The sequence below is a fragment of the Coturnix japonica genome, chromosome 3 (assembly GCF_001577835.2).
Source record: "Coturnix japonica isolate 7356 chromosome 3, Coturnix japonica 2.1, whole genome shotgun sequence".
In the NCBI taxonomy this organism is placed as follows: Eukaryota; Metazoa; Chordata; class Aves; order Galliformes; family Phasianidae; genus Coturnix; species Coturnix japonica.
The window spans coordinates 27,579,394-27,722,754 of record NC_029518.1 but is presented as its reverse complement, the minus strand read 5'-3'; the positions used below and the strand labels follow the sequence as shown (position 1 = coordinate 27,722,754).

At 46.4% G+C, this 143,361-nt stretch overlaps 2 protein-coding genes and 1 long non-coding RNA gene across 3 annotated transcripts; 2 read left to right on the top strand and 1 right to left on the bottom strand.

The window, feature by feature from the left end:
* Nucleotides 1-3,605: 3,605 nt before the first annotated feature.
* Nucleotides 3,606-20,429, top strand: RSPH9 (radial spoke head component 9). Its single transcript, XM_015857775.2, has 5 exons — nt 3,606-3,884; nt 4,042-4,183; nt 5,010-5,139; nt 5,673-5,819; nt 20,176-20,429. The coding sequence occupies exons 1-5, from the start codon at nt 3,658-3,660 to the stop codon at nt 20,334-20,336; spliced, it is 807 nt and encodes a 268-aa protein (XP_015713261.1). The 5' UTR covers nt 3,606-3,657; the 3' UTR covers nt 20,337-20,429.
* A 964-nt stretch (nt 20,430-21,393) lies between these two features.
* On the bottom strand, nt 21,394-40,478 carry MRPS18A (mitochondrial ribosomal protein S18A). The gene is made up of 6 exons (XM_015857776.1): nt 40,328-40,478; nt 40,053-40,084; nt 38,059-38,163; nt 31,509-31,632; nt 30,676-30,742; nt 21,394-22,367 (listed from the first exon to the last, which is right to left on the bottom strand). The coding sequence occupies exons 1-6, from the start codon at nt 40,425-40,427 to the stop codon at nt 22,223-22,225; spliced, it is 573 nt and encodes a 190-aa protein (XP_015713262.1). The 5' UTR covers nt 40,428-40,478; the 3' UTR covers nt 21,394-22,222.
* A 43,958-nt stretch (nt 40,479-84,436) lies between these two features.
* Nucleotides 84,437-122,231, top strand: LOC116653220. The gene is made up of 2 exons (XR_004306734.1): nt 84,437-85,156; nt 120,589-122,231. It is a non-coding gene; the product is annotated as an uncharacterized LOC116653220 (long non-coding RNA).
* Nucleotides 122,232-143,361: the final 21,130 nt, after the last annotated feature.

Below are 143,361 nucleotides of genomic sequence, written 5' to 3'. Positions count from 1 at the left end.
GACATCCAAAATGGGAGCAGAAACATAACACAGGAAAGGGTTACTTTCTAACTGCTTGTAAGAAATAAGACAGATAAATAAATAATAATAATCGTTTTTTGTTTCTGGAAGGAGATATTTAGTCTACCTAAAGCACTATTCAAGTCATTAAAGGATTCCCAGGTGCTAGTATTTGGAAAGGGTATTAGCTGTTCAAACAGTTTAGGCAGGAGTCTCTGCCGTTCTCTCTCCTGGGTCATCTCAGATTTCTTCTGTCTCTGCCCAGAAGTGAACACAGGCAGGAAAGAACAGTTGGAAATTTCAGAGGAGTAACATTTTCTTGTGAACAAAAAGAACTTTTATTTTTTTTTCAGTACTGCAGTAAAAAGGAGGAACACCCTCATCCCCCCCCACCCTTTGTTAGTACGGCTCAGTTGGATGGAGGCCTACATGCTGCACATGGAGGGGAAGACAGCAGGAGATCAGACTCTGCAGCAGATGCTGAGCAGGAACCCTCTTGTCTTTCCCCCTTTCAGAGATAATTTACCTGGCTAGACTCTATTCCTGGGAAAAGAAAGCACACAAAAGTGTCAGCCCAATGCAGCCGGGTTGTTCAGAGTTATCCAGCAGCAGGTGGAAAGAGCAAATGCACACATATGCAGAATACTTACTGAGGGGATGGCTGAGCTATACTGACAGGAGTCAGTTCCTCGGAGACAGGAATGCAAACATCTCTCCAGGAGGGAAGTCCAGATGCAAGCTGCAGACAACCATCTGAAGCCACCAACCCCATCTGAGCTGATCTCTGGCTCTTGTGCATTTTTAAACATTAATAGTTCTAAGCAGGTGTCCGAGACCAAGTAGAAATTTCGGGTGGGAAAGGCCTTTCCTGAGGGAAAAAAAAACAAAAACAAAAACAAAAAGGCATTGGAAATAGTACTATAGATAGTGACAAGAAGAACTTAATATCTGACAAAGGGAGAAATACATACATCTCCAACTGGAAAAAGCACTAAAAGCAACGTTTACTACAAGTGTGTTTTCAGAAAACTTTAGTTAATGAAATCTGCCTAGTAAATTGCTCTGATCGTAGAGTCCATCCAGATTCAATTCCTTACTCTGATCCAAGTTCTCAGACAGTAGGCCAGAAGTGTTCTTCTTGTTGTCTGCTTGCCAAATGCTTGTTTGCTTTCCTCACAACCACCCAGGTCTTTGCTGTCTCTGTGCTAAACTATTGAGAGGTTCTGTCTGGAGCCACCTGCAAGCTGCAGACTTGTTGGTCTTTTTTGATTAAACTTGGTTATATCAAGACTTTCTCTATCTAAGGTTCCTCAACAGTACCTTCCTTCTCAGACTGTAGGCTGTTTGACTGGCAGTGTGTTGGGACAAGGTAAAAGAACTGTACCTCACCTCACCAGGTACCTGAAAAATACAAGAAAAGCTGTGTGTGTCCAGTTAATGTCAGCTGGAAGAATCATACCTACTCATGTGATGCCCAGACAAGATTTTGTTTTCTTGTTTGTTGTCTTTTACTAATCTATTTGCCTTATACAGCAGTGATTTACATGCAAAGGAACAACTCAAAGCCACATGATTTATGAAGCCAGAGACAGCCTAAGTTTTGAGGTAAATGGGTGGAAAAACAGATTTATATTCAATACAGCTGGGAGGAATAATCTCCCTGCATATTTCCAGCTCCATCAGAATCAAGGGAACCCACATTTCTTATCCAAAAGGATGCCAGCTATAGCAGAAAAGCTTTGCTGTGGAGTAGAGCAGGGAGGAGCTGAAGCAGTTTGGCACATGGGTACATAGATGCCTGATCTGGTCAACACAAAAAGGCTCAGTGCTCCAACGGGAGACCACTGTGCACCACTGGAGCACAGCACCTTCCCTCAATGAAGGAGGTTATCAGTGGAAAGCTGCCTGACCTGAGCCAAGCTGAATGATACCTGGTGCCTATTTTCTTCCCTCCTGGCTGCCCGACTGTTGAGCTGCTTGTTCGAACCTGGGATGGCAACTGATGGGAGAACTGCTTTCAAACTGTTTAATAACAGTGATGGTAACCTCTGACCTTGCTGAATAGCAGTGCTTTTGACCTTTCATTTGTTAAATAATACAACCACTTACTTCCCGATGCTTATCAGTGTTTAGTAATTGGGGTCAAGACAAAGCAAGGCAGAATACAGTTACCTGACAGACTTCATTGAACCAGGGAGAATTTCCTTAAGCTACAGATTTCCTTTTTGATGATCTTCAGTCAAGAGAGGCAAAGACTGGAGTCTGGGTGGCTTAGAAGGTCCATAACAAGCTAAAGAGCCTCTCAGCTACTAGCATCTGGTTTGAATCCAGTTGTGGTTGACAGTGGCAGAAATTCATTATGGTCTCAGTTTGCCTCTCTGACTTGTATGAAACGAGTTTGGCTTGCAGTTCTAGTGGTTATTGGCCAGCCAGCCAGCCATATAAAAAATTATGAGTGTAACAAATAGTTCTAGAGACATTCATGATTAAATGAGCTTACAAAGCTTGAAAATGTCTGTTCCTATAGGGAAAATCAGGCTAAGGAATGGTGGTAGGTGACAGCACGGACAAAAAGTCTGTGGTCACTCCTGCATGCTCTGCATGATTCACATTAAAGAGGGGCGGTTAACCTTCAGGAATTCAAGTTGCTTTTCCTGAGACCTAAGTAAAACAAATGGGTCGGATTGCATGCTGGTAGGTCATTAAACATCACACTTGACAGACAAGCAAGTGACAGCCGTTCCAGAAAGCAGCCCCAAGAGCTGTGCGTTCCTTAGATGCGAGCAGGAAATAGATGAAAAACAAATCTAAGAATTTATGATGTGACAACAGATTTCAATATTTGTATGTATACATATAAAATGTTAAACTTTCTTAAGACATCAAACAGTTTTTATTTGTCTAAGCTGCTGCATGACCTCATTCAGTTTGTATTAAGCTGGTCAGCATGACTTGCGTGGTGGAAACTATTTCTTGAATGCCTGTCTGGGTGTGATTCAGCAAAAGAAGTCCCCACACAACGATATGAACACTGCTACCTATTAATGAGAAAAGGAGTCATTGACTTACAGATGTACATGAGGTCAGTAAAAATGATGCTATGTAATGAGACGCAGTTGTGTTTTTTTGTTAATATTTCAATAAAAAAATGAGGAAAATGGTGGTGTCTCAGCTAAGGTGCAATGCAATTGAAATGTCCATTTTTTTGGATGTATCTTTGTGTTTTGGCCTTTCAGAATGGATGAATGACACACACACCAAAGCAATCCTGCTCACCACTATCTGCATTCTTAACACATTGCTTATCAGGATCCCCATGTCTATGGACAGGGTTATGGTTACACTGGGTTATGGTTACACTGGGTTATGGTTACACTGGGTTATGGTTACACAGGGTTATGGTTACACTGGGTTATGGTTACACTGGTACAGCCTGGACTGCCACCACAGACACGCCGTTCTCTCCGGTGGCGGCCTGCTCCTGTAGGCTCCCCAATGCCCACCGCCATTTTCCCCCGGCTCCCTCCACGCCGTTTCCATGGCAGCAGAGAGGCGGGCGCCGCCATTGCCCAGGCACCATCTTTGATTGACGTTCTCCGCCATCGGAAGTCCCGCCCGCCCTAACGGCGGTTGCCCGGCAGCGGCGACGCGCTGTCCATGGAGCTGGTGGCGGTGCCCGCTGCGCTGCAGCTGGTGGCCAGCGGGGACACGGGGCTGAGCATGGAGACGCAGGCGGCGCTGGGCTCGTCGCTGCTGCTCCTGAAGCGCGATTACCGCTTCGAGAGGGTCTGGTTCTGGGGCTGCATCCAGGGCGTCAGTGGCACCTACTACATCGCGCAGGGGCTGGGCCCCAACCTCGCAGCGCCTCGCAGCCGCCTCTACAGGTGCTCGGAGGGAGGGAAGCGGGGAACGGGGAGGTCTGTGCGGCCCCAAGAGGAGGGATGGCGGCGTGGGGCCTGGAATAAGGGGCTGGGGTTGGAGCCTGGCCGTGTCCCAGGGCTGAGCTCCGTATCTCACGGGATCCGTGCCCGCGTCTGACAGCTTGGACTGCGTGGAATGGAACCTCCTGCCGCCGGCGACCGAGGAGATGGTGAAACAGGCCGAGCTGCTGAAGGGCCACTTCCAGGGAGATCCGTCTTTTGAGTACGAGTATGGCGGGGGAAACGCAGAAGATAATGAAAAGGTAAGGAGGTAAACACAGCAAAACGCTAACCGGCTCTCTTTGCTGCAGTTGTACCCCTCGCACCAAGCAGACTACTCCTCATTTGTTTTAAACAGCTGGTGGGTTACACAAATGACCTGACTGCACTTGTTTGGCTGACAAAATCTCCCACTGACGGGCTGCTCTGTCCTCAGATTCAGTGCACTTGCATATGGACACCATTGACTGCTACCCTCAAAGTTAGGACAGTGTGGGTCTGTGGGACTTCACAGCTCCTATTTGACGTCTGTTTAGAGAGGCTGGCTCTGTGGCTTGTAGTTTAGTTCTCAGAATGCTCCTTCCAAGATACGTGTCCTCAAGATTCTCCCTGTTCACATCCGGTGGAACATACAGTTTCCTGTTTTCTGTCACCGTGTAGCAATAGATCCTTGACTGAACTCTTCCTCCAGTTATTCCTTTAGATGTGGCTCAGAAATATGATTTCTCCTTTATCCTTTATTATGTGCAATTGGAACAGATCCTGAAGTGTTATACATGAGCTGCAGGTACCCATTCATTCTAATTATAATAAACAAGCTACCCAAGTAGCTTATTTGAGAGGGAGGAATGGATGAATGAAGGGAGGGACGGTTAATTTTCTGGTGAGTCTAGACTGTTCCCATATATCTTGTCATATCTTAGGAAAATAATGTCTGATGTGTGATCATCCTTGTGGTGTCGTTGGGCTCCAAGCTGAACCTGTTTTGGTTTCTATTGTCATATCAAGTTTATTTATTTTCAGAAAGATCACAAGGAAAGCCTTCCCTTTAAAATTTGCCTTTTTTTTTTTTTTTTTTTTTTTTTAAAGCCCAAAATCAAGGAGGAGAACCGCCTTGTAGCTACAATAGAACAGATAGACAGAGAGGTTGGTATCATCCCCCGACGTGCATTTATGAAGACTCCTCTTGGGTCTGTGCAGGAAAACAGACACTTTGAAGGTAAATTTTCATTGTCTGTATCAGGATCAATTGTTCTTTGTTCATAAAGGCTGTAGAAGAAGATGAATTTACCTCTCTAGTTGATGTTTTGATTTCAGCTTGGGTAAGATGAATAGGGGACAGTCCATTGCCACCCCTGCAATTGTGATTCATCCCATGGAGCTGTGAATAAAATCATTAATGTTCAGGTGTGCAGTTCAACTGGAAGGTGGGAGTAGAATCTGAGTCAATAAACCTGTACTTTCATTTGTCAGTGTATAGTTTATGTGGGTGCTTAGCAATTATATCTGCGGTGAATTCTCCATCTACACAATAGGATGTAACCAAATGGGCACAGAGAGTTGGTCTTGACTCAGAAGCCATTGCTTGTCTGTGGCCACGATTAACATGGTTTGCAATGCACTAGGGAGTCAACTGGAGAAAGCCTATAGCTGTCCTGTGCTGCAGACATTAGAGAAACAACATGACAGTCTGTGATGCAATGTACTTCAGCCCAGCACACTGTATTAATGATGAGGAATGGCTGTTTGCAGGTCTTTCTTTGACGGAGGCAAAAAAATTAAGTTCCTATTTCCATTTTACTGAGCCTGTTAACTTGAAGAATAAAACCCTGCTGGAAATGGCTGACCTGGACCCATCCACTGACTTTCTGGATTCTCTGGAGCATGATGTCCCACAAGGTAAAGACAGCAAAATCAAGAGATACAATGAAAAGTAGTTTGCATAGTCCGAGAAATACTGCAGTGACGAGGTGTGAGTTGGTGTGCTTAAAGAAAGCTCCGGTAATCTTTAAAGGAACATTATCTTTCCTAAATATTGTACTTAGTTCCTTTATCAAGCAATTATAAGCACTTGAAATAGCAAGTGTACCAGGGCTGTCATATCCTCACTAAAGGTCTTCTGACCAGCACTTCCCTGCTCTTGGCCTTAGCTCTACCTTTACCTCCTGACTTCAGTAAAGCCTGTTACAGAGGTGTCCCTATGGGCAGGGATAACTCCTCCTCTGACAGGGAATTCTCATGGTATGAAGTATTTCACACCTCCTGTCCCACCCAATATTGCTCTTCTTTACTTAAGCGGGCTTTCATTAACACTAAGTTGATATCCTTGAGAGTCAAGATTGAAAGTTTGTTTTGATAAACTGTTAGAAATGCTGTACTAGGGAATAATCTGTCCTCTAGCAGAATTACAGAGTTTAGAAGGAAAAAGAAAGATGTGCATAGTGGAATGTTCACATCTCTACTCTTCTTCTGGACAGCTGTTAAATATAAATACACTGAAAACCTCATTCAGTGATTCCTCTGTTGGGATATTTCTCAGAAGTAATGTTAACAGTTTGGATTTCTGTTACTGTTTTGCTTTTGGAGCTCTGAATAGGACCTAGTTTCTACATCAGAGTGAGAGTAAGTCTTCATTTAATCCATGTGGTCTGCAGCTACATTCCTTGATACTGTACTGTACTACAGTTTTAAGTACAAGTAATTCTCCAGAACTGCAGAATGTCCATAAACTGGGAGTGACTTATTTGTTTCTAACTGCTTTTTGCTGATTTGGTGCTTATATACTGTATGTATACTGTATGTTTTACATATGCTGGCTCACTGAGTTGCCCCTCTTAGACTCAGAAAAGAATATTGCAAGTGGAGTTAGCTCCTAGGTACTTACTAAGAAAATCTTAGCTGCAGTTTCATATGGTAGTTCAGGCAGTGTTACTATTTACGTTTTCCCCTCTGTTTTTCTTAGGATTTGTGATAGGGGTACTCTTTACTTTTGTGAGATTTGAAGGCACAAGTCCACTGCAGCAGCTGATGAATCTGTAGTGTTGTCTATGTTTCCACTGGAAAATGGACACCAAGGGTTAAGATCCTGAAGGCTAATTTGCATCAGAGAGCTGGTTTTAGACTTTGGCTGTGATGGAGAATGGCAGCTTCTAAAGATCAGAGATCTCATACTGCAGTTTCCCATCTAGTCTGAAGGATGAGGCAACTGGCAAGTCATGAAGACATGAAGACAGTGGTTTCGTGGAAGTCTTTAAATCAAATTTGACTTGTAGCTTTGTTTTCCCAGTGGCAGATGGAAAGTAAGGCTCAGCCATGTCACTGTCATGTTTGTCTTCTTGTGGCAACCTGAGGTTTGTATAAGCATGAACCTTTGCCCTCTTCCTGGGAGGCTGTTGCTGTTAATGTGGTTCTCAGTCTCGTCAAAAAAGGCTACCTGTGAAAGACTACCTGAGCTCAAATGTAACTGAGTGCTTCTTAATGGAAGAGTAGAAGATTCATCATAGTGCCTCTGCAGCTCTGACTGTAAAGCCTTGCTCTTTTTAGATAGAACCTGGGGATTGATGGGATGAGCTTGTCAGACTAAGGAAATAAGACAGGAACTGATTACAGGATCAGCAAAGCAGATAGCTTCTCTAATTGCACTCTCTCATGTGCAGATAGGAGCTCTGATGTGAATGAAAGATCAAGCCACCTCTTTAACAAGCATTCAGGTTGCCTGAAGTACCGGTTGCTTGCAAAAATGTAATGGAAAGAAAAAAAGAACATGGGACAGACACGGGCTTTGCACTGATTTGTATCAGCACAGCTCCGCCAAGGTCTCTCATTCTTGGTTGCAAGCCTTTTGAACTCTGGTTCTTGGATCACTTTCTTTCAACTCTGCCAGTGCATGTTAGTCCTGATCTAGAGCAGACAATGCTTTTTCTGTTTCTTGACATGTTGTTCGCAGCTCTGGCAAATTCTCACTGTATGACCTGAAGGTTTTCCTGCCTTTTCTGGTGCGATCTGTTCTTGAACAGTTGTTACCAGAATCAAAGCAGGAGTTCCCAAATGTATTGCATCCAGAATAGATTGTGACCTGAAGCCAGAATTGTTTTTGCCTTCAGTGTATATATCTAAAAAGTGGACAAATGGGTGAGTGACATCTTGGTGACGTTCCCAGCTTTTATTGACTAGAATTCCAGTAGCCTCTTAAAACACCAAAAGAACAGGACTGAGGGATGAAGGGCTGATTTTCCCTGTCTAAAAGTAATAACTCTGCTGGAATAGTTTTCTTGATTAATTGGAGAATGAGCATCTGTGACAGATGTCAAGGAGGTAACTGTCATAAAATGTATGGCATGTCATTATTGGAGAGCAGAGGTGTCTTACAGAATGGAAAGTTGGAGGCAGAGAGAAGATTTTATGTGACAGCTGAGAGGTGGGAAGAAAGGAAGTTAAACCCGGGTTGAATAAAGGATGCAATGATAAAAGCAAGGAGTTTAGTGTGAGACTGCAACAACTGGAGTTTTATAACAAAACTGTCCTCCACCCTTATCTTCACCAGTGATATCTCTGGTGATTGCAGGTTCCAGATTCTCTCTGTCTTATCTGTGTGGTTATCTGTGTACTTTAAGAGTTTGGAATATGTTGCTGGTCCTCCCCTGATCATACTGTGAGTCTGTCTGGTTTTCGTGGTATCTCAGCTCACTGAGGCAAGTGACTGTGTGACATAGTTTTCATTAAAAAATAGTAATAATAATAAATATATGTATATAAATGGAGAGAAAAGTGGGAGGCTACTGTCTTAAAAGCTAATTCAGTCTGCTTCCCCCCTTTAAAATTTTCAGTTCTCTGAGCAAAACCCTTGAATTTGAGTGGCCTGACTCAGGACTTTTGAACATGGAGGAGCTGTGATACTGATCTTCTGTCAATACAGTATCAGATCATGCAGTGCTTCATTCTGATCCAAATGGCCAGCTGGCCAAAATGTTGCATGCTGGGATCTGTAGGTTTTTGCTGGCCATATGTCTGCATTAAAGATAAGCTTGTTTGCTCTAGTTTAAGCAGACAATCTGCTTAAATTTATGCACAATTAGATGTAGCCTTTGAGCCACTGGCAGATTGCCAGCACGGTCTTTTCTATTGCAGGGAGTTCAGCACCCTGGGCAATAGCATTTCAGGAACTAGAGTTGTGGCAAGTTTTATATATGCTTGTGGGTAATATAATAGCAAAGCAAACAGCAATAATTCCTTGCATGCCTACAGCATTTTCACTTGACCTAATGTTGTGTAGCTGTGAAACAATAGTCATTTGTCACGCACTGGCATGGTGGGGAACGTGAAAGAGGAAGGATGATTTTACTGTGATCACGGTACTAGCTCAGGCATACATTCTGCATGGGTGTAGGAAAAGGATGGGATAAAACCTAAGGTACTAGTGTTAAATGGAAAGCTTGGGAGGAAGTAAAAGAGGGGACAGTTCTTAGGCACTTTCAAACTACTCTTCAGAAGAAAAATAAGTTGACTTTGAAGGTTTGTGACAGATTATTGACTCAGAACACTTTGAAATGGAGATAAGGAACACCAACAGGGCACTGTTAAACACTGATGCAGAAGAGAAGTACGTCAGGGGAGAGAAAAGGGGGAGAAAAAAAATGTAGATACAGAAACATGAGAGGAAATAGAATTTCTATGAGAAGAGTTTATTAGAAAGTCATGACTTCCAGTCAAGAAATAGCAACTGTTGGCAGAAGGCCCACCAGGTTCACTGGTAAATGGTGATGTAAAAACAAGAATTGAAATTGAAAATGAGTGTAAAAGGAAATGCAGGAAGATGGGAACAATTAATGATTTCTGTAAGTGGAATTCATAATGAGTAGAAAATGACAAAGGAAATCAGAACAACCTGGAGTAATCCGTGGCTGTAAGAAGGAGTTTTTCAAGTATATTGAGAGGAAAGAAAGCACAATAACAGTGCTGGTATCTTTCATTATATAGTGATGGTAAAATGGCTGATAAGAATGTGGAAGAGCAGAAATGCTCAACAGTTTCTTTTGCGTGTTTGTTTGTCTTTAGATTGAAACAAAAATATGGACTTGTATCAAATGAAGACAATAAAATACCATTTCAGATAACTTTCAGACTATTTGCTAAGGGAGAAAATAATTAGGTAACCTTTACTGTGGGCCAAAAAAAAAAAAAGGAAAATATCACGAGCCAAATGAGTTACTCCTGAACGCATTATCTCAGCAAGCTTCTGGCATAATTATGATGCTAACCTTTAATTAATTCCAGCACTGCTTACAAACTCCCTAAACTGCTTTTGATTTGTAGCTGTGATTCAGAAATCACTGAATGGGTGTGTTCCTGGCAGAGAACAGAAGGGGGACCAGTGTCAGTACTGATAATTCTTCAGCGTATGAGCTAGAAATGTGGGACTGGTGGGGAGATGAGCACTGACAAAGGTGGGACAGTTGCAGTGACCTAGCAAACCTGGCTTATTAAAGTAAAGTATATTTTGGTGTAAATTATATACCCAGGAACAGGAAGCACAAGTCAGACTTTGAGAATCATATTTGAGAAGCTGAGGCTCTGAGGAGAAATCCAGGCACAACCTGCTAAACATGAGCTCCCGGCCTGATGCTGAGACCTAAAAGGTTAATATGATGTGCAGATGTATAAACAAGGGTGTAGCAAATAGGAACTGGGAGGTGACTTTACTTTTGCTAGATTACTGGTGGGATCAGGACTGTATTATTGCATGTTGCAAAGCTGGAGAGGCTGCAGAAAAGAGCCACAGAATGATTCAAGGGCTGGTGAGAGACATAAACAATTCAATCTGTTTATCTTACAGAAAAGAACACGAGAATGACTGTATTACACTGCGTAAATACTCAATGGATTTTAAGTACTGGGTACTGAATTCTATTTAGTACGGCAGAGAAAGCCATAACAAGAACCAGTAATAATCTGGAAATAATAGCCAGAAAAATAAATAAATAAATAAATAAAAGGAAAAATTTGGTAGAAATCTAACTAGTGAAATTATTACCTGCTAGCAAGGGCAATGATTGAGTGTGTCTTTTGGTGTCTTAGCATTATGTTGGATATCTTTCTGGAGATGCATCCTAGCCAAATGGAAATACAAGTTACTAGCCCCAGACTAGAATAACTGAGTTCAGTTTGATGGATGGTGGCATGTAAGTGTCCAAAACAGATGATTTCCTGGCTTGCCTAGCTGTAAATGTGATGGCAGCTATGGAGAACCATATTTGGCTTCTTCAGTGCCAGTGTCAGCAACACAAAGGTGACAGTAGGTTCTTAAGACAGTGATCCTAAGCATAGGACTGTCAATACATCTGACTTTGCTTCTTGAACTATGTGCACTTAAAAGAATATTGAGGAGATTCCCAATTTATCATTGTCCATCATGGAACGTGAACCAAGGAGCTGATACTTCTTCAGATGCTGTTGCTGACTCCAATGCAGAAAGAGATTTTATAGCATTGTTCCAAATAGGTATGTAGTGGCAGAGCAGACCATAGTGAGCCATATCCATTTTCTGTTTCAAGATGCAGCTAGAGGAAGGGGAGAATCGCCTAGAAAAAATATTTAATTTCTTCACCCCAAAGTGTGCTGTTTTTGGAGTGTTCCTCATAGAGCATTACAGACAAAGTGATTTGTGACTATTTCCTTGACTGAATACTTTGGGCACTAGCCTTTCTGTAAACTTCCTTAACAGTAGCCTAGGTTAGAACACTAACCTTCTGTCCTCTGAGCTTCATTAGCACACTCTTTATCGGTTTAGCAAAACTGATAGGGCATAATGGGCCCTTGAAGATGGAGAGGTTGTGTTTTTAAGTGAGGGAGAGTTTCCTTTGACCACTCTCAAGGGCCATTTTGGTAGCTTCATTTTGGCGGTCCCAAAAAGCCCAGATGCTGGGCAAAAGAGGTCCAGGAGACATGAACCTGCTTTATCTCCATGCATTAACAGAGCTAATTAACTCCCTTCTGGACCGTCCCCCTCAGGCGATTAATCCCCTATCAGCCTCGTCTCCAGCCATTCGAAGAGTCTGTGTCTGCAGAGGTATTTACAACACCAGCTAGCCAGCAGAGAGCAAGTCGGCCTGTTATCAGGGCTCTAAGACAAATGGCTGCCTATCTCCCCAGCGGCCTTGCAAAATCCAGCAAAGTGCTGTGCTGTGTTGGCCACCTACTTTCACCCAGCCTCCCTTCTCTGTTAACATTTCACAGATGTGACCTGAGCCCTCCCCTTTCATTGCTTAACAATAAGCAGCACCTCCCCAGCTCTGTGAAAGCCGAGAGCAAGAGCACTTTACTTCTTAGCTTGCCAAGAGCCACGCGGGGACAAGGCTTTTCAAACTGTCTCACTGAAATCCAAACTAAAAGACCCATAATGAATGAGAGGACGGTGTTGCACGTTAGCATGGAAAAAGGAGGTAGCCAAAATATAAACCAAAATACTAAGTGTGGCTCCTCATTCCCGATTAGGAGATGTGATCCTTAGGCTCTGTGAAACTGGGCAATGGAGTTACCTGACATCTATAGGAATGGCGTTGACAAACAAGCTTTATAACACAGTGGTACAGATGGAGTATAATCAGTGAGTGTGGATCAGAACTGCTGGTGGTTTTCACATGTAGGAGCAGAACTGAATAGCTGTCTTAGTGAGTTATTAATTAAGTCATGGTTGTTTTTTTTTTTTGTTTTTTTTTTGTCTGGTACCTGGATTTCTTTTAAAGCCGAAGGCAGCCATCCCTAGAAGTAATTGTCGGGTAGCTGTAGATGCTACGCTCCAGCAGGGGGCACTATGGTGCCAGCATTGTCAGTGTTGAGACTGAAAGGAAACCACGGGAAAGTAAAACGAGAAAGAAAAGCACCAAGAAAAGGATCAGAACGAGGAGAGGATAAAGCCTGAACTTCCAGCCTGTGTGTGGTGTAAAAACATACTGAGTTGTGTATGGAGAAGAGACCCCGTCCCTTCCAAGTTTAGATAATTTTTGGGATGGTCACTGGACCATTCCAGGGAAATAAGCATTTTGAGTATCGTCAATGACCAGAGGTGTGCAGTGGACATACAGAAACACACAAGCACGTTTCTTGCCTCATCCAAAAGTAGAGACATTGATTGGTTTTGCTTGTGATATGTGGTCTGGGAAGCCTTCAGAGACTAGTAAGCCATGCCCACAGTGACCCAGGAAAGTTACCTGGGAGCAGCACAAGATACTGTCCCTCCCTAAACGTGGGGTACTGCCAGCTCAGGAGTTCAATATCAGTCTGAAACCTCTCATGTGGCAGCACAGCAGGACTCCAGAGCCAGCTACTATTATATCTTTAGATTGGCTGTCAATGATCTGCCTTGATTTCTGGAAAGGAGTTTGTTTTCTTTTGGATTTACGTCTACTGGTAATAAGGCAGTGCATTCACTGCTTTTGGGTCCTGGGTCTATATCACCTCAGGGGTCCTGTTTAGTCAGAGGCCTTGAGTAAGTTTATACTGGATCAGGGCTGACCATCAACTGTGCTGTGGTGAAATCTTTCGCTCTCCTGACTGCTGTGGTGAATTGAGGACAGAAGCACGGTCTTTATAGCAACTTTCCAGGGATTGTATTTTAAGTCTGTTCCTTGTCAGTAAAAGAAAATGAACTTCTTGCTTAACTGATGGGGAAAAGGCTGCTAGAGCTTCTGAACCAGTAGCTGTATTTTGATCACTGCATCAGTAGGCCTTGAACTAAACCATTTTTTCCCCCTAGAGAATGATGAAAAATTACATGAAGGAGGAATCCTAGGGTGGTCCATCTGTCACTGGATGTCAGAATGAGCCCTAAGCAGGTCAGCTTTTGCTAGGAGCGATCTATTTCTGAAGGGGCTCCACATAAGGAATTGCAGTTCCTACCTGTGCTCTGGCTGGCGTTGGTGCCAGCGTTACATATGGCTTTCCTCTGCTGTTTGCCGCTCCTTTGGCTGCAAGAACTTTTGCAGGAAGAGTCAACAGACATTGTCTGGCTTTGCCGTAAACAAATATCACATGGATTAAAATTCAGCATGCTGAAGAGGTGCACAGCTGTGGGCCGATGGAAAAGGATGAGGGACAGTTGATCTGTAGGTATATCTGTACAGTAATTGTAGCATGCATGTGTTTCTAAGCTACTATAGGTACTAAAAGATGCTTGGCCATCTTTAGTGTTCAGAATTAGCTCCAGTATTAACACAAATGTCCTGAGCTGTAGACAGTCTCCTCAGAAACTGGTAAACTCTTCAGGTAATTTGGTCCAGAATTCATACATAGCCTAGTATGAAAACATCCGCTGTTCATTATCTGTGCCATCTGTTCTTCATCCAGAATCCTTTTAACTAGACATGCTAACTTGATGATGAGGTAAGAAGTACAACTTGGGGACTGACTGACAGGGTTAGTAGCTTTGCCTCTCCTCCAGGCCAGTGAATTGGATGTGCTCTAAGCATTCAGTGGATTCTGAATCCTGGCATTTACTGCTTTGTGTTCTCTCAGAATTCAGAGATCAATGTGAGGTTCTTTGCCCCTAATCCAGCCCCTGTTCATCATTATCACCTTCTCAAAGTGGCCAGTGCTTTGTTATCAGGAGAGGCAAAATCTTACAAGGTGGTCATAATCTCCTCTGAGAGTCAGACAGATATTCTCCCTTGGGTAAGAAAGTGACAGTGACCGAAAGCTGTAGGGGAAGATGGCTAGAACAAAGCTGTCCATTGCATGCTTTCATCAAACTGTTAATCTTTCTTTCAAAGACATCACATTTGTTTGGCGACAAAAGCCCCAGAGAAGCTGTATTGAGCCTGAAATCCTGTAGCAAGATTTAGAGGAAGCGTCTTTCATTCAGAGTGGGGAGGAGCGAGAGACTCCTTCTTTTTCTTCCTTCTAACCAATGGGCTCACAGAAGTCCACGAAGGTGACGGATTAATGCAGGGGCTCCCCAGGTAGATGCTACGTGACTCCTGGCACGCTCCAAAAACGTTTCCACAGCGACCAGCTGAACAAGAAATATGGTGTATGACGGGATCCGGCATAAGCCTGTGCTGTGGAAGGAGAGTGCTTTGCTGCTCTGAGATATTTCTGAATTTACGGCAGAAGACTTGAGATACAGTGATGTGTATTTTAATTGTCAGAATCCAAACAGCAGGGATTGGAATTCATTTTTCCTGCTCCTTAGAAGTTTTGATTGTATATTGTCTTGCCGTTTCCTCTAGCGCACAGTTCGTTCCAAATCTCTTCTGGATGCTTTCTGTGCTAAATCTGCATCTTTTTCTAAACATCAGAATTGTAAGGAAAAAAGAAAAAAAAAAAAAAAGACAGCTGGCAGGAGAAAAGGATTCTAGTTCTGTTCTAATTATCAAATGGATTTAGAACAAATGGACAAAATAATTAGATGTGCAGTGCTTCTGTGTTAGCTTTTTCAGTGCTTCCCATCCTCTGCTTCTCATTTATGTGTGTGTATTGTCCTTTCTTTTGTATCAATGGTGATGGCTGTACAGTCAGATTCCAGCTGAAAAAATAACTTTATTTTTTACTACACTGTTTTGCAGCCACATTGTTTTGCAGGTTTCCCTGACCTGGTTCACTGAGCAGTAAATAAAATGCTTTTGCAGTCCTTGTGATGGAAGGGGTTATGAAGGTGGGAATAAAGGTTTGAGGACAGAGGCTGCTTCAACAGAACTAAGCAATACTGCTGTCAGATGTCTAAGTATGGCCTGAATTTCACTCTTATAAGGCACCTTGTGAGTCTGGGACAAAGCTGCAACTTCTGAATCCTTCTCGTCAATAGGAAGCAGGTACTTTGTCTGTAACCAAAAGGCTTCGGTCCATCTTAATCATTTGTGCTGCATCAGTGTTCCCAGTGAAGGGTAATGAAGAGAAAAAGTCTCTGGAGTAAGATCATTTTCCTTTGAGGTTTGGGAATGGTCATATTTGTATGTCAGAGATGTGGCAGCCATTAGAATGATGCAGCCGCCTCCTGGCAGCGTTTGACTGTTTTTAAGCTCCGCTTTCCTGGCTCTTGTAGCTTTTAAAAATAGTTGTGAATGTGCAACCAGTCTGTGTTTCTATTTAATTATTATTAAATAGTTACATGGGGAACTGGAAATATTGACAGCAGTGATAACATATGGGGTGCAGGTGGTGTGTCAAGCAAATGATAGATTTAGTTTGCAGCCAGTAAGTGGCATGGAGTTTGTGCCCCGTGTAGTGCTTGTCTGTGTCCTTATGGTTGTCAGGCTGTGCATGAAACGTCTGTGTGGGGAAATTTGTTGAGAGCCAGAGGACAGTGACCTTTCCTTACAGCTGCTCTGCTTTGCAATTAATCTTTGTTCCCTACAGACAGCAAATTAGAGGTAAGAAGCTTCTCCCAGCATTGGATTTTCAGTTGGAGGGAAATAGAAGCTAAATCCCGTGGTTGTAGCCTGACTTTGTCAGAGTTAAGTGCCTGGGGTCACACAGCCAACCTGCAGCTGCTTTTGCAAAGGGAAATGGTTGCCTTCCCCCTGTGTAAGTGTTACTATTTGTCCAGTAACTCAGTACTTCACTCTCACTCAAGATTGACTGTGGCATGATACATTATAACCTGCTCTTGAGGCTGTGTATAGTGGTGAAGTGTATCCACGGTGTAGCTGCTTTTCCCTTGAGACATTTTGTTCTTTGAAGAATCGATAATGTCAGTCTTACAGCTCAATGTGAGCTTTCAGGACATGGAATCCCTTGTCAGGCTGTCTAGCTTTTAGAGCTGTTTCTTCTCAAGCCTACTCTGAAATGAGGCACTGCTGAATCACCTCCAAAGCAGCAGTGTTATGAGAGGTCATACTGAAAGTGGACCAGTTATGGCAGGAAAGTTCTTTTGCAAACAGACCTCTTAAAAGGCTTTTATTTAAAAGCTAATGCCTCATGCACCCTCTTGCCTCTGAATTAAAAGATTCAGCCTGTAGCTGAGACAGACATGGGGGATGAGACAGGGATTTCTATTGGCGACTGCAAAGGAAGAAGAAGCTGAGAAGGAGGTTGACTTTTGAAATTCAGCCCTGGTGTCCTGGCAGCTGTTGAAGGGCCATAAAAAAGGCAGTGGTTTAACACTGGGTGAGCATCAGGTTCTTCAAAGCACTTTCTTGTTTGGGAAAGATGTAAGGAACTCCTCAGAATTCCTGCCTGTGTTTGGAGGGGTGGAGGCTGTAGCCTGCTCCGAAGGGGGAATAGGAAGCTCCAGATCTTCTTCCAGTGGATATTTTTCCCATGCTCTTTCCTCCCACACAGCAGCTCCCTCCCTTCCCTTCTGGAGCAGCAGCAGGCGATAGTTTCAGAACGGTGTTTGGCTGCCTTAGGTTTGCAGGATGCAGCTTAAGAACTTGCTGTTTTGAAAAAAATATATATTTTGAAGAACAGAAACCTTAGTAGAGCAGTGCTGCTGTGAAAAAAATCTCTATTGTGAGAGCAGTGACTTCTAGGAGTTCCCTGTTCCTCATCAGACCTTACACGATAAGTGAAGTTAACTCTGCTGCATAATTTAGGGGCAATACAGGCTGCACCCTCACACCCAGGTGCTACTTAAAAGCAGCACTGAACTCTAGGAAAGCCAGTTCTTACTTGCAGTCTATTAGTTCTAATTGTATTGCCTCCAATGCAAAACAAAATCACCCATATTTAACTTTTTTTTATTCCTGACAACTTCCATCTAGGTGTCTCAGTATACCATACAGGCTGATGTTCTGAGCTTCCCAGTCTCACATCAAGAAACACTTTGCCTGAAACAGGGGTAATGATATGCCAGTGTTAGAAAGGATCTGAACCTTGCATCCCACTTCATTATATCACTACAGACATACACCTACCTATGTAATGGTTTTACTCATTAAGTGCTAAGAACCATTTGTTATTGCAGAGAAGCTTAAAAAAAGAAGATAAATGAAGCATATAATTTTCATAACTCCCCTGATTCTTTTTAATATCACACTATTGAATGCATTTCTAAAGTTTTCCCTTGAAGGAGAAAGAAGGAATATTCATTTTAAGCTATTATTTTATACTGTTCATTAGCTATTGACTAAAATAGTTTCAGTGAATTATGATATCATTATTTAAAACTCCTACAAGAAAAGTAGTCCTGATAAAGCATCATGTTGTTCAAAGATTGATTATGAGATTGAAGATGTGATGGAAGAGAACGCAGTTGTCTTGGATCTTTCAAGGAGAATGACTCTGTCCCTCTTGAGTTGAAATATTAACTTTGTTTTCTAGACTATTTCTTTGAATGCAGCTCACAGTGCAGTAACGTGCAGAGATGCCATACACCTGTACTGATCCTGCCCTGTATTAAACAGTGAGTGCTTTGCTTCACAGTGATTCCAGTTGTTTGTCTGTAGTGTAAACAAGGAACTGTATCAGAAGTAAACTCTTCAGTGCAAAAATGTCCCGAGTCTTTAAAGACTGCAAATATCTTCTTTGTGCTTCCATACTGCGGCCAGTCAGTTTATCAGAAAGTTCACTGACTGTCACAGAAGGTGAAGGGGTCCTTGTGGTTCATTTGATTCCATGTCTGCACGTAATTGAAGACAGTACTTGAAAGGGTACCAGGTCAAAGATCACACAGGAATTATGTTATGTATATTATGACGTAACATACCAGTGGAACTCTCTACTGAAAGATTTGTCCAAGAAACTTCTGAAAAGAACAAAAATATGGAGAGGACAGGTGTTGGGTGCTTGGATCAACTCATGACAACTGGTCTTACAGGAGTTTGAATTGTGTTATTCCTTTGTCATTCTGCAGCCATCATATATACGTTTGCTTTCAACATCCCTGGTCATGTTCCTCCTCCTTCAAGAAATCAGTTGTTGTTAGCTGTCAAGTGGGTAAGAGACTACATGTACTTTCAATGTGCAAAAGACTGAAGACATGTGAAGACTGAGTGCCCAGCTGGCTGCTGCCTTTTGACTGCCAGGCAAGCCATACATTATGGAGATACCTCTTGTAGGAACTTGTGGTGCTTAAGCCCCTCAGCCCTCCATCAGATGCAATTGGCCAAGTGTCAGACGTTACTGGGAGAGGGAGGATTGGCAGCTGGCAGCAATCACAGAAGCCCTTCTCCAAGCTAACCATGACATGAGTAAGCATGAGTCACAGCATAAATTACAGACCCCAAAATTATCTACAAGAATGAGTATCTTCTAACTGGCCCAAAACATTATGGGCTTTCTGCTTACTTTTGGATTGGCAGTTTTTGGCTCACCGTATAGGCTCAGCACTTGACTCTGGGCCAGTAGTGGCGAGACAGCTCTGACCTTTTTATTTTTTAATTTGGTCTGTTGCTTCTGTTTTTAAATGGGGATTCAGCAGAAACCTTCGTCCCTATATTGCAGCCTCTAGGCATTTGGAATTGAAGATGTTATTTTCTTCTCCTGGAAGCTTCTTACCCCTAGCACCCAATCCAAACTGATGCTCCAGCCCCCTCCCCTCTGGCATTGTTCCCAGGCTGTTGTGTCAAACACAAAACAATACTCAGTGGCTCAGAGCTCCTTCCATCCAGGAGAAATTGCGTTTTCACATTGGCTCTGGACTTCCTCTGCAGAGCTAAGGCAAAATTAATTCCAAAACCAGTTTCTTTGCCCCTACTACGATGACGCCAAGAAAGAGTGAAGAGAATTAATGTTTTCTGTAAGTTTCTGAGATAGGAAACATCCTGCTTTTAGCTTTCTTTTCTTCTTCTTTCTCAGTTCCTGCATTAGAGAAACCAGTCTTCCCTGAAGCGCCTTCTTCTTCTTCCCACTACTAACGCTACCAGTCTGAGAAGAAATTTCATACCTGGGCAAATATGCACAGGGCTGCCATTTAGCAGGTAGCTGGACCAAACAGGTAGGCAGGGCTTGCTAAAGTAACTGCTGCCCATTCAGCAGCAGCCAAGTAGTAGCTTCTCCTAGAGATAAAATATGCAAGTCCAGAGCTACAGGAGACCCTTCCTATGATCCATGTGACACTATTGTTAGGGCTGTAGGATTGTGCAAGTGCAAAACTAGACACCTGGAAGAATGCAGCCAGTAATGCAGAACCGCCAAAAGAAGAAAGGACATTGAGGTTTTTGGTCTGATTTTCTACTTTTTGGGTGCTAGGAACTCCAATATACTGATGCAGCCTTATGCATTGTTGAATAGTTGGGCAGAACCCACCACAGTCCTTCTCCCCTGTCCCAGGAATTCAGTCTTTCTTATTTGCAGTAACACACTATCACATGTTCTCTTACAGGCTCCTGGGCCGTCCACCTTGAGAGGGGATGCACTGTGGTGGTGTTGAGAAGTCTGCTGTGGCTTGGACTGACATTCTACCATATCCCAATGACTAAGCAATATGGCTACCTCTATTGTGGCACCGGTGAGAAGAACTTGGATCTGCCCTTCATGCTGTGAAACACTTCTCTGGGATGATCACTCAAGAATATTTAGAATTTATATTTGGGAGATTTTTCTTTATAGCTTGTTTTACTAAATGCATGAAACCTCTGCACTGTGAGCTGAATTCTTTTGCGCCTTGATTCTTTTTCTAGGATTTTACAGCATGCAGACCTCAACTCCTGATTAAATTCCTTGCAATGTGTCACTACAGATCCTTCAGCTGGTAACAAACAACATTTTCTTCCATGAAGGGCTGAGTCTCAGGTCAGAAATCAAACCTGGGCCAACAGTTTGTGTACAGAGACATGATGCTTTAAACAAAAACTCACCTGGAGGGAACGTAAATGAATGCCTGCTGTCACCCATGAATGACGAACAAAAGCAATTTTTGCCTTGGAGTGTTGGTTACTCAAGGGGATCCTGAAGACAGGAGTGTGTTTTGTTTTTCAGGTGTTAGCCTTCACAAAAATTAGTGTGGTCTTTCCAGCTTATTTCACAAAACTTTAGAAAAAAATTAACTGTAGGCATCATTTAGTTGTTTGCAAAACCTTCTCATTTAGGTTCATCTCAAGGCCATGGCTTTATCCAGTGACATTTCTGTTAGCAGAACTCACTGAGTGCAGCTACCTGGGCTAGAAAACACATCTACTTCTGTTCACAGGAGAAGGAAAAATCTTTACCTTTCTGAAGGCCTGTAGGTTTCAAAGCTTCATAAAACAGAGATGGCCAACCCAGAGATTTAAACTCAGTATAGTGAACGAAGTGTCAGTTCTTTCCCAAAGCCACAACATCTTAGCCAGCTCAAAAGGCTAAATTCAGGGCTTCCATTCCACAAAGGCAAAACAACACCACCAACAACAAAACTGACCAACCAACCAAACGAAACAACCTCCCCAGCCAAAAACTCCATTATAAACTAACTTGATTTCCCAGGTAATATGAGTTTATCCCAATCCTTTATTCCTGTCCGTACCAATAAGTATGAACTGATGATTCTGATGCAAGCAGTACATATAGAAGGCTGTGTTGATTTGTAGCTTTCAAATAAGTATCAAAGAAATGGAGCCAATAATGACCCTGATAATTTAATAAGCCTTTCACATAAGGCCCTTAATTAGCACTTCTCAAGTAGAAATGATCAGTGAAAGTTGCACATAGACATTATACAAGAGAAATGGCGCTTTTACTTACAATATGGAAAATTATGCGCATCTGTCAGCCCAAAACTATCCTGGGAAGGACCCTCATCACTGACATGGAAAACATAGAAAATGCATTTATTTGCAAGGAGAAAACGAAGTCCGTTTGTCTGGAACATCAACATTCTGTATTTGCTTGATCCAGGAAGGATGCACAAGCTTGGAATGCTGAAGTGCATGTGCAAGAAATACACGTTTGCCTGCCACCGCCATGTGTTTTCTGCTGCAAATTATGGATAGCACAGATTTTAAATATAGTTAACTTTGGTAGTCATTAACCTAATTTGTTACTGCTTAGGAGACACAGAGCTCCAGGAAGTCAGAGATACAACAGCCCAAATGAGGCAAATCCAAACTGAAACACGTTAAAGGGGAATTACCATTTATTTCCAGGAAAAGAAGGAAACCGCCTTTCCAAACCCAGCAGCAGACTACAGTGACACAGAAGCCTTCAGATCCTTCCTGGCTTTGAGGTAAAATCTTTGCCCCATGCTTTCTCCAAAATCATTCCGAACGTTGAATTCTGCTTTGCTGAATCCCGTGTTTTCCTTGAGGAACAGATCGCAGCTCATTCGCCAGAGGCAATACAGGACACTAATGAGAGTTTCTGAATTTGGAAATTGGAGATACCAACAAACTTGCAAACAAAAAAGCAGAGCAGTGTAAAACAGCTGTGCTCCTTGACTGTGCCAGTTCGGGAATCTAGTGGTTGTAATAAAGGGGCTTGTGTATAAATTTGACATTATCCTTCAGAAGAAGGTGTCCAACTGGCATGGGAACTTTGCACCACTTAGGGCCCCTCTTCCAGATGGGCTTTGCAGATCTGACGGACCAACGAGTCAGATACCTGTCAAAACAACACAAACGTATTTCAAGTTGAGACCGATCACTGAAAAACGGCTTTAGTCAAAGCAGAAGCAGACACTCAATACATTGCCTTTGCCTTTCCACATGCCTCTCTATGAAAGCAGAAACGATGAGCAGAGCTCTCTCAGTTCAGAAGGGAAGCACTGAAAAGGACTATTTGTTTTGGAACTGCTGCGCCTCTGCTGTACTGTAGCCACTGGCACCTGCCTGACTTGCAGTTGTGTAAAACAAATCAGGTGTAATCTCCAGGCTGCTGGCAAGTTGTCCACCTGTAGCTATCACAGAATGCCACATCCCTTCACTGCAGCTAAGTTCAACAGTCCGTCCATCCATTCTCTAGAGGAGGTGCCATTTCAACAGCTTGCCTCAACAAGATAAACTAATTACAAAGGCCAAGTTCAGTGTAAAATAGCCTCTGAAAAAGAACTAGTTTGCTTTCAGTGGATAAATAGGTACTTCTTTTCCACAGGATGGGATTCTGGCCCAGTCTTGCATTTTCATATACTCGAGTTTGCTTTAGCATTCTCTTTATAAGACTATTCCAATTTGCTGCTGCAGGAAGTCAGAACCTGCAATGGAAGAGGTACCATAATCGAATTATCACAACTGCAAATCTCTGTGCGGAGTAACGTCTGGCAAATATCCTCTGCTTTTTTGCCATTTGATGTTTTAGACTTGGCTTTGCAAACTGGCAGGGGATTTCAGATTCAGAATCGGTTACTGGAAATCTTACCCTGCGGCTGGGTGGCCTGGAGTTTTGTTAGGCTTTAAATCTTTCGCTACCAGTAGAGAGGGAACAGAGGTCCTTAGAGAAAGAAGAGTCTTTTCAGACAATAAAGATCCAAAGTAAAACCCCAGCATAATCTGCACAAACAATGCTCCAACAAATTAGAATTTGGAACAGACTGATAAACTTTGTCCAACGATGTTTGCATGCCTGTGTTGAGTAATCCCATGGTCTTCATGTAACCTCAATCAGTCATCCTCTCCCCAAACAGCTTTGTTACCTTTCATTTGCATCATGCAAATTTGAGATATTAAGAACTTTGGACAGAGATCATGTAATGCATTTGTTTGAAGGCATGTGGCAGATTCCCAGGAGCTCCAAAGAAAGCTTGCTATGCCAGGCAGCTACAGACTGTGTAACAGCAACACATTTTCCTAGTACTTTTCTTCTCCAGCAATCCCAAATAATACTGATTGAAAAAATGAATTGCAGTTTGAGGTTCCTGCCACTGAAATGAAGCCACTTCCAAACTGTTTTGCTTTTGCTTTCAGGAGTTTATGATAGTTAGGATGGCAGGAGGGGTTCAAAAGATGGCACGGAACAAAGCTCAGTCAGTTTTCCTCACGTAAATGCATTATATTAGACCCTTTTGAACTTTAATTTTATGCTGCTGCGTTAGTGGAATCCCTTACGTAACAATATGAGGACAAGAAGTCAGAGAGACTCCTATCTCTCATTCCAAACGTAAGGGGAGCTCAAAGAGACCAAACACAGGTCCCCACTTGGGAAGCTGGAAAAGAGCCAATATAAGGCAGCTCTTTTTGGAAGAAGGTGTAGAGTTATTTGACAGGCACACGGGGCTACGTCTTCTCACACTTCCCTTCCTGCAGAGAGAAGTCTGGCTTGATATCACAAGACCGCAGTTACAACAAAAGAAGGAAAAAAAAGAATCTGAAATCATTGTAATGCATCAATATGCCAAGTGCAGTTCTGGTCACGTGTCTGCACGTTTACAGGAAAGCAGTCCCGTGATAATAAATGTTCTCAATGGGAGAGAAGCAAACGCGTGAATGCGAGATACACACCAATGCTGTGTGCAGGTTTAGACAGACAGTGGCTTTTTAAGAAATCCCTCTGTTTCTGTGTGGGGGCTGGAAGTGCACACCCCAATTCTGCATAGGAAGGAGGATTTAGTAATGGCCTGATTTTAAAGCTTTTGTTCTTTCTCCTTTGAGCAGGTCTAATCCAGCCCTCTGGTCCAGCCTTTTAGCTTCCTTTGGGGACTGCAGGCTGGGGCTTTTCATTGTTAGCTGAAACAGACATTTGGACGCTTTCCCTTCCTGGAGCACATTTGCTTTTAGCACTTTAATACTTGCTTTGTCCCAAACTCAAACTTGTCCTATTTTATTTGCTGGTTTTTTTTTTTTTTTTTTTTTTTTTTAACCTTGATTCAGCAATAGCAAAAGCCCAATGCCTGGCAGCACTCGCTCTACTAAGTTTCTTTTCCTCTTTTACTAACCCAAGTTCCTACTGCTTCACAGAACAGATCACTTTTTTTGTGCCCAAGAGTAAAAAGAATCCACAAAACTCATATAGGAGCGCTTCGAAGCCCAGCACATGGGACTTTTCTGTGCACTTTACTGTCCACGTAATCCAGTGCTTCAGAAAGTTGTGCACCCTTTTCTAGCCAAGTCACCCAACTTCCCATTGTAGTGAGCCACCTGGTTTGTCTTGGGCAGCTTTTACAATAACACACAGACATACACTGCCAGATGGTCTAAATTTTCTCAGTCAGCTGAGGGCTGTCGGGCTTCCACGTGGATGCCAAATGCAGCTGGCGTGCAGTCTCCTAACCTGTTATCTCAGTATTCAGAGCTCTCATTCTGGACAAAGGAGGAAAGAAATGTGATCTCAGGGAGCAGCAACCAACCCCAGGGCTCTACTTGCCACCTCGATTGTGGTGGGATCCTAGGGAACAAGCAGAATCCCTAGATTCCAGATACACAAGTGACTAGTTTGGATAAGGCAAGATAGGAATTCTGGTCACATTTCCCTGATTGGAAATGGCAAGACCTAAAATGAATGGAAACAGATGTAATTAGTCAGCCACAGTCACTGCAGTCACCCAAAATATCTGTGGCTCGTAGAAATCAGTTTCCGTGGATTTTATTCTGTGAGCAGGAGGGCCCCAAACCCTTCCCACTGAGAAGCTGCTGTTTAACACCTAAAAATAAGCACAGAAATTCTATGTGCTGGGTAAGAGAAATTACCTACACATGGGGCTACTGCAGCCCTGCATGCAACCCAAGTATGCTGGCGTGGTTCAGGGCTGAACTTCTGAACCCTCACTGAACTTTTTTCAGTCTGTCTCCTGTTTGGATTAAGAGCAGAAGGCAGAGGAAGCACTCTATCAAAGTGCTGGCAAGACTGCCTCCTCCCTGCCACATCCCTTCCCTAGACACTTCTTGGTTTTGCTCACCTGCAGCCACTCCAGCTCTTTGCTCTTTTGAATTCACATGCTATGCACAGAGTTTCCATACAGATGAGAGAAACCACAAACTGCTGGAGTGAAACACTGATAGCAGTGAAACCGGATTCTGCTCTGAGGGATGAGAGGTGTCTGCAGAGCCTGAGAACTTTATAATTCATGAGGAGCTCATAAGGAACCTGCCTCTTCCCCGACACACTGCAAATTCTCCAGTTCATGCGGAGGAAGGACTGGCCTGGATATTAGCTGTGCCAATTTCTGTTCTTCCAGTAGGAAGCTGAAAATGGAATAGTAACTGAGCACTTAAAATCACATACTCATACTCCACATGTACAGCATGTCTTGCTGACAAGAGTACGGATGACTCAGGGAACGTGTGACATCCTTCAGTCCTTTGGGAAGGGAACAACTTCCCAAAGCTGTGCTTTAACCAACGATTTGGGCCTGCCAAGAGAAACACAGTGGTATATTCACGTTAAGAAAGCATCTAGATGATGGCCTGAACTTGGTGTCTGTTCTAGATAGTTAGTCCACAATACCCATGCAGCAACCTCCATGCTGTAAACAAAACTGCTGAGTTGTTCAGGTTTCCACTCCTGGAAAGCAAGGACAGAAGTGTGGCCTGCAGCTGTACTTGACAACTTCCCAAATGGCTTTTTGTGTGTGGTGGCTTGCAAACACAACCCTGGAATCTGCGAATAGCCTGTCACTCCACACAGTGTTGGTGAAATCCCTGAGAATGTCCTCAACCTCATGGGCTACTGACAATGTTTTGTTGCTGCAGCACTTTACTAGAACATGCCAGGCTGGAGCATAAATGAACTCAAAAAGAAGAAGTAACAACAGGAAGTTACAAAAGGAAGAACTCGGACTGCAGCTGAGGGAACAAGCTTTGGCTACAAGACATGTTTGCTTGTAGAATCAACCCTTGGAAACAGCAAAAGTCCCAGAATGGGCCAAATAAATGAACCATAGGGACCAATTCTGTAATGACAGGGGTAATCTTCACTGGTTTCATGCCCAAGTTCTGTAGATAAATATTACGAAAGAGAGGGAGAGGACAGTAGACTGAAGAGTTTATGGATGATGCAGATACTCTGATGACCATATGTCTAAAGTGCCCACAGCAAATAAAGCAGTTAAGCAATAATGGTCATGAGCTATCATCATCAAAAACAAATCAGACAGAATGTGAAAAGAAAGAACTGAATCCTAGAATCCAGTGGGTCTTACCTGGACAGCGTCCCAAATGCAGGGAGTAGAACACAGAGCTGTGGAGTGCCCCTCTGTTAAATTCTGACCCCAAGCTGTTCCACACATCACCCACCACCATGATGGCCAGAGCGTGGCTCTAACTGGATTCCACTTGCACGTTATACCTTGTTTTGCAGTTCCCAATCTTCTTCTCTACATTACATTACATCCTGGATGGATGGATGTGACCACACCCACTCTGTGCTAGAGCTGCGTGACCAAGAACAAGCTGGGATCAGCAGATCACTGCTTCCAAAAGCAGTCTGCACTTATTCTTGCATCCCAGAAACAGGTTAGGAAATGGGGTAAGCTGCCTGTCAACCGACCCAGTACAAAACAGGTAAATTCTTACCAATATGCAGACAATTCTGGGGCATGTGAGAGAGAATGTCTGAAGTATGTGCAATGGAGACAATAAAACCACTTCAGAGAATGTAACAGTGATTCTGCCTGTAAGCACCAGAAAAGCAACTTCCAGGGAAGTAAGAAATCCAAACTTCACATCGGTAGATCAGCTGCAGGGCAGCATCCCTGATCCTTGCAAAAAGGGTGGTCAATGCTTTCTGGAGGAGACAGAGAGCAGAAGTGTCTATTTCAACACTACACACAGAACAGACCCACTGATGGTGGAAGGAAGAAGCCATTACTGCAGGCTGAGCTGGAGAGTGCATAGGCTCATCAAACTAGCGTTAAGGAATGTACATTAGCTGTGTTCTAGTCTTGGAAAAGCTTTAACAAGTAGCCAAAGATGCAATCTGATACAACTGCATTTAACATCACTGCTCATTTTCTCCCCATTGGCATTCCTGGGGCTACAACAGCAGCACAAAATAAAGCAGTTACCTCTCATTTAAACAGAGATAAAGACGACTACAGCAGTCAATACAGGGATCTCAAGAAAAGCTGGAGCTCAAAGATTTGGAAAATACATCACCTAATTGTTCAATACAGCACCTGCTATGATAGGATCCCTGCACTTGAAAACCCAGCAGGCCTTAAATGCAGTGAAGAGAGGCTCTGTTAGGTGGGCAGTTCATTATTATGTTAGACAAGATTACAGGATGACCTGTTTAGGTTCCCATGGCACTGAACACGGCAGCTTGCTTCACTCATGTCCCAGGCCAATTCTGCCCTTGCGAGCTCACTTGCACTCGGCATCACCACAGGCTGAGTCCCCAGTTACCATGGCCTTACAAAGACTTTAAGAACAGTTACACAGGCAAAGGAAAAATAAGCTAGGACAAGTCATTTACAAAGGAAACTTATGAGAATAGCATGGAAAATCCAGGTAGGGGCAGGCATAGTTAAAACTCTCATAGAGCCACACTGGATAAGATTTCCAAGGAGATATGGATTTTCCCCTTTCAGCAGAATGAGACTGTTGTAAAGGACCACAGACGCACTCCTGAAGTACCCCTACACTCTACCCTGGCTCCAGTATTTATTTAGTTCCAGCTCCATCACTACCAAAGCTTCCCATCAAATTTCTTGATCCCTTCCATTGTCTCCATTCAAACCCCAAACACTGCCTATTTCACTGCTTTTCCATCTCCTCAACAATAGCTTTGTTCTCCTCAACCATCTGCAATCTACTTGTTACATTCTCTTGCTGGAAAGAAAAAAATCATGTGGTATAAGGAAGGACTAGCAGCAGGGAAGGTGCGGATACTAATCACTAATTAAAATCTCTTCATCTTAGAGGTGGAGATACCCACTTCCACATAGAACATATGTTGAAATATCCCTTGTTCTTCTAAAATTCTAAGAAACGATTTATAAAATTCAAGGCATTAGACCTGGAGTCCTGGTGTGATTCCAGCAAGATACAGGATTTACCATTTCCTGTCTCAACCTGTTACACAAGGTTGCTATGTGAATACTAACAGCATCCTGGCTTGCATCAGAAACAGTGTTGCCTGCTGGAGCAGAGAAGTGATTGTCCCCCTGTACTCAGTGCTGGTGAGGCTGCACCTCGAGTACTGTGTCCAGTTTTGGGTCCCTCACTGCAAGAAAGATATTGAGGTCCTGCAGCATGTTCAAAGGAGGGCAACAAAACTGGTAAGGGGTCTGGAGCACAGGGCATAAGAGGAGAGGCTGAAGGAGCTGGGAATGTTCAGCCTGGAGGAGGCTCAGGGGATACCTTATTGCCCTCTATAACTTCCTGAAGGGAGGTTGTAGTGAGCTGGGGGGTCAATGCCTTCTCTCATGTCATTAGTGATAGGACTAGAGGGGATGGTTTCAAGCTGCAGCAGGGGAGATTGAGGCTGGACATTAGGAAATATTACTTCTCAGAAAGGGTGGTCAGGCACTGGAATGCACTGCCCAGGGAGATGGTGGAGTCACCGACCCTGTGGGTGTTCAAGGAACAATTGGATGTTGTGTTGAGGGACATGGTTTAGTGGTGGGAGCTATTAGTAATAGGTGAACGGTTGGACTGGATGATCTTTTAGGTCTTTTCCAACCTCGGTGATTCTGTGATTCTAATTAGATAATGTGCTCCACCCCACAGCTGCTGGATAAAAGCAGCAACTAAATAATCCCAAAGACTTTTAAGATACAGGAAAAACAAGGAGTCAAAATATCTGATGGAAACAAGGCTGCACCAAATGTAGAGTCCTCCAGTTTGATTCTCCCCAACACTCAGTGCACAGCCTGCCAGCATCTCAGGGACATTTCCAAGGGCCTGCCTCAGATCTCCATTGCAGAGCATCAGACCTGAAATGCAGGAAGGAGTCTCTGCCCCAAACACTGCAGCCTAAGCTTTCCCAGCAACAGCCCCATGCCCTCTGGTAACCCCATGGCTTGCTAATGCAGGGTTCATAAACCGCTCTGACATCCCCATGGAAACAGAGTGTGAGGCCATAAACAGGGGATTAGCACCTCCTAATGCCGAGCAAAGCGCAGAAGGCGACAGCAGCCTTTAGGTTTGCCCCAAAGGCCAGGGGCCATTCAGTACTGGGAGGGGGAAGACAGCATGCTACACAGGAAGGGCAGGCTGAGGACGAATCACAGCTTGCAGTCAAAAAGGGCAAATGGAGATGGGGCAGTGTAAAACAGGCTTCTGGCAGGCCCTTGCTAGATGTGCAGCCCCCAGCACATGGCTGGTACCCATCCCAAGCACCCTTTCGTCCTGTGTGCAGTTGAGGGCCAGACACCAAAAGGCTGAGAGGGAAGGGACTGTTTATTCTGGAGATGAGAAGGTTCAGAGAGGGTCTCATTAGTGCTTACAAATACCTGAAAGGAAGGTATAGAGAAGACAGACGGGCTCTTCTCTGTGGTGCACAGCAAAAATATAAGAGGCAATGGGCACAAACTAAAAGTGGTGTAATCTATATTTAAGAAAGTACCTTCATAACTGTGAGTGGCTGAACTCTGGAACAAAGAAACCGTGAATGGTCTGTCCTTGGAGATATTTAAAATTTGGCTGGGCATTCTTGGGTAATCAGCAATAGTGACCCTGCTTGAGCAGGAGGTGACTAAATAGTCTCCACAGTACCTGTCTAACCTCAACTACCCTGTGATGCTGTGACTCCATTTCTGTGGCAGCCTTCCATGTCTGCCCTACTGAATATTAATGAGCAGGAGGCAGCTGAAGAAGGGAGGGCAGACTAATGTGTGGCATTCATCCTGTGGCAGTAGACTGATGGAATGAGATGCAGTTTGTCCTTAGAAGTCTAATGCAAGTACTTCATTGCAGTAGATATGTATTCTTTATAAGACCTGTTGCCTAAGGCATGTTTTCGCCAGTTATAAGGAACTGCTTTTCCTCTTCCAATCTATTCCTGAAAAAGAGAGACATGGAAAGACAAGACTACTCACCTGTTCAACTTGGGTTTCCTGGGAACATGCCCTTCAGTAAGTAAAGGCCTGTGGTTTGGCAGTAAACCTGAGACAGAAAAAGAAAGGCGTGAGAATACTTTACAGTGCCTTTGTTCCATCTACAGCATCTACAAATTAGTTATACCTCATAAGCCAGGCAACCCACATCCCTACTGCTAAAACACAACTAGAGCAGAAAAAGTATTCTTTCTTTTGCCACTGCTGAACCTGTGCTCTAGCCAGAGAGAAGCTAGGAGGTTTTGCTGTACACACTATCTAAGAGGAAACACACACTGAAGACTTAGGCTCACCAAAGAGGCTTTTTGAGATGACATAAAGCACCGAAGTCCAATCAGATTCCACTTTCAGGATGAAAATCTGACTATTAAATCTTCAGTCCATTTAACTTGGATAATACTCAAACTGTGTCAACCTGGGACCTGCTCCCAGGTCAAAACAAAGATCTTCTGAAGGTGAATAGGAGACAGGTACATTAATGGGTAGAAGATCAAGCTTATGCTAAAACGTCACTTCAAAAATTGGTGTTTAATCATTAGTTACTATGGATTGAGATATTTCCCTCATCTTTCAGCAATGGTAGACTCATCTAGAGAAGTAAATATGTACTGCTAAGGCAGGAACCAAGACACACAGAAAGCAGAACAAGTATTTTCTTTCTGGTCAGTCACCTTGTCCCAGTACTTGGTGCATGATGGGTTTGCTGGGTGACTAGACACTGAAATCTCACCAGCATAATATGTGGGTGGGAGAGCCCTCTCATGGGGCTCTATTCCCTGCACTAAGGATGTTGTCTGAAGGAGGAGGCGAGGTACCTGCACGGTGCGCCATCTGCACACAGGCAGCAATCTTCTTGTGCTCCTCCAAACACAGGCCTGTGATCCTTCGTGGCAGCATCCCTCCATCAGAACGGATAAACTGGCTCAACAGCAAGACATCCTGCAGAAGCAAGAAAAGGGCAAAACCAAAGTAATATAGCTCCTTTAATTGCTGTGATTCTTAGGTGTTGTGCTAGTCCTCATGCTGTGTACAGAACTCAGTACAAAACAAAGCATGCTTCCCACACATCTCAGATGCAGCTTGTCAACAAGTGGCTTTTGCTAGCCATTACTTTGCCTGCCAGCTTAACTCAGTGAGGTCACTAACATGGTCTGAGTCTTCCCTTGATTTCACTTCTGTAAACACATGATGTCAGCTGCAATCCCTACTACTTCACTGTCACTTGCTCCAAGATTCTGGCTAAGATAATGTGTCCTAGGTACTGAGACACAGTTACACAAGACCTACAGATGGATGTGTTTACACAACTTGAAACGCCATTAAAGCTGCTATCCTAAAGGTCACAGATATGTTAGATCACCTCTGGCCCTTTCCTTGTTCCCCTCAGAGCAGGATTGTTCTCTGCTATCTATTCTTCAAACTTCAAACTTCAGTTTCCCATGGTGGAACTTCCCTCACGGAGGGGTGGAGAACAAGGAAACAGTCCATAATGTTCCATGAAGAAGCTTGTTGTAAGAAAAGAACATGTGCTGATAGGAAAGACCTAATAGAATAAATCACTGCTTTCAATTCTTTGCCTGTGTGTGCACGCATTAGGCTGAGATGTTAAAGCCACATTGCATAGAAGGAGCACTCAAAACACACTGAGGGTTTGGCTGAGATTCAAGAACCATTTAGATTAAACTGCTGTTGACCTTAATTAAGAGCTCTAGAAATGTAAAGCACTTTTAATAAAAACAAAATTAGAGGAATCTCTAAAATCAGATAGTATCACAGGTCTGGGATTACAAATTCCTAAACACAGCAGCAACAGCTGTTGCATGAGTGTCCCATTAACTGTACATAGTAAGCCAGTCCAGCTCTTCACTTCCACACGCACCACCACTGCTAGTGCACCCTCAGATCAATGCAGGCAGGTCCCCTTGACGTGCTGATGTCTGCACAAGTTGACCCAAAGGGCTTCTAGGGCCTCTGTACTTGTTTTTCTCCATCTGTTCACAGACTTGTTGCTGAGAGTTTACTTCTCCATCACTGTAAACATTTTCATAGTTGAGGTAGCTGGACCATGCAGAGGCGGCTCACAAGGCTGGAAGGGACGTGACAACAGACACTTCAACATGGTAGGAATTCAAACTAGGTATATCAGCACTCCATACTCCTATCAGTTTAGGGCAACAGGTGAGAACTGAGAGTACTTGTTGCTCTTCACGATGGGTGACCCCAACTCTGCCTGTTAGAGGCAGGCCTTCTTCCACTCTATATCTAGTCTGTTTTACAAAGGGCTCCCTGAAACATTCCTAGCCTCATTTACTGCCATTGCAAAGACGAACAGTTACAAGTGGAATAAAAATGGGCATTCAGAAGCTACAGCTGTACTGAATTTATAAATCCATCCCTAATGTGTGAGATCGGTTAAACTCTGAAGCGGGCTGCTAGAATTCTGTATGACTTTCAAGCAATAACCAACTCTGCAATATGAGATGCTGATATACAAATGCTGGAGCAAAAAATCCAGAGGTTTATTTTCCCCAATCCCATCCTCACTATTGTGACCACAGCAAACAATTTCCCTCTTCCCTAGCTCCTAGTTCTACCAACTAACATGATCAGGTTGATTTTCAGATCCATCTCCTTCATTTTGTAAATACAAAATGGCTTATCATCCACCATTCACGGCGATGCTGCATCATAAGAACAAGAATAACATAGCTGAGTAATGAGCAGGAAGCTCTCAAGAGGCCATCTGTGGATAAAAGGGAAGAGAAGTGTCTTTGGTCCAGCTAGTGCACTGCCCTGCCAATGAGAACAGTAACCAGGGGATGAGTTGGTGCCAGCTGCGTTGGTGGAAGTTGGGCAGGGGCCAGCCAAGCAATCCAGGGGCACTGACTTTCAGCCACTCCTGAAATGCACTGGATTGGGTCCAGGAAACTGAAGCAAGACTCCATCCCCCTTTTCCCATCTTCTTTAGCTACCCAGTTCTCCAAATAACCAACACCTCAATTTGCCATTTAGCACAAACATACCACTTCCCTAAGTGAGAAAGGGCTGTTCAGCTCAAACTGCCTAGGAAATGAAAAACTTCCTAGGCTTTTCTACTAGCTTGCATTACTCTGTGGGAAAGAGGGAAAAGGGAGATGATGGCAAGTTTAAGGCTGTTCTAGTCTTTGCTACAGTGAAAACCTACTGAGGCCACAGGCTCTAGTGAAGGGTGTGTGTGGTCCAAGTGCTTTCTCATATTACCACCACGCCTCATGGAGTCACAGAGCTGTTATCAAATATTTCCATGCAAAGGAGGGGAGGTGAAAAATAAAGGGAGATAGTGCTTTTTCTCCCACTGGAAAAAAATAAAATAAAAAATCAGGAAAATCCATTTTTTTGTTATTATCTCTGAGCAACAGCATCACCAGCTGACCAGCTCTGTGTGGCAGTCATTTCTCAAGTGAAATCGCTTATGTTCTAGTTGCCACAGCTTCAAATCATACTCATGCCATTTGGCTTGAAATGCTGCATACTCGACAGAAGGTTTGTCCATTTCTGAAGATTCCCACAGTTAACAGAGCAGGTGCCTCTCCCATTGTAATCACACAGATGCATCTTACCACTGGGAGAAAGCAGACAGGTACAGCCAACTTTACGGGGCAGCTGTGGAGGGAAAGTGTGCAAGTACATAGAAGAGTCAAAGAAAAAAATACGTCTGGCAAGTTCTCATAGTGCCGTCATGTTCCATGAAATTCACATTGTGTGCTAATGGACAGCCAAGCCTGTAACCACGGCTTTGCTTTAATCACTGGACAGCTCCCACGAGGCTGGACCCAGATTCCCACCCCTGTAATCTGCAGCATTTGATGAAAACAATTTGGATTGAATTAATCTAGAGCTAACAGGCAAACTTTGCAGTTCAGTTTCCTCTAATTGCTGCTAAAGCAAGATGACATGTTTACTGCCTAACTCAGACTAACGATGGTTGAAGTGGATAAGGAGAAAAGGCAAAAAACAACCAACCAAGCTTGGCCTTCACCTCTAAAAGGCCTGGATGAACTTGCTATCCGTTCATAATAATGTGCTATACAGTGTTTTGTTTAGCAACTGAATAGCAGAGGCATCTCTGCATTTTACTATCAACAGACAATCTGAAAAGCAAGGTCCTTGACATGTTATATGCAATTCATTAATACCTCCCACTTACCACAATAAGATTTGTCTGCGTAGCCAAATTACTACTGGGTTGTATCAGCCAAGTCATTATTTCCAGTTACACAAGAATATACTTCCTCCTTTCACTTTTACTCCGGGGAGCTGTACACCATCCTTTAGATATTTTGTAAGAAGACTGCAGATTCCAAACCAGTTGCCTGACTGTGATCAAAATCGTTTTATTGTTTAAAATCTCCAATGGCTACAAAAAATAAAATCACCTCTAAGTTTTTAGTGGATAGACATACCCGGATCACAAACTGTGGGAATTTGTGCCTTGGGCCCCTTTATCTTGAGCCTCAGCAGAGACTAAGGACTGAACTGGCAATGACAACTGCAGCCCTCCACACCACAGCTGAGGCAAGTTGGAATCATGACCCGAGAGCGCTCACAATGCCTGTTTGGTTGATTAATAACTTAGGAGACATTGGTCCCCCAGTTCTCCGACAGCTAAAGTAACTCATTATGCCACTACTTTAGACTGTGCTAGTTGCCCATCACAAAAGGAAAGTCCTATGAGGTCATATTACTCAGCTCCCTCAGGGGCTAATTCAACACTTCCCTTTTCATAGTGCCTTATTCATTCCAATTACAAGCATCTCAAGCAAAAAAGCTCACACTTTCCCTTCTGTGCAACTGACTGATCTCAGCTTATCAATCTCAAAAGAACCACTGTGATCCATCCATTCTAGTCTTTTTTCAAACACAGGTTATAGTTTATGCTTTATAAACTACCCCGTGTCTTTAACAAAGATAGCTGTTCTCGATTTACTGTCTTTTAGGATAATTCAACCACCAGCGAGTAAATTGTGCCACCATTTAATTACCCACACAGTAATGTCTCTGCCCTTTATTGTTTGAGCACTTCAAGATTCTGCTAGTCATCCCTGCTGTAGCATAGAAAAATAGCAGAGAGCTTTTGTGCAGAAAAGGGAGGTTTTATTCACCTTAACATTTAAAAGCCCATAAATTCTCAACTGGCATTCAAACACATAACAAACTTATTCAAGCAGAAGAGGTGATCTACTCCAGAACTGAAACTTTCCTAGTTCACATCAGGCCCGTGGAGGAATAGCTCTAAATACTGAGGCAGGAACATGCTATGACTCAGATATGCCAGTTCATACTACTATCTTCAGCTTTTTGTCCACATTCTCCTCTGCTCCACAGCAGAAGTACTAGATGTATATATGCAGGAACTAGCCATATATCCTGCATAGCCAGGATGGACACATCCAGGATTCCTCTATTTTTGGGAACAGCCTCAACAATGATTCTAAACATTCTGGCTGCAGGATCTCTCCTCACATTTGGTTTTCTCTTCCCTCTATGCTGACCAGCAGAAACCAGGATCTAAGAATCAAACTGAACTTCAGTATGGAAGAAATGCAAAATCTTCATTCACAGTAAAAACACAGGTAACACTTGACTAACAGTCTCCTTCTAACCCTGGCACACAGTCTCTGCAGCACTACATTATCTAAACCCAATGCTCTGGATCTCAGTGGCTCTGTTATCTATTCACACAATGGAGTCCACTACCATCAACAGAGGCAGAAAATGTTTTCATGGTAATTTCCAAGATCTGATCCTCTGCAGTAGCTCACTTCAATCCTAAGCATCAGTTTATAGTTCCTCTAGAGCTCCTAATGTGAGACTCATGAAACACTTCCTAGAAATCCACAGAGCTAGAACTAGTTAACAATACTGCCAGCTCCTTATATTTAATTGCATGTAACACTGAATTACCCTTTGAAAACTATTTTCCAGTGTGAACGGTTTACTTCAAATAGTTCAGTTTAGCAACCATAAAGAAGCGTGTCTTGCAAGAAATCCCTGCATTCAAACATGGCAACATAAAACAAATTAGATTTGTTATTCCAGCACTTTCCATATCAGAGTTGGAATCACTGACAGCACAGAGACCAGACTATTTTGTGATTCCTTAGGCCTTTTCCATACGTTAAATAAAATCCTTCCCAAGTCAAGTAACATATTTGTTAGTTAAGTCCCCTAAGATCTTGGGGCTACATGCAAGCTGGGCCTACTGTTCTGTACCTAATTCAATGCTTAAGCTATCTCTATAGCTTAAGTATGTATTTGTTTAGCTGTTTTTTTCCCGTTGCCTTGCAGTAGTTATTTGCGAGATTGTCATTAGTACCAAGATATCCAAAGCTTTTAATTTCTGTACGCACTAGGACTGCATGTGAGCAGCTCAGTCATTCTGCAGCCAACAGGGCTTTCTGTTCCTCTCACGTTAATGTTCTTCCTTTCTCAAAGTATTTATTTTCCTCCAGATGTATTTGTATCTCTTTCACCCTAATCCTAGTGGCATTAACTCGCTCTGACTTCTCCGTTACCTTATCTTAGTAACAGCATGTTCTTGTCTGGTTTTCTTTCCTGATTCCAGCACTGAGATTTTAGCGTGGTGGGGGCACTTAGTCCTTTTATGAACTCTGTGTCTGAATGACATTTGGTGAGGCTACATTCGACGTCTTCTACTTCATACTCTCTATTCAATGGCGCTTTTGCTTTAAAGAATTACATACTTTCCCTGCCTTTCCACACTTAGAGTTATTAATACTCTCATTAGCATTTCCTGCAAAAGACATCAATCAAAATCTGTTTTTTTTTTTCTTTCTGTTGCTAAGGGGAGAGGGAAGTCAGCGTGTGTGCTCTACCTCACATACATCAAGGCCTTTAAAATGCATAAAGAATAGTTACCACCTTGGAGAACAATGACCCAAAATGAAACCATGGTGCTCAAGTACACAACTGATTTAATCAAGTTTTCTGGCCTCTCTGGAGTTACAGCAGGCTTGAATCTGATAGCTAAACATCGCATTCCAGCTCTACTCACCTAACCATGCTAAAGAGCTGCTATGCACATTAGAAATACAACTTCTAGGACAAGATGGTCAGAAGAAATGAGCATGTGCATAATTCCAAACCTCCTACTTGATATGAGAAAATCCATTTTTTCCCCAAGGAATACCATCAGCCAAGGCAGGCAATTACTATGTAGGAAGTTATTACACTCAAGGGCAGCAGAGGTGGAATGATCTACTCTGACTATACCCAGCAAAAGAAGAAAGGGGCAGGTTGTACAGTACCCTACATCGGAGAGCAATATTTATCCACCTGTGGGGAATACTATTTCATTACACTTACCACATAATCGTACTTATGCTTCAGGTTCCAGCGACAGATAGGACACTGGCCAGAGGGGTTAGGAGGTGGTGGTGTTTCAGCATCCTCAATAATTTTCCCTTCAATCTAAGAAACAATTCAGAGAATATAATGAACAAGCAAAGATTCCATAGTACAGATACCTAACTTTCTCTGTGATTCGAGGAGTATCTTTCATCAAGTCTATGACATGCTGACCAGTACAGCATGGATGTAAGGGAGCCAGGATTCGTATTACATGACTTACTCATATACTGAGAGACTGAGCACTTTGGGAATGCAAAGGCATTTGGGATAAAAAAAAATCCAAGGGGCACAGAAAATCATTTGACAAACCCTTGTGTATATTTTACTTAAATTTAAGCTAGTACACACTTAATGTGAAGTTCTCATTCTTGCTTGAATTCCATTTATTGTGTATTCCTCTGAACTACTATGCCTTGCAATGGTAGCAACCTGTTAGACAGAAGCCTTAAACATTTTTGCTGGGAATACGAGAGTATCACAAAGTAGCAGATGCATGCTGTGGGCCAAAACACCCATAGGCTTGCTAGATTGTAAACCACCAACATGGAAAACTATGAGGAAAAATCAGGACTGTTAGAAGATGTCTGTTGTGCGCTATTTGACTGCACTTTGCACTTTGACTGCAATTTCACCTTGAAAGTAAATGAAGAAAAAATATAATCAGAATGCTACATCAATTTTTCTTGGCATCAATTTCAACATACAGATTTGGGTAATTATTGACCAATAACTGAGGGCTATCATATTGTTAAGCCACTGAGTTATTATTCTTCCGTTACAGAACTAAGAATGAGTACAGAGGCTTGATGTTCTCAGTATGCTGATGAATTCTGAGTTCCGCTAGGATTCATTCATCTGGTTCATGTCCAGCACTTCCTTTGATACTGATAAAACATACGAGTTCATAAGAAGATGAGCATGCAGATGGATTCAGATAAATCTGAGGTTGAGTTCATAGGAAAAATGGAGTGACCAAAGAATATACTGAGAAATGCATCAGCCCTCTAGTCGGCCAATTTACATCATTTGTTACAAGATTTTCTCATCTATGAGCATAGATGAATCATATGTGGATGCATTAGTACTGATGCATATTACGCAGAAGTATCCAGATCTTCCCTATGATGCACAAAGGAAGTATAAAAAAGTTATACATCTAAACTGTAAGTAACCTACTCCAAGTTTCAAACATGACAGTGCCCACAAATCCAAACATGACACAAAGGAAACCCAGACTTTTAAATGTATAAACAGTTTTTGCATAGCAAAGAAAGAAAATAAAAAGTCCCTTCAATCTTTATTTATGTATAATCCATGCTCTACTCTCACAATGATATTGAAACACCTCCAAGTATCTGTGTTGCCTGTCTTCAAGACACATATAAAAACTTTCAGAAGCAATACTGTTTGAGTATTTAGAGGCTTGCTTTTGACAACGGTTCTTCCACTGATTATTTTCTCCTCATTGGATGCATTACAAAACCTTAACATCACCAGCAGCTGGTGAGGCACATGTTGTGACAAACACAGTGCAGATCAAAGGCAAGCGGCACGTGTGTCATACAGCCGGCACTGAGCAACTCTGCAGTCAGGCAAACTTTGGCCATGCCTGCTCACGCTAACCATGGGGCTGAGATGATGACAAGTGTCAGGGCTCCCAGTTTTATCGGGTATTACCACACAAGAGGTCTGGGTAGCCCTGACCGCAGCCCTCCATCACCTTGCTCAGCAGCAGGGTGACGACCCAGGCTTTCTGTGGCCAACCGGCTTAACTACACTTGTAACGCCCTCTTTCTTTTGTTTGGCCTTCACAGGCTGCGGTGTCGTTTGGGCAGAAAGCCGACCCTTTCACCCTCCCCTTTCGGAGCCAACAGGCTTATTCCCCACTGCAGAAAGAAGAATTAACAGCATCAGCTGTTAACGAGAAAGAAGTAGGGATAGAGACTTACTATGGTCGTGTTGCCTTCAGTCACCTCCACGACTACACAGAACAAAAATAAAGGAGAAAAAGAGAAGAAAACAAAATGAGACTCATTCCTCCTTAACGGAAATTAAGAAGAAAAAGAAAAAAAAACCACTAGGTGATGGTGAAACAGCGTAGTTCCACCGCAGTGAGAGACCACAGCGAGAGGCTGCCGGGGGTCGGGGCAATACAGAACGATCCCGGAGCACTGCCCCGACCCCCCCGAACAGCCCCTTTGTAGACGGCCACTCGTGCACTCACCCTCCCGGAGGGTTCTAGCCGGTGGTGCGACCCAGCCGCTTCCCCAGAGCCCGGCGAACAGCCGCCTAAACGCCCCCCGCAGCAAGCTGGGTGCCGCCATCTTGGCGTCGCCCTCAGTGCCGTCACTCCCGCTTCCGCCGGCGGGAAGGCGGGCTCTCGGGCGCCATGTTGAGGCTCTTTCCCTCCCTTAGCACCTGAGGGGGGAGAGTAGTATGAATAAGAGTGGTATGAAGAGAAGGGCTGTTGCTGCTTTGAGGTTCTTTTGACTCTTCAATTGATCTATAACCGATAGCAAAATTCATCCAACGAGTTTCCTCAAATGCTTGTTTGCTGAAAATAGGTGTGTGTTGATGCCATTTGCTTGTACTGGTGGTCTACGGTGCTCATGCAAAACATTGTGTACATTTTTTACTAAGTTTCTAGCTGAAATGTGATGTAAAATATAAATTGTGACCTTAATGTAGCAATGTAGCATACAACAAAATGTGCAATGAACTGCGATCATCCTGTCTCAGGAGGTCTTCCATCACCTTCCTCTTGTTTGTTACACTTGCTTCTTGTTACAGTGTAGTATGAAAGCAAATGCTTTGCAAGGGACTACACTTCCTATTTTACAGGTTCTTCAGGTGCTATCACCATCTCTTTAGTTTGTAGAATGGGTTACCAGACCAGAAATTAATGGAAATCCCTTTCCGTGGCAGTTCTAAGTCCGCAACTCCAAGACTTTTCTGAAGAAATCAGAATGAAGGCAGGGCTTCTTCTTCAGGACTTGCCGTGCTCAATGCCAAGCAATGGAAACTGGGTCATCCCAGTTATTCAGACAGCAAATTGAGTAAGAATGCTGACTGGAACATAACTATTCCTCTCTTGCTGCATTACGCTATATAATGTCCTCCAGAAGCAGAGTGATTTTCAGCTTGTCCAAAGCTTAGAAATAAAATCCAAACAAAATATCTACTGCCATCCAGACTGAAGATAATTTCCTTATGAGGAAAAAGGAACATTGCTAAACACTGTGATGTAGAAATGTCACATTTTTATATAGAGAATTTTATCCCAATGGAAGGAGTTTGGCTATGACAGCCTGACAGGAGAGTTTATTCAGTGTCTTAAACCCAGTTTCCTCCATTTGTCTCACGTGAAGGGGAAAACTGAAGGGCTGACTGCTTCAATGGGATATAAACCAACCATTGGTAGGAGCACAGTGCTGGCTCACCATGGTAAAAGATCGAGAGGGCTGGTGCTGGTCAAGGGCTTCACCATGTCATTTGACTTTCATTGCTGATATTTAAGCAGCACTGTGGGTTTTGTTCTGATAAAGGCAGCCAATGTGGTGATAGTTCAAATAACATTAGGTGCTCCACTTGCTTCTCTCACCTTCAGACAAGCGCTGTCCCTAATAGTAATTTAAGTGACACATAATTTAAAGCAAAGAAGGAAAACAGTTGCTTTCATAAATAATTTTTTTTGGGTAGAGTGAATCCTCTCCATCTCCAAGAAATTTTCTTTGCCTTCAGAGTGTTTTCTAGAACCATCAGCAATGCGGACCATTTTGTCCAAAGGAGACAAATAAAGTTTGTGCCAACTTGGGTTGAAGCCCATTGTTTCTTTCCAAGTTTGGAAATCTGACATATTTTTGATTTCTTACAGATAATTTCTGAATGTGTTTATTTCATCCAGCCCTTTTATTCTGGGGTAAAATAAAAAATAATCCTGAGTACTATGTCTGTGTACAAAAGAAAAGCAAATGACTTGCTTTCTGCAAGTAATTTCAGCCATGCTCTGTGTTTTGTCAGCACTGCAGAGGGTGGTCCAGCTTAGATAGAAGCAGACATTTCTAAGGAATGGAATGGGATGTCACCGACCATTAAAGAATGGATATTGACATCATTACAGCCTTTCAATACCTGAAGGGAACTTACACCCAGGAGGGGAGTAAACTCTTGGAAAGGGCTGACAATAGCAGGACACGGGGAAATGGTTTTAAGTTAAAAGAGGGAAGATTTAGTTTGGATGTTAGGGGTAAGTTCTTCACTAGGAGAGTGGTGAGGCCCTGGAACAGGCTGCCCAGGGAGGTTGTGGATGCCCCGTCCTTGGAGGTGTTCAAGGCCAGGTTGGACGGGGCCCTGGGCAACCTGATCTAGTAAAGGTGTATGTTTGGTGGCCCTGCCAGGCAGGGGGGTTGGAACTACATGATCCTTGAGGTCCCTTCCAACCCGGGTCATTCTGTGATTCTGTGATTCTGTGATTTTCCTTTTGAATTAAAATTAAACCTGTGCTCACAAGTTGGGGTGCTGGGTGGAAGCAAAGAAGTAGCATATTTTAGCTGAGAAGCGTATGTCCTCATTGATTATGGCCTCTAAAGACTGATCTCAAAGGAATGGTATTCCAGTATTTGAACTCCTTTGGGACTAGACATTGGAGGTGTTTCGTAAGACGTCCTTTTTTATTTTATTGTTATTTTTTAGACAAATTTGTGTTCTGCTTTTTGTTATTGTTTGGAAAATGGAGTATGCTTTGCTTTTTTCTTATTTAATATAACACATTACTACTTTCTGCTTCCAGCAACAAAGCAACTTTCCTGATCCTTTGGGCATTTTTTGGTCCATTGGATGCTAATAGATGTATATCTGCTCTAGAGCTTTACTTGTGCAAATATCTAATGAAGGCTGAGGCTATTCCAGTGGAACAATGTTAAAAGTCATAGAAACTGAGATGGAAAAAGCTAGTAGGTCACGCAGTTCCCACACTGGCCCCCCAGACCAGTACAGGTTTGTTTCCAATGGTACATTTTTGGTGCTTTCCAGAAGGGGTCACTGCAGGTCAGCGTTCACTTAGTCCAACAGCCTGTCTCCGTTCCCTCTTGAAAAACTAGGAAACATTCTCAATGTGAGTATGCTGCAAAATGTCTAGAACTTTTATGATAGCGTGTAAGTTGATACCGAGTGATCAGAAGCGGAATAAATCCATTCAAGTGCAACTGAACAAGTAAGAACAACTGAACATGTAAATGAGGAAATTTAGTGAGCTCTTCAAAGTGGCTTGCTTGCCACACATGCTTATTAATTGCTACTTGGACTCGATGATTAATTGCTACTTGGACTCAATGATCTCTAGAGGTCCCTTCCAACCCCTACAATTCTGTGATCCTCAGGACTGGAGCCACCCAGCTGTAAGGAGTAAGACAGATTCACAGGTTTGTCCTTTCAAGGTAGTTAATACTTAGAAATATCACGTTTTACAGTTAGATAAAAATAGCTCAAATAATTCAAATGAAACCGATTGGAAAAATCAAATGAAACAAAACAAACAGAAACAAACAAAAGCCCAGAAAACCCAAGAACCTGCAAAAGTTTCCCCCCTCCCCTTAAGTGTGAACAGAAGAAGGGAATAATGAACACTCATGTCGCACCAAGACTTCACTTCATCATTACTCGACCATTCAGAGCCACTGGGATACAAGGAGCTCTCTGAAGATTGTCTAACAGCCTGTTAGAGATCAGAGGCTGCTGCGGGGTTCATCTCTATCATGTGAATCAGGTGTCCTGATTGAGGGTAGCCAAATCCTTGTCAGCCTGCATTCCACACATGAACAGCTAACCCCAATTTCTTCTGTCCATATACTGGGAACTACCTTCTGAAATGGACTTGAGAAGGTAGGAGAGAATGATATCGGGACAGAAATTAATCATTTGAAGTGTGGAGGGGGATGAAAAGTTGGTTGGAAAGAAGGAAAAGCTGCAAAGAGAGAAGGAGCATAGAGCAAAGCGATGGTGCTCTAGCAGGAAAGTGAGCAACTCACTTGGAAATAACGTGTTTATATTTTTAAGGTTTCCACCTTTTCCCAGCGGATACAGTTATTTTTCAAAGCAAAATAACCAAGAAATAATTTTATGATGTTTCCTTCCAATATTTCAGGCTTAGCGTAAACAAAAAAATCCACCGGGAAATAGAATCCAACTTCTGCCAATAACACTTCAGTTCTGTTTCTTCCACTACCTGCCTCTCTCCTCATGTGTTTTAGATGCTCCTATTCTCATATCCAATATCTGAGGCATTGCTGATACCAGTTGAAATACGTTGGTGAAGACATTTGTTAGAGGGAAGAACCTTTAGGCTCACTGAAATTCACTTCTGATACAGCAATGGGAAGTTCTGAGAATTTCAGTGTTTAAAAAATACCAGTGGCTTTTGACATTTTGGGAATGTTCCATATAGGCAAGTCAACGTGATGGAAAACAACCGAGCTGCCTGCACTGAGATTAGATCTCTGGAAATTAATATTTGGGTTGCATGGAAGAATCAGAAGAAAAACTCTTTAACAACACCATAGACATCAGACCGGCTGCAGCCCAAAGCTTTCATTTTTCCAGATGTTGCGTGGGCTTTTTTTTCCCAGGCCAGGTGAAGGAGGAACTTCAGAAAAACACCATGTATAATACTGAATTTGTTAAGGCAGGGCTGCCATAAAGACCACTTCAATAGTGAATCCTCAGGTACCTGAAATGCAAGCAAATCCGAATTTGCATTAAATGAAGGCAGAGGGTTTATCAGAGCCCTCAAACAATGGTTCTTTCTTCAGACGTTTCCAGACAGAACTGTAACAAATGCTAAGTTTGATTTCAACAACAGACATGTTTGTACATGATGAGGATGAGCAGTAGAAGACCAGGAGCTCTCTGGTTCATTCATATGAGAACAACCCTGTAGTAGTCTTCAAGACCAGGTTGGACAGGGCCCTGGGCAACCTGATCTAGTAAATGTGTATGTTTGGTGGCCCTGCCAGGCAGTGGGGTTGGAACTACATGATCCTTGAGGTCCCTTCCAACCCGGGTCATTATGTGATTCTGTGATTCTGTGATAGTCTTTTACTGGGGACTCTTGAAGGCCTGAACCAGCTGTCTGCATCTGTATTTTGTGCTGTTGGTCGTAGCCTGTGTAGCCTTGACTCAGTTTCTCCCTTGTTGCGGCCAAAGCCTGAGGCTCCCCATGGAGCTCTTGGGACAGTGTAGGCAAAACAAGCAATGCCCAAACTTTCAGCAAACTGATGTGTTGCTGTAGCAGCTGCTTCACTGAGTGTTTCCTGCGGACACGTGTATGCTTTGTATTCCCATCACATGCTCCTGAGCACAGGAGGATCCACAAGCACAGGTTCTGATCTCTCTGGTTAATATTGCCATGAAGCTGCCTAGGGCAGGCTCTGCAGCCTGTTTCAGTCAGGAGTCAAACACCTAGGATTTATTTTGTTGGATTTTTTTTTGTTTGTTTTTTGCTTTTTTCTTTTTTGTAAATAAGAGTCAGGACTGAAATTGATCGCAATAGAGAGTGCTAACTAGATCTATACTTTGCGAGTTGAGGCTCTGCCAGAATGACAAACTTTCCAGTCCTTCTCTTGCTTTTCTTCCTGTATTTAGCTCCATGAGTTTGGAACGAGGGAAGCCCATGTTGTGCTCTGATCTTGGACCATGATGGGACGTGATGGAGAGATCTCCAGCAGGGTTTTCCTCTTATGGCTCCTCCAGCCAGATGGCTTCAATCTACTGACCAATTCTCTGTGCTTTGTGTGAGGTCTGTATGCAATTTAGATGGAGCCTGTTCTCAGCTAGTTTTGCCTTTTCTTTGCCCCCCCTCCCCCACATGCACATAACATTCCCAACTGACCCTTTTCGTGCTCCCCTTTTTCTTTAGCCATTAGGGGAAATTTTGCTGGCACCATATAACAAATATATCAGCTGGATTTGCCTGAAAGCCCTTTTGCTTCTGGAGGCTTTCAGTCATTAAACTGCTCTGAATATTGCTGAGAAGAGCTCTCTTTTAGGCAGCTATGCTGTGGTTCTCAGGCTGGTATTTGTGATGCTGCTGTTTTCCAGCTGGTAAAAAGTTTAGAACGTGGCACTACTTGCCCACACCTATGAGTGCTGCTACTCTGAGTCCTGGCTGACTTGTCTTATCAAGGTGACTTTCTGACACTGTTCAGCAATCAAAATCTCAAATGTGACAAATAAAAGCAGACACTGCCCTTCACACTGCATTTTTCTGACTTACACTAAAAGTACAGCGAGTAGAAGGCAATAGAAGGCAGCCTTTCCCTAAGACAGAAAACAACAGAAGAATGATAATGACAACAACAGAAGAATGATAATGACAAGTCAGTAGGACATCTCTTGTTTGTTTTGTTTACACCAACAGCAAATTTGCTTCCTGGATTGGGATGTTGGATGAAAAGATCAGATGAGCTGAAGTGGAGTTTTAGGTGGTGACTGTTGATCTATTAAAAACAGTTTTGCTTCATCCTTAATTCTGCTTTGCATTTTGTTGCATTACTTGAGTATCCGGGGGAATTTGTTAATCAGTAGCTTGGAAGTGGGTTGGAGGCTGATGGAAAATAATAGCTGTCCTTTCTTCCAGTCAGGTGAAAATACAGTATATGCTCCCTGCATTTATGGCTTCTTAAAGTGAATCACAGTCAGCTGGATACTTCGATCTTTAGAGGCAACAAGAAGGGGAAATTCCCCTGTGGAAAGAAGGGAATGGAAGTATTTCTGTGACACTTTACCTTGTACTTGGGACCACAGGGACTCACATTGGCCTCTGTTATGTTGCACAGCTTATAGAGCAATTCCACTGGTCTGGATTTCTAAGTGATCACCAGGCAGCATTTCTCTTTGTATTGTGTTTTTATTTTATTTTATTTTATTTTATTTTATTTTATTTTATTTTATTTTATTTTATTTTATTTTATTTCTCAGTTCTCTCTGAATGACGTTCAGTGTGTGCTTGCGTGAATGTTAATGACAAACAATTCCCATTTTCATAGCTGAGTTATGGAAGAAATCTCCCCTCCTGACCCTGAAGATACTTGTTTCTGATAACCTGCAGACCTAGTATATAAACAAGAAGGACTCTGCCTTCTTTCCCCCATAAAACAGCAAGACAAAATGAAACTGTTAACTGTAGTGTCACTGACTGAATCAGAGAAGAATATAAGCTTGGCATACAATGAGCAAGCTGAGACAGTGCTTGGTAGAGATGAAAGTGAGATACCAGTGGCCGGAGTTTAATTGGATTTTCATAAAACATACTGTCCTTCACAATTTGGCTAGCATTTAATAGCGTCTTTTTATGAGTCTGGTAAGACAATGAAGCTTCAAACCATTGCTTTGCAACTGGAAAAATGAACCTGAGAGATGTTCAGAAGAGGACTAGGCCTCTTTGTCTTTTATACTGAGAAGAAGCAATTCAGCAGTGAGGGAATCAGCGCCTCTTGCAGCCATGCAAGTGCTGCTTAGCAGTAAATCAGCTCAGCTGCAGTCCTCACCGCATGATATTCTTTAGTTACCACTGGGGAGAATTCTGCTCATCTCCAGACAGGATTTTGACTTGAGTTAATATTTATTTCCGTTTTTACAGATGTGCTGTCCTGTGATGGATGGGGTGTGTTAACCTTCTTTTTCACACCTGGTCCGCACCTGTTTGGGATCTCATTCCCTGCCCTACTGGGCAGCAGCTCTTGAACTTTGCTGGATCCTGCATCACAAGCCAACTGAGGGTGGTGAACAACTTTGAAACTCTTGTCCAGAGGGCTTTTTGTTTTTAAAGTCAGAGAGGTTGATAGGTTTTGTTTTGTTCTTGGGTGAATATTCATTCTCTTGACAAAAACATTTCACAATAAGCTGTTCCCATCTGACAGCTCTTTGGCAGCACATGTGTGAAAGAAGTTTTTTTGTAGTCTCACTCCTAGTGGGCAAAAGTATTGCTGTCTCAAAAAGACACTGGTCTTTCATTGCTCTCATTGATGGTTTACTCAGAGAACTTATGGCTGAAATATTCCTCAGAATCTCAACTTGTTAGGGAACATAAAAGCTGATCCCTGAGTGCACTGAAGAAACTTGCTCTTGTCATGCCTTTTCAGTTCTTTTTGGGTAGGAAGGGGACTTTGTTCTCAAAGGCTGTGGATTCAAGAGCATGAAATTCAATACAAAACTTTTGAGACAAAAAACAAATGGCATTGTTTAGAATCCTGTTATAGCATGTTTTTTTCATTTGCACTGCAGCAGCTTTAAATAGTAGCATGTGAGCACTGGCCAATTTAGTTTGGTCAAGACTGAGAAGGACTGTGAGGATGTTTAGAGAGATTCATCTAAGCTTACTGAAAGGGCATCTCAATGGCAAATGAAGTTCGTTGTAGAAGGATGAAAGTTAATGCATGCTTGGGAGAAAACTCATTTGCTCAGCCATCTTAAAGTGCTCTAATTAAATTCCTTCTCTTTAGGAAAAGAGTTGAGCACCACTGCTGACAGCTCAGTGAAAGCTCCAGAGAGTTTCTACAAGGATGACATGGATGAGACAGAGAGTCCAATACTGGAGAGAGTCCAATAAAGGACTATGAGGATGATGAAGGAACCAAAGCATCTCCTTTATGTAAGTCAGATGGGACTGTTCAGCCTAGAAAAAAGAAGGCTCAGGGGGGAATTTCATTAATGCATCAAAATTGAAATGTATTGAAATAGAAAACCCTGAAGGGGGAGTGTAAAAATAATGGAGCCAGTCTGTTTTCAGTGGTCCCCACTGCCACAAGAAGAGGCAATGAGCACAAGCTGAAACACAGGAGGCTCTCTCTAGACATCACAAAATGCTTTTTCTTTTTTGCTAATGGAGTGAAGGAGCAATAATACAGGCTGCCCAGAGAGGCTGTGGAGTCTTCCTCCCTGGAGATGTTCAGAAGCTGTCTGGACATAGCCTTGGTTAAACTGCTGTAGGTGGCTCTTCTTGAGCAGGGAGGTTGGACTAGATGGCCTCCAGAGGTTCCTTCCAACCTCAACCATCCTGTGATTACATGTGCTTACTAATATTACTGAGAGGCATGGAGCTGAGGTGTGATGTGTGTGATGTTTACTATAGCATTGTGGCATTTTGAGTTATTGCCCGAGGATCAAAGTCAAGTGGTGGGCAAAATGTTTGGTACCAGGGCTGGAAGAGTAGAAGTGCTACTGGTCAATATGAGGATCATCTGCAGTTTGTTATGGTGGAACCAGGAAGAATAGAGAAAAGAGGGGACTTGCCAGTCAGAAGTGAGGGATAGTGCAGAGCTCAGTATTTGGAATAAGTGGTTGGTTCTAGATGCCACTATGTATCAACCTTTCCCTGTATTCCTGCAGTTTCCCTTTAAGAATCTGAATCCTCCTGAGCAGTAGGTGATCCTGACTATAATGGAGAGGAATAGGCTTGGGAAAGTTTTGTTAAAAGAGAACAGGTTATAAAAACAACCCTCTCTGCACGTCTTGAACCTGCCAGCATGACGTGGCCGACAACACAGCTGGAGGGGAATGTGGCAGGCTTGTCAGCCCTGAAGCAGAGCAGCCTACACAGCCTACAAGTGTTATGGCCCCAGTGTGGGCTTGGGGGAGGTGTGCCTACCTTTTGCCAGGTAGGCCATGCATGACAGTCAGATGCTTAAGTGGCCATAAGCATTTAATCAAAGCAATCGCTTTGAATCCCCATTTCGTCATGGGCTTGAGAAGGGTGAGGAAAATGCATGTGATTCTGCAAGTGCTGCTGGGCTCATCTCCAAAGGGTTCTGAGTGTCCTCTTCTGGACTATATTATCAACCCTTTGCGAGAGAAATAGCTCTTTGTAAGGATAGGCTGCAGCATGAAGTTGTGCTGGTCTCCAGTTCTGGAAGAACCAGAAGGAAAGAGGCCTTAGGGGCTGAGGAAGCTTGTGTCACTGAGTCCTGGGATACCAGTCTGCCCAGGATCTCCTGATGTTCTGTTCAGAGTCAGTAACCCTAGAGCAGAGATTTTGCTGCAAACATTCTTCAGACAAACTGACCGTGCTGATTCATGGTTGGCTTTCATTGGGAACAGACTCTTTAGTGGAGACTGGTGTGTTGGAACAAGAGGGAATGGTTTCAAACTGAAAGAGGGGTTATTTAGATAGAACATAAAGGATTTTGTTACAGTAAGGGTGGTGAAGCACTGGCACAGGTTGCACAGAGATGTGGTGGATTTTCTGTCCCTGGAGACATCCAGGGTCGGTTTGCATGGGGCACTGAGCACCCTGATCTAGCTGTAGGTGTCCCTATTCATTGCAGGGTAGTGCATTTGAGTTCCTTCCAACTCAAATGATTCCATGATTCTATGATCTTCAGAGATATGGCAGAAAACTAATGCCTCTCCTTGTCCTCAGTATGTCCTCCTGTATTTGTAAAAGTGCTGTATAGTAGCATGACATGCTAATGTATGTAGTTCTGTGTTATGGCATATTCAGCTGTGTGTAGCCATGCAGTAACATAGGTGACCATACAGTGCTATGTGTGCATCTGTCAAAGCAGCTCGCCCTTTTTTCCAGGGTTGTATTACTGTTTCCTGGGCTGATAAATCTTGATTATGGTATAAATTTTCTTGGGATGCTTTGAGACTGTTCTGCTTCTAATGCAGCATCTTATCCATGTTCCTAGATGACTACCTGGAGATGCAGGACACCTGTGTGCAGCTTTGTGCTTTGCCACAGACTTGTTATACAGACTTGGTAAGCCACAAACTTTTTTTCTAACATGTTTTTTCTTTGATTGATCAAATTATACATTTTTAGAAGCAAAAGTCAAGCTCCAGAATAATAGCAAGAATAAGCTTTTGCGTGCTGATCACTCATGAAGTATGGAGCACCTGCATATGATGAATGTGGCTCTGCTTGAGAAGTAGTTTAGAGTAGTTACCAAATGATCAGAAGTATTGCTACATTGGCAGAGCCACCTAGTGGGAATATGGTCTGTACATCTCATGGAGTCTTCTGCTGGACTTAACACTGTTAATTGTCTTCTCTCTTCCCTGCATTGGGCTCTTGCCTTTTCTTATGCAGTGACAAAAAAAGAAGACAGTATAGGGTTGCACCAGTTTAAATGCATCTGCATGAGTTTTTTTGCTGGCATGGGTACATTAGCAGCCCTGTAGCCTTTGGCTGGATGAGCTTAGCAATGTGGGACAAACCTTAGTCTTTGAGTGCCTTGGGGACTTAACCAGTTATGGGGTGTAATTTTGCCTGTCTTCCTTGCTGGTCTGTATGAACACATTAAAATGAAGTATTGCACAAGCAAGAGCGGAAAAGACCAGTGACAAAATCTAACAGATACAGCACCATTCTACCAAGATTTCCTAAGATGTTCACCATACCATTCAGACAAGATTTCATAAGATGTTCAGCCTCTGTGTATGACTTGAAATGTGCGCCTAATAAATGGAAAGGAAAATGTACATGGGATGGAGAGTTCCTCAAATTCTAAATATCCTTTGCTGTGCTACTAAAGATATCTATATTTATCTACAAGGAAAGAAAATGTAAAACATCTGAGTTACAGAGAGCAACAAAAATTGATTAACCTTGTGCCATAATTAATTTCTGGTAGTGTGTGAGGACAGTTTTGGGAACAGTTTTCATTTTCAGTTTCCTGCATTGATATATCTGTCTGCTCACTTACATACCTACATCTATGGGGCATGCACAAGGTGATGGTGAAGAATACAGACACTGAGTGGGATTTTGAGATAGATTCTTACTGGCATGTGAGCTCTGGCCTGGCTCCATAAGGTGGAGATCATCAGAAAGCCATGTGTTTTTGTAATATGGGACAGTCATAGTGTGAGTTAGAGGATGCTAAGGTCATTTTTTCTCCTGCTACTGGTGGATAAATTTGATGGACTCTTAATCTGATGAAAAATCAGATAATAAAATAGGATTCTACTGAAAGCACTGCAGCTGTTGAGACATGTTTCCCACTATGAAAATCTCCACTGTCCCTTTGCACCAACATGCTCAGGTGGCGTGCACTGGGTTTTGCAAAATGGCAGGGATGGAAAAAAAGGCAGATGAGTGGTGTCTTGTCTCAAAGCCATTTCCATCAGCCCAGGAATTTTTCCATACTATCTCACTCCCTGTATTCTTATAAATGGCGGAGAGAGAATGGAATGTAGCTCCCAATTTGTGTAGCTGTTGTTTTTGTAGTATACAGTGTACTCTGTGACGTAAAGAGCAAATTCTCTTTAAAGGGCATTTTACCCTTCAACACAAAGATTTCAGTCTATACCCCAGTACAGCTCTGCCTCTGTCTTCTAATGGGAGGCCACAGCACGGGGAAACGCATCCTGGGAAGGCAGAACAACGGGGTGGGAATTAGATGCAGAGGCGAGTGACTCGATCCTAATAGCCAGATAGGCTCTGACAGCCTCACACCAACGAGCCACTCTTCTCTACAGGGAGTTTACGAGGCCTTGGCTTGTGTGGCCACCTCCACTTACGAACGAAAATCAAAACCAGATTGGTGTACCCCTCCCAACAGCAGCTGCCTGTTTTTTTGCATAAATCGTGCTCCCTGCCCCTCTCCAGGGGAGCTCCATAAAATAAATGGATTCATTACATGCGGATTTCCTTTTCCTTCTTCTCTGGAGAAACAAAGAGCCTATTAGATACAATATGGAAATACACATATACATGCACACATGTGCAGACAACATGAAAATGTGCACGTGCACATGCAGTGCATAAGCTCCCTCGCTCTCCCATCTCTCTCCCATCTCAGTGCCATAAAATACTTGCAGAAAACCCCTTCTTTATGTGCGTAGCTCTGCCAAACACACAGGCGTGTATTCATTCACACAGTTCTGTAGCTGAAATTCTGAACTATCAAGGACAGAAAAGCCCACGCAAGTTGCCTCCTCCCAAAAGGTGCAGGGTTATGTATCTGAGCCAAAGCTTCCCATGGTGGCCAGCAGTGTTTTCACCAAGGAGCACAAGGGCCCCATCTTTCTTAGAGCTGGGCTCTCAACAGGGTAACCAGGGAGCTGGGAGGGGGCAGCCTGGTCCCTTCAACTGCAGTAAAAGAGGGTGCTTTGTGTCTGAGAAAAAGCAGAAGGATGAATGTAGGGAAGTGGCTGGGAGGCCTTCATTCCTCTCATCTCCAGGTGGCGGCAATACTGGCACAGGAAAGAGCTGGAAATAACGCCTTCCCTGCAAAGCTCTGCCTGTGTGCTGCACCACAGATGCAAATCTCACACACCTGTGCAGCAGACAGAGGGACAGGCTGGAAACCCCTCGCCAAGTAGGTTACACAGTTAGGAGATGCCTACTTTCACCTTCCAGATGCTGCCATAAGATATTGGCTCCAGGACAAAACTGCAGTACGTGGGTATGTTCACACTGCATGCTAAAGCCAAGTTAGAGCCTAGGTTTGAGCACTGACTTGCTTCCCCTGCAAACTGTTAATGCATTCACCCTCAAGTCCAAATCCCCCCGACTTCATCTGGGAATTCTCTGGGGCTCTGAAATCCCAGCCTTCACAGGGTGCTGTGCTGTACAGACAGGAGGAAAATTACCAGAGCTCTAGGGAACTCTAGGAAACTGGGCATAATCTTTGCCAGATTGTCTCCTGGTCACCCCCACTCACCTGATTTAGGAGTCAAGAGCACAGCAGAGGAGGAAAAGGGGAGCTGCTGGCTGTCCCTGGCACCAGGAGATGTTGTATCTTGGGAAAAGGGAGGAGAAAGGCAGTAGGGCTGGAAGGTAAAGCTCAGGGAGGATGGAAACCATCCACAGTGACATTTGCTAGGCCAAAGCCCAGGCCTTGCTGAGGGCATGCCATTGGGGTCCAAGCTGGAGCCAGCCCTAGCCAGATCTCCAGTTTGTGAGGGAAGGATCTGAACATTAAAGTCCTGTTTTCATTATCACTGTGGAGTCCATTTTAGCCCTTCAAAAGGAAGAGGTGATGAAAAGCTAGGAGGGCATAGGAGCAATCTGGAGTCAAGGGGCACCTGTTCAAATCTGAGGAGTGTGGAAAGCGATGTTGCCAGCAGGAGTTCAGATGCATGACACAAGACACAAATCTCTCAAATCATAAATGCCTCAAGAATGTAAGAAAACAGATAGTGGTGTTTTCAACAGGCCTCAAATACTGGGCTTTGGGATTACATTCAGGCTCCATTGATAGCTTTTTCTGTCTGCTTTGGAGTGTAGGAACTTTCCCTTGTAAGTTGTGTGTTTTTGCATAGAGTCCTTCAACCAGAGCTTTAAGAATTACAGTGACTTGAATAAGATGTCTGAGGAAGTCCAGTCCAGAAAGCTGAATCTGCTGAGGAGCTGCTGAGCAGAAATCCTGCAACTGAGAAAAGCTAGCAAGAACTGAGATGTGAGGGAGCTCAAAGCATTTCATATTGCCTCCAATTCAGTGTTTTAAGCTCCAGAGTTTCAGACTTCTTAAGCTGGGCCATGAAAATCTGTGATAACATTAAAATCAGGAGCTTTTATGCTGAATTTTTCTCCTTGCTTCTTGATTTCTGAGCTTTAAGGTTGCCCTCGAATCACATTTTTTAGTATTCTCCGCAATGAAGAGAACTAGAAACTTGTCTTATGTAGAAAACGTGTTTTCACCTAATCATCTGTCATCAGGATCTGGAGCTTTAAGGAAAAACAGCAACAGCATAATGAGATCCACAACCCGTCACAAGCACCGTGCTACTTCAAATGGCTTCGCTTCACTGGGGTCTGCAAGGACTTTGTATACGCAAGTATGGAGATTGCAATCTTGACCCTGGAAACTCTGGAGCCATTAAACGGCCAAACTGGATGAGCCCCAAAATCCATTTATTCCACGAACCTGTCTCTGATGTGCTGTTGTTCTGATGCTGTCTTTGATGCATTTGCCAGATGCTTTAGGGGAAGGTGCAAGATCTTTGCAGTAGGCAGATGTAACAGTTTTCCACACTTGAGATCACTCTCTGGTTCTTAACCATTAGAGATGGGACTGAGACCAGCAATAAGAAATTTCATTTATTTTCCAAAAGTGCTGTTAGCTGTTGTTATTACGTTTCATATTTCTCTCTCCATCCACATCTTGGCCTCCCAGCTTCTTGTGTTAAGGATGGCTTAGTCCAATTGCATGTGATGTGAATGAAATTACTTACTTCGATGAAGTTTGAAGTGGTTTCTTCTTCATCTTATGGAATATCGGTTTATCCTTTTGTGTTCAAGGGCAACAGCAACACTCAGTTGTTTTCCCCTCTGCGGGTATTTCACATGCTTGCATTAGGATGTCTTCTGCTTGCAAGAATGTGTGATGCTGGGGATTTGTGCCAATGAAACTCCTTGCTTGAGGCTCCCATGTACTTTACCTGCTTTACTGTACAGATGCTTTTTCCCTCCTGTGTTTTTCCCTCCCCACATGTAAGCAACTGTGTTACCTGATAGCTTAGGAACTCAGCTGGGACTGAGACAGCCTCTGCTCTGTTCCTTGCTGTGAACTTTTGCAGCAGCATCTGCTTCTCTTTAGACTATAAACTGTATGCACATTTGTGCCTGAAAACCAACATTTCAATGGAAAACTCTACATTCTGTTGTAAAGCACAGAGTCGTTTGTAGTAACTCACAGTGAAATGCACGCTCATCTCACTTGACCAGTCTCATGCTCTGCTGCTCACGGGGTCGGACGTGCTCTGTGAACTGGGTGCTCTGGTGCCCTGGTGCTTGGTCTTGGTGGTGGGCTTGGCCCCAGAGCACAGTGAGGCGGAGAGCTTGGAAAGGACTCAGACCTCCAATTCTTCATGGGAAAGCAGAGAGCACACCATTCTCTCTAGAAACAATCCTGTCTCTGTCTCCCTCCTTTGCTCCTTATCTCCGATGACATTTGTATGCAAATAGGATCAAAGGATCAGAGATGCAAGATAGACTGCCTGAATATTCAGGCGGTGCACTTCAGAGCAACCCATCACCAGCTCACAAGAGAGTGAGAGGGAGGGATGGATGCAGGGGATCAAGCCCTGACCCTTCTCTGACAGTCACCCCTCTTTCTTACACTCAGAGGCACTTGCTGCCGTTTGTTGAACCAATAGCTCCAACTGAATGGAAAATCCAGCTGGAGATTTGCCTGTGATATCTGACACTCGTAATTCATGGTATGTTGGCCAGTTCTGCAAAGTGGAGCGGGAGCACAAACAGCCCCTCATGGCTTGCCAGCCACGTGTGGGGTTCAGTAGTCACAGCGTGTGTGGGCTCCTCAGAGACAAGAAACCTCTCCAAGCAGTGATGTGACCGTGACGAGGGTGAAGAGTGGGAGCAGGGAGGAGGGATGACTGCCCACTTTGGATCCCAGCACAGGGGCAGGTGAGGTTTGGTAACTTAGGCCCAGGATCTGGAGGGGAACTGGAGATGAGGTGCTGAGCAGCTGGCAAGGGAACCACTCTGCTGGAGGGAAGAAGGAAGAAGATTTTGTCTGTGCTTGTGTGAGGCTTTTTCAGCTTCCTTCTTACCACAATCTGCCTGTGGGGACAGGGACTGCAGCTGCCACCGCAGAGTTCAGCCAGGGGTTCCTCTCAGAGGACAGCTTGTGGCTTTGATCAACCATAGCCATGTGCCTCTTTCCCTGCCTGCTCCCTGGGCACAGAATCTGGCTGCACAGAGGTGGGGGTGGACATCAGCCCTTCTGCACTTACAGTGCTGCTAAAGTAAGGGCTCGCTGTCAGGGCAAGGAGAAGGATGCTGCCAACCTCCATATCTAATAGTAGATCAGGAAGCCCAGGGTCTGGGCTGCATGTTGACCTTGCTTGCTCAACACGTGTACCATGCCATGGCTTTGCAGATTTCAGGAGAGCACACGTGGGAAATCATTCCCTGGTTGCCTTCTTTGGGCTATTGTTCCCATCAGCTCAGGTGCTTTCCAGGTGATTGCAGGCCTGATTCCTTAGACCTTGGAGCCCTTATGGGCCTCTGGCTGGGGCCACTGGTGTAGGCACAAAGTTACAGCTGTCCTGGTTTGCAGGCAGGACTTTTTCCCCAAGTGGTAGTAGTCTGAAGGTAGAGTGAGATCTGGCAGCCTTTACAGCCTATTAAAAACCAGCCTTACAAAATATGAGCGAGGGAGCAAAATACAACAACATAAGAGAAAGAGGAGGAAACCACCAATTAGGAGCAGCCCCTGAGGGGTTGCTTTCTCAGGAGCCAGGAGGCACACTGCCAGCAGGGCTTTTGGAGTGGGATGGGGCAGGCTAGGAAGGCAGGGCCAGGGCAGCTTCTTTACCCAGAGCTGTTCTGTAGCTGGAAAGTCTTGCAGTGCTGGAGCTGTTGCCTCTCAGCTGGGCAGTAAGAGGTGCTGGCAAAGGGGAAAGAGCAAGAGGAGTGCTGGGAAGGTGCACCCTTCCTTAGCCTGCAGCAACAAGCTAGTGGCTGGGAATTGCTTCCTCCAGAAAGCAGCTGGGAGTAGCCTGCAAAGCTCTTCTGGTAGCCAGGTTTTGCACAGGATGGCAGAAGTGTGAGTTTGAATGAGGTATCCCCTACAAAACAGCTCCAAAAGTGGCTTATTATGTGCCAGAGGAGGGAGTCCCACCAGGTATGAGTCTGTAGAAAATAAGGGCACGAGGCCTGTGCTCCATTGTTGGTACTTGCAACAGTCTGGGGAAACCCAGGGGTTATACAGTTCTTGGCCTGTAGGGCTGTTGTTGCTGGCTGGGAGTCAGAGTTATTCTGCATTAGCAATGGTGCAGTGTGGTTTGCAGAGGGACTGTGCTCCTGATATGGAGTGCTGAGAGCTGAACAGCAAGGATGTGGCTTGTGGACCACGTACTTCCTGCTGAAGAGGAGTGGGTGTGCAGCTTAGCTTTTGTTTCATTCTGTCTTATTTTGCAGTCTTCCTGGAGATGCCCTTTTTTAGGGCCATGTTTAAGCAATGGGTCCTCTGGAGAGGAAGAAGCAAAATACTTGCCTGTGCCCACTGAGTGACGCATCTTGCATTCTATTTATAGGGACTGTTTGGGAGAATGTTGTCAGTGTGTGGAGAAACCTGGGCTTGTAGTGCAGATTAGGTGAAGTAGACCTAATCTTGTGTGTCCACTTGCAGGTGATGCCTTTGTTCACCCTTCACCCCAGTTACCCCCTTCTTCCCTTGCTTTGTCAGCAGCAATGGTGCTGCCCTTCATGGAACAGAACACTTGTTGCTCAGGTTGAGAAATGGTCATTCAAGCAGCAGTGAATGTACTGGCAGCTGGATGGGGAGACTGGTGATAGTCACCAGTTATGGCTGGATGAAGACGGTGGAAACCCATGGCCAAGACCATGGATTTTCTTTCCTTGGAAGGAAGGGGCAAGATCCCTCTTATCTGTCAGCTGCCTGCATTTGGATGGTTCTAAACTACTCATACTAGTGCTTCCAGCAGCCCAAAGCACCTGAAATTAGCTTTTTTTTGTGGTTGCTAAAGGGAACTTGGGTGATTTAGGTCCCACGTTTTCTCAGCACTGAGGTGACTCATTGACTGCCCAACTGATGTCCTGCAGTGTGCCTTTACAAGGGTAGTCAGCTCTGATCACAAGAGATGTTGGTTAGGCTCACAGATGTTCATTTCTTGTGATTGGAGTTGACTGCCCTTGTAATGGCACCCTGCAGAAGCTCAGTGCTTTGCTTCAGCTCTTCAACAACTGAATTTATCATAGAATCACCATGGTTGGAAAAGATCTCTAAGGTCATCTTGTCCAACTGTCAAGCTACCACCAATATTTCCCCATTAAGCCATGTTTCTCAGTACAAAATCTAAATGTTTCTTGAACACCTCCAGGGATGGTGACTCCTCCACTTCCCTAGACAGCCCATTCCAGCACCTGAACACTCCTTCAGAGAAGAAATTTTTCCTAGCATCCAAACTAAACCTTTGCTGGCACAATGTGAGGCCATTCTCTCTATATAAGGACCAGCTGTCCTCACTTAGCCTCATGAGTGAAAGAGAACCTGAGATGTGCCAGGCAATGAGAGCTGCAGCAGTACTGAGCACAGTGGCTGCCCAGAACACTGTGGGTAATGTGGCACAGAGCATTTTGAAGACGCTGTGAGAATGGTTTAAATGTTTGCTTGGCTTGTATCAGGCACCAAGGTTTGTGTCTCTGGTATCCTGGACATTTTCCTCATCTTTCGTGGTGCTGTATGGAGTTGCTCTCCCTCTGTCCAAGAGAGCTGTTTCACGCAGTGTAAGTGATTCAGTATGTTTGAGGCAAGGGATCTGAGCACAGGTCTCATTCTGTCAGAGGAACTGTGGCAGTGTAATGAATGAGGCTCTCTAATCCATTTGATGCAGATCTTGAATCTGGGTCTCCCCCCATCCCTTAAGTATCTAACTTTGATCTTTATAATCTGTTAGCATTGGAAAGTTTCCACAGAAAGTTCATTTCCAGTAAGTCGATTTATTTTTTTTTTCATTTTTGGGGAATAAGTCTTACTGAGAAATACCAGATTAGATCTAGTAGAGACATGTCAGCCTTCTTTCCAGAACACAATCTGTACTAGAAATCATCTCGCACCAGCTGCATCTCATAGATAGAAATCATACCAGAAAGTTATCATTTTGCCTGCTGGTGTATGCAGGAGAAAAGCCATATAGGAACTTTAGTTTGATACACTGGGTAACAGAAATCAGACTATGTAATATTTTCTGCCTGGCTATCCATATCTATTAGTAAAAATATCATGAAAAGGGAAACATGAAATGAATAGGTGCTAGAAGGATTTCTTCTGAGTCATAGAAGCATGAGGCAGACAGTTCTGGTGACCGAAGAGTTGGCACTTTCCCTTACTGAACCCAATGGCACATGTTAGCTCCAGGAGAAATTGGTCAATGTCTCTGGAAGGCTTCTTGTGATACACGGTCTGTTTTTTAGATCCTGGGGACTGCAACTGCTAGGATGTCATTATATTAATTAACAGTGGCAACCTTTATTCCTTCTCTTCCATTCCTTTTTAGAGCGGCGTTCTGCCATTCTGCTGTTGTGCTTCTGTAGCTGTTCCTCTCCCTTTCCCCTCTCCCCTTCTCTTGCCATGTGCCTGTATGTCCCACTTGCCCGCTGTCTGGGTATATTTGGGAAAGCACTGATGTGTCTTCAGTAGAAAATATTGCTGTGGTTCATTGAAAGTGTTTCAGCATCAGACAAAACCTTACATTTAATAGCCAGTTCAACAAAAAGGCAGTCCTCTAGGTGGGAGTCTCATTTCATTTCTCTTTGCCTTTAGCAGAAGCAGCTATAGGATTTACAGTTGGTTGCCCAATTAGCCCGGGTGTCTTGCAACAGATCTGCTGAAGTTGTGTGCACAGCAGCAGTCACGATTGTTGCACCAGTGAGCTAAAGAGAGCACTTGAGGCTTTTAACCAGCTACAACACAGTCCTGAGAAGCAACTAACATATGGAAACCATGCAGACCATCCCTGGCCTGTTGGCTGTTGAGGACCTCATCCCCATTGCCTCTGCCAAGCCTGGCCGTAGGAATGATGTCAGCGAGTCACTCTACGGGGTTCTGGAGAGCAGTGCAATGCACCCGGTGAAGTCAGTGATGACATTTCTAGTCCTGGGGAGTTACATGGTCACGGATCACCCCCACTCCTATTCTTCTGGACGTGAATCTGGCAGCAGGACCCTTGAAGTCATGACTTTGAGCTCCCTCAAGTACAACTCATTATATCTGGGAACAGAGCCAAGGGGGATCGAAGGAGATTTCAACTGTGGTGTGAATCCCAGCTGCATGTCTGCTTAGCAGCACAGATTTTCACAAATACGTTTTCCATGGCTTCGCTCTCTCTGAGAAGCTCCCATGCACTGTCAGTGGGACGTGGTTGTAGGCAAGGATGTGCGTGTGCAAGCAAGTGTATCTCCAAGGGCTGCAGTAACAAATTTTTGTTGTTATTGTTGCATGCAGAGCCCTCCCTGGGAGCTAAGGCCTCCAGTTGGACCGCTGGTCTACTGTGGTTGAGATAGTTGTTGAAATGCTGAAGCTATCAGCCACAGGTCTCTGCTTGTTGCCTCCCCGGAGCTGTTCCTTGCAACTGAGCAGTAGGAGCTGCAGTTGCAGCGGGCACTGTAGCAGGGCAGGAAATGAGCATCTTCTGATTTTCTAAGAGGTCACCCAGTGCCTGGTGCCCTTTATCTGCATCTGCTGAGGAGCTGTGCTGCCACATTTAAATGTGAAGACCTGAGAGCAGATAAAGCTTTGAGGGTAAAAACATTCAACCCACACATGTTAGAGGTAACGTTATTGTAGATTCAGTTTGAGTCAAAGGTTTTTCCTGCCTCTATTGGAGATGTACCTGACCTTAGATCCACCTACAGTTGAGCTGGGTGTGAGCTGAGGATCCTGTGCCCATTCTTTTAAGGGGCAATGTATATGAATGAAGCAAGACTTGCTTTTTGCTTTGTCCCAGACACCTCCACAGCCCCTACTGGATCAGTGGGTAGAACAAGGCCTCTTACAAAGAGTGAAGCCAAAGGTCTGGAGCAGGAATCCAGGGCTCCCCTCTAACTCTGGGAGTGGAATCAACCTAACGTATAAAAGCAAGCCCCAGGGGCAGGACTCCTGGAATCTTGTCCTGACAGTAGTAGTGGGGTGAATTTGGGTGGCCAGAAGTAAATATGAGAAACTGGGATTCATAGACTCTGGAGCTATCTGGAGCTTCTGATTGTGGAGGCAGAGAACGTGGGTCTGGACTTAGAAGTGTTATGGTCAAACCACCCAGGAGATTTGTTTGACTTTGATTCTGATCTGAGTTCATTCAGCTTTTGTCTGAGGCCAGATCTGAACCCACTCCTTTCCCTTTGAAATCATTTTCCGCTGTTGGCATAAATGGGAAAAAAAATGACTTCATTTTACATCCCTGAGTAAACAGATCCCACTCCATCCCCAGAAAATGAAAGCTGAGGATTCATATTCCTCAGAACCACAGCAGATGAATCAGAGCTGGACTTTCCTTGTTTCTGAGGCTGACAAGGGAAAGAGGGTTGCAACAGGGAAGCAGAGTCAGAAGCTGAAGCCTGTGTGCTTGACCGGAGTGCAGCTGAGGAGGAGGGAGACCTCCAGCTCCGTGCCTCTGGATAGCTCAGCTGTTGAGTCAGCTGGGTCTGGGGCTTCACGAAGCAGCAAGGGGGCAAGGGTGAGCAAAAAGCTGAGAGCGTGCGTGTGTGAGAAAAGACATTTCACCTCTGGCGCGTGGCCAAAGGAGCGGCTATGTTTCTGCAACCCTTGGAGACACACTTACAAGAACACATGCTGGCTTGCACACGCACACCCTTGCCCACAACCACGTCCCACTGACAGCGCATGGGAGCTTCCCTGAGAGGCCGGACATGGTTTGTGCTGGTCCCTACTAATGACCAACATCTGGCAAGATGGCTGGACTGGAAAGCCAGCTGGGGCCAGTGAGCCCTTTCCTTTGTTAGGAGGGAAGGGGAGGGTTGGATCAGACAGGCCGGAGAGGGCTCCTCTAAAAGCAGCCTGCAGACACTCCTGATTCCTCTGCAGAGAGCAGTAGTTGAGCTGCTCTCTGCTTTTATGTTTGTGCCATAAAGAGTTGCTGAAAGACAATAGCATTAAGCCCCCAAACCAGAGGTCCATGGCTGTACTGTACCATAATATTCAAGTAAGTTTTGCCAGTCCAGCTTTGCTTTGCCTCGAGGCCTTAGTGTATATATGGAAGCACAGATATCCTTGACAGATGTTGTTAGGGAGGACTGCTAGGATGATGAGGGGATTTCTGAAAATGCATGTGGGCTGTTTACAGATTTGGGCACCACACCCTGTCTCACCCCTGGAGGTTATCTGTGGAGGGTGAGAAGCTTGCACCTCAGGAAGGATGGAGTATCCTGGTCCTCTGTGTTGGAGCTGCAGGCAGCAGGAAGCCTCCCACATGTCTCAGCCTGCCTGAGCCCAGGCTGCAGCTGCCCTAAAAGAGCTCTCAGCAAACATGCCAAAGCTTTCTGGGCATCGGAGCAGTGATGTTATCCAGCCGTGCTGTTATCATAGCCTTCTTCTTGGGAGTACAGGTTGGAGGGCTGTCAGAGAGGGAGAAAGAGATAAAGATTGAGAATATGGAAAGGTAAAGGAAAGAGTAAGGGTCTAGTACAAATTAAGTAGATATTTTTATGAATATTGTTTCTACAGAGCTGACCCTTGGGAATTTGATATCCTTCCCTCTCTCTTGTTGTCTCACCATCATTCACCCATACTGTAAGGCATGGGGCAGTGAGTGCTGTAGGGAACGTGAGTCCCTCTCCCCAGTACTGCACTCAAACCAAAGCTCTCTTCCACCTGGGTTTGGTGAGGCTGAGCTCTGCCCTGGTTCTCTGGCTTCGAGGTTGAATGTGGGGCCACAGAGGAAGGCTGAGGTTACAGTGTGGCCATGTACCTAATTATTCCCCCGGATCTGCGTATACATGGCATGCCATCACCAGACACCATCCACACATCCCACTTGCTCACCACTGACTCAGAAGAAACTGGAAAAAACAGTCCCACTCTGATGCTGTGATGAAGATGTAAATGCTCCCTAGTAGGAGCGTATGTGAGTAACCAATTGGGACATTCGGTGTGTGACACTGCTGGGCTGATGGCTGGCATGTTTACTGGATGACTACATCAAGCTGAACAGGGAATGATTTGGAGAAGACCTTCATGACATCTTTGAGGTTGTTTTGAGATGATATGCATTTGTTCTGTGGTGGCTGGCTTGACCTCCCTCCTCCTCCTTTCAAGCCCATCAGACAAGCATTGGGCAATCAAAGTCATAAATCCCAGGTACTGAGGAAATGGGGTAATTCTTGTTATATAGCAAGACATTTCTACTAAGAAGAAAGGAATTTATCTTGCTGCGTGTTCAGTGGGAGCACTCTTTGAAGTGTCATGGTCTGGGGGACTATGACAAAGTTGTGAGTGGGCTGGTGGTGACCAGGCGAAGCCTTGCCACCATCCCCCCTCCTCACCTTTACTCCTGTGAGGTCCATAGGGGCACTAAGCCCTGCTGAGAAGGAACCCTCGCAAGGGCCCTGCTCTTGGGGGACCATCTACCTCCCACCTGAAAGGCTGGGAGAGAAGCCTTGGGTCCTTGTTCATAGCCAGAGTGGTAGCCTGTGCAGCATACATGGGCTGGTGATTCCTCTCCCTTGGGATGCTCAGGATGCTGTCAGTGCTGCCATCTGTGTGCAGGTGGACCACATGTGCTGCTATGGGTCACATTCACAACATGACTGTATATTTGTTGGCCCTCCAAGAGAGGATCTCCAGTGATCTGAAGTGCAGGCAAGAAACTGGCTGTTCCTATGTTATGCGTCCTTTCTTCAAGGGCCCACCCTTTGGAGGAACCAGTGGTGTCTTGGCTGTAGGATCAGCAGATATTTGCACCTTTATACCTCACTCCTTTTGCACTCACATGCTTTGCTTGAGGGCTAGACAGCAAGGGAGAAGTCTCTGATCTCCTGGCATGCCAGACAGGGAGCACTGGAGAGGAAGAGCCTCAACCTGGTGAATAAATGGATCTCAGCCATGTTCCTGTGAGCTGCAGTGGAAAGTTGGTTTTTGAGATGGAGTAGTTAGGGGCCTACAGGATGTAACTAGGATCTAATACTGTGACCAGGGCTGCTATTCTAATGTCCTCTCTCCTTGACCTTTAAAGGACAAAGGAGTGGAAGAAAGACCTTGGTAACCGGTGGGCAGGGAGCTATGGGGACATCTTCATCCAGGCTGTGCAGCTTCTTCCTGACTGCTGACCCCCATTTCATTGTTTGGACATCTATGCTGCCAAATGCAGGCCCCAATATGCTGCATGTTTGGGCTGCAAGGAGCTCCAATAAGCTTCAAGGTGTATGAGAACTTGAATGCTAAATCCAGAGCAGGCCTCCAACTGGGGGACACTGCAAGTCAGACCTGTAGGGGAATATGACATTTAAACTGCTATTGAAACTAATTCTCTTACTACCAAGCACTGTGGTATCTTGCCAGCTCAGGTCTGCTGCTGTAGAACAAGTGCAGCTAAGCCTGAGTCATGCTTCAGTGAAGTAGCGTTTGTAGACTGAAAGCCCTGGCAACAATGGTTGTCTGCATCATGGATGGGTGTTCAGATGTGTGACTGAGTAGGGCTGAATCTGGCTCCCAAGCGTAAAAGTTGGTTTAATGCCCTCTCCACAGGTTATTAGCTTGCTGCAGGGTCAAGTTGGCATGTCAGGCTTGGGGAACCTTGCTGAGAGCACTCGTGAGCAGGAGCTTGAGTTGAACTCTGCAGGTGGCAAGAGCACGCTGAGGAGCTGAAACGAGATGTCTGGCGAGACAGCCCCATTCCTGACCCCAGAAGTGGTTGTGACTTTCTGCCTGCCCAAACGGATCTGTGTCTGCACCAATGGGGGAGGAGGGGCACGGGGGCTGTGGTGATTCTATTGCTTGTGCCTCCAAAGGAGCGGGTGAGACCAGCAGGGGCTTCCCCTGCATCCTATTGTGATGCAGGCAGGCTCCCCAGCTGCAGCCTGGGATGGATGCCATGCTAGTGAGGATGCTCTGAGTCACGGGGTGTCTGCACGCTGCACAGCCCGGCTCCGCACGGCAAGCGGTGCGTCTGCAAGCCCTCATCACAGCCCGCACGTAAACGGCCCCTCCGGCTGTCTGTCCTCTGCGTCACGGGGGTCAGGTTCCGGTGGTGGGATTTCTCTGTGCAGGGCACAGGAGTTTGCATGCAGAGAAAATTCCCTACAGCTGGAAATAGTCTCCAAGACATGCTAAGATGAGACAGAATGAGTGACGGAGGTGCACTAAGCCCCTGCTGCTCTCACTGGAGGTCTCCTTGGTCTTCCCCATCCCCAAACTTAGCTGCTGGTAGTGCTGCTAATACAGCTATGGCTGGGAGCACCCAATGGGAACCACAGATGGGGGCTGGTAGAGCAGCCATTCTTCTAGGAATGTCCCTGAGCAGGTGGGGCATCCCTGGGGTGTTTAGCTGTATTTTGCAGGGTTGGCCCCTGTAGTGAGCACATGGACAGATGTCCTGGGGGTGCAGCATCCTGCATGCAGTGTCTCTCATCTGCAGCACCCAGCGATGGTGGCAGCTGCCTGGGCTGCACATAAGGCTTGGGAGAAAAGTGGAACTGTATGCATTTGTCCCTCTGGGTGAGCACAGGGAGGATGCTCGCACCCCAGAGCTGCCTCTCACTCAGTGTGTGTGGGAGGGACATGTACTTTGGCATGGGCCACGTGTGGATGCCAAACAAGCAGCCAGCAGAAAGGCAAATATTTTGGCTACCCCAACACATCTGTTTAGAAGCAGCTCAACCCCAATTCTAAACAAAATGGGGAAGAAAATACTTTAATTGAAGACATGTCCCTCAGAATGCAAGCTCTTGGCTGGGTCCCAGTATTGGCAGCCCTGTTGGGAGATTGTGTGTCACATAGATGAGGCTGTAGCCCAGGCGCTGATGCAAGCACTCTGTGATGCTTTTGAGCTGGTCACATTGTGCCCTGTGGAAGCTGAGGGAGGCTCTGCACAGATACAGTGCTCTCATGCAGTACACACACTCCCAGCATCACTCCTCCCCATCACCCTGCCTGCCTTTTGGCAAAGCAGCATCCTTTTGCTTGAGCCGTGGAGCTCCATCTCAGTGGTTGGTAGCTCCTGTCCTACTCTTTCTTCATTTTTCAAGGGAAGGATTCAACCCCAGGGATCCTGAAATGGATCAGCTGTTTTCCCAGCAGCCCCTGGCTCTGTGTGTGGGACGGAGATTATCAGATTTGGAGCAGCTGATCCCAGTGCATTGACAAACCCATTAAGAATCAGTGACAGCTTAGACACTGTTTTCTTGGTAAACTCTTTTGGCTGGCCTCAAACCTTGTCAAATCTCTCCTATACCCAGAGGCAAAGCTGCAAAAATAGCTTCAGGTGAGAAACATGTGAGTAATAGAAACAGGAGGTTCCCTGAGATTTCTATCTGTTTCCTGGTGAGCTCTGCAGCCCTTCCTGAGCTCAGAGGTATTGCAAACATTTAAGTTAAACTCAGGGTAAGGGATGCCTAAGCTACGGTTGTGACAAGGTTTGTGTCTCCTCCCTCCCTTAGGGGAGGAACTGGGAGTCCAGCATCCCCCAGGACCTCCTGCACCCAGCAGGGAGTAGAGCCCCCAGGTAGGTCCCCTGGGGTGTCACTAGGGCCACCCTGGTGTTAGCCAGGGGAATAGATGCCCTACCCCTGCTGGAGCTGGCTGTGCTCTAGCAGGAAGAGAGGCGATGGTTAACTGCTGCACCCTGGTTGTTTTTGCATGGCCTCCTCTGCTGTACCCTGCCAGCATCCAGGATGTAATAAGTGTTAATGCTGGCTTCCCAGGCAGAGAGGATGGGGGCAGGGAGCGTCTCAGAGGAAACCCTCAGCTCATGTCAATCAGTGTAACTTTTTATTTTACAGATCACGCTGCACAGCGCTTCCAAGTATGAACAAATCTAAATGAAGACAGCTGGCAGAAGCTCTCGTCATCTAACTCTTTCCAGATGTGTACTTGTATGCTGCAGTTCCTGACTGGTGACACCTCTGAGGGAAACCCTGGGGATGTAGAGGTGATGGGGTAGGAGAGGGGCATGCCAGAAACCTGGTGGTGGGCTGGCATCGCCTCAGGGGCTGAGGCCTGGAGTCTCTGCATAGGGGAGCCTTCACCATCCCTCTTGGGGTCAGCAGATTGCAGTGGGTTGTGCAGGGGCTGCCCTGCAGAGCACCTGGGCATCAATTTTTGCGTACAGCTACTTAATTCAAAGTAGTGTCCTGTGGAGATTGATGCTTCATTGCCTGGAATCCGGACAACCACACTTAGGATAATGGTGCTGGAGTGAATTAGTGATGTTTTCTGATAATGAGTTGAGGTTGAAGTATTTATGCTGCTTCCAGCCTGGGAGCCTATTCAGGTCTCCCTGCATGGTGCCTCTCAGCACTGCAGGGATGTCTGAAATCAGTTTGGGTGGGAAGATTTGTAAATCCTGCTGCCCCCCCCACTGGGGTATTTACTCCTCACGTCCCCAGTTTACGGTCCTGCTTGGCTTGGGTTGTGCTGGAGCCACGCACAGTTTCCACTGGGTTTAGTTCTCACACTTCTGTGGGAAGGCTATATCAGCTTTGTAAGCTGTTTTTTGGGTGCTCCTTGGTGGCTAACAAAATATGGGTCAGGAATCAGAGTGACCAAGTTGGTGTGATTCCTCCAGGCTCAGGTGAGAGATCACATCTTTCCAGAGCATTGCTTTGTTCATGACGTCTATCTGAAAATGCAGCAGCCTGGGTCCAGTGTTGTTTCTTAGATGGAGGAGTTATTTTGGGTCTTTCTGTGGCTTCTCTTCTCTCCCACTGCCTCTCCACACCTTTGTAATTAACCTCTGAACTCCAGTTAATCCCAGGATTAGTATGTCATAGGCTGTCGGATGGAGCTCTTGCCACCTCTGGTGCAGTCTCAGCATCCCTGGCAAACTTTCAGGGGGGTCTGGAAAGCCCTCTGGGGAAGGAGGAAGCTCCTAATGGATGCGGGTGGCCAGAGCTTGCAGATGGTGAAGGCTAATCCGGTGTCACCTGCATCTGATGGCGATCTCTCAATGAGCCCGTGCCTGCCTGAGGGAAGAATCTTGCACTCAGAGGTGAGGGGTGTGCTTCAGGCCCACCTTCTTCAAGGCAGAGAGAACTGCATGGGGAAGGGGAAATCTGCTGGGTGAGCTGGTAGTTTTTGGTGTAGCCTCTCTTCCAGGACCAGCAAGATGAAGCTGGTTGCATGCATGGGGCACCTGAACTGGCGTGCTCTCCCCTCGCACTGGCTGTGCTCACAGTGAGATGTGTGGGGTCTGATCATCCTGGGAGCAATTCATGTTCATGAGCCCCTCCAGAAGTCCACCTGGAGCACCTCACTGGAAGTTGCCTTTGGCTCCCAAAAGTTGATCTGGCCCTGCCTCTGACTCGCACAGGTGATTGGTGAGCATGTTGGACTCAGTGTGAGGGACATTGTGCATTAACCAGCTGCAGGACAGTGCTTTCTGTCTCCAGCGTCATCTTGTCAAGCAGTTCCCAGCCAAACCTAGTACACTGATGGTGGCCCAGCTGCAGCCATGTCTCTGCCCTGAGACATTCTGAGCCCCAGAGGCCACAGCCAAATGTACTGCCCCTATGCTGGGTCATGATCAACCTTCTTCTACATGGAGAGTTATGCTATAGGGGTGTTGTGCTGTAAGTGTAAATGAAAACGGAGGTGCATGTTCCTCAGGGGATGTCAGACCTGATTCCTGTGTTATCAGGAGGAGCCCAGGCTGCACCATGAGCATCAGGATGTGCTTTGTTTGTAAACAAAGTGAAAGAAAGCGTGGGTGGAAGGCTGGGAGGGTCCCACTGCTGCCTTGCAAGGAGCGGGCACTGGGCAAGCCTCAGGCAGGCGCTGGGGAATCCCCAGCTGTAGGGAGGAAAACTGCTGGGAAGCGGCACTGGCAGCTTCTGTGAAATGCTTTCATTCATCGCTGGCCAGGCGGGAACCAGTGCTGGCAGCAGGCGGCGAGGGGATGTGTTTTATTCCCAGCAGTGCTGGTGGGGGCTGGTTTTGATCAGAAGTGATCTGGCGCAGGACCTCAGCAGAGCCGATGGCTGCGGCCTGTAGTGCTGTGCAGCCGGGGGAGGCCGGTGGTTGTTTGCATTTGAAGGGGCCTCGTGGTTGAACGGCTTCCAAGCGGCTTCCTTACCTCCTTTTTATCGCCGCTATTATTTTTTAATAAACTTCCCCCGTTAGCTTCTAACGGCACTGTGGCTGAGGGGCCTGGGGATTCATTTCCTCTCACTGGCCGCTAGCTCAGCTCACTGGCCAACTCACTGCTGCCGCAAGGGCTTGGCCCTGTGCTCGGGGGCTGAGGCACTTTGGCGTGTTATGGAGAAGAGCCTTGCATCATGGGTTAAGTAAAATCAGGGGAGCAGCAGGAGCACAACTCTCCTTGTGCATTATGTGGTGCAGGGGGAGCATTTCATTCTCTTTTTGACAGCACTGTCTTCTGGATCTGCTAAGAGGCTTTCCTCCAGTCCTGAATTAGATCAACTATGTTGTTAGTAACAATAATCAAAGCACCGGTATTAATATTAATGCTGACTATTTGCTGCTGTTTGTGGAACTGAACATAAAGGAACCCAAGCCTTCACAAAGAGGTGACATGGCAGGTGCCACCAGCTCATCTCTTTCTGCCAGCTTCTGCACTTTTTTTCCTCCCTTTTCTCCCCAGAAAGCTCTCCCTGCCCTGCTGGTAGCACTGAAGCTGCAGGGGGTGGTGCTGTGGATGCTGCAGGGAGGTGAGCAGGTCTGGGGAAGCCCAGGCTGGGCTGCACTTGAATTGTACACTGTCAAAACGCCACTGTGACAGAGATGCTTGGCTTGGGGATGCCACCTCTAGCACAGCTGAGAGCGATTCTGTCACTGCCAGAGGACACAGTGTATTCAAGGTTCATTCATTGGAAGCCCACACTGATACAGAGAGAAGGCAGCAGTGCCAGGGAAGGCAGATGTGGAGGGCATGAGTGGAAAGGTGATGGGGTCCCACCAAGGGACCAGCCCCAGCAGGCAGAGGGGATTCCAGCCCAGGGTAAGCAATAGACATATAAATGGCATGTGTTCTATCTCTGCTGGCTCTCAGTCTTCGGAGGAAGGTGCTAACAACTTCCTTTGCACTTTATTCCCTTCTTTCTCTGCCTTCCCCACAGGGGCTCTTTGCCCTTGCTGCAGCACCTCAGATTCTTGTCCAGTGTTGTTGCTGGCTGGCTTTGAGGAGAAGCCTCATGCTAGCACACACTGCTTTGCTTTGCCTTCCTGTGCTTGGGCACTTCTCTCCCCAGTTGACACGCTGAAGATAACATATCTCCTCTCTCCTTGCCTTGCTCCCCTTTCACTCTATGTATTTCTCTCTCTATTCATCCCCATGACTGAAACTTGGCAGGGAATTCAGAGACAAGCTTAGTATTCAAAATGACTGCCCCAAGGATAGCCCAGAATTGAAGGGGGTAAGGATCTGCTGGTTTCCATCATTTCCATGCCAGCTGTGAACAAGCTGCCTTCTCCCCTTGCTACAGCCACAGGGTACTCTGGGCTAGAAGCTGCCCATTGAGGGTGCTTGGCATGAGCATGGGCTTTGACTTTCCTCACTGCTCCATCTTTCCCTGTGCTGGTGGTACCTTCCTCGTCAGAGCCTTGTGATCACCTCTGAGCTTCAAAATGAAAAGGAAAGGAGGTAAAACAGGGAGTCACTTGAAAAGCAAGTGAACTCAAGCATGGGAGTACTGTGGCCTTGCCAGTAGCTTGAAGTGGGGGAAAAAGGGTCAGTGTGGTCCTGGAATGAATGGTGTAGGGAAACGCAGGGAAGCTTTACTGTGTCACATCTTTCAGGTTTTGGTGAAGGGGGCACAGGCTGAAATGCCAAGGAGCCAAACTCCAGGCAGATAACAGGGACTGTTGTGCAACCCTGGAACCCAGCCGAACACTAAAGTGCAGGATGTATGTCACACCTTTAATAACCAACGAGCAATATTTGCCAGATGCTCCATCAAATGCCCCAGGTGGTGCTGTTTAGCCACTTGGTGCCAAGATCCAAAGTGCCTTTAGTTGGGGCCAAAGACAGCAGTGAGGAGCTGGGCCCATGTGGTCAGGAGAAACCCTGTGCAGTCTTTTATGCATTGGTGATCAGTTATGGCACAACAAGAGAATGGTTTGTGGTAGCTGCCTGGACCGTGAAATCAGCTTCTATTGCTTCACCTTGGTGTGGCTCTGGTGGCATTTTTATAGCATGAAGCCATGGCATCTTGTTTGTACCACAGCTCTGGGCAAGACTGGGCTTTGATGCCTCCTGGGTTCTGTTAGGAAATCTTTGGTATCTCCCATGAAAGATCTTGGGCAGCCTCAGCTCCCTCATTGACTTCAGGCATCCACCGGCATGCTTTAAGGGAAGCTAGACTGGAGAGTTAGCTGTGATGGCCCCTGGAAGCCACCATCTCTCAAGCGGAAAGGAGCTTTATGAGCATTACTGGAAGCTGCTGTGGCTGAGTTACCAGAAATAAACCACTTCAATTTGTGGCCAATTGCTCGCAGACCACTGCGTTTCCCACTCTGGTGGCTGGGCCACCTTCCTATCACCGTTGCTTCTTGAAGAGATGTTCTGTAAACATCACCCACTACTCTTGGTGCTTAGGGTATGTGGCAATGGGGCAGGAAGACAAAGCTGGGTGCCTTGCTGAAGGTTCCTGTTAGGAGGAAGGGCCTATTTTTTTTCTCTTTTTTGTGGGGGGGAAGCGCCTTTTCTGGGAACTTCTGTGTTTCCAAAGAACTAGCAAGAATATCTCCTAATTCACAGGCAATTGCAGGGCTGGGGGCAGGAGGTAGCTGAAATGAGAGGGCTCTGCCCACAGCCCGAGAGCAGAGGATGTGTCCCTGCAGAGGTACAGATGTCTCAATCTGAGGTTTTGCATGCATGGGGGTGGCCGGATAAGTGGCCTTTGGGCAAATGCTTCCGTGCCATTCTCCTGATTGTCTTTAATTAAACTGCACATTTGACTTACGAGCTGTGTTAACCTTCTTCCCACAAGGAAGTATGAGGCTGATGCCTACACAGACATCAACAACTTTCTTTTCCTACCACCCCAGGTGAATGGGGACATGAGTAGGTAGCCCTGTCTCCCTGGGGGGAAACTGATGAGGAGGGATTTGCTTTCTGCAGAGGAGGGAAGGAAGAACAGTGAGCAGCCTCTGAGGCTGAGTCTAGGGACTTGTGAATGCAGTAGGGCCTGTGTAGCAAACTGGATGGCTTGGTGAAGATCCCAACTCCAGAAAGCACATTTTGCTGCCAAACAGCACATGGTTTTCTTCCCCAGAGATAGGAGGAAGGAATGTGTATGGCTCTGCACACTGAAACTGTCAGTGTGGTGATATTCAACTTCTCTTGATGCTGGTGGCTTGTCAGAAGTTGGGAACCAGCAAAGACCCTTCCACAGGGATGCAGGTTGTCTTGGTTCAGATGTCCCATGTGATGACCCCGGGTTGGGGCATTACCTGGCTCTGGAGTGAGTTCAAGTGAGGCCAAAGGGTATTTCTGTGTCAAAATTCTGTCTTACACCTGAAATAATACCTGATAACTCAGCATGCCTGTGCCATACCTATCACATATTCCTATGGAGCTGGAACGACAGTCCTCAGACAGGGGTCTGCCAGGCCACATTACTGGCACAGGGCCCATTCCTTCTCATGATCCCTTTCCTGCTGCACCATGGCCAGCAGTGCCTGTGCTGCATGGCTGGAGGGCTAGTTTTCTGCATCACTTGGCAGGTACAGGCCTTGCTGTGTGGTAGTCATGACTGTACACACTGGGCTGTGGGACAGAGGCTGATTCCTTATCACAGAGCAGAAAAGTGGACAGGGTGTAGACGCAGGGGGCTATGTACAACAAGGATAGAATTGCCCATCCTTGCACCAGCAGAAGGTGGCAGATATTTTGTCTTCATCCCAGAAGATCTCAGGACAAACCCCATTTTCTAAATCAACTGATAGAGGATGGTGGAACTCGTTCAAAGGTTTCTATCCACTCATCCACACAAAAACGTGCTTTTCTCTGTTATTTCCATCCTGTTGCTGAGCTGTGAAGTTCCCAAGAGTCCAAGAGTGGAGAAAAACACTCAGGCTCAGCTTCTGGCTGGGTTGTGCGGTGCGTGTGTCAGCGCTTCGGGTGCAATCAGTTTCCCTTTGGTCAATGAGTTTCTTCCGTTGTTTGGGTGGGCCTTGCACAAGCCTTTGAGGGAGAGCAAAGGCTTTTTTAGAAAGTGGAATATATGACTGTGAAACCACAAGAATGATGGAGGGTCTCAGCCGTGGGTAGAGGAGCCAAAACAGCTCCTGGCTGTCAGGATATTAGTCACTATCACTATCACTTTCCTGGTGATCAGCTCCCTGCTACCCACCTTTTGTCAGCAGCCTAATGCTCCATGAATCATGTGGTGGGGTTTTGGGAAGACCACGCTTTCCTCTCTATCTGAACAGTTCCAAGGGCCTGATGACTACGACCATGACATAAAAAAATGTTGGTAAAGTAACCACAACACACTCATTTTGGAAACAGAAGAATTCAAATGGACAGTTTCCCTTTATACTTACGAGTAAAGCCACAGGTCCTGAAAAAGCTCCAGCTGGTACGAGGCTGAGCACGTGTAAGAATCTGAGAATATCTGAGATATGATATTAGGAAAAACTATCCAACTAATGCTGGAGCAAGCAACCTAAGAATGGAGTTCCTTCCTGTGGTGTTTTTGGAGAGGCTTAGACTTGCATCTCCCAGATAGAGCTGATGATGCCCACTCGGCATCATCGCCTTTCGTGTTTATATGTCTATGACTTATCCTACTTCCCATCCTGGAATACAAATCAATGTTTAACGTTTCTGTTTTTAGATTGAGAGCTCTCTGATGGGCTCCGCTGATCCCACTGTGAGCACTGCACCCCTCCATTGCCATTCTCTGCCAGGGGTCTGCTGTCCTCATGATTGAGATGGCTCCTGGAGAAGTGTCTTAGAGCAGAGGATGGAGTAGAGGAGTACAGTAAACATGGCCCAAACTGTAATGTAAGAGCAAGCACTGCTGCCATGGTACTGGTGAGACCCTGCAGGAATACCTGCAAGGGCAGCTTGGTGCCTTATCAGCTCCAGGAGTGGCTGCTCTGGCAGTGGCAAAGCAGCAAACCCTGCCACACCTGGGTGTGACATAAGAGGAGACTGCACTGATCTCACCTGTATGTGCTACCAATCGTGGGGAGTTTATTCAGTGTTACAGAACCATTAAGTTTGGAAAAGATCTCTAGGATCATCTCATCCAACTACCAACTCATCTTCACCATGTCCACTGACCATGTCCCTCAGTGCCACATCCACACAGCTCTTGAACACCTCCAGGAATGGTGACTGCACCACCACCCTGTGCAGCTATGCTGCTGACTCACCTCTCTTTCTAAGAATAAATTCTTCCTAATATCCAAACTGAACCTCCTCTGGCACAACTTGAGGCTGTTATCTCTCATTCTATCACAGTTACTTGGGAGAAGAGAATCACACAGAATCACAGAATCACAGAATTACCCGGGTTGGAAGGGACCTCAAGGATCATGTAGTTCCAACCCCCCTGCCTAGCAGGGCCACCAACATACCAAATTTACTAGATCAGGTTGCCCAGGGCCCTGTCCAACCTGGTCTTGAAAACATCAAGGACGGGCATCCACAACCTCACTGGGCAGCCTGTTCTCAGGACCTAACCACCTCTAGTAAAGAACTTTTCCTAACATCCAACCTAAATCTTCCCTCCTTCAACTTAAAACCATTCCCCTAGTCCTGCTATTATCAGCCTTTCGAAGAGTTTATCCTCTGGGAGTAAGTTTCCCTTCAGGTATTGGAGGCTGCAATGGGTCACCTCGCAACCTTCTCTTCTCCAGGCTGAACAAACCCAACTCCCTCACCCTGTCCTCATAGGGAGGTGTCCAGCCCCCTGATCATCTTTGTGGCCTCCTCTGGACCCTTTCCAAAATCTCCATATCTTTTTTTGTACTGAGGACTCAACACCTGGACACAGTACTCCAGATGGGGCCTCACAAGAGCAGAGTAGAGAGGGACGATCACCTCCCTATTCCTGCTGACCACCCCTCTCCTGATGGAGCCCAGGATCCCGTTTGCTTTCCGGGCTGCCAGAGCGCACTGCTGGCTCATGTTAAGTTTTCTCATCTATCAGGCCCCTAGTCTTTTTCAGCCGAGCTGCTCTCAAGGAACAACTCCTCCAGCTGTACAGGTGCCTGGGGTTCTTCCGGCCACAGTGCAAACCTTGCACTTTGCCGTGTTAGACCTCATTAGGTTCACCCGAGCCCAGCTTTCCAGCCTGTCAAGGGTCCCTCTTGAATGGCATCTGTTTCCTCACCGTATCGACTGCCTCACTCAGCTTGGTTGTCATCAGCAAACTTGCTGAGGGTGCACTCCATTCCCTCATCGATGTCATTAATAAAGATGTTAAAGAGCACCGGTCCCAAGACAGAACCCTTGAGGGACGCCGCTCGTTACCGGCCTCCACCTGGACATAGAGCCATTGACCACCACCCTCTGTCTTGCGGCCTTTCAACCAATTGCTTATCCATCTAGTTGTCACCCATCAAACCACCTCCCTCCAATTTGGAGATGAGGATGTGATGGGGGACCATGTCAAAGGCCTTGCTCAGGTCCAGTAAAATGACATCGGTCGCCTTCCCTTCATCCACCAACGCCGTCACTCCATCATAGAAGGCCACAAGATTTAGTTAAGCATGACCTTCCCCTGGTGAACCAATGCTGGCTGTCTCGGATCACATGCTTGTTCTTTAGTGATCAAAGCATGTTGTCCAGGAAGGATCTGTTCCCATAATCTTCCCAGGCACAGAGGTGAGACTCCCGCCTGTAGTTACCCGGGTCATCCCTGCTCCTTCTTGTAAATGGAGTGACGTGACCTTCCTCCAATCATCCGGACCTCACCTGAAGCCACAGACTTCTCAAATATGATGGAGAGCGCTCAGCAACACCTCAGCCAGCTCCTTCAGGAACCTGGGATGCACGCCATTCTGGCCCATAGACTTATACTCATTCAGTCTAAGGAGGCACTCTCGGACTTGCTCTACCTCTTACAGGTGGGGGAGGATTTACCTCCTTTGGTCCCCACATGGAGGATTTGGGGTGCAAGATTAAGGACGTGAAAAAAGACAGAATCCTGGCCACCAGTGAAGACACGAGGTGGAAGAACTCATTCAGCACCTCAGCTTTCTCTTCATCCTGTTGAAGCAGTTCTCCTTTTAAATTTACCAGAGTAGGCACGCCCATTTTGCTCTGTCTCTTCTGCCAATGTACCTGTAGAAGGTATTTCTGTTGTGTTTTTCACATCCCTCGCCAAGTTCAGTTCTGCTGCCTTGGCTTTCTGATCCCACATCTGCAAGTTCGGACGGATCCCTGTATTCTTCCCGGGTGACACAGCCTTGTTTCCAGAGCTTGTACACCCCTTTCTTCACCCTCAGTTCTCTAGCAGTCCTTGCTGAGCCTGCCGGTTTTCTACCTCTCCTGCCCACTTTTCTTAATCAGGGGAATGGAGACCTCTTGTTGCTGCCAGGAGGGCATCCTTGAACAGTAGCGCAGCTCCCTCAACGTCCTTATCTTTTGAGGCAGCGCGCAGGATCTTGGCCAGCATTCCATTGAGTAGCTTGAAGCTGCTCTTCTAAGTGAGCCTCCTCGCTCTCGCTCTTTGCCAGGCCCACATCGCTTGAGATCACAAGAGGCCAACCTTCACCTTACCACAACCTCTTCATGGAGATGTAGAAAGAGATTAGGTCTCCCCTGAGCCTCCTTTTCTCCAGACTGAACAATCGCATCTCCCTTAATCCCCATAGGACTTGTGATCCAGACCCTTCATGGCTTTGTTGCCCTTCTCTGGACACTCTCCAGGGTGTTATAGTGAGGGACCCAGAATTGAACTCAGTACTTGATGTACACCTTACCAGTGCTGAGTACAGAGAGATACACCTCCTGCTCCTGCTCTAGCATTATTTTTGATAAAAGGCAAGGTGCCTTTGACCTTCTTGGCCGCCGGGGCACACTGCTGGCTCATGTTCTGCTGAGCACTGACCAACACCCTGAGGTTCTTCTCCTCCTTCTGGAGGCCTTCAGTCAGAAGACCTGTTCTGGTACACTGGATAGACAGGATCTCATCTTGCTCCCAAGAAGAAAGATTACTCTGTTAATGTTATTTTGGTTTATTTAAGACAGCACTGCTCCTAGAGTTTCTCCCCAAGACTCCTGCAGTGATACCAGGAGGTGATGGAAACATCTGCCACACTCCTTCTCTTCCTGGCACCCCACTGCTACCCATTGCACAGTGCCACTGTGCTGCCCCATGCAATTTGGGAAGCCACCTCCATCCCACAGCCTGCTCCCAGACGGGGCGGCAAAACCTCAGCCCCCCTGGCCCCCAGCTGCACAACGGATGGGCTGTGTGACCTGCTGGCTCCCGACGTGGTTGCTATAGGAAAGGGAAGAGGCTGGAGGGAATGTGTGGGACCTATTCACACCCCTAGCCCCAATTCACAGTGCCCCTGAGGTAATGTTTGCCTGGCTTGCTGTGGCCTTGCCTGATAAAGGGGCCTCCATAAAGCAAGGAGGGGGGAAGAGCTGCCCGAGGGTGGGAGAAATATTTGCCTTGAATGCCAGCAACGCGTGGAAATGGGGAGGTAATGGGGGAATAAGAAAGGACCCTTTGACTAAGGGTGAGGTGGGGGTCCGGCTGTGCACAGGGGGTGTCAGGGCAAATATAGCAGCTGGGCAGTGGTGTGCAACAGGCGTGGGCATCAGGCTGCCAGAGGCCTGTAACCAAATGCAGCTCCATTTTGAGTGCCAAAAGGAAGGTTTGTATGCCTGACTGATGCTTGTCTGTCTGTCTTTCTGCCTACCTGTCCTGTCCTGAATGAGTTCATCATTCAGACTATTGTTATTATAGTTGTATTTCTGCTTTTGTACAGCCAGAATGCCACTTGGCCTGATAGAATGCAGGATGGATTTTGTTCTGGAAAAACCCTTCCAGCTGCATGTGAATTCTAGGAAACAAAAGCAAAATTCCCATTGCCTAAAAGCCAGCAAAACAAAACTCCCTTGCCAAAATATCCTCACACAGAACAGCACTGGGTGAAGAGAAAATTTGGCACAGGGCACGCACTGGCAACTTCTTAAATTTTTATAGCTGATCTTAACAAATATCCTTTTTGTACCCTGTTCTCCATGACAGCGCTGATCAAAGCAAAGAGGCAAGCACACTGCTGCTGCTGGGATGCTTTGCAAGATGCATCCAGCTCACAAAGCAAGAGGCCATTTCCAGCAGCAGCAACTAGGCCCTGAGCTGTTCTCCCTGCCATGGTGGAAGAGTGAGAAGGGTGGTGGGAACATCTGGCTTCCGAGTTTCAGAGAAATAAAACCAAGCCCTGGGAGGAGATGTGGGGAATTTGAGGGAAGGGCCAGTGCAGATGGGCCCCATTTGGTCAATGGTGGCCAAAGCTCAGTGTTACCGGAGCTGGAGTAACGTGCATAGCAAGGAACCGGTCCAGCTGTTCCTCTGCAGGACCGCATTTTGGACGAGCTGCAGCTGTTTGGCCAGGAGGCACAGTGTCAGTGGGCAAGGCTGGGTGGATAGCTCTTCCCAGTGTGGGTCAAAAGAAAACAGAAATGGGAGCAGGATGGGAGGAGGAAAAAAAAAAGTAGCTAATGTTATAATGGCATTTTCTCGTGGGAAGGGAATATAGTCCACAGCCCTGGTAAAAAAGAAACAGAGGGGGCTGGGGCACTGCTATTGAGAATGGCTGGGAGCCTGGGAAAGCGCTTCTATAATGAGAAAGGAAAAAGATGAGGGTGATTTAGGATAAGAAATGTTGTCGTTGGCTTCAACTAGAAGGAGCGCAGGTCTGCTCCTCCTCCTACTTTTTGTGTGGCACCTATCATCCTGGGACACGAGCAGCTTGCAAAGAGACCAGGCTCCAAGGGAGCTGGGAACACGGTTTATAAACACCTCTGCTTACACGGAGAATAGGAAACCCCAGAAGTGGGTTTCTTACCCTTCCTCTAGCCAATAATCTCTCACTCAGGAAAAAAAAATAAGGAAAGCATAGAAATGAAGCCCTTTTTGTATGTTAAGGGAAAGGGAAGGGAAGGGAAGGGAAGGGAAGGGAAGGGAAGGGAAGGGAAGGGAAAGAAAAAGAAAAAGAAAAGAAAAAGAACGAAAAGGAAAAAAGAAAAGAAAGAAAAGAAAAGAAAGAAAAGAAAAAGAAAAGAAAAGAAAGAAAGAGAAAAAGAGAAAGGAGAACAGAAAAGATGGAAGGAAAAGAAAAACAAAAGAAAGAAAAAGAAAAGGAAAAGAAAAGAAAAAGAAAAGAAAAGAAAAGAAAAGAAAAGAAAAGAAAAAAGAGAAAGAAAAAAGAAAAGAGAAAGAAAAGAAGAGAAAGAAGGGGAAGGGAAGGGATTGAGGGAGGGGAGGAAAGGGAAGGGAAAAAGAAACTGCTTGTCTGATGACTTTGGGAGAAGTGGTGTTCAGAGAAGTGGCTTTGGACTTTGAAGGATAGCAACAGGGGTGGGGAATGCTTTTCTTTTTTTGCTTTGCTTTGGGGTTTAATAACAGTTTTGCAGTTTCGTCACCCCCTGCAGCAGCCTTTCCACAGATGGCAGCCTGCCCACTGGGGAACGATGCACTGGGGATGTGCAGGGGAGCAAGGAGGGAATTGGGCCTTACTGTAAGCTCTGTCTTTTATTTCAGCAGTTTGATTGATTGGGGTTCTGCCATTGGGTCAGCTGCTGTTAATCCTGTATTTGTATTTACCCGATACATCTCTCACTCCATTTTCTGGAATTCCCCTGCTCTGATGGCTGCATCGGGGAACATTTAGCTTTCATTTATGTGCAGAAGAAACCAAACTCATTTGAATTTTGCTGCTTCTTAAGCTCAAAGTTCCCCCTGCCCATTTTTTTTCCTAACATTTTAACAGGGATCAAAGGATGTTTTTACTCTTGCATGAAGCTGTTTCTTTAAAGCCTGTGTTACAAGAGATCTGGTGAGGCTGTGCACTGATGCTGAGCCCTCTGAGAGCTCCTGTGGCTAGCGCGGATTAAAGGAACTAGGTCAAATTTCTAAACTATAGCATACATCTTTCTTCTGTTCCAGCTGGACTATCTATAAAAGCTGGAAAAGAAAATCAGAGTCCTGGAAAGAGGTTTTGCTGGATGTGCACTTCCCAGAACTCCCCCGAAAAGCAATCCAACTGTGCAGGCTGCAGCGGAGGATCTTCAAAAGGTTTTTCCTAAATCAACCCAGCCGGCTGAAATCCACCGGGAAAACTTTTGAGAATATTGCTTGCAAGATGGATGGATAATGCAAAAAGCACGAAAACAATACGGAAGAAAAGGCATTTTTCTACATGGTGCCACTCCCAGCATTATTTTATGTAAACCAAAGTATAAATAAATGTGTTTCTCCTTCAGCCTTAAGTGCAGGTAGGAGGACATCACCATCCACTGCAAAACAGTGCTCCCTGGCATGGGGCAGAAAACTGTTCCCATGTATACAGCAGCACTGCAGAGTGGCTTAGGGTAAGCAAGGAGAAGTTCCCCACACATCAAAGCTCCTTAAGGGGAAAAAAGAGGAAGAGCACGGTGTGCTACCATCCTTGGTGGGAAATGTGAGTACCATTTTCACCCACTGGGCAGTGGGGCTGTGCTATTGAACTTTCTCCATCTGTAGCTTCTATGAAACAGTGCTGGCCAGCCTGGAAACTAGCCAAAACAACATCCTGGTTCTGTAGCAAGTGCTGTGGGATCAGACCACACGTGACGAGGACCCCAGCTCCGTGTTGCATTGGGAAGAGATGGCTGTCGTGACCCCTGCTGCGCCCTGGGAAAGTCGTTTGGCTGTGGCTCACAGGAAGGAGAAGGTTTGCTTTCTCCAGATCCAGGATTTCCTCTTAGGCCTTCCTCATGTGCTGCATTGCATCTTACCCTGCTCTCACATGCTGGGGCCAGCAATCACCCAGGCTATTAGCCCTTCTGTGCTGGCCCTGGGGCTGCACCCTGGCTACCTGGTCTGGAGGGGAGCCCCTACTTCTGACCCAAAGGTGCCCGTAGGACCGGGCAGCCTGGGCATGGGATGAGCAGCGTGGGAAATTTCTAAAGAAGCAGTCTGTAAACCACATTTTCATGTAACTGGTCTAAATATATTTCAGTTTCAAAACACACACTTAAAAATAACTTACAGAAATATTTATACGGACGCTGAAAGGAACTTTTCAGCTTTAGGGAATCAGCAAAGCCCACAACTGCCTTCCTGTGCAGTCACTCCTAGCCTGTTGTTGAGCCTCTTGTTTTGAAAGCGTTGGAGTCTTTTTCTCCTCCAGTTATCTTGCCTCACTCCACCCTGCCACATGAACTCAGAAGGCTTTGCTTCAGCAACGTCAGGACTGATATCGCATGGCAGCTTTTCCCACAGCTGCAATCATAACTCCTTCAACGGCACAATTTTTCTTGCAGGCTAAAAGAGAAAACCTTGGCTTCCATAGGAAAATTCAGTCCAAGGGATGGGGCATCGCATATCTTTAGGAGCTCCCTTTCTCATTTCTTCACCCCGTGCCATTTCATTCATCTGACTGTCTCAGCTCCTGTGGGGCCTGGGACAGATCTCGGCCCTTGGCAAATGTATGCCAGCATTGTACTGGGGGGCAAAAGATCAGAACTTTAATCTTCTGGGTGGTGTGGCAATAAAAATGCGATGGTGAAGGTAAATGTATAGCTTTCTGCCTTGTGATTTTCAGCACCATTTGTTCCTTGTTATCACAGTTTTTTTGCTGGGGCAATGCCAGCTATCAGAAGGTCAGGAGGTGTACCAGTCACTTCCTCGCTTCTACACAGGCAGTCCCCTTTGATAAAGAAAGGCTGGGCTCTCACCAAAGCATCACAGTACGATCGAGTTCACCAGCTAATACACTATGTCACATGGGAGAGAAGCAGTTTGACAGGTCAAGACAAAGGTTGGTTGATAAGGATGCATTGTGTCATGTGCCCGTGTGCCTCAGCTTTTCCAAAGACATCTCCGTAACCCAGGAATGCCTTCCAGGAGGCTGGAAATGTCTGTATTTCATGTCACCAGATTTTATTCTTAAATCATGACACAGTGTTTGTTCAGTACATATTGCAGCACTGGTGAGAATCTTTCCCTTGTTTAGCAGGAACAAACAGCCCTGAAGAAGGTGTGCTCAGTGGGATGAAGGGTATTTGGATTACAAAAAAGGTCAAATGAGTGCAAGCCCCATTGAAGCTGTATAAGCCACTCTGTCTGGCTCCGTGCTGCAGAAGGGACTGTGCTGGAGACATGAAACTGCTGGAGAAACTGCTGCAAGAAGCATTTGTGCTGCTGGAGAGGCAGTAGCTTGCATTGGAAAGACACAAACACTCCATCAAAACTAGTTCTGTGATGCCTTTTATGGGAGCAATTTGTGACACTTTAATATGTCACCACCAATGAGTCTGGTTTTGATTTTCCAAGTAAGGTTCAGAACCCAACTGGCTTGCTAATGATTTTGCCTCTCTCTCTATCCCTGTATTTCTTTATGGATGAAGAGCAATATGTGGGTGAGAGTGTGCTGGTGCTTTTCGACAAACTTTAACATTTCATATGAGCTGTGTTAACAGACTCTGGGCCACCAATTAAATGCAACCAACTTCAAAATGTCACACAACATCTATTTAAAACAGTCCAATCTCCAGGCTTGGATTAAGACCCAGGCATTCATAAAAACACAGGATTAAACTGAAAGCTCCGATTTCCTTTGAAAAGGAAACCTTCCTGCTCTCTGCACAAAAAAGATCAAATGCCAGAGCTAAACAGAAGTGATGCAGCAGCTTCTTCTGGAGGCCCCAGAATTGGAGGGTGCAGCGCGGTGCTTTGCTTGGCAGCTGTGATGCCTATTTGCTCTGTCTCCTGCACTGAGGTTTTCCATGCCTCTGATTTTGCTACTTCTGTTGTATGTGAGCTGATGTGTTACAAAGACACAGAGATTTTTGTTTCAGAAGAATTTTTTTTCTAAACTCAAAGGATGTTCTTTTTAAAACCCAATCCATTTCTGTGAATGAGGTCTTTCTGTGGTCATGCATAGAGATGATAGCAGATAATTTGGTACTTGGAGCATAGTGGTGCTGAAAGCCTTGGGTGCCCTAACTTTTCCCTCTAAGAACTACTGGAGATGAGTAAGTGGAACAAGAGCTGCCTTGCATTTAAATCAAGAATGAGACTAAAGCCTGTACCAGGGACAGAGAACCCCAGGGTCTGCAGTATGGAAGCTCTGCAGCAAGGGAACCAGCTCCCACTATGCTCTGGCAAGACCAGGCCAACCAGCACACCGATTTCAGACCAAGCCAGTAGAGGTCACAGTAGGTCCAACGAATTCCCCATGCCCTCTTCCCAGCCCAGCCTACCCTCACATCTCAAACAATTCAGCTCTGACTGACTGTTATTAAGCCCTCTTCCAACTCAACTGCTTAAGCAGTCCGATGCAGCCAGTCTGTGGGTGCTTTTCTGGAGGGAAAAATCAGGTGCTGGTGAGTTGAGCAGTGGGCTGTTTGTGCCTGCCTTCCCCACTGTGTTCCCCCACTACAACTAGAGTGTGGTACCTTGGAGGTGAGATCCGTCATGTGGGTGTGGACGTTTTTTCTTCATATCATTCCACAGAGGGAAAACATCAGATTGTCAGGATCCCTTATCTTCCCAAACCTCTCACCTTCATCCAACCTGTGCCAAGTTCATGCCAGCCTGCATAGGACAAGAGATCATGCCTGCCTGGGCTGCATTGTCTGCAGGACAGCAAATGCTCTAGGACAATCACTCAAACATCTCCGTGCTGTAACTGACATGGATCCTCGATGTCCTAGGCTCTCTTGGGGTCTTCCGCAAGAGTTGGGATGTGCTCAAGGAGGGACAGGCGCTGCAGAGGGAAGCTGGCTTACAGTCAGCCAGTCTATCTCCCTGCACAGCTACAGCTACTTCAGGTGCCACAAATACAAGACCAAATCTGAAGCTCTTTGGAGATTCTGGGAATTACCTTCCTCCATTTCTAAGAATGGTACTTGGGGCAGGAAAGAAACCTAGAAAACTGCCTTCCTGAAGTAAATACAGCAGACACAAGGCTCTGCATGGAGATCAGAGCTTGCACACATTCAAGCAGTGGCTTGAATGTCAGGATGTCCTGACAGGGTGCCTTCCTTGATGGAACTTCCTTGGCACAAGGAAGCCACACCTTGGTGGCTTTGGAATCCACCATGACTATGACATCACAACCAGTAGGACCTACACGTCTACTCTCTGCTGTCAAAAGCTTGAGATGACTGTGGTTTGGTGAGCTGCGAGTATGAAGCCTATTTGCTGCTTCCTGAAGATCTCAGCCACTGGAGGGGGACAGAGCACCTTGCTGCACAGGTAGGTTCCCCCCACCCCTCCCAGAAGAGACCCTCCCATGCCGCAGGGCTTCCACCCAGTTCAGCCTGGTGGATGGGCCACTGCTTGCACTGCCGCACCCTGCAGTGGGTCATCGCAGGATTGCACTGCCAGCAGAGGAGGGGAGCCATTTGGCAAGAAGGGAGCATTTCACACATTAGCAATGAGTCCACTGGCAGCTCAACACCACTGAACGTGACACCATAGGTGTCCTTGGCACATCTGAGGGGAGGAGCACACAGGAGTCTGGTGGGGGCTGAGGGATCTCTGGAGATGGGTCCATGCATTCAGGCACTGCCTGCAAAGCCCTTTGTGTTTCAGATGTGCTCCTGGTGTTCTCCATCTGCTTTGGACAAGCTGTTCCCATCTCTGTCTTTTCCACAAGCCTAGGGCTTGAACTACTCAAGGAAGATGATGGTGGTGCAGTGTTCTGACCCATGCCTGTCTGTGGATGCTTTCTGTAGGGGGGCATAGGTGTGGTGAGGGGATATGGGGAGAGAGGGGAGGAGGGGCTGCTTCAGCTGAGCTTGGTGCTTTGCTGCACTGGCCAGGACCAAGAGATGCCTTGTGGGGGCACCAACAATGGCACTAGGATCTGAAATGACACAGTTTTAAAGGCTGATATGTCAGAATGGTGCTAGCATGAGGGGACATCTCACCACCCCAAGGGATGTGTGGCAGGGACCTCTTTGAGAAGATGTGGTCTCTGCTCTGGGTGGTCAAGTGAGTGGCTCATGCCTTGCTCTCTGTTGTGTCACAGTGATGGCCGTTGGCCACCCTGGCGGCATCTCCCCTTGGAAATATTGGGAGGATGTTGTGGGCTGGGAGAGGTGGCTTCCACTCCAGGGTACCTAAGTAGCTTCCTGTGGCCAACAAGACCTGATCAATGAATGAAACCTGGCTTTGGCACGCAGGCTGTGTTGTGCAATCTTGCATGATGCAACTGAACTTTACATAACCTGATGCAACACCTATGGCTGGAGTTTAAAGCAGCAGGCCCTGGATGATTGCTGTATGGTGAACAGACCTCCCCTTGCACACATATGTAAGCTCAGCTGGTGGGAGTGGACAGCAACACTGCTCCAGCCAGCTCCATCTTTGCTCTTGGGTTTGAAATCACTACAAACAAACAAGTAAGCAAGAAAACAAGCAAATGCAGCCTGTAAGGAGTATAGGTAGCCCATTACCGGGTATAGGAGCCAGGCACATTGCAAAGGGTAGCTGTGGAAATACCCTCCCTGCAACTCAGTTTCTTTGCTCCCACCTACAGTTAATCCTGTCCAAACCCTCTTTCTTCACTCCTGTCCTTGAAACCTGCTGGAGTTGGGGTGCCTCAGTTTCCATTTGCAGCCCCTCACCCTCCAATACTCCTGCATGTCTTCCTCCACCAGGCTAAATATTGATTTTTAGCACAGTGCTGTGTCTAGCTGCCTTCCAGCTCCGCAGAGTCGATACTTATATGGGTGCAGTACCCCTCTCATGGGACAGGACACCAATGCTCTTTAATACAATATAATGCAAGACATCACAGTAAATCTGCCCTTAGTCTGACATCTGCTGTTGCTCATACTGGACTTCAGGCCAAAGTAATTCTTCATCTTTTCTCTGGCACTTATCATATTTAAGCTAAAAGAGAACAGGCTAGTTGCTGGCCTGCTGCATTCTGTCCAAGCGGTGAGAGTTTGCAGCTGTCGAGAGGTCTGGCATGTGTGTGGTGCCCAAGCAAGGCAGGGACAGTGGGGGCATGCTGAGGGGGGAAGATGAGTCCTGGAAACCAGCTGGTCACCGCAGCTGCGTCAGGGGGTCTTGCCATGCCTGCTACTGCCATAGCACCATGCCAGTCCAGAGCAGCATGCATAAGTTTTGGGAAGCATCCCTGGCCTGGGACATAAATCCCATGTAGGCAAGAGAAAGCAGTGGAGCCCAGAGGGAGCTAACTTGTCTTTTTGTGCAAGGTTTAGCCTGGCATGACCTCAGGTATCACCTGGCTTTCCCTTCCCCTTCAGGGGAAGCTAATCTGGGCATTGCTGATGCTGCCAAGTTTGCATGGAAAATGCCACCAGCAGGAGCCAAGCAGCAGCTGCTGAAACAGAACTGGGAGGAGACGGTGATACAAGCCGGTATCCCCCTCCTGACGTGACTCCTACCTGTGAGTCACAGCAGCCTCAGTACCTTTCCAGCCACACTGTGTGCCCACAGCTGTCGCTTGGGTGCCTGACTCTGGCAAGGCAAAACCTCTTCCTTTTCAGCTTTCTGAGCCAGGCCCTCATGATGTAATACTGCAGGTGAATTTCCACAGCTCTGCCAGAACACATGATGGGGCCAGGAAATGAGAAATGCACCTTTCACCAACCTGGTGCCCAGATCTCACCTCTGGGTGCCTGGATCGTCCCTCCGTCTCCCTTCCCCAGGGTACTTCTTTCTCTGCTTCCTATACTGCTCTTCCAGAAGTGCCAGGTCCTGCACTTTCGATGGGTCCTGCACTTTGGTCACAACAACCCCACACATCACTACAGACCTGGGGCAGAGTGGCTGCCTGAATGTGAGCCAGGAGCATATTCAGGTGGCAAAGAATGCCAGTGGCATCCTGGCTTGCATTGGAAAGAGTATGCAGCAGGAGCAGGGAGGTGATGGTCTCTCTGTACTCAGCTCTGGTGAAGCCACACCTTGAGTGCTGTGTTTTGGGCCCTGCATTACAAGAAAGACACTGAGTCCCTGGAGTATCTCCAGAGAAGGGCAACAAAGCTGTGAGGGGTCTGGAGCACAAGTCTTACAGAGCCGTGTGGATGTGGCACTGAGGGACATCGTCAGTGGGCATGGTAGGGGTGGGCTGGTGGTTGGATGAGATGATCTTTGAGATCTTTTCCAGCCTTAATGATTCTATGATCCTCTGACAAGCATCAGCTGATGCAGAGGCCACCCGCTGCTGCTGTCAAGTCACAGATACCTTGGAAGAATCTAAATCAAACCAGCTCTTTACATCCCTGAGTTGAACAGCCTCCAGGAAGCAAATAAATGGTTAAAGATGCAGGCTGAAGTGCCAAAGGAGAAAGCAAGGCTTGCTCCGCAGTCATGGCCAAGCTGTAGTGGGAGAAGCTGCTGTGTGTACACAGCACGCGCTCATCCGTGACATTGTGGCTCTTCGTGTTATGTCTAAGATGGAAAGAAAAACAAGAAATGGTGACCATTATAATCTAGGAATACTGTGAATGCTGAAAAGCTGAAGAGGAAACCACAGGCTAATGGCTGCTGCTCTACCAGCTGGTGGAACACTTGCCGAGCTGGTGGAAGTGTTCCCAGTCCCTCTTTCCGTAACGGCGCTGGTGACAGCGATGCATTTGAGCTCCCAAAAAAATGCAATTTAAAAAAAAAAAGAAAAAAAGATGTAAGCGAAACAATTTCTAAATCTTTGTTTAGAAGGTGAAAGGAAATTACGAGTACATTGCCAGTTTGGAGAGCATTTAAATGCTGTGTCAAGGGAGCGGTTACTGTGTGGTATGCAAAATGAAGCAATCAAAAAACGGTTATTAGCTGAGGCTGATTTACCCTTAAAACGTGCTTTAGGAAGTGCTGTGTCAAAGGATACAGCTACTCCAGAAAATGGGGAGTTGCAATAACACACAGCCTGAAAGAAAAGGTTTATTGTTCCCCCTTTGGGGGGCAGTCACCCCTTTGAGGTGAAAGTCTATTGGAACAATATCAGAACTGAAACGTTTAGGAAAAAGTTTTGCTTGGGGGAAAAGTGCAATTTCAACTCCACCATTCTCTGAGACCCCATCTGTGCAACAGGCTGTGCAAGGGGGGCTGCAGTGTGGGCAGGGCCAGGGATGCTCCCCTGGGTCTGTGAGGGAGGCTGTGGTGCCAGCAAGGAGGAAAGAAGGAGTATTTCACGCTGTGGTTGTTCCCAAGTCACCACTAACAAAGACCAGCATCTTCTGCCTAGGTCTGATGGAGCAAAACCAGAGCCAGAAGGAGGTGCTGGATCATGACAAAAAGCTGAATTCCAGTTATAGATGTCTCTGTTCATCGCAAGAGAGTTGCACTAGATGACCTTTGAGGGTCCTTTCCAACTCAAATGATTCTGTGATTCTCTGAAGAACGCTGTGTATCATGCATGTGGAGTTTTAGCCCAGTACTGTCCCGGTGGAAGGCCATGTGTGCTGCAAAGCACATTTAACATTCAGATTTATGTGGATAGCGTTTGGGTTAGAGGAGGTAACAAGGAGGGTTGTCTGCAGAGGTGCTGGTGGGGCCGTCAAGAGCAGTCGTGGAGCAAATGAGGGAAAAGTGAATGTTCCAAAGTCCACTGTGTGCTGTGGGACTCTCAGATGATTTTCATAAATCACCATTAATGCTCTGACCACAAGATATGTCACAATTATCTTCCTTTCTGAGGATAGGGAGTTATTACCAAGGGGTCTTGCCCAATACATCAACACTATTACAGTCCCTAAATAGACCAGTGCACAAAGGACAAAAGCAATGTCCATCCACGTGATGTGCCAAGGCTCCAGATGAAGTCAAGAACTTTGCATTATCAAAAAGTGAAATGCTCCCTGTAAAATCACACTTCCCCATGAGTGTGAAACGTTGATGCTGGATGCCAGCCCTTGGGATAGTGCGCTGAACTGCCCTGTGCTTGGGGCTGGCTGGCAGCAATGCAGCACTGTGCTCACACCCAGAGATCCAAGCATCACTCTGGGAGGTCGGTGGTTGAGACACAGCTTTTCTCGGGAGGAAACAGCTTGCTCTGACTGCAAATTGTCAAATACTAGCTTTGATTTTAGCAGGAGCAAGAGCAGCCTGGCTGTGGAGCAGGTACCATGGTACCACAGTAGGAGCGCACGGTGGTTGGCACCTGGTGAGTGATAGGAACCCTGATGCAATGTGAAACTATGGCCAGCCTGGCCTGGCTGAGGCATCTGATGACATGCAGAGGAGAAGGGCTTAGCACACAGCCTCTTCCAGCCTCCTTGGCTGGGGAGAGAGCATTGAAATATACGGCCAGGTTGCCCAACGTGTGGCACCAGAGTAGTTTCTGTAATAAATCTCAGGTCTGTTGTACTCCAAGAATTACATGATGGCCTCTGGGAATAATAACTATGAAAGCCCTGGCTAGAAATTTGGTTTAGTGGCCAGACACTGATACACAAATAGGAGGAATGACAAAACAGTGTCAAGGGTATTAATAAAGCTAGTTGGGAAATTTTCCATCCAAATAATTCTCTGATGGAAAATGCCCTTTTCACTAACTCAGCACTTTCTGTAAGAAAACTGCAGATTTCCATGAGGAAAATCAAACTGAAAGATCCTTGGCTCTTTTTCTGCAAGGAGTAAACAAAAACTACCAGAGTACTCCTAGCAAGCAAGCAGAGGATGCTTCCATCCATGCAGCTCCCAGCCACCCCACCGGGTGGTGGGACCCCTCAGGTCTCAAAATCCGAAATGCAGCCACACAGCCTTAGGCACCGGAGCTGAGAGCTGCCCCAGGAGCTCACCTGCAGCCGGCCCAGCGTGTCCCTGCCAGGAGGGCAGCCAGAGGCCGGCGGCTTTCCTTTCGGTTCTCATCAAGCCTAATTTCTTGTAGAGCTCTAATGAAAACAGTGGCTTTTGATTTTTCAGCCCAACGTTCTGCTTGAAAAGAAACTCAGTTGCTATTGTTTTCTTTCTTGCTAGAAGGGATTCGTATTTCCCAGCTCCGGGTATCAGCAAACACTACACTTGCTTAATATTCTCCTTTGTGCTCTCAGGAATGGCCAGCTGCTCTAGGAAAGCAAACTTAAGACAGAACTGGGCCATTTATGGGACATATGTTTTTGATTGCAGGAAGTGCCCCTTGTAAACAGCCTGAAGTGCTGTGTATGAATGGTACTAATTTAACACAGACTGGGAAAGTGTTAAGATTAGTATTTTCATGGTCAGGAATTCCTACATGCATTGTAAGTGATGAAGGATCACTTTTTTGATGTCCAAAAAGTGGTGTGCTTTTATCTAACAAAACACTGCCAACCCTGTCACATAAGCTCCTTGCTGTCCTGCTGCAAGAGGAGCAGGGGGAAGATTAGTTCAAACACCCAATTCAGTGATCCAAACCAGAAGTTTGGGTAAAGTTATCTCACAGTTAAAATAATCTCCGAATTTCCCTCTGGCCTGGCAAGGACATGTTAATACAGATCTCTGCTACAGTCATTGCCAGTGCTGGAACACAGATTTTTCTTGCTCGGGCTTGCTAACACCTGATTTCCAGGGGGGCGTTTGAAAGCGATAGGATCAAATGGCCCCACATAGTCATGCATGACTCTGCTGCCTTGGGATTGAAAAAACACATCTGTGTGAGAGGTAAGTGTGAAAGCTTGGGGAAGCGCTGAGCAAATTATATGACAGCCGGCTTCTTGGTCTTATCAGATGGAAATGGCAGTGGGAGCCTTTTTATTGATTGGAATAATAGAGTGAATGAATTGGGCCTTCTTATCAGCAATAAAATAATAACAACCCTTTGCCTTTATGGACAGGCTTGTGATCATGAACTGTGAGGTAGGTTTCACAGCTAGGTAGCTAGCGACTATTCAGTCACCAACAAACGGGGACAGGCAGCATCTCAGGATCTTGGGAAGACTAAAACCCCTTCTAATGTGCCTGGAAGCTGTTTAGAAACCTGATTTAAGGCTTCCACATTTTAAGGAACATTGCTTGGGATCTCCTGGTGCTTCAGTTTCCTGGTCAGTAAAACTGCAATGCCTTTATTGCAAGGCCATGAAGATTAACTAGTTCTTGTCATAAGGACACACGAGTTCTCCAGCATTCCTTTTTGAGGTACTATGTTTTGTGATGAAAATTTGCTCTGTGATTGCTCTACCACACTCATGACCCACTTTTCAGAAGTTCCTTTTTTCTCTGGACCTCTGACCCTAGCAACCAAACCTCAAGATGGAATGATACATGGAAATGGCCTAAGGATTTGATGGTGCTGCTCTGCCCATGCTCTTCAGTGCCCTGTCTTTGCACTCTGGAGGTATTTGTTCTGCTACAGCTCTATGCAGGGATCCTTAATTGACCTTGTTTAAAAACTCTCCAAACCTCTCTCTGTTGTCATCACTTGGCATCATTTGTTGTCTCTCTCAGCAGCTGGCCATGGGGAGCTGATAATGAGCTCCAAAAGGTGCCCCAAAGGAGACACTCTTTGGCCAACTTTTTGCTCTTCCCTGTTGCGTAGAGTTCACAGTCATGATTCACTTCTTTCTGTGCTATGGGATGTCCCTTCTCTGGCAGGTCAGCCAACTCTTCATCTACTTCTCCTATGCTGAGCTTTCAGATTTTGGAAGTTCCACACCAGATTTAGCTCTGAATAGACTGATCACCTTTCTAGCAGATAAAGATCAGCAGAGCCATCACAGGCAGGGCTGGGTGTAGATCTCTGATGCAGGATCAGCTGGCGTACAATAATGTTCTCATCCCATTCTCCAAAACACACCAGCCTCCCATCAGTTTGTTAAGAGAGGTGACAAACTAATGCCAGTACTCTACAGCATGCTCTGTTTCCTAGAAGAAAGTTGGTTTGTGTATGGGAAAAATACATTTTCTGTGGGATGTATATCATTTTGTGGAGAAGGAAAATTGCGAATATGAGCCTTGCTTTTGTTAGCAGAAAGTGGTAAGACTTGGTAAGTATGGGAGAACACTTATAGAGTGTTCTCTAGATGCAGAAAAAGAAACAGTCTTACTTTTTTTGTCTCTTCCCATTCGTTGGGATCTTGGTCTTACATGGGGGTAGCAGCTGATGCATAAGACCTCGGACAGCTGAATAATTCTTTGGCAGGAATGAGGAATTTATGGAGGGGATCAGATGACAGGATAACGGGGTTCTGGACTGGAAGAATAAAGCTTGCAATATTAAGTTTTGGATGCTCCATTTGGTGGTATTGCCAAGAGGGACTGAAAAGTGATCTGATTTCAGTCTGTCGCAGTGCACTAATTAATCCCAGTTAATACCCACAATTCTGCTAACCGAATCTCTGTCTCAAGTTGCCTATAAACCCACCAGCAAACTTTCTTCTCTTTCCAATTCTCTTAGAAAGAAGGTTGAAAATAAATTCAAAAAGGTTCCTGGCTTGTTTGAATTACCCCCTCTTATGTCCTTTTGCACAGGATGTACTATTACTGGAGACAAGATATGGAGGGGTGTCATAGTGCTGTTGGAAGGCACATAGAAACCACCCCCCCCCCAAGGGCTCCCTGACATGTCTAATATATATGTTATAGATGTAAGGAAATGCAAGATTTGGGGTCTGGAAGGTATTTTGATCCAAACAAGATTGGCAAGAACAGTTTTTTAACCTCCTGTTGTTTTTGGCATGGTTCCCAGGATCACTAGGAGATGTCCCTGTATCTGCAGAGGGGAATGATGAGGTATTTCATGATATGGGCGATGAAGGAGATGGGGATGAAAGCTCTTGTGACCTCCATAGGTCAGCCTCTAATTGTAGGGACTGCACCAGATGGCCTTTGTTGTCCTACCTGGTCTCATGGTCCTACTCGGTTCCATTGTCCTGTAGATGACTTTGTACCTGACATTTGAGGGATGTGTTGTCTTTACTTTCAAAGTTTCCTGCACGGCATGCAGATTTGGTGTTCCTTCTTATGGTTCAGTGTAGAGTTGCATGCTATTTCTCTCTAGCATCAAAACATCTGGGCTTTGCACCCTTGGTCTCCTCTGGTTTGGGCCACCTTCCCAGCCCTGGGGCTGTGGCTGGTCATGGGAAGCGATTAGCTCCCACATCCTGGGAGGGGACTCAACGACCGACGTGAGGCTGGCATGGAACAGGGCTTTCCTTCCAGGATATGTTTCAGAAAACAGCAGTTATCTCTGTCGTGGCAGGCAGAGCTCCTCCCCAGCCTCACACTAAAGCAGGTCATTGTGTGTGTGCCTATGAATCACCCCAAGCATCAAAACGTTGTACCACAAGGGCAGCGGGTTCATGAGTGGAGGTTGTAGTGAGTTGGGGGTTGGTTTCTTCTGTCAGGTAACAGTAATAGGATGGGAGGGAATGGCCTCAGGTTGTGCCAAGGGAGGTTCACGTGCGGTATTAGGAAAAAAATCTCACAGGCTGCCCAGAGAGGTGGTGCAGTCACTGTTCCTGGGGATGTTCAAGTACTGTGTGGATGTGGCACTGGGGGACATGGTCAGTGGAAATGGTGGGGGTGAGCTGGTGGTTGGATGAGATGATCTGAGACGTCTTTTCCAATCTTAATGATGCTGTGATTCTATGAGAGGAATGGGGGAGAACTTTAGGGACTGGCCAGGAGAATGCAGGCATCAGGATGCAGAGCTACATGGGGCATGCACAGGGGATTTTGGCAGCAGTCCTTCATGCAGGCTGGCATCATGCTGCAGCATCTCATAGAATCACAGAATAATCGAATAGCTTTGGATCGAAGGGACTTCAAAGGTCACCTAGTTCCAACCCCACTGCCATGGGCTTCTCAGCTCATGCCAGACATGAACCTGGACAAGGTCCAGGAACAAGTCGGAAGTTTCCAGAGGTGAAGACTGCTCTTCACTGGAGCACTCTATTGTGTGTGACAGTGGCTTCTATATCCTGATGTATTTGAAACCAAGTGCCCTTCTGGGAAGTATGACTGGCTAATGAGTGAGACCAGTAAGTGAGGAACTGGGTTTCTGCATCACCACTTGCTCTCAGAGCATAAGTCTGTAAGGACAAGGAGATACAGTGCTCTTTGCAGGGATTTCTGTGCAATACCAACTCTGACAGCTGGGCAACAGCTGGTTGTGTATGATTGCCAGTATTAATAAAGGAGGCTATGTGATGGATTCCCTTATGGAGGGGTCACTAAACAAACAGAGCTTGAGGAAACCCTGCCTTCTCCAGCAGCAAATGCAGCACAAAACCTTGTCTTGTTCCGATGGGACAGCAGCAGGTCCTTCTCCGCTGTGATTTCCAGCTAATCCTGTGTGCAACAGCTTCAGAAACTGATCTGCTGAGAGCAGTCCTTCTGTGCATCCTTGAGCAGCCTGCTAGCTGCAAGGGAAACATGGGTGCTGAGGAACATGATGGTCACCTAGGGTCTCCAAAATGACTTTGTGGTGCCTTTGGGGGGAATTTGGAACAGACTGCAGTGAGGCTCCCTCTCTTTATTTTCGTGTAGACAGAGGTGTGTGGATATGGGGATGTGAAAGTTAGCCCAGGCCTTTCCACTTGGCAAGTCCAAATGGGCCCAGATGGATTCTGTTACGTCTTAAAAGGGTAATGGGAGAGGGAGTGCATCAGAATATGCACAGTTCTGCATCCATGGACAGCGTAGTCCTCAGACTGGCTCTTTCTGGTCCTCTCCATCCCCCTCTTCTGTGCTCTGGCTCTCTCTGACCCCTCTTATATTTTGGCTTGCCTGCTGTCCCTCCCCAGCAGGCCCTTTCCAGGGCTATGGGGCCTGAAGCTGGAAGCCAGAGCTGGAGCCCAGAGCTGGCCAGGAGGTTAGGGGGCCAATGGGAGCTGGTGGCTGTCCCCTCCCGCTGCTGGAGCGAGGGAGGGCAAGTCACTGACCTCCCAGCAGGAGTGACACAGGAAACCCGTAATTACATGCTTGTGACAGCCATGCTGGATCATCTTAATCACACTGCTGCTGTGTCAGAGATGCTGTCTCTTGGGATTAAGGAAAACAAACAAGCTGAAGCAGGCAGCGGCAGCTCTGACCGGCTATTGCCCAGAGCATCTCAGTGCAGCAGCCCTGCCAGATGGTGGGCCTGGCTGTGGGGTGGGCATAACAGGGGGCCAAGACTAAGGAAACAAGCTCATCCCAGTAGACCCTGATGGCTCCATATCTTGCACTGGAGGGTTGTAGCACTCTTCTTTTCTCAGCATCTCCCAGAGCACACAGCAATAGCGGCTGACCCTTCCGCCACCTCTTGGAACTTTCCCTGCTTTTTTCACCCAGTGTTTTACGTCAGTCAGTTGAGGCACAGAACAGATGCACACAGAACCATGCAGCATCAGGCTGCACTGCTGCATCCATATCCTGGTGTTTCTCACGCTGCTGCCCTTCACCACGGTGCAGAGAAACCAGTGTCCTGCCCTACAGTCACCCCATCAAAAACAGCTGATGGCTGTTTTCTTTGTTTCTTTTTTCCCCCAGTGATGTCTAAACATCTCCACTTCTGCAGTATGAACTTTACATAAGCGGTTTCCCACCCTCATCTCCTTAATGAAGTGACTCCACCTCTGTTCCCATCCCCACCTATTGGAAAAAGACTGGATATCCCTCTCAAAGACAAACTTTACATCACACTGACCCATTCTGCAGAGCAAATGGAAGTTAGTAATGCTGAGCTCAAACCACTCTTCGGCTCCCTTAAGCTGAGCCAGAGTAATTTTTCTTCTTTTTTCATGGTCAAAAACTTGGACCAACCTTTTTGTCAGTTGGAAAAAATAAAAAACAACCCCACCCCCCCAGCTTTCCTTTCCATTTTCATTTTCCATTGTGAAAGCTTAGTCCTTTCATTAAGATTTGCAGTGTTTCGTGTCCCCTCACCTCCGCTCCCCTCCTCGGTGGGATATGACCCTTCCCTGAGTCCCCATGATATCATTCTTGCACCTTTCTCTCCTTCCGTATCAGCTCCACCAGATGGGAGTGCTGTGGAAGAACCCATCATATTTGCTAGAGAGAAGCAGCCTGATGGAAAACCAAGCAGGCTCAGCCCCTGGGCAACATGAGGTTTGTGGGGATGTCTGCCGCAGTTTGGAATAACTCAGCTTTCCCTTCCCCTGCACGTGGAGGTGTACCCAGGACTGTCCTAGTGGCAGAGTCTTGAAGTGAGGACACAGAGAAACCCAGCCCCTGTCCTTGGAAGGGATCCAGTGTCATCTGCAGGATTCCTGCCATGATCAGGCACTACATCCCTTCTATCTGATGCCCATGAAATGGTGTTTGATGCCAGACTGGGTCTTCCCTCCAGCAGTTGCCCAGGCCAGCATGAGAAAGAGAGGGTGTAGGATGGGCACATAGAGTGAGAGGAGTGAGGGACACGTGTCCTTGTAGAGTGAGAGGAGTGAGCACCAGACTGGGGGCTCCAGGCTACAGCCAGTCCCTAATCCGGCATACAGCTGAGAGGATCAAGAGATAGAAAGGTTGCTCACTGCAAATCCTTTTGAAGTTAGTTCCAACTCTTTTGCTGGGAACTCGCTGGCCTGTGTGCCAGAGGGGAAGCTAAGCCAGGGAGCTGCAAAGAGAGGGGCTGCGCTCACCCGTGGGCTTCAGAAAACCACTCCAAAGTCATCAAAAAAACTAAGCTGCTGAAGAGGTGAAAGTGGCTCATTTGAGGATGCCCTTCTGCTGCCGCAGGAGGGCCCTGGCTATGGCTTGCTGGGATGGCCCAGTTGGGATGGCCCTCCTTGCCCTGGGGGCATGGCTCCTTCTCTGACGCTCTGCAGCCCTGGGTCACAGGATGGCTTGCTGCTGGCTCTGCCCTTACACAAACAGGCTTTGCTTCCCTTGCTGTTTCTCTTAATGAATTCCTCCTCTCCCAGCTGTTGTTTTTGGACTCTGGCTGACTCTGTGGTTTTCCTTCCCCAACACGTGACACAACACTGCTTGCTGGCTGTGTCCTCCAGGTGATGGACACCTGTAGCTGGACCCCAATGGATCAGGGCTGGCATGGAAGCCAAGGCATAGGAGTGCTCTAGTTCTCTACATGGAGCACCTGGCAGTCCCCAAACCAGAGGGGCATGGGGTGCAGGATGATGGTGCTCGGCTGGCAGGAGGGCTGGAGACCCCTGAGCACCTCAGGACAGTGCTGCAGCTCTGCTGTGACAATGAGGGAGCAGCCACCACCCTGTGCTGGCCCCGCGCTGCCAGCCTGAAGCCTGTGACAAATTGGTAGAGTAAGTAAAAATAACAGTTAGAAAAAAAAGCATCCGTCTTTAACAGCTCTTCCCCTCCTCCCCCTCTTCCAACTGCTTACCCTTAAAATTCCTCTTGGGACACAACTCTAAGCTTTTCTCTGAAACCACCAAGGCTGGAAACTGCCTTTTGTTTTTAGACAAGCCCTGAAAACTTTCTCCCCTCAGCAAAAGCAGGGATGTAAGAAAAATGCACACTTATTGCAGAACCCACCCTAAAAATCTTAGGGCTGGCATCCCCAGGCACCTCTGCCCTATTCCTACTCCCCTATCTCTGCTGCATGGGGTCTGTCCTTCCATCACGTCTGTGCTCCTGAGGCTGTGCTCCAAGACCATGACCCCACAGCATCTATCCTCCCCAGCTCCTCTCCCCAGCCTGTATTCTTCATCCGCCTTCCTAATTTCCATGAAGTTGCTCTCTGCAGCTCCCTTAAAGGAGGTTGTGGAAAGGCAGGGATTGGCCTCTTCTCCTTAGGTAGGTAACAGTGCTAAGATGAGAGAGAACAGCCTCAAGTTATGCCAAGGGAGGTTCGGGTTGGATATTAGGAAACATTTATTCTCAGAAACAGTGGTGAGGCACTGTCACAGGCTGCCCAGGGAGGTGGTGGAGTGACTGTCCCTGGAGGTATTTAAGAACTGTGTGGATATGACACTGAGGGATGTGGTTAGAGAACATGGTGGGGGTGGGCTTGGTGGTTGGACTGTCTTTTCCAACCTTAATGATCCCATGAGTCTATGATTCTAATTCTAAATATAAGTATCCTTATAGTTGGAAGGGACCTTTAAAGGCTATCTAGTCCAACTCCCCCACAATGAAAAGGGACATTCACAGCTAGATCAGATTGCCCAGGGCCTGATCCAGCCTCTCCTTGAAAGTGACCAAGGACAAGGTATCCATCACATCTCCGGGCAGCCTTCTCTAGAGTCTCGCCACTCTCACTATAATAGATTTTTTCCTTATATCCAACCTAAATCTACCCTCTTTGATCTTGAAACCATTTCCCCTTGTTCTGCCACCACAGACTCTGCTAAAGAGCCTGTTCCCTTCTTTCCTGTAGCCCCACCTTAAATACTGAAGGGCTGCTCTCAGGTCTCCTTGCAGCCTTTTCTTCTCCAGGCAGGACAGCCCCGTCCTTCTCAGCCTGTTCTTGCAGGAGAGATGTTCCATCTCTGGATCATTTTTGTGGTCCTACTCTGGATGCGCTCCAACAATCCCACTCTCTTCTCTCCTCATGCTGCACTCTCCCATAACTCAGCACCCTTATTGCTTCTTTCACGGTGTTTCACACAGACACAGGCATTGTGCTGTCTTGAGGCAGACGCTGCAGCCATCCCCTTGGTGACGATGGCCTCTGAATACTATCACATACAAGGAAGTCTCCTGGGATGGGGCACAGCATCTGTATCTGGAAGCACAATGTAATTTTCCTGAGTGAATGACACTAAGCACCTCATTCAAAAATAGAGAAAGGAGACTGAATCAGCAGGTGGAGGGAGGTAAGGTAACCCAGGTAAAACTTTTCCACCGCGACATGCACTGGGCATAGACAAAAGGCCACACCTGTGGTTTCAGCAAACCCTCTCACCTGATCCAGTACTGCTGGTTCCCGACAGATACTGGTAAATTCCAGCCCAGCAAATCCTGCCAGGAATGTCTTCCTTTAGGTATTGGCTCTGCTTCTCCATCTGCCTGCCATGGGAGCAGCTGCAACTGCTGGCTCTGTGGGGTCAGGATGGACTTTGGCTTCTGGGTCCTCTGCAGGAGGACACCGGCCTCAGCAGTGACCCTGTCCCATTTATTGGGGTTATGTAAGCCCTTCCTGTACTGCTGGTGATGTGACACCTTGCTATTTAGGCCAGTGCAGTCCATGACAAATGTGATGGCTGGTTTGGGGGAGGGAAGCAGGAGGACCGTGCTGCCTCCGGCCAGTGGAAGGGAACCAGCTGGAAGCTGTGCAGCCGGGCCTGACACACATCTCCCTGTCCCTGCTCGGGGGAGATGTCTGATTTCAGCTGAGCTCAGCAGTCCTGCACCCAGGGCCTCTTTTCTGTACAAGAGCTGCTTTAATTAATCAGCATGTTCCCTCTTGGCCATCCTGTTTAGGGCAAGAGGAGAGAGAAGATGAGAGTGACTGAGATTGGGGTCCTTCACCTCTCCCTCAAGGGTTCACAGCTGGGCTGGGATTTCCCCACTGTTACTTCAGAAGTGGTTCCTTCAGTTTGCATGCATGCCAGAAGAGTGGAGCTGTGGCTGTTCCTTAGGGCACAAGCTCCTGGCAGCCGCAGGAGCAGGAGCCAGGATGGGGCTGACAGCAGATGGGAAGTGGCAGGTCATGGCTGACCATGGGGTGTCTGGAATATAAGCAGCACAGGGAACCAGCAGTGCTGCCACCCACCTGCCTGCAGTAGCCAGCTCTCTACTCCTTCTCTGTCTTTCTTGCCCACCTGCTTTGTCAGAGTGACATTTGCCCTCAAATGTCACTCTGAGAGTGACAATTCCCATTCTAGGTGCAACCCATGCCTGCCCTCAGCACCACAGTGGCCATGGCTGGAGTCTGATATTGTCCCTCGTGCACTTGCCAGCCTGTCCCCTCTGTGTTTCATCACCCTGCCTGTTTCACTTGCAGTCCCCCCAGGGCAGGGCTGTGCTTGCTGTGTTGTTGAGCGCAGCCCCATTCTCTCTCAAGGGGATTTACTTGGAGCCTGAAGTGCAAAACCAATGAATGTACCCAGGGGCATGAGCAGCTTTCCTTGCCAGGCTGGTATGTGGCTGGGTGTCTCTCCCTGCTATGCCAGGGGTCATAGCTTTGGGTCCTGATCCTGGGGCACTACTGTTGTGAAGAGCACAGCAGGGGATGCTCAGCAGCTTTCTGGTAGGTGCAGGTGCTATGATAGCTTCAGATGGGACAGCATTTTGAAGACAGAAGATATCATAAACGATACCCATGAGAAGCTTCACCGGTGACAGTGCATTTCTGCAAGGTATTTATGGCAAAGCTCCCATGGTTGTTCACTGTGTCAAATGCAGCACTGCTACTGGAGAACAAGTTTCTACACTGCTGCAGAAGACTCTCACTGGATGTCTGGGGATAAGTCTCCCTGCAAGGCTGGTGTTGACAACAGGATTGCTCCATTTGCACTGAAGTTGCCATTTCTGTAGGCACTGAAGCCTTCTGTCTCTGGAACCACTTGTCAGACACCTTTCATCAGGAACAAATTTTCCGGGGTTGGAATTTGCCTCTGGACAGGGTGAGAACCACTCCCAAATACCACTCCAAATACCACAGTTGGTAGCACTGGCACTGAGGCCTCTCACCTGTGTCACCCTGTGGAGACATGCATACAGCCCTCCCAGCTTCCCTCTTGACATGGCCCTGCTTGAGCAAGTGTTCCTGGCAGTGTTTGTGCTCTTGTGTTGCTCAGGGCAGGCGGTGGAGGAGCATCCCAAGTGCCCCATCATGGTGGTGGGCTGGGGCTCGCTGGCTGCAGATCGCCCTGGTCACCCTGTTCATCTATGCTGCCATCACACACTGTTATTAGGTGATCATGTTTTGGTATCTTCATTGTGTAATTAGTCACATGCTCATAAACAATGTAAATAATCCCTAATGAGTTAATGAATTAATCAGTCAGTAGTGACTTCCGTTGTCAGGAACTGTCCATAGTTTTCTGTCCTTCCTTCCTTCCTTCCTTCCTTCCTTCCTTCCTTCCTTCCTTCCTTCCTTTCTTCTTTCTTTTGTGTTGCAAAACCCATCTTCATGTTTTATTCTTTCCTAATGCTGCAGGCTATTTGGCCAATTGACTGGAGTGGATTTACTCAGCAATTAATACAGAGAATTTAGCCCCATTGTTTCACACTACTGCTGATTTATTACTATTATTTTTTTTTAAACAGCCACAGAGCACATTTCTCTTTTACGTTGTTTTAAATGTTATTGCATTTTATTCTAGTATGGATAGTCATAGATAGATCCTTGGCCCTATTCTTCTGCGACCTTGCTATTTTTGTAAATCTTTTTCAGGATAAATATTGAGGTCAAACTCTTTCTTAGACAGGAGCTGCTTTGCATATAACAGCAAGGACTTCAAAACGGTTGTGGCACAAACTAAATCTGGTGCAAATCTCAGTTTATTTTTCACACATTTTGGTTTTCTTTGAACATTTGGGTTTTCTTTGAACATATTTCCAGAATCATGGAGAAGAGTTTGGAACTGTGAAGACTGAAGGCTTGAAGACTGTGATCATGGATCATGAAATTGTAGGGGTTGGAAGGGACCTGTGGAGATCATTGAATCCGTGATAGATTTCAGCATAGCATGTTGGGTTTTCATTTCTCAATTTTAAATCAAGATTGTGAAGTTTTCATTACCTGATAAATGCTTTTGGGTACCCAGGACTATTACTACTGTGTTAGAGATTGGTGCTATACCAATTTAACATCTATCCGTGGAGGCATTCAAGGACAGGCTGGATGGGGCCCTGGGCAGCCTGACTGATGGGTGGCAGCCTGCCCATGTCAGGGGGTTGGAACTAGGTGATCTTTAAAGTCCCCTCCAACTTAAGCCATTCTATGATTCTGTGATTCTATGATTTATTGTATTTATGGTGTCTCTTTCAATCCGTGATATTTCCTTCTGCTGCCACTGTGAGGAGGGGAGGCCAGACCAGCTTCTCCACATCAATGCCTGTCCAGTTGGCCTCTCTACAGAAAGGGTATTTAAGCACTGGAATAGGCTCCCCAGGGAGGTGGTTGAGTCACCATCCCTGGATATGTCTAAGAGCCGTTTGGATGTGGTGCTCAGAGATACGATTTAGCAGAGGGTTGTTAGAGTTAGGGTACTATGGTTAGGCTGAGGTTAGACTTGATGATCTTTGAGGTCTTTTCTAGCCTGGGTAGTTCTATGATTCTATCATAGAGCAGAAAAAACAGAGCTTGAGCACTTTTCAGAGCTTCAGTGTGTGGTCCAAGCAATGCTCCTACCTTTGTGTAAAATAAACGCTGCCATGTTTTCATATGCTTTTATAAAATGCTGATACATGTCCTTGCCTTTTTTTTTTTTTTTTTTTTTTTTTTTGACATATTCATGTATTTCTGGAGTCAGGCTGCCATGGTTGTTAACCAGAGGGAAACAGTTTTGTTTGGGAATGACTTCCAAAGCTGCCTAATTAGCCCTCAGTCTGTGCTGGGACAAAGCCACGATATTTCAACGATTCTGGCAGAAAGAGTCGTGTCCCATTTCCAGTTTGTGTGTGTGAAATGTGATTTTGAGATTGAAACGTACGTTTTTCACAGCTGGAATACGAGGAGCACATGCTGGTAGTTTGTGCCCAGCTTCAAGTCTCTGCCGATTTTGAGTAAAATATCAACCCTGATCACCAGACGTGGGATGTAGCCTGTTCCAAGGCTTGGGTGTTCCCTCTGGCTGGGAGTCTGCTATTCCTTTCTGTACCCACCCAGCAAAAAGTGTATGTGCATAAGGCAGGAACAGCTGTGCTGTGTCAGACCAAGGGGTTTCGTGGAGCCCAGCATCCTGTCTCCAATGATGGCTGATAGTGCGCTCACAGCCCACAGCATAATTTGAAGGCAAACACACAGCACCATGTCTCCTAAGCTTTTGCCAGCCTCCAGCAATTTGGGGACTTTCTGGTGCAAACCTACTATCTTACTGAATTTAGTTTTTTCTTTTTTTTTTTTTTTTTTTTTTTTCCATTCATTTGTCTTTCTGTCTTTTGAAAATGGTATAAAATTCCAGTACCCGCAGCATCCTGTGGCAGGGGATTCCACCATTTAGCTCCTGTTGTGTAAACAGACACCTCCCACTACTTGCTGTGCTTACCACTTTCACTTGAAGCCCCGCTTCTTGTAATGTGTGCTAACGATTTCCTAGGATGAGTTTTTTGCCGAGGCATACCTGCCTTTCATGCTTTTGGTTGCATATAAATACCCTGTGGTGCATTCTTACCCTGAGGAATATAAGGATGTGTCCTCATCTGTCTCTCTTCCTCTTTGATGTGCCTTCCAGGCTCTTTCTCTACAATCCAGGAGCACAACACAGTTGTACAAGCTTGTTGGGTTTTTTTGCTGGTGTGTGACCAGGAATGCTTGGGGCCTCCGCACCTAAAGGGGTAATTCCCTGTCTCTGCATATTGCTTTGCAATGCCTTGCCAGAATGTTTGTTCCCCAGTGAGAGCCTGTTCTCAGTAGGTGGCATTTCACAGCAGAAAACACTTTTCCCCAGCGAAGTCTCCCCAGACACCAGCCCTGATTTTGCAAGGACTATGATCTAGGACAGCACACAAACAGATGCTTAACTTTAATCCACACATGCTTAAGTGCCTTTTGGATAAAGCTTTGCTCCACACTTTTTGTTAGATGTGTGTGCTCAAGGAAGAACAAAACCCAACTGCCGAGTTCCTACTTCACATCCGTTCCTTGGGCTGCAACAACTGCATGCATGTTGTTTTTGAGAGTCCTCCACATGGCCACTGACAGCTAGTGCAGGGGCTGCCTGGATGATAACCAACTTTATTAGCTGCTTTTTATAAGCAACAGGCACTCTGGATGATGCGGGGCCTTGCATGAACTGCTCCAAACTGACTCAGCTGCTGGACCCCTCCAGAAGGATTAGACCTTCACAGTACCCCCAAAACATCTCCACATTGCTGCTGGAGGACATCTCCCTGTGGTCACAGCTCTCTGTGTGAGTACCACCATACAGCAGCTGTGTGCTGCTTTGCTCTAGCTGGTGCTGCTTGCATAACAGAAACTGTCTGTCTGTTATCACTGCTGGAGATATGCAGCCTTAATTAGTGTGGCTGCAATAAAGCACAGCTTCCCTACTAGAATGCAGTAGGTACGCAGAGCATATTCACGTGCTCGGGATGCAACACCGCTTATGAAATTTTTGCACACTGTGTCATGAGATATTCTCCCATGGAGTGAATTGTGTCTGGTTCCATTTTTATCTGGAGCTGCTGGGGCTCTTATAAAGATATATGTGAATATAGTACATGGGTTGTTGTTGTTTAATGGTGTTTGAGGCACAGAGCAAGTATCCATGCCCATGCCCCATCATGGCACCAGTCTGCCCTTCTCTCTGTAACATGTTTCTTGCGACTCACGCAGTGGGAGGTTATTCACAGCTGAGTGCCTGCTGGCGTCCTCTGCAACTTTATTCCCTCGTACAACTTTCCACTCCTTATGCAAGGCAGTTAAAATAGCGAGGGAGAGAGAGATGGCAGCACTCTGAGGGATGGGGAGCCAGCACAGCTCACCAATTTCGGAGCATGCTGAGGGGTAAGGAGCCAACCGGAGCTGGATTTTCACATTGCTTCTTGCTGTGGATATTTTCCATCTGTTGCTGGGACTGTTGAGTGGGGCTTTGGCAAAGGAGTGGGCAGGAAGTATGTATTGCACAGAGGGCTTGACTAAGTGAAGGGGCCTAGGAGTTGGCAGCTAGGGCCAGCTTGGTGAATCTTGGCTGGGTTCCTGGTTGCCATGAGGACTGAGGAGTCATGCCTGCAATCAAGTGAGTAACACTTCCTATCATGTATCAGGGGCATTTCAATCCTGGTCATGTTTCTGAGCAGCCCATGAGTTTATATTGATTACTCGTCATCTCAGAGAATACACTCATCTTTTGTCTCCCAATGAACCCTCAGCAGTTTGTTTCTTGGAAATCTGCACTGCTTCAAAATCAGTGTGACTTCACTTTCTTGGATCCTGATGACCACCTCATTTACAGTCTCAGATGTTGTTTATGGTCTTGGATGTCGAGTCACATACATCACCTCTTGGTCCTGGAGGACGAGTCTCATGCTTGGAAGGAGGTACCCACTGGAAACAGGATTTCCCACAAAAGCTAGCAGCATCCTTGCTATTTTCACAGATGTCTCCCATAACAAATGTCCTTGGCTGGCGCAGCACAGGGAGGTGAGCACACAGAGGGTGAGAGCAAAGCCAAAGTGAATTCCAATTTCCATTCAAGCAGAAACCTTCAAAGCATTGGGGCCTTTCTAAACGTGAGTGTATTCAGCTCTTCCTTATTAAATCAGTGACACTGGAGAATGCCTTTTGCATGTTTTCCACAGGGATTCAGCCTGTTCTTGGCCTATTGTCTGAACTTATATCAAATACCGTTTAAAAGACAGGCTGAAATTCAGTCAGACACAATTAATAGACACTTTGCTTACACTTGACAGACATGCGAGGTAAGAATGAGGATGTTAGCATGCCAGCCATGCGAATGTGAATTCTGTCACGCTGAAGTATTCTTGGCTGGTTCTGGTGGTGTCCGAAACCAAAGGACAAACCACAGTACATACTCCACAAGTACTGAGGTGTTTTGAACACCTCTTTCTCACAGTGGCTCCCACGCTGAGCACTACAGAAGCACGGTGGCTGATTTGCACCTGGAGTAGATGGACAAAACCGGAAAGAGAAACCACAGAAGAGAATTTTTAGTTTGAGATCATGCAGAAAGTTCTGGGGAGAGCTGGAGAGATCCGTGTCTCCTGATCTTTAGACCAGAGCTTTAGCTGCTTGACAGAGCTCTGTCTCTCTGAGAGATCCACCAAAATCTTCTGAGGTAACCCTCATTTTCAAGCAAGGGAATATTTGGCAAACAATTTGCATAATACATTTGTTTGGGAACATTTTGATCCTCTCATAGGCTGCCAGAAAAGCAGATGCAAGGTGGGGTTTTTGATTCATTCGCTCGTGAGGAGTGTGGTCGAGTTAGGATGGGCCACGTGGCTCTGCGTGCAGACTAAATGACTGGGACTTTTAAATCTGTCCTGTGAAGTACATGCTTTGACTGGGGGGGGGTCAGCACAAAGGAAGAGAGCTAGGTGTATTTAGAGGATATTTTTAAAGAACATTTTCCAAAGGAAATGCCTGTTTGGCTGTCTCCATCTTCAAGTAGCTGTGCAATGTCAGCCAGCTTTGACCACATCTGAAAGAGCAGTAAAAGTTCCAGAAGTACAAAGTTTGTGGCTGTCAAAGTAGATGAAATGATGCAAATTGGTGATTTCTGAAGGAAAGAGAGAGAGAACCCACCTACTGTACCTTCTGTTAGCCATTAGCTGACCACACCATCACCACATATGAACACAACCTGCCTACCAGCAGGTATTCAACTCTAGATCATGCACACCGCTACTGTCTCCTGTACACTGAGGGATGAGGGTTAATGCAGTGGATGAAGATGTCTGGAGATGTCAGACATTCCTTTATTCCCTGGAACCCTGGGATTTGTTAGCCCTGTTGCTCAAAGGGCAACTCATTTCCTTTATATGCCATCAGGACTGAGGAATAGCTGAGCTTGGCATTTTGCTGCAAGCCTGGGAGTCCCTATCTCCTGCAAGAGTGAGTTCCAGCACTCAGGGCCAGCTCCAGGGCACTCTATGTCCCATACACGTTCCTCCCTCCATTGTTTGGTGGTGGTCTCCTCCTGCTGGGACACCATTGTCAGCAGTGGCCAAAGTGGATAATGAGCAGAAAGAGAGCTGGGAAGACAGAAAAAGTCAACCGGGAGAGTAATGAATGATGGCCTCAACCACCCAAATAATAACTGCCTGTGTGAAATACCAACACAAATGAAAACAGGTTGGGCCAGCTTCTGAGAACACTCAGGTCAACCAGGGTATGCTGAGTGTACTGCGCACCTTCATTAAAAAAACACAGGCCATTGGGGTGGTGGAAGTCCTCAATACCAGGATGGCCATGCAGAGGCAGCCTGGACACACCACCCATCACACCACAGGAGGTGTCAGCGACCACTAAGTGAGAACACCCAAGGACTTCCTAAGCAAGAGTTACGTGATGGCATGTCTGAGCTGCAGGGACATGTCAGACTGGCCTGGCTACTGGACCCTGACTGCCTGCGAGTCTGGCTATTAATTTCAGGAACTGGGATCAGTTCCATGGTTGGAAGCAAAAACCCTCTGCAGTGAAGCCACTGCACCCTGGGGCTGCCTCGTGCGTAGCCTTTGCGTGCCTCATGTTATCTGATAGTTCAGATAAAAGCCCAATTCCCCTTTAAACTTTTAAGCGCTTTATAAATTATCAGAGGGCTTTAATCTCTTTTTCATGAGATAAAGGGCCTTCTAAGCCCCAGACTCTAATTGAGTGGCTTTGGTTGTTTTGTTTTAAGTCCCTGTTCGGAGGAAAGCAGGCCCGTCACCCTGAGAAATGCCTTCCAGCAAGATTTCAGCTGGAGTCGAGAAAAGTTTGTTGGTTTGTGCTCACAGAGGAAAGCATGAAAAAGTACAGAGCAAACAGGGGTATCAATTTAGTCACCTCTTCACTGCTTTAAGTTAGGAAAGGGCTGGAAATTCTGCAAAAGCCTGCTGGGGAGCCTTGCTGTCAAAACTTCCACCCTGTTTGTGTCTCTAAGTAAGCTGATCCATAGCTATTCATTTAGCAATCTGCATTTGGACATGGTGGTTCTGCCCCGAGTGTTCCCTGTGCTCCAAAGGGACACGAACACCAGACATGGGAGAGTAGCCTCGGAAAACCAGTTTGGAGCTCTCTGCGGAGCCTGTCTGCACCATCCAAAGGATCTGCCTGATGGCAGGGGACAGAAAAATCCCATGGCACCTGCATGTCCACTCAGAGCAGCTTCTGTTTCAAGCAGACTTAGAGAGAGCTGTTCACAAGTGAACTGATGCCTGGGAGCCATCTGTGGGAATTATCTGATGAATAGCTTCATACAACAAACAGCGGAGATTGAAAGAGGCAGAAAAACTAAAAGAGGTGCAGCAGGAAGAAATTATTCTGCAATGAATTGTGTGCTGGGGACTCAGCATTGAGTATTATCCAGACCCCATCCCCAGGCTGGAGGGAGGGATTTTCTGGTCTCACCTCTTTCACCCTCAGAAATCGCCCCACGTCTCCTACCAGCCATCCAGATTGACAGCATGCAGTGTAACGAAGTGTGGTGTGATGGCAGCTCCCGGCCCTCACGCTGAGTGCAGCCCTACCTGTGTCAGGCTGACACTGCAGGGAGCTCCTCATCCTGTGCCACGTCTCTTGAGGAAGGTATAGACAAGGCAGAGCAGTGATGGAAGGAAAGGGACAAAGCTTTGGAGGTGCTACTGCTAACCCAGGCTGTGAAGAAGAGTGTGGAGGGGATTTTGCATGGCACAACAAGGCACTACCACCCTACAGTTGGATTGTTTGAGCTAAGAGGCCCCTAAGCCATCTCAGTGGCATGCAGACTGTGGCACACATTCTCCTGCATGACCCATGTCCTCAAGGAAACAGATGGGGGGACCAAATCACCACTGTGCCGTTAATGAACTAGCACAGAGCATCAGTACACAACAGAAACATGCTGATATGGGCAGGAGAGCACTGCTCACAGCAAGAACAGTCACTCTGTCATGGACCTACTCCTGCCTTAAGGCAAACCTAGGTAATGTATTCAAAAGATGAGTAGCAAATTACAATCCATGACTTTCATGGATGCTAAAATCCAAGGATGCAGCACCAATACAGGTTTTATGGCACTTCACAATCTTCCCCAGCTTTCCACTTGTCTCATAATACCCTGCTGTTCCCCTGGCAAGAACTTCTGCCTCTCTATGTTACATGTGAATTCATTACATCACATTACATGTGAATTACCCTTCTCCCTGCCAGTGTTTCCTGCTGCTGTGGCTGCACTAACCAACCCTTTTCCTTCAAAGCAGAGGATGATTGACACACCGGAGTTCAACCTGTTTGCAGTCTGTGCTTAGCTTGAGGTTCAGTGTGTCTCTTTCAGGCCTGAAGAAGAGCTCAAGCTGCTGACAGCTTGTCTGTCTTTCCCTAGATACATCCATTGGCCTAATCAGAAAACTCCACAAACCATACCATGCTGACAAAGAAGGCTGGAGAAGAAAACACTCCCTCCCCGTCCCCCATGCTACAGTATCCATCGTGCTGGATCACTGTCCTTTACCCCTCCATCTCCCTTTATTCATTGCAATTGGTGTGGCTAGGTAGTGCCATGAGTAAATATTTAGCAGAACAAGTTGGATTTGATGCAATTAAGGTTTTCTGTGCATCTAAGATGCATGAGATGATCAGATACTATATTTATACCATTATGTTGTACTAAATGTTTTGTTTTTTTTCAGACTTTTGTGGATCTTAGGATTGGTGGACACAAATTCAGCTTCTCTAGGCAGGAAACCAGAGCTCTTTCATGGGACACAGTCTTGGTCATGACAGCCACCAAAAGGTGTTATAAATGAAGTTAGGGCAAGCCTGGCAAGTGCTTCCAGTTGATATTTGGCAACAGGGATTGGGGTGATTCAGCAAGATTTTACAAAGTAAGTGCATACATTTAGCAGGGAAATTAGAATTTCCATCAACACCCCTCAGCCCAAACACATTGACATGAACAGGCACAGATGCTGCCATACAGGACTGGTTCAGTTTGGTACTGTCGGAGCTGCATGTGGACAAACAGCGCACTCACTTCAGGCAGAAACTGTGCAACACGGAGCAGCCAACTCTGCCAAATCTGTTCTGCGTGAGCTTCGAGCTCATAACTGGATCAAAATTCAGGGATATTTTTCTTGGGGACAGCAGAGACATATTCTTGGCAGCTAGGCACTTCCCTTGCTTAATTTCAAGCTCTTGCTTTAAACTGGAAACTCTCAGTTAACTAGTTGTAAGCACTGATTTTTGAGTGTGGACAGAATAACCTCTTTTTCTTCCTTCTATTCTGAAAACAATCAAAACTCTGAGATGTGTGTGGGTTTTGGGTTTTTTTTTTTCTTTTTCTTTCAACAGCCTAAGGCAGATGCCTGGTCTGGAAAATGTCAGCTCAAGTGGTGAAAGTGGCAAGTTACAAGCAACTAAAGCCAGGGCTGGGAGAGGCGAGTCAAATAGGTGGTAGTGCTTGTGCTCTCTGGGATGGAGCATACCAGCTGCAGTCGCCAAAGCATCCTGGAGAAAACATCAGGGCAGCTTCCTTGGTGGATATCTGTTTTCTCTCACTTCTACAGCATTGCCTTTGCCTGCATCCCTTGGCATTTGCAGAACATTTTGCATGCCCTAGAGTGAGCGTGGTCCCCAGAACAGTGAGCAGAGTATTTCCTCATGGTGCCACTCAGAGCTAGCAGGTAACTCCAGGTGCCTGGCTGGTTGCCTTTTGCCAGCTTGTTATGTTTGGGAAGGGCTCAGAGACTAGGCCTGCAGGAGGCTGTGATTCATTCTGTCTACAACTTCTTTTAATGAGACTATTTCCATTGTCTCTGAGTGCATCGGCATCAGAGGCTCTGCTTGGGATCAAGCTAAGAGCATGAGTGCTATCTGTGTGCTCTTGGGGATGATAAGATCGCTGGCGTACTATGGTCCAGTGCATAGCCTGAGGATATGCCTTGGCCTTGCTAGTCCTGGGCCTCCTTGGGGGCTGAGAGCAGCTTGGGACCTGCAGACAGCAGGGAGGGCAGACCCTTGTCTCTGTATTTCTAGGCAAGAAGCTCCTGTGGAGCCAGTCATTAAGCAACAGCTGTGATTGCTGCTGATTGGTGTCAAAAAGGCCTGGCGTTCACAAAGAGGGAGCACTGAAGCAAGGGGCAGAACAGCAGGAAGCAGCTGGCAGGCAGGTGAGCATCTCTGTACAGCTTGCAAAATGCATTGCATTGGGCTTTCCACATAAGGCATGCCAGCAGCGGGATGGCCAGATGTGTGTATAAAAGGAAGAAAGATCAGGCACTGAATTGCCAGTTGTGCTTATGGAGGCAGCAGCCTGCTCTGAATTGCAATGCAGCACGAATGCTGCTTGGAGTAGCACCAGGTTTTTGACTGCATGGTGCTCCAACAGCAGCACACCCAGCTCAGGCAATATTAGATCTGACAAGAGAGGAGGGTTACAAAGAGGCACTCTCCTATTTTCTCTCCAATTGCTAATCGGACTTGCATTCCCCACTCTCCAGTATCCCCTTTGCCTCAGTTCATGTGATATACTGAGCTAGCACTAATACCTGCATGGCAGTATTATTTCTTCATCGTTCATGGCCTCTCTATGCTCCTTAACCTCAAATATCTCTGCTAAAGGACACGGTATTTCTCTTCTTCGCCAGGGCGGTGGTGGAGGGCAGTCCTCCAAAAGATTCACGAGCTCCTGTGTTTTGTTGGTGGTGACTGTGGCCATTTTCATCCCCTGCTTGTTTATACACAGAGCAATCTCCCTGCCTAGACAAGCACGTAATTTGCTCCCTTCTGAGACACACAGCAAAACCAGTGTAAAGTGGACAGTGGTTGGGGTGAGAGCACCTCCTCCCTTGGAGCCTCTCCAGCCTTAGGAAACCCTTTCCTTTGGGGCAGATGTTCACAGTATCACAAGGTTCAGTGGTTTCGTGCCAGGTGAGCAGATGAAGAGATATGAGCCTTAACCCAGGTATGCAGGGTGCATACACACAGACTAACCTAGGGGTTCTCCTATCCCCCTCCTGTCTTGTCATACACCTTCCCTGACACCCAGCCCTGCTTCCCTTTCCCTCTCCTTTAGGCATCAGTGGATTTCACTCCTCACGCTCCCTTCTCCCTCCTCCAGACCTGTCTTGCCACACCACCTCCTGCAGCCCACCCCAGCCACCCATACTGCTGCCTCTCCCATCCTGCTCCCCTTGAGCATCCCCTGCCTTCCCCTCCCAGCTCCATGCCCCCTCCTAGGCGTACACACAGCCATCCCTCCTCAGCAGCAACAGAAAGTGGGCCAGAAGTCCTGGATAGATTTCAAAACCACTGGGTAAGTCCTGGATCCTTTGAAGCCGAGCAGGAGCTCCTGGAGAGTCAGGTCTTTCTATTCTCATTAGGATTATATGCTTTTGGGCCAAACTTAGCACACAGTTACCAGGCTGTCCAGAATGCTTGCCAGACTCTGGAGCTTGGAAAAAGCAGGGAAGACTTGGAAAAAAATAATAATCCTAGACAGAATAGCCCAGAGGCTTTGCTTCTGACAGCTAACATTGCTGTGCAGCTTGGCTCTGGCAGGCTTTGCCAGGGTGCTTCCCACAGGCTCCTCATTACGGGAGCCAAGTTGGATGGAGATGCTATTGTAGTGTTGTGCCTCCTGGCCTGGGGTCTTCACAGCTTGCTCTAGTAGTGGCTGTTAGCTGGGGACACGTGTGTGCACAGTGTCAGACTGTTCTTTCTCCTCCTCCTCCACCCCATTTATCCGTCTGATGCCTGATGCTCTGCATCGTGTGGCAGGGAACCTCCCTCTACTTTTGGTGGTGGGACCCTGGACCCTGTCTGCAGCATGGATTAGTACGTGTCTTTCCTTGTTCTTGGCTTCTACTGACCACAGAGGAAAACTGCAGCCCCCTGATTCTCAGCCTGAGGGATGTGCTTGGATATCACTATAAAGATCAGAAATATAAAATAAGAAAAGCAGAGCTGGAGAAGAAGATTCCAGCTCCCTGGGTGACCCTGCTGGAGGTTGGGCCACATACGGCTGTAAGCTCTTTTAGTCAGGCTGGGACAGCACAGACTGTCCCTCCCTCTGCCCTACGTGCTCATCTGCATCCATCGTCTCTGTGATTTCATGGTAGGAGGCAGTTGGGCACCTTGGGAAGAGCCTGGCCTTCCTTACCCACCCTGGCTTGCAGCATGGAAAGGTCTCCAGCAACCGCTCCACTGTCGGCAAAAGGGTGGTGGAGCGGGTGTGTGTACTTTGGAGAGGGAGAAGCATGGTGCCTGGGGGGCTGGGGAGCACGGCCAGGGCCCGGCACACTCCTCCTCCATGAGCAGCACCACGAGCGGGCACGTTGTGCACGCAACCACTGGAGCTGCCGCTGGGCGCAGGGCGGGATCACACCCAAACTTTGTTTTTGCAACACAAAGGTGGAGACAGAGCATCAGTGGAGGCAAAGGCCTGCCAGGCCTTTCCTCCCAGTTCTGCAGCCACCACTCTTCAGCAACTCTTCAGCTGCTCTTCAGGGGATGGGGTTTGCTATTGTCCTCTGTGGGAGTTGTGCACCACTGCAAATCCAGCTATTTCAGGCAAAGCTGGCTTCTGCTATTGGCAGACTCACAGTAGAACTGAGACATGTAGGGGGTATCGTTCTTTGTTTTTTTTAAAGTAACGTTTCTATACTAGGAAGCGTAGCCACCATTATACCAACACTGAGTTTCCATTGCTAACTCATCCCATCTGCTGAAGCAGCTAGGTCGGTGTTGGTCAAAAAACCCAAGCATTGCCCAGTGATGGAGCTCTGCAGGGACTCTAACTTGGGCCTGATCCTGCCTTGCTGAGTCTCAGTGCAGTCATTAAGGGCTGGGGATCTGCCCTCAGATCTGGGGAAACACCAGGCAGGCCCCTGACCTCTCTCAGGCTCCAACACCCACAAAGCAAAGAACAAAGTGCTCAGGAAGGCCTGCAGCAGTGTTGGTTGCAGCCTCTGGACGTGGGCAACCCCCTCTTGATAAAGCTAATGTGGCTCTGAGTGGAGCACAGATGAGCACTTGCAATCCGTTGAGTGGTGCGTGTGTGAAAACTACCAGGCAAATGCTAACTTGCCCTCCTCTGCCAGGGAGTTGCAGTGCACATCATCAAGATCCTTTGCAAACAGGGGGTGCGGCAGGATCGTGGGCAGACTGCTCAGATCTGAGGGCTGATGCCAAACCCAGCAGATAAGCATCTGAATGAGGAGAAATCATTCAGATTAAGAGCTGTGCAGTGGGAGAGCAGAGGAGGAGGAAGGAGACAATGTACTTTATGGATGCCTGTCCAGAAGAGTTTGCTTTACCATTGAGTCTGCGAGCAAAGCATAGCCACGTGCTTGGTGTATTTGACACAGGAACATGCAGCAGTTTGACAGTGCTACCTAGTTCTGAGAAAGAACTTCTCTCTCTGTAAGAGTAAGGGAGTCATGTCTCTGTCAACCTTGCGCTGCCTCTGCTTGCCTGGAAGTGTGAGCAGCTGAGAGCATCTGCACTGGGAAGGGCAGGAGGGCCAAGGCTCTGCTGTGCAGAAGACAACTCTTCTCCCTTCCCACCCCCACCCTGCCTCCCTTTGCTGAAGAGCAGAGCAGAGGGAATGGGCTTAAGGATTGTGTCAGCCCTGCCTTGATCTCCATGAGCACTCCACATCTCTTGTGACTTTGTCAACACAGCAGGCCAGACGCTGTCTCTGGCAACAGAGCAGACTCCAAGGCAGCTGAGGTGAGAAATTCCCCCTGGCAGAGATAAGCTGAGCTCTCCCGCATGTCCCATCCTCCTGTAGTGCTAATGCAAGAGAGGGAAGAGATCTGGGTACAAGGTGAGTGGGAGGCTGGGGCAAGAAGAAAAGGACAAATGAAGGGCAACAGAGTGGAGAAGAGACTTCTCATACTGTGGTGGAGTTTACTTTGCACCCAAGGCCACAGGAATTTAGCTCAGTACCTACTCAGAGAGCTCTATGTAGCAAGGCATTAGAGGATTTCAGCACCTCAGTTTAAGATGTTCACTGCGTGAACTTTTGTCATCCCAGCCCCTCTGCTCACCCTGCAGTGTCTGCTCACATTAATTTCAGTTTTAAAGGTTCCTGTGTGATCAATCCAGGATAGGATAGGAAACACCTTTCTACAATAGGTATATGCCTCACTGGCATGACAGTGAGGGTGCCTTTGAAACCATTCCTTTCAAATCTTGGTCCTTGCCTCAAGCAACTACTGCAAGCTTGAGTCCATCACTCCTGTATATCTACCTCATCTCAACTTGATGGAGGAGCCAGTCAGGCAGTGGGCTCAAGCTCTAATGCTTTCAAAACTTGAAGTCCTGGTTTCAGCACTTGGAAATGCTATGTATGAGGGCAAACAGCCTTTTAGCAGCCCAAAGGAGGGAAAATGCTGTCTGATAGGAGCAGGGAAGCAGCGTTTTAACAAGTTTTCTGAATGGGTCTATATCACTGGTGATACTCTGTGTCACCAGCCCTGACTTTAGTGAGCCCGTGGAGCCAGCAGCACCTCACCAGCACTGGGGTGAGCATGAGGTGTGCGGGGATCTCCCCAGTCGGGGCAGCCCAGATCTGGAAGCTTAGAGGGGGAAAATCATTACTGGTGGCCCCCGCAGAACTTCACCTGCGTCACAAAGAACGTCAGCTCCAAAACTGCTGATAGGAGCAGGGATAGTTCTGTGTGGAGGAGTGTGTGGGGGGGAGATTTGGAAGAATATACAGACTCAGCACCCCCCTCACTCTGGGCCTCCATCTGTGGCCCTGTGCTGGGCTTTACAGCACTTGTTAAGTGGAGGTGGTGGAAAAAGATGAGGCTGAGGCTTCCCAGAGTGCTAGAACCATGGGGTATTAGGTGTGGGAAAGCTGCTTGGGGCAAAGCCCTTCCATGCATCTGAGAGCACTGGTTTGGCCATTGGTGGACCTCACTGACCTCTGTTGCTTCATTGGGGTTTCTGAAATGGTTACAACAATGAGTACAGGAAGGGACAGTATTTGTGAGTACTCATTTCACTCATTGTGAATGGTGCTAGTGACAGCAGTAAGGCCAAAATTCAGCATGGGCTCAGTCACATTTTAAATGCCCTCAAGGTCCCATCTTACGTGAACTAGCCATGAAGTTAAAGATCTCTCCTACCAGCAAAATGATCTTCATTGGACCCTTGGGCAATCTCTCATAGGTGTTACTTTAAATACACAAACCCCAGCGATTCCCATTGCATGCCACCTGAGGTCACTGAAATTGCAGCAGTGAAGTTTGTGCACTGCGTCCCCTCAGGGAAACCAGCCAGCTTGAGATTACCCACCCTGCAAAGTACTGTCCTTCTAACTTCACTGAAGGGGAACAAACCTAATGTTCAAGACTGTCTTTGGTCTCTTCAGATCTACCTTTGTTTTGCAGGCAAATGTGGCCACACAGGCCTTCAAATGCTTTCTAATGAGGCCATTTCCTTCAGGGGTGAAAGGAGACTGGTCACCTTCCAAGCCAAGATGTTAATGGGAGTAAGCATATGACATATGCGTGTAAATTATAAGCTAGCTATGTGCTAACATGCCAGCACCTTCCTGGCCCTGTTTGCTGGAGTCTCCCTGCTGCCCCAGGGGTGAAGAGCTCCATTCATCCTGTGGGCCACCCAGTGCTCCAGCAGAGGAGCGCTGAATTTTTAAGTGATGGATTTAGAGCTATTGGAGGGAAATGAGATCAGCAGGGCGAGAGACCTTTAAACCAGTTATCTGTGCCTGCTCAGGGTGCTGCACATCGCCAGCACTTCCAAGGCACTTTGTGTCCCTTGGAGACCCTTCCACCATTGTCCTCTTGCTGCTTCCTGGCCACCAACCCACCATCATGGCCAGCTAGGAGTGCCTGCAGCATGTATGGAGGGGAAAGACAGACAGTGTGCTACAGGAATGGCCTCTCTGATCTCTACCAGACCTGCTGCTGTGGAGAGGAGCTGGGCACAGATGCTGCATGGGGCAGGGTGGGCAGCTGCAGACCAGGCCCGCCTGCCTGGAAGCTCTCAGGAGAGCCAGGCCTGCCCCGGTGGGCCCTTATCTCCTTCTCACATCGCTCGCAATGCTGCGTGGTGCTGATAAAGGGCTGTGAGGAAGCCTGATTTATGGCACGCCAGCACCTCTACCACCATGGCTCCGTCCAGCCCTGTCAGCCTACAGGGATGGGGTTTTTGTGGGAGAGGGTGTTTGCATTGAGAATGGTGTCCATCCTCTTGACAAGGGTCACATTGCTTTTTAATTTCTTGCTGGAAGTGCATCTGGAAAGTTTGGTCAATTACTGACTGGGAGACTCCCTCACAAGGCTGCAGTATTTATGAGCTCCCCCAGGCTGGGGGGTGCTGACTGCAATTAGAGGAGCTGTGGGAGTGAAAGTTGCCTGCAGTGAACTCCAGCAGCACAGGGGAACAACCCACCGGCCACTGGCAGATGGGAGAGAGTGGCAGACCAGTGGCCTAAGGGGAAAGGCAGACAGATCGCTCCAGGGAGAGGGTGGCAAGGACAGGGAGGGACATGAGTAGCACACAGGGTGGGTGGGACATCAGTAGGACAGATGGGGATGGGAGATGGCACAGATGAATGTCACGCCGTGCTGAAGGCATGGGATACACGAGGAGGGTAACCCGTGTGTACACTGACCTCATTTGCTGTGCCTGAGGCCCCAGTGGTGTTTGACATGTAATGAGATATAACGGATGCTAGGATTGAAGATTTGTGCCTATGCCTAGCCCTGTCAGGCTCAATGGAGGGGCTTCAAAGCATGCTTCAATGTCATATGCATCCTTTAAATGTTGTGTGCTGATGAGGCAGCATTAAGGGGTCATCAGCCTGATCTATTCCCCCAAATTTTTTGCCTGCATAACTCTATTAATTAAAGGAAAGAATAAGTCATCCTGTCCCTCCCATTGATGCGGAAATGCTGGCAAGAGGCTTAAGATGATGTGCTGTTCTGCTGGAAGAAAATTCATCAGGGTTAAGCCGCCCTGGCAAGGGCAGACTTCTTTTGCCACTGGAAGCTGTGTCTCTATGGGGAGGATTGCTGCAGTTTGTTCAGCACAAAGAAGGCCTGGTTGGAAAAGCAAATGAGGTGTCCTAAGTGGCAGCAGGAGGAAATGTCTGTGGTCAGAAAGCTGAGTCGAAGTGGTGGAAGACACTGTTGGCCTTCTGCATTTGTCCCCTGTCCTCACAGCTTCTGTCCCCTCTGTGATCTTGGTTGTGAAGTGGCTGTCATCCACCTGGGCCCGGTGTGCCTTGCTAGTCTCATGTGCTGCATTAGCTGCCAGGCCAATTGTGCTGCTTGAAGACACATATCCATCCGTGAGCCGGCAGGCCTGTCCTCGCCAGCGTGTCAGTGTGAAAGTAGGTACATGTGTGCAGTAATTGAAGAGATCAAGACTGAGTGCGCCCAACAGACCGACAAAGCCAATTACCCCTCAGGAATTTCTGCTCCTCAGGCTTGGATGGTGATTACAAAACCTTTGCCATTAAAAATTAGCCAAGGGAGAGTCTTGCTGCCAGAGTCTAGCAGGAATTTCCCATGCCCATCTGATACAAAGGGAGGCCATGAAACGTGCGGATGCCAAACCATGAACATCACCTTTTCACTGACCTGGTGATCTCCTGTGCTGAAGGAGATGGGTGACGTGACACATGGGTGCGTGTATCTCCACAGACACACAGTATGTGTCCACGTATGTTGACACACAGAGCAAGCAAACCATAAAGCTGCAGTAATAGGAGGTTGTGAAACCCATAGTGATTGCGCTGACAGCTCCCATTTCTGACTGCGTGCGCTGGGCCCAGCTGTGGGGTCTCAGGGAGGAGGTGGAGGAGGGATGAGGGCCAGAGGGAGGGGGCCTGGCTGCTGACATCCCCTGTCATGGAGACTTGAAATTAAAATCACAACCTGCTCCCACCCTGTGCAGGTGGCCAGGGGGCTGCTGGGTGAGTGAGGCAAGGGAAGGAGAGTGGGAAGGCTATAACTGGACCAGAACTACAAGCCTGACTGCCCTGCTCTCTGTAACAGTCACCCTGCCTCCCTTGCCTCTTTGCTTAGGGTGGGTGTTCACTGCAGAGTTAATAAGATTAAAACACCAGTGTTGCTGGTAGCTTGTATCTCATCCACACCCACATCCCTATAAATCAGAGATGCCTTTCAACTTGGGCTGGCTGGCCAGCCAGGAAGATGGGCTAGAGCAAAACCCCAAGGCTGCTGACATAACTGCTCTGCAATGTGGGTGCAGGCCAGCCCCTGCTAGTCCTCTGGGGGCTTGCCCATCCTGCTAGTCACCCAGGGGCTTCCTATAATTCACCCCCTTTGCCCTAGTTCAGAGAGACAGCTCTCCTGCCAGTTCTCCGGGAAAGGGTTTGTAGGGCCGTGCAGTTTCCTGAACAGCACTTGGGGCTATAGGATAAGCCTCCAAAAGCACAAAGGGGAGCCAGAAAGGCATAACCCCTCTCTTGCAAAGTCAGATAGCTTGGGAGGGGTGCTGGACTGTAGACCATGAGGGTTCATTTGGTCATGAAGATGAACCCTCAGTAGCTCATCAGAAAGTCTGGCTCGTGCAGCAGAAGACCTAGGGAAAATCTGTCTCTCCTCTTGCACTGTTCTATCTGTCTTGCTTCCTGAGTATCCACTAGTACCCACTAATCTCAGTAACTGCGACAACATGTCACTCTCAACACTGTGGCACACTGCTGTGTCTGTTTCCTAAACAGGGAATAAGTGGGAGGAGGGATGCAATCAAGTCACTTAGCCTTTGGTTCTCCTGTCTGGGAGAATTAGTGAGAATGATGAAGCTTTTGGGAAGTTTCACACCTCTTCTCCATCTAAGTCTCACTAAAAGTCACTCCCCAGAACTGAATTGGCTGATACAGCTCTGGCCCTTGGTAAATATGCCTCTGAGCAACCTGGAAGCAAGAGGTGCTGTCTGGATTTAGCAGAACAATTAATTCATCATATTTATGCTAAACCATCCTCCGTGGTGTCCTAGCACTTGGAGAAGCCTTGTCCTGAGATTGCTTATTTCATGAAATCTCTTTGTTTCTGCTTTGATATAGGGAAAGCCCTCACAGCTCTGACGTAGAAGAGTGATGCCCAGCCTTGGTCTGTTCCTGCCCTTTTTCCAGTTCCAGCCTGGGTGTTGGAGGCTGCAGTCCCATGTGATGTCACACTGGAAACACTGTGTCCTCTGAGCACCACCTCACAAAGCCGCCTGCTGCTGACCCATTACTCCCATTCCTGATGAAGTGAAAGGATGCAGGGATGAAGTCACTCTTACTCAGCCTTGTGATCTCAGTTAAACAAGCATTCAGAACTCGGAGCCGTACTGGTGCTGAACTGGATTGCATAATTCAGGCTTCAGGAGCTGCTGTGTGGGTGTGTGTGTACTCTCTGCGCAGGAAGGAGCACAGAGAGTTCCTTGTAGTAGCCTTTGTTTCAAGGCTCTGGAGAACATCTTAAAAGCCTGTCCCTCTCTTATGTCAGCTGTAACTTCCTTTGCACTGGAACACACGCAGTGAGTGGGAGAGGTAATGACAGAGGAAGGAGAAAGTACTCACAATATAAACATACATTCACCTTGCACAGATAGCAGAAGAGAGCCCAGCAAATGGCCCTTCCAGGAAAGGAATCTCCTTCCAACCTGGTGTGTCTGCGAGGGGACGACCGAGAACACTGTTTTCTGCAGGGCCATCTGATGCTGTCTGCGATGCTGCACGTGTTTACTGCAGCATGGTGTGGCTCTGGGAATTGCAGCACAAAAATGTCCAATGTGTTTGGCTTATTTCTCAGAACGCTGTGACTTGGAAAACTCAGGCTGGCCTATCTTTTCTTCCAAACATCCAAGCAATTTGCTTGGTAATGTCATTCTGCAGATAGTTTTGATTTCTGACTTTTCCAATTAATTCTGGGAGAAAGCAGAGGTCCTGGAATTCCCCACAAAGCAGAATTTCTGTTTTTCCACCGGCTTGACGCAGCAAGAATTTCTGCCACAGGAATTTGGCCATAAGTACTGATACCAGCCAGGCAGTTTGAATCTCTCTAGATGGTGAAAGCAAGAGAGAAGTATCTCATAAATCATCATGTCATTGCTATTTCGTACTCAAGAGGGGAGAAGATCATCTCACCTTCCTTTCTGTTCTCTCATGTGTGTTTCCAGGTGAAGCAGATGGGTGTTCAAGATCTGCAGAGGATGTGAATGGCCAGAGCTGTTGGAGCTGTGCTCTGTGAATTGCTCCTTGCACACAGCTTCCCCTTTTGTTTCTCTTTATGAATGAGCTCAGTTTTTACAACACAGATTTTTGGTTGTAGTTACAGATAGAACTCAGCTTTTTTATTATATGTGAATAACTGGCCTTCAGAAATCATATTTTTTCAGGTCTGATTTGTGTTTCTGAATTCAAGTATGGTGTGGAGAGAGTGGGGATAAGAGGCAGAGAAATGCTCCAGTGCCAGTGCAGCAGATGTGGCAGAATGGCTGACACGAAAGGCCTTGTCCTGAGCTACCACTGAGAACAGCTGGGCACGGTCTGGTCTGTCCTCACATGGATGGGACGAAAGGAACACCCTGGAGGTGTTCAGGAGCCGTGTGGATGTGGCACTGAGGAGCATGGATTAGTGGGCATGGTGGGGGTGGGCTGGTGATTGGTTAAGATGATATTAGATGTCTTTTCCTACCATAATTAATGACTCTATGATTCTATGACTGGAGTAATGGAGATTTTACCACAGTTTTGTCTTTGTGTAGCTCTATAGTGGAAATGCTAAGTGATGGCTTGAACCAGTGACTGAGCACCTGGTGGGAGGGCAGGGCCAACCCAGGGGAGCTCAGGTGCATGCAGTGCATCTGGGTGACCAGAAGGAGTGGAGCCAGGATCCACCCCTTCCCAGACCTCATTTAAGGGTTGGCAATGCAAGCAAGGGTATTTTTCTGGAGATCCCTGCCTACCTGTGCAGTCTTCCAAGGGTAAGCAGCTTCTTTCCTTTATTTCTGTGCACACACCTGTTGTATTTATGCAAATCCTCACTTGCTGCCACCTTGCTGCTCTGCTGTCACTGCTGTACTATCCATTGCGTTAAAGCTCCCGCTCTCAAAATTTTATTGGAGAAAAAAAAAAAGAAGTCAGCTAGTTAATACCTGGACTTCCTCTTCACTGGAAAACAAAAATCTTGGGGTTTCTCCTGGCACTGCTAGCAGAGATTTGTTGAAACCAAGCACAACTCTTGAACTGTGGAAGTCTGTGGCCTAGGGGGTGGCAGGAGGTCAGACGAGATATTCTGGCTGGCCCTCGATGGCCTTAAGAGACTGCGAACCTCAGATAAAACTATGTTACCCTGAGTCAAGTTCAAAGTCTATGAATCAAGGATTCAAGCCTAAGCCTAACTCAGTGGAAAGGAACAAATTTGTGGTATTTGATGACAATGCAAGATGTTACTAGGAAGTTTCCCCATGAATGCATAGCAAAAGCCAAACAACTGACTGTGTTCGTGGCCAAAACATTTATTTTCTTTATGGAGTGAAAACAGAACCTGAAGTGCAGTAAATAGCTTCTGAATGTGCCTTCATCTCTGGGCCAGTGCAGGAGGTCTGACGCTTTTAAAAGCCTACTGGAAACTTAGGCTTTGATTGCTGCTGCCAGAATTGCTGCTGCTTCTTGTGTGGTTCCATCAGGGATATACCTCCTGAATGTGTGCTTGGGCCTGAGCCTGCACTCATGACCAACCTTATCTGGTTTTTCTCCTACCGTGATGTGGTTTCATTGATTCAGGGCATGCTGCCCGTGGCTGTACATGTGCTGACCTGCAACTACTCTGCACCTGGGAGTGGGGATGGGTGCATAGGGATAGAGCAAGGCATGGGCTTTGCAGGGCTTCAGGTCACTTCCTGGTCAGGTTTCCTACAGCACTGTGGATGCAGCCAGGTAAAATCTGATGTGCTTCAAGAATTAACAAATATGTTTTAATTATGTAAGGTTGCAGTGCCTGAAAACAAGATGGTTTAGTGCTGGAAAATAACAAATTTTAAAGCAAAAAATCTAATTCTGTTCCTGCTTGCAAGATGACAAGGCTTCTTTATGACTTCTATAGAATGGCTTCTATAATATCTTCTTTCAAACTCAGGGAAATACTAAGATGACAGCAGTAGCTATGCTGAAGAGCATGGGGAGCATCAAGATTGCTTTGCAAGTTACTTAGATCTGTTCAGTGACACAAAGAGCTCAGCTTGTTTGCAGACCCATTCGCAGCTCAAGGCTGAAGCTTTTGTTTGTGTTTTCAAATGGGAACGAGTTTTTGCGAAGGTCCTCCCCCTGAATCATTGTCAGAGCCTCTTGACTTGTTAGACACGTGAGATCTTTGGAGGGCTAAAGTTTGGCTGTCTTTATTTGGAATGGTTTAGGGGCACGTCTTTGGATGTCCTATATCTCTAATTCATCTGAGGAATGAAAAAACAACAACTTAGAACATCCAGAACTTCTGTATCCTTGGTTTGGGTCACAGAAAGGAGACCTCTCCTGGCTTGGGCCAGAGCTATCTTGTTGAAAATCTTGTATAAAGCTCTTACTAAAAGCTTTTTAATCGGTTTAAAACAATGAACTGTCCCCACCACGTCCTTTCCTTCATTTCTATCTTTCAAACAGGTTGTTTGTGGAAGTGGTGTCAGGATTGAATGTGCTGTTACTATGGAATATGGGAGAGCCCATATCTATGCAAGGAGAAGAGCTAGGAGAGGTTTGAGCAGATAGTGGACAAGAAGAGGACAGCTGGTGTAAGGAGAAACTTGCATCCAGAAGGGATGAAAGAATGTTATGAAGTGCTATCAGATGAGATTTCCCCCCCCACCTTCCTTAGTGTGTGTCTCTGATTCCTGGGAACATCAGGGATCACAGAAATATGGCTCAGCAAGCCTGCAAAAGAGGCTGTGAACAAGAAAATCCCACATTTAAGAAATGATCTCCAAAAAGAGACTGCAGGCACACTCAGCTATGCAATAGGACACATGTTGCAGTTCCACCAAGTTAAAATGAGGTAAGATATAAGAAAGGCACACTTCCTCCCCTCCACACACACTCTTTAGGAAGCTCTTCAGGCTCTTTCTTCTGCTGCTCTGAACACGTACTTTGTTTTACTCCATGCACTGCGAACTCCTGCGTGCTTTTGCCATCCAGATAGGAAGTTATAATTGCAAGCAGTTAGATCTGATCCGAATTGTCTGTACATTTAGGTGTAATTAACATGCCAACCTCACAAAGCTGGCAAACAGACAATATGCTCCTCATCGGTGCCAACATCTGGCACACCAGCTTGTCAGGAATCAGGGATGTTCCTTTCTCCAGAGGCAGAAAGGCTTTATTGGCATCAGGGCTGTGTGTGGTTCAGGAGGCAGAAACAAGTCACCAAGACCAGTCATTATTTTCAAGGACATCATTTGGTGGGGTCCTCTTGATATTCTTCCCACCCAGTCTCTGCTGCTCTTCTCTCATCACAGGGCAAAGCAGAAAGGGCAAAAATGTTTCTCTTGTGTCTGAGCTTGCAGAACATGTAAAACTTGGACGAGTGCCTAGATGGGATGGGTTTGGGATGATCCCATTCTGCATTACGATTCCAGGCTGGGCAGTGTATGTGCTCACACTTCGCTCTTCTCAGGGTATGTGGATTCACTGCTTGGAGGTCTGGAGCAATGCAGTACCAGTTCTTACGCTCCTTGGATTATATTTATTTATTTTGGTCCACATCACCGTGGTACCTGAGCAATATATCCTGTAAAACACAAGTGGTGATAACAAAGGGACTTCTGGTCATTAAAGCTGGGCTGCTGATGACCATGTGTGAGTTAACACCCTTCTGCGGTCACCAGGGGGAAGTAGATCCTTTGCAGGGCTTTGCGTAATGTCCCTTGTATTGAACAGCCTCTGAAAGGTTCCTTCAGAGAGCAGTGGTGACTGAGGGAGATGCTCAGGCCCCGTGTCTCCAAGGCTTCTCCAAGGTATACATAGTAACTTCCTATTATCATGAAAGACACCACCGGGACCACAGGCAACTAGCCGGCTTCTCAGGAGGCTGAATATTGCTCTCTAGTACCCTCTAGGGTTCAGAAGACACAGGACCTGGGAACTCTTGGCCGTGGGATGGAAGGAATCCACAGCAGCTGAGCCCGCTGCTTGCTGGGCAGGAGGGTGAAGGTGGCACACCGGTCACCTCTCAGCCGTTCTCCTCCCAAAGGGCTCCTAAACACCATCTCTCACACAGGGGTGTGACTTGCCCTTGTCCTGCAGGCCGGCCCGAGGTCTTCGCATCACCTCTGTCCCACCTATGGGCCGAGCCATGCAGCAGATGGGAGGGAGCCACTTTCCAGCCCACAGCCAAATCACTGAATCACAGCATTTAGAGGCAGAGGCGTGGTAAGGATACTTGGGCTAAATCCCGGCTCTAAAACAATGAGCCTGAGGGGTCTTTATTGTCTGTCATAGCGCAGACAATAATATTTTTGTTACCAGAGCAATTGCCAGTGGGATGTGGGGACAGCAGTCCTCTATGTACCGCAAAGCACAAGAAAATATTGCTCAAAACTCTGTGTCATGTTTTGGATTGCTGTTGTGATTTACTGCTTCTCCCTGCCTCTGGGGACGCAGTGCTGAGGCAATCCAGGAGTAGGGATGGGGCATTTTTGGAGCACAGTCAGGGCTGGACTGTCAGCATTATTTGTAAACACGGCTTAGTTCTCTTCACCAGGAATAAAAGCCACTTATCCTGCAAACAAAGCTTGTTCAACTGTAGGCCCCTTACACTGCCACTTCCCACTTCTCCTCTACTTCCTAAGGAGAAGATAAGCTTAATCCTTTTCATATTTTAATTATAGGGTAGCTAGCTTTTCAGCCTTGCTTTCCCTTTTCTTGTGTTTGGACTTGTAGCCATGAGCCCAACTCTAAGCTTTGCTACATTCATTTCTTAGTATAAGAAGCAAGCGGGAGGTGTTCCTAGGAAAATTCAGGGCTCAGGGCAATACAAAAGATCTCTCTGAGCTGACTCTTTTCCTTTACAGAGTCTCCAGAGGGAACGTCTGCCTCTGGTCTGTGGGGAGGGTCTGCTCAGGAAGGGATTTGAGGGGAAGGAGTGAGGGACTGCCTGGGAGGAAGAGCCAAGAGGTCAGGATGGAGGGCATGGCATGGGGACCCGGTCAGCATGCCACCAACAGAACCTAATTGTGTGCAGCCGCTGGGGCTGTTAGACTCATGGGCTGCTCTCTGTGAAATATAGAGTTGCTGGGGTGTTTCAGGGGAGCTAAGAAAGAGAAATGGGGGCTGCAAAGAACCTCCTGCCCCTGGGAAAGTAGCAAGAGAGAGAGGGGGCTGTGGCTTACCCCAGGTACTACGTTCCCTTATGGTTCAGTGCAGCTGAGGTGCTGCTTGAAGAACAGGAGGAAGTAGCGGTGGGGCAAAGCGACCTCAAAACACACGCAGGGTGTAGCACATCACAGAGCCTGCCCTGGCATCAGCAGGAGCAGACTGTTCCCTTTGCCGCCTTGTCCTCTCTGTGAAGGACTTGCCGAGGTGCAAAAGCCCCTGTTGTGGTGCAAGAAACACTGAAGTGGAGGCAGGGCTGGTCCTGAGCCCCCAAACTAGAGAAATTAACTGCTTAAAAGGAGGGAAGCAACACTGAGAAAGAAGGAGCTGGAAACCATGGAAACAGATCTCCCCCCTCCCCTCCTTCCCTTCACTCCCATCTGTATTTCCCAGAATAAATTCTGTACTCTGGTTTCTTTTGATGAGGCCAACACTTGGGCCAGTGCAGCGGTGAGTGAAGTGGTCATTGAGAGGCTGAGAGAAGCCGAAGGTCTTCCTTGCTTTTCCTCCCGAAGTCGTAGAATCTGGATGCAAATTAACTCTCCTTTTGGATCACCCTCAAAAGTCAGAGGCAGGGATTAGTAGGGGGACTTCTGGGCAAGAAGCCCAATTTCAAAACCCCCTGCTTCTCTCGTCTAGTGCCAGGGGTTCATTTTCTTAGCTACAGATCTATTTGCTTTTCGAGCAAAATCCTGACGTCGTAGCTTGGCTTTAGGATTTCCCTCAAGATTTTGTTCTGATGTGTGTGCAGACCCCACTGCCCATACTGTGGATCCAGTAAGATTTCAGCAGCCGCTCCACCCACTGCTGTTTGTGCATTCAACATAAGGGTGAATGGAGAGAGAATACTGAGGGTAAAGCGAGATGTGGGGTGCAATGGATGAGGAAAGAGGAAGAAAAGCTGAAACCAAGGGTGAGGGAGAGCGGGAAATGGAGAAGAGTCTGAGCGTGGATATGTAGAAACAAACTATGCGGCTGGAGATTAGTGGGGCCCTCTTTGATTCAGCTGTCAGAAGTGGTGTGTTCATCCACAGCTACTGGAAGGGATCAGTTGCACTTATGTAATGTTTGAAGAAGAAGGCAGCAGTGATGGGCGTCTTGCTTGAAACTGTGCAAGGGGAACATTGGACTCTTGGGAAGGGCCATCTGGGAGAGTATGGTGACTATGCGCTATCGCAGCCATCATTTCTTCATGTGTGTTTACAATGATCATCTTATCACTCCATTTCCTGGAGTGAACCTAAATACCATCTTCAAGGGTCTGTCCTTAGTTCTGCTTGGCTGATAGTAGCCAAACACTAAGCACAAAAATTGATGTCCCACCACAGTTTCTCGTTGATACTAAAAAAAAATTAATATAAAAATCAGCTCCAGAGGTCTGTTCAGAAGAACTTCTTTGTGCAGATGCACTGAATTGTTGTGTTGATGAATACGATTTAGCTGGGAAGTATTGGTAATGGTTGGACTAGATGATCTTTAGGTCTTTTCCAACCTTGATAATTCTGTGATTCTGTGAATTAGATGTGCAAGGAAAAAGAATGAGACATTGCCATCAGATAAAAACCATTGTACTTATTCTTCTCTATTCTCAAGTGTGAGATGTAGGGAAAGGAGTACTTGTCTTAGGGGGGGGGAGGGTGAAAGGATAAAATCAGAGAAATGAAAGACACATTAAATGGTCTGGAAATTGAACTTTATCCATTACCAAAGACAAACGAAATGTTATTCCAGGAGATTATTGGATGAATACATATGGATATACGTATGTATATCCACACACACACAGAGGCATAAAAGGTGAATGAGAAATTGCTTAGCTTTAGGATGTACCAGATCCTCCAGTGAGGACAGACATACACCTAGAGGGAATAATTTCCAGTTGAATGAGGTTCCAAAGCTGTTTTCATTGTGGCAAGGTGGGAGATGACTCTCTCGCTTACCTCAAAGACTCTGGCACCCAGGAGAGGTAATGAGAACAAGGAGCGCTCCTGCAATTGAAGACGAACCATACTTCTTAATGCAGCGCTGAACACACTCTGTTCTTGGCAGCAATCACGCTTCAGCTGTGTTGAGATCAGGCTCAGCTGCACCCCTTTGCAGTAATTGCTAGCGCAGATATGCAGCATACACAGCGCTGGGACTTCATGAGGAACACGGCCCCTTAGATGGATGCTCAGATTGCAAAACGCCACACTGAGCCCTCCTGTTGGTTCCAGGAAGTTTAACGTACAAAGACAGCGCTTTCAAACACTTTCATCATGATAGACACGGCAGGGGGCTGAGGAAGAAGCCTGTGGTCACATTAACCTGCGCAGGCTGGGGATCTGTGGAAAATGTTATTCCTGGTATATGGAGAGGAAGCCTTTCTCTTTGCAGTGGTATTTCTGGCATTGTTACAACCCCAGAAGCAGCTGAGAGCTCCTGGCTGGAATGTTGTGGGCACCTTGATACTGGAGGGAGCAATAAAAAGCAGTTTAAAAGCTCTGTTTTATGTAAGAGCAAGCACATGCTACAGGTGCCCTGCTAAGGCAAAATACAACTGGGTTTATGGCCTTCTTTGTTTGTTGACATTGCGTGATCAGCACCAGAAAGAAAAATGGGAAGAGGGAATGGTTTGCTTGTTTCTTTGCTAGAAACAACAAAGATCTTGTGTTTGGATCCTCCTTGATTTTGATGTGTTTCAGCACTGGCAGATGTCTTCTATCTACATTTACAAAGCAGTGATTGTTAACAAAGATTGATTTTTCTCCTATACTTATTAGGCATCGATATTAAGCAAAAGAAATGAATCTCTCAACTTAGAAGAGCTTTGTGCTATTCTCTTTTTCTTATGACATAAGAACCGTCTATATTCTCCCACTACCCTCTTGTTATTCAGGGTACAGGAGGCTGAGTGTGAGGATGAAGGAAAATCACCTTTTAAAAACGCTATGAAAACATGATTAACTACCTCTAAACGTCTATAAATTGAAACAGTTTTTCTTTGGAAGTCAACTTTAAAATATTCTTGAAAGATGATGCCACAGTACAGGAGAAGAATCACATTTAGAGGCAATCAGAGACTGAACTTTTGTCTTTTCTCTGGTTTCAATTCCCATTATCTTTTCTTTTTCTTTCCTTTTTTTCTTCATCTCCTTTCTGTTCTGTGTTTTAATTCTTCCTGAAGGTCAGACATTTGAGACATCCAGTTCTGATTGATTGCCGTGGAAGTAATGATGAGGCAAAAGTGAGAGCGGTGACATCATGGGAGAAACAGATGGTGAGCTGATGAACTTCTAAGAAACAAAGGCTCTTCTGCCAATAAGCGTTCCTAGAGAACAAGAAAAGGAAAACTGGGAACAGTCTTAGTTCATAAACGCAAAGAGAGCGCACTTGTAAGTCATTCCTTACGCATAGGTTGTCTGAAATCAAAAACAACTCAGCAGTCATGGACAGTGATTTGGATTTCACTAGGACCTTCACCCAGTCAAAATGGAAGCGATAGTGGACTGTGGAAGAACAGAGATTAGAATATTATACAGAGTGCAAAATCTTTTGAACAGTTCCACTGGATTAGGAAGATAATTTAGAGTGAGCTCCCCAAACCCCCTCCCTCTTTACACAGACACCTTTAGAACATTTGCTTTTGGGGAAGCAGAGTTCTCACAGTGAGCCAGGCCCTTCAGTTATGGGGTGATGTCTTTAATGATCTTGTGGAGATCCTGATACTGTGTAAATGCAGATAGATTTGAAGATGGGTATGAATAGAATGTGATCCAGTCCTGATGTCAATGAAAGATTAAAAAAAAAACCAAATTATAAAAACAAACAAACAAAAACCCAGAATCTGCAGAAGTGCTTGTCTGAAGTCTGCAGTCTTCTAATAAGAAGAACATGAAGAAATGGTTGGTTTGGAGAGGAGGGTGGCTTTTCGTTTTCATTCTCCCACCAGTCATGCTACTACCATTACAATTACTCTAGCATCTACATAAGAGAGTATGTCATTACTTGATTACAAGTCTGCTCTCTAGGGTTGCTGGACTCTCTCCATCTACATCATCTGCAGAAGTAGTAATTGCCACACCTGCTGTTTACATCTGAAGGAGGTCTGTATGTGGTCTCCGGCCACAAGGTGGAGAAGACAGCGTCTCACTGGTGACAAGTGGCAAACTGTGCTGATGAAGACAACTGAATTGATACACCTTCAAGGTATAAATTTAGAGATGAAGCATTTTGCTTTGCATGACTTTGGGCAAACACGAGCTAAAATATGGAAGACGGCATCATACTGGCAATGCTCGGTGACACCAGACAAGCAGCACTTCCCATAGATGGAGATTTCTGTGGAGAAATTCCTCTCCTTGCTGAGACAAGGCAATCTGACTCCACTGATGGCAGCAGAAGTACTTGAACCAAAGCCATTGAGGCTGGAGCTCAGGCCAAGCCATCTTCAGCCTTGTGAGTGGATACCACTCCCAGACAAGATGCTTACAGTTGTGCCTTCCTCACAGAAAATCATCTCCCTTATTTTCTATTACAATTTGATCCCCTCTCGGGAAAAACACAAGCATAGATACTACCTCATGCACTACAAAAGACCCAAAGTCTGGTGAACACTGAAGTGCCTTCATACTAGTTGCTCTATGGACCACACACTTTCATCTCACCTAACTTTTGATGTTTATGTTCGAGCTAATGCTCCAGGCAATCTTTGTAAAGCAATGAAGAGATATGCACTCGCAGGACTTGGTTCATCTGAGCTCTTTTCAACATCTACCCGAAAATGAAATTACCCGTGCCCCAGATTGCCTATTTCTCTCCGCTGACTGTTAGAGTAAGTCTAGACGTCTAGCTCTGATGTAAATGCCAACATCTGGACAGGTTTATCGCACCAGCAAAACGTCCTCTGGTAAAATCCAGAGCAATTACAGATAAATCAGGGATGAGAGCAAAGAAGAGTGAGGCTCAAGGGAAAGCCCAGGAGAAAGTGATAAAGGGATCAAATTCCCATACCACCTCAGGGGTGGTAGGGAACAGAATCAGTGCAGGGGCCCAGCTCACCCCTTTATCTATGGATTAGATGGGAAGATTTTATAGTTTTCAAGGGGAGGAGACAGGAGGATCTGAATGTTTTGATATGGCCTGCAAAAATCAGTAAGTACTGGTCCTGTATGTAAGTGTAGTTATCACATTAGCCTAAACTGTATGACAGTGTTCTGCCTCTAAAGCATGGGAGACTATATGCCAAGGGTCTGTAAGCTGTAAAAAAAAAAAGGGGGGTGGGGGGGAAGAGGGAAAGGGAAAGAGTGAAAGGGAGGGAAAAAGAAGGGAAGGAAAGGAGAAGAAAGAAGGAAAGAGAAAAGAGGAAAATGCTGTGGTATTCTAGAAGAAAGAAGAGCTGCTATTGGGTTAGGTCATCTAGTGTCAATTGTCATTGCTTATCCATGACATGAGCAAAAGAGCAGTGCTAGGTGGTGTGTCACCAAAGGGCACTGCTCCTTTTATCAGGCCCTGTAATAAAGGAGCCAATAGATAGCTGCTTTCTCACCTACTTGCGAGTACTTGACCATTTTCTCATTTCTTTTTTACCTCTCTATGAGACCAGCTAACAACAAACTCTGTCTCTGTAAATTTGAGCCCTTAAGACACTATGACAGTTGCTGGACCAGACCAAGATAGCACAGCAGAACATTACTTTGCATTCACTCATATAAGCAGATCCATCTGTTAAAATTTCCCTCTCAAACATTCCAGTATTGTTTTGCTTGCTTGTAAAGATGATTGCTATCTCGTACAAGGAACACTATCTGTGTGACTGTGGTATGTATTTATAATGGGGTTTTCTGCTATAAGGAGATCAGTTAACATTTATTTAGAGTAAGGAGTAAAGTATTACTGTAACTCTTGGAAAGTAAACCAGCAAGAAATGTCATCCACAGGGGTGTATTCATACATGACTTGTTATAAAATACAGCCTAAAATACGAGAGGAAGAATGTTGCTATAATTAAAAACAAAGGACTGGAAGCAAGAATATCTGGTTTCTGCTTTCGGCTGTGTCACAGACGCTCTGTGTGGCTATGGAAGGATCATTTCTCTCTCCCTTGGGTTTCCTCATCTGGAAAATGATCTAATGATACCTTCCAAAAAGGTGCTTGAGAAGCATGACTCACTAATATTTGTAAATATCCTGGGATCAAAGGGCCCGTAGATACACAATGTAACATATGATTATGCTGCTGTTCTTTGCCAATTTCCCTTCTCTGTGTGGATGAGCTCTTTGTATTTATTGCTCGCCTTGGAGAAAGGCCCCATGGGACTCCATGTTTTTATTGACTCCAGATGAAGTTTTCTCATGTTTACAAATAAAGCGATAACTTCCTGACCTCCGATGCCCACCGTGGGAGCACAGCCTTGTATCTGGCTCCAAGACCGGTTCCTCCTGGTGCATGGCAATAATCAAAACACCATATTCTGGGGGAGCAGGGTCCGTTTTCTGCCCCACAGTCAAATGGCTCCTGTGGGGCAGCACGAACAGAACAGCTCTGGGTGGGAGTTTGGAGAGTCAGCAGCACCAGGCAGGCGCAGGAGCTCTGCTCTGCTTTAAGGAGTGGTTGTAGCAGCAGACCTTCTGTTTGCAGAAGGTGACACGATGTCATTCTAATAGTGACCAGCCCTCTTTTCCCCTACCCTGAGATGCAAACACTTTACAGTCCTTCTAATGAGGAAAATCACTTCTGCATCTGCTTTGCTGTGGGAATGTTTCAGAGCTGGAAGAGCCAGAGAGCAGCTCCTGCAAAATGTTTTTTCTAGCTGAAGGGAATGCATCACCAAACCAAAACGGGCTTGCAAATGCTTGGAAGTAAATCCAGGCCTGTAAACATTCAGCTATTAGTGTATGTGAGGAAGTCTGAATGCTTAAGAGCCCACTGGCAGATAACAGCAGCTCCAGAAAGAGATTCTGCACATTCGCGATCAAAGTGTGTCATCAGCCCTTAAAACGCAGAATTTACTTCCAAATTTGCTTACAGCTACTTTGTTCTCCAGGGAAAGCCGAAAGGGCTCACAGTCTGGTAAGATGAACAGGTAGCTTTTGCTTACAGAGTACTTACATCTTTTGGAGATGGGTAAAAACTCCGTTTTGCTTAAAATAAAGAGCTTGAGCGACTCCAATGAAGCAGCATTTCTCCAGGAGCCCCACACAGCCCACTGGAGAAGAAAGAAGCGCAGCGGCCCGAAGCCAACATTTGCTAAACTAGAGGCAGAAATGTTACTCGGGGGAAAACTGCTTTACTTTGGGGTAATTTTTAAAGAAATTTTTATACAAAAATGTTATCTTCATGGGAACAAGAGGTTGCAGGAGAGGCCAGGGCCGACCACTTTGAGCAGGAAATTATTAACGATCTTATCTTCTGGAATTTGAGTAGATTTGGTTGGTGATCTTTATAGAACAATATTTATCTTTCCCTGATGGACTTTCTCTTTGTCTCCAGCAGCTATCAGAATTATAACCTGGCGTTCTGCATGAGTGCCTGTAACTGTGAGCCGAGGGACCGGGCAGCAAAGACAATGGAATTATGGTTACAGTTGGCAGTTCGTGAGGACTTTTTGTTTAAAGGTTGGATGGTAATCACAGGAGATTGGGTTTTGTGATTACTAATGGTCCTTTGCTCCCCTTTCCCATGTGAGTCTTTGCCCGTGCAGAGCCGAAAGAAAGACATTTTCCTTTTTTATAAGCTACTAATGTGAGCTGAGATTTCAGCATGTTTTTCTTCCTTTGCGCTGTCTCTGTGTTTTATGAGAAGAAAACCACAACTGCCCTTTGGTGATCATCTGATGTTTAAAACTCTCATTCAAATTCACGTCTTCCTCAGCCTCTCAACTGCCCTGCACAAAGTCTCTCATTTTCTTCCCGCACCACCTTATCTGTCCTTCCTCACTGTGCTATCTTGTCCCATAAATACCCCAGAATCCATATGTTTGTACGACTCCAACTATTTTTCTTATGCTATCTTGAGCTATTCCTGCTGCATATGCAATAGTAAACAATGATAGCACAAACTGATGGTGTTTTTTACTCTTTGTATATAAATATGTCTAATCCCAGTTGTTGGGAGAAGCTGCTCTTCACTTCCTTGCTTGAAAACTGGCTGTGTATGGACTGACAGTGCGTGAATTGTCCTACTCCAGAGGAAATAAATGCTGGATTCCTTACCAGATAGGCCAGAGATACACTAAAAATGTAACTTATCACTGGTGGGGCCGTGCTGTCCCTGTTACAGCAAGGTCTGGGCTCTCTTATTGCTTTATTCAAGGAGTGATGGTGGTGGTGCACAGCCCACAGGCCAGACCTACATGCTGTCTGTTGTGCTGATTGACATGTCAGAGACCTTTTGTGTGGAAGCCAGGGCCATACATGATCTGTTAAACCAACTTCTTCTGAAAGAGTAGGCTGGGGTTGGGGGAGCTACAGCAGAAGTCCGTAGGGTTATTCTGGCAGATACTGCCAGAGAGATGGGGGTATCCCATGTCTCCGCTCTGTGCAATAGTTGTATAGCACTGCTTTTCTTCTCTGGGGTTTAGCAGCTTTACCCCAGAGTCCTTTACACACAAAGAAAGCGCTCAGAGTAACCTCGGCGTGCATAGAGTCGGGCCTTCTAATGGCCTGATGGGATCTGGGGAGCACAAGAAATATGAGGTGCAAGGCCAGTTGCATTTCACTCTGGAATTTTTCCATCTTCTTGCAGCTAGGATACATTCCCTGGAAAGCCCAACTAACATGCCCCTCCATTAGCCACATGTTAATTATTACCAGCTATCTCTGAAACGGAAACCTTCATTCATTTTTCTCCTTAATCCCTATCTTGGGCAGCAAATGCCTGTCTTCAGAGAGTGGCTGGCAGGAGGTGACAGGGGGACAGGCCACTGAGTTAGTACTCCAGTGTCTGACTTCTTAGTAATAACAACAACAACAATACTAATAAGTTAATTATTAACCATTTATTTCTGCTGGGGTTACGGCCACTCTGTCAGAGTGCACAGGTAATGGGATCGTGCTTCCACTTCCAGCCATGAGTCATGCAGAGCATGAGGTAACATCCAAGTGAGTTAATGGCATTCCTGCTCACAGGTAGCCCAATGGCCCTCGCATCTCTTTGATGCTGTGGAGTCTTTCCTACAGTGGTGCTTGCAAGCAGAGGCTTCCTTGACACGGATGGCAGTGTTTACACAGGCTTTATTTTCTTGCTAGCATCAGCCAAATAAAGAGGCATTCCTCACAGCTCTCTCCATCCAGGCTGAAATTCGTGCTCTGATGAAGCACACCGGGGAGGGATATTTTAATCCCGCATACCTCCAGGCGGGGGACCAGATGCCATCGCGATCTTTCTACCTCACCTCCAGAATTTAAAGTAGGCAGAAAACTGAGCCAGACGTGGGCCAGTGTGACCAGCAGGGGGGAGTGTGGGCAGCACGAAATGAGACTTTGCTGCAAGGGGAAAACCAGCCCGCCCCGATCGTGGTACTATGGGGTGAACGCTGGTGATGGTAGTATGTTTTGGGTCCCTTCCCTGCTCCACCACAGACCTGGGATATGACCTTGGCAAGCTTCTCGGCACAGGAGCTGCCTTGCCAGCCACAGAGTTGTCTTCAGCTACCCAAAAGTTTGTCTCTGGTGTAACTCTGAGAGAATCCAACAATTTTGGGGGGAAAAGGTTCAGAAACATGGGGCTGTTGGATCCATCTCATCTGATCCGTGTAACATTTACCAAAGGAGCTTCCTGTCTTCATCCCTGTTTGAATTCAGAAGAACATCAAAGCTCTTTTCTATAAATAAATAAATAAATGAATAAATAATGTCTGGATCACCTCCAGTCATCAAGAAATGGACAAGAGCTTCTTGCAGTCTTCCCCAGCTGTATCTTTTCCCCTTATTTCTAATCTCCAAGGTTTCATTGCATCATTTCCCCCCATTGCATCTTTTAATATTTGTAAATACTAAGCTGAAGAGAACCATTTACTATTGCATTGCTATCTCCAGTGCAAGGCTCTTCCACTCCATGACCAAATCACTCATGACCATCCGTTTCATCCAATGAATGGACTGTGTCCTGGCAGCTCTGCTTCATGGCATCTTTTCCAAGTGCTGCAGTCACCCATTGGCCCTTCTCAGAACACTCCTGGCTCCTCCCATCCCAGCTCATGGCACCAGGTCTGCTTGCAGTGATCTGTTGTCCTGGTGCAAAAGGCTGGGGTAATGCAATCTCCCTTTTCCTGTTTGACAGTTCCTGTTTGTACACCTCAGGACTGTATTACTCTTGATGCTATATTTCACACTGGTGTATATCCATGAACTCCAAGTCCTCTTCAAATTTCTGGCCTGCTTGAGTAGAAAACCCCTTTTGTTAGGAGGTCTTTTGCTTTGTTCCAAAGCTACGAGTCATACATTTGTGCATGAAAATGGATATTGTTAGCAAGAACCCAGACAATCCACATTCTGCACCAAAGACATATCCTCTTCATTACTCATTAGTTCCATCTTTGAGTTATCTTCAGTCTTCAATAAGAATCATTTTGTGTGTCATTCGGGGTTGTATTTGAAGGAGCTGGGCCAAAACTACCACTTGCCAAACAGTGACTCTCCACTTACATTATCATTTCCTAAGATGTATGAACTAGATAGCATTTAAACCTTAAGGTTCATGTTAATTTTGTATCATCCTACGCCATGAACTCAAATGGCCTGAGGAAGTCCAAGTAAATTACATCAACCCTGTTACCTCTGTCAAGAAAATTCATAATCTCACTGAAAAAAAACCAAAAAAACCAACACCACACACAAAAAAAGCTTTCATTAGTCTAATTAGATCAATCTTCTACACATCTAGGCTCACTGGTGTAAACTGTACTTTCTCCTTAAATGCATTCTTATTAGTTCTTATTTCATCCCATTTGATTACGCTGCCTTGTAGGCATACAATTACCTGCCTCTTGTTCATGGAGTCCTAGAAAAGATTGGAAAGGACAACTGAAGGATTTGAGGCCAACCTCTCGCTTGGATCAGGACTATTGCCAACACTAGACCAGGTCAGCATGACTCTCTAGGGCTGAATACTGAAAAGCTTGGGAGTGGACACTCCACCAGCACTCTGGGTTTCTTTCTGCAGTTCCACACACCCTGTTTTGTTTCACAGAATCACCAGTGTTGGAAAAGACCTCCAAGATCATCCAGTCCAACTGTCCACCTACCACCAATATTTCCTCACTAAACCATGTCCCTCAGTACAGCATCTAAATGTTTCTTGAACACCTCCAGGGACGGTGACTCCACCACTTCCCTGGGCAGCCTCTGCCCCTGCCTGACCACTTTTTTGGAGAAGTTTTTCCTAATACTCAACCTGAACCTCCCCTGGCACAACTTGAGGCCATTCCCTCCAGTCCTACACCTAGTTATGTGAGAGAACAGGCCAACCTCCACCTAACAACAACTTCCTTGTTGTAGAGAGCAATAAGGTCTCCCCTGAGCCTCCTCTTTTCCAGGCTGAACAATCCCAGTTCCCACAGCCACTCCCCATAAGCCTTGTGCTCCAGACCTCTCACGGCTTCATTGCCCTTCTCTGGACACGCTCCAGTACCGCAGTGTCTTTCTTGTAGCGTGGGGCCCAAAACGGAACACAGTACAGGAGGTGTGGCCTCACAGAGGGAGCAGCTCCTGCCGCTGCATGGTGTCTGATACAAGCCAGGATACCATTGAAAAGACAGTTTGCTCATTGCCACCTTGTTTCTAGACCTATAAAACCTGTTCTGAAAAATTCACATACATACAAAATAAATAAATAAATAAATAAATAAATGACTGACTTTTTCTGGCAGCTCTTTTAATGCGTTGCAAGGTTGTTTATTTTTATTTATTCTTTTATTTTACTTAGTCCACTGAGTCAAAGCTGATGCATCATTTCCACAGAAACAGACCAGAAATATTTTATTTTATCCTTTGGTTTGTCTTAGCTTAAAAAACGCATTTTGTTGCTCTTAAATCTACTGTCCACAAATGTCTTCCTGTCCTTTTGCTCCCCCTATCAATTTTCTACAGTTGCAGCCAATTGAATTAGTTGTCACATTAGCTATTGCTTTCAGCTTCTCTTCCCCGCTCATATCTACAGACATGAAGAGCTATATGGAGAGTGAGGTTTAGCTCAAAGCTAACATGTTTTCAGCTTTGGAAGCAGACCCTTTTAAAACTCCATGTTTGCACATTACTAGTTTGGACTTTATTCTGTTTACCCATAACAAATCACATTAAGCCACGTTCATTTGACTCTAACCAATCAATAGTTCAGGCTAGTAGTCATCCTCTAGCACAGGAATGGGGAATGAGTTTCCATCAAAGGGAGGTGTTTTGGGATGTGGCCCCTCCTGCTGCACTCTGTTTTTCCTGCAGATGAGCAGTGCTGCTGTGGCATCACTTCCTATGTTAGTCCAGGTGTTGTCCGGGCTGGTTAATATAAAACACATGCTGCTGGGATGTGATGGCCTGTACTGCTCTTAATGCTGCTTAATGAATCTTGACTCACCTGGGTACGCCAAGCACTCTACCAGATGAAATCGGAGCTGGTGATGCAGCTCCTCCATTCTCGCTGCCCAGTCCAAAGCAAAATGAAAGGCAAGCGCTTTTGATCGAAACCTGGCACAAGCCACCAGCCTCAACTCCGCGTGCCTTAGAATGCTGTCCAGCAGTGAGGTTGGCCCTCACGCAGCCTGCACCTGGGCAACAACGTGCTATTTAAGATGATTCCCTTGGTGACTGCCATGATCTCCATGGGCGTCTCCCCATTTAATCCTCTACTCATGGCCCCTTGGTAGAAGGCCATAGACCTGCCTTGTCCCAGTGCCAGGTGTGTACCATCCCCAGCCAAGCACTCTGCCTTGCAACCGGGATCACAAAAACCAGCCCCTCCAAAACTAAGGGCAGTAACTTTGCTTGTTTCTCTTGTACTTGCAAATTGGCCGGCTCAAGACTTGCACTATCCAGGGATAAATGCATTGCTGTAAGTGTGGTTTTACGGCTCGCTTTCAGGGAAAACAAGCTGCCAGGTACTTCATAGCAAGCGTTTTAGTGCAAGGGCCATGCATTTTCCTCTTCTAGGAAAGCAGTTTGCTGTTTCTAAGCACTGCTGCCTCACATCGTAAGGAAAGGAGAAGCACTACCCTGTGCCGGCCTGGATCGCTGCCCCGACGGCCCTGTGTTGCCCTGTGACATAACACAGATGGATAAGGTGTTGGAGGATAACGTGCTAGTCCACCCACAATGTAGTTCTCGTGAAATGTCCAGGAAGGGAGAGTGAGATAAAGCTGCACTATATTGCTTCCAGGAAAGAGATAATATGCTACATTCACTGGAGATTTGCAAACTCATATCCACCACGCTTTGAAAGAATTAATGTGGCCCCTTAGGGAGAAAAGAACATATATCAGAATATGGACAATATTGAAAAATAGCTTTTCTGTCAGATGTCAAAAGCTAAGCTCTTTGACCCATAGCTCAGTTCCAGAAAAAACACTTCTTTTTAGGCTAGCAGAAAATAAGCTGGAAGTGATGAAACTGATCATATGTTTGAACTTTAATTTTGTTGATGGATGACAGTTGTATGAGTAGCTGCCCCTACTGTTTTTCTCTTCAATCTTTTAATGTTTGACCTTTCTGTGAATTGGTGACATCACGAAACCTATTGCCCACTTCAGATTCTGCCAGCCTTCTTCAAGAAGAGCGGCTTTATTTATGAATATCCTATTTGTAAGAAAGGGGGCATTCCTGGCATCCCAGGCATCTCCAGCCTTGGCTGTGCTGTGTCCTGCTGCTGTCAAAGAGGTTTTCCCAGAACTGGCACTAGTGAAGCGTTGTCTCAAGCTGAAGCTGTTTGGACCAAAGTTCCTGACTCCAAGATTTACCCTAAGAACTTGGTTTCGAAATGCTGAAGGGAAAAAGGAATTTTGGAAATCATGCTTAACAAGGAGGAGGCTGAGGAGTTTGGCCGGAGATGAGGAAGGCTGTCTCTTACATTCTGTTCTGGAGAAATGCTCCGTTCCAGTTCCAGCGCTGAGAAGCACCACTCCCCCAGGAGATGGAGAGCTGAGGAACTCAGGAACTTCCTATTATCCAGCTTGCCCTTGTTTTGATCTTCTTCTGTTTGGAGTATTGCCCGGCCGCCTTTAGGCGTGAAGGTGCGTCTCCGGGCAGCCAGCCACCAAGGTGTGTGGGCATCTGCAAGGTCCAGACGCTGAAGGAATTTAAGAAAACTCCCTTGCTTTGTGCGGCTCAATACGCTGTCATGAGATTGCTCACTGAACTGTATTCAACGCTCTCAGCTTGTAGTCCCAGCAAAACTGAAACGCTGCCTTGTGCAAACTGCCACTCAATAGACTTCTCAAACTGCCATTTATCCCAAATAAGTTGTTCAAGTCTGGTATTTGGGGAAAAAAACCCCACAAACCTGCAAGTTTTTGGGGTGGTGAGCCAGGTGCTAATATAGCTCTGAGATAGAAGCCTTACAATTCTATCTATGGTTTGCGGTTTGCACACCAGATAGTAATCTAGTTTCAATATGGAAATATTTAACTGGCATACAGTTATAGATGTGATTGATTGCAACTTCCTTCGGCTGGGTTTTATAACCTGCATGGTAGAGTGGGCAGGTTTTCGTGAGGGATTGGGTGAGCCTGGGATGATCACGAGTGGTTTGTGGGAAGGGGTGGGAGGAGGGAATGGTGCAAAGAGGTCTTCAGTAATCTGTGGGAAGTGGTGTCTGGGGATGGGGAGGTTCCCTGCCTCAGACCCTAATTGCTGGGGAAGAGGAACGGTTGTTGTTTCGGTGCCTATACATTTCACTCCCTTCTGTTGCCAGAACAACTAGAGCTGGCCAGCAGTGGTTCCCCAGCTTTTCACCCTAAAGGAAGAATGCAACTCCCAGATCTCCCCGTTTCATTGGAGAGAGACATTTGGGTCTTGTCATGCAGATTTGAGTGGAAGTTGGGGGAGTACTTGCTGGCACCATGCCTCTGCAGCGATAATCCCCTGCTTCCTGGAGGGAGACAAGAGAGGATTTTCCTACCTTTGGAGGAGAAAGAGGCTTCTGGGTTCTCTTCAAGCTCCTTGTGAGCAAAAACAGAATTTGCCATGAGGCATATCCACGCTGCCATCCCTGTGTCCCCACAATTTCATCCATCAGACTGTGAGCAGGATGGAGTCACTCTTTGATCACACATCGCTTGGTTTTTGCTGTCTTTCTCCTTGATGTGGAGCACCAGCAACTTCTGAAAGTCGTGTGGGGCACTGGTGCAAACCACAGCTGCTGTTGCTGAGGTGTGAGGAGAGCCTCGTGCTCTTCTGTCCTTCTGTAGCACGTGGCATTTGTAGAGTTTGGCCTTTGCTGCAACTCTGAAAAGCGGTGTAAGGTGAAGGAAGGGACTTGGTGGACCTGTGGCACATAGAATAGGTGCTTGATGGGTTCCTCTGGACTGAAATCCCATTTGCCCATCCTTGCAGAGGGCTGCACATGCTGACTGTCCAACTTCTGATTCAGTTGTTGCACTGGCATATTTGTTGTTCAAGTCAATATCATTAGCGACCACTTGACTCAAGGGGAGCAATAGGCACGCTTTTGTTCAGTTTTATTTTTGTTTGCTAGTTACAGAAGTGTTGAGTCCAAGTTCAAGTCATACCTCCTTCAGCAAGCAACATGTGTCCAGCACCTGGGACAGACATCAAGTGACCAACCTAAAACAATAGAACAGCTTTCCTGAAATCAGCCTTTGGCTCTTCTACCCATAGCCATGAAAAACACCCACTCCCAATGCTGTGAGTGTAGAATACGAACTCTGGGACAAATGATAACAAACGAGCCCAAATGAAACCTTCCCTCCAGGAAATGATTTAATAGGTTAGGCCGCCCCATCAGATTTCTTCTGGGACTGTGATGTAAGTGTAAGGTGAAGTACTAATGCAACAGTCGTGTGCATGTATTCCTACCAGCTCTGTTAGATGAAGATGTATGAGTTGGGGTGACATTAAGTCCCTTAGGGTGACATTATGTGCACTTCGGGCAGGAAAAAAGCTGCTTTGGCATCCTGATGTCTCTGTAGATGTTAAAGCAATGCTGCTGCTAACTGATGAACTGTCCCGTTACCTTCACTTCTCACAGCCTCAGCTGCTTGCTGCAAAAGGATCACACGAGGATCCAGTGAGAGACAGGATGATGGTCACTGGGACAAGGGAAGTGACTCCTCTCAACCTGACACAATTACAGACTACGAGAGAAGCTCCCAGTGTACAAAATGAACTCGTGAGGACAAACCAAGGGATGGTGCTGCCCCTTGAACATTTTTCTTTCATTCTTTCAAGGAGCTGTGGATCTCTGGGCAAACTCGGAGTGACACAGGCGAGTGAAACTGCCAGTGGGTGGTGCATGGGCATCTCTAATGCTCGGAGCCGCGAGCCTCGCGCTGCCCATGCCCGCTG

Excerpts from the sequence above, each read along its gene's own strand:
- MRPS18A (XM_015857776.1), bottom strand. The coding sequence starts at position 40,427 with ATGGCGGCACCCAGCTTGCTGCGGGGGGCGTTTAGGCGGCTGTTCGCC. Across the intron at positions 38,164-40,052 it reads CTGAAGGCAACACGACCATA|ATTGAAGGGAAAATTATTGA; the intron begins GTAAGTCTCTAT and ends ATTGTTTCTTAG. Across the intron at positions 31,633-38,058 it reads AGCATAAGTACGATTATGTG|GATGTCTTGCTGTTGAGCCA; the intron begins GTAAGTGTAATG and ends TTGCTTCTGCAG.
- RSPH9 (XM_015857775.2), top strand. The coding sequence starts at position 3,658 with ATGGAGCTGGTGGCGGTGCCCGCTGCGCTGCAGCTGGTGGCCAGCGGG. Across the intron at positions 5,140-5,672 it reads GGAAAACAGACACTTTGAAG|GTCTTTCTTTGACGGAGGCA; the intron begins GTAAATTTTCAT and ends GGCTGTTTGCAG. Across the intron at positions 5,820-20,175 it reads GGAGCATGATGTCCCACAAG|GCTCCTGGGCCGTCCACCTT; the intron begins GTAAAGACAGCA and ends GTTCTCTTACAG.